Source organism: Abrus precatorius, unplaced genomic scaffold (assembly GCF_003935025.1).
Source record: "Abrus precatorius isolate BTA unplaced genomic scaffold, Abrus_2018 Scaffold2, whole genome shotgun sequence".
NCBI classification, from domain to species: Eukaryota; Viridiplantae; Streptophyta; class Magnoliopsida; order Fabales; family Fabaceae; genus Abrus; species Abrus precatorius.
This window is the reverse complement of record NW_020874362.1, coordinates 32,267,773-32,411,951: the sequence shown is the minus strand read 5'-3', so window position 1 is coordinate 32,411,951 and position 144,179 is coordinate 32,267,773. Positions and strand designations below refer to the sequence as shown.

At 30.3% G+C, this 144,179-nt stretch overlaps 14 protein-coding genes across 15 annotated transcripts; 9 read left to right on the top strand and 5 right to left on the bottom strand.

Moving 5' to 3' along the window:
* The first annotated feature begins 1,133 nt into the window (after nt 1-1,133).
* Nucleotides 1,134-5,629, top strand: LOC113860131 (peptidyl-prolyl cis-trans isomerase CYP40). Its single transcript, XM_027492793.1, has 10 exons — nt 1,134-1,262; nt 1,370-1,704; nt 3,062-3,562; nt 3,751-3,838; nt 3,956-4,008; nt 4,137-4,241; nt 4,378-4,453; nt 4,828-4,865; nt 4,946-5,006; nt 5,244-5,629. Exons 2-9 carry the CDS (start codon nt 1,534-1,536, stop codon nt 4,997-4,999), a joined length of 1,086 nt encoding a protein of 361 aa, XP_027348594.1. The 5' UTR covers nt 1,134-1,262; nt 1,370-1,533; the 3' UTR covers nt 5,000-5,006; nt 5,244-5,629.
* A 4,514-nt stretch (nt 5,630-10,143) lies between these two features.
* Nucleotides 10,144-10,879, top strand: LOC113860081. Its single transcript, XM_027492706.1, has 2 exons — nt 10,144-10,402; nt 10,611-10,879. The coding sequence occupies exons 1-2, from the start codon at nt 10,144-10,146 to the stop codon at nt 10,877-10,879; spliced, it is 528 nt and encodes a 175-aa protein (XP_027348507.1).
* Nucleotides 10,880-16,049: 5,170 nt separating this feature from the next.
* On the top strand, nt 16,050-16,923 carry LOC113859849. Its single transcript, XM_027492521.1, has 2 exons — nt 16,050-16,308; nt 16,655-16,923. Exons 1-2 carry the CDS (start codon nt 16,050-16,052, stop codon nt 16,921-16,923), a joined length of 528 nt encoding a protein of 175 aa, XP_027348322.1.
* Nucleotides 16,924-28,231: 11,308 nt separating this feature from the next.
* On the top strand, nt 28,232-33,852 carry LOC113857701 (CDPK-related kinase 5). 2 transcript variants are annotated; one of them, XM_027489839.1, is made up of 12 exons: nt 28,253-28,741; nt 28,772-29,190; nt 29,741-29,871; nt 30,137-30,178; nt 30,271-30,379; nt 30,794-30,872; nt 30,970-31,266; nt 31,358-31,470; nt 31,857-31,964; nt 32,046-32,108; nt 32,199-32,366; nt 33,144-33,852. In XM_027489839.1, exons 1-12 carry the CDS (start codon nt 28,648-28,650, stop codon nt 33,282-33,284), a joined length of 1,764 nt encoding a protein of 587 aa, XP_027345640.1. In that variant the 5' UTR covers nt 28,253-28,647; the 3' UTR covers nt 33,285-33,852. The 2 variants fall into 2 exon arrangements, with proteins under 2 accessions (XP_027345639.1, XP_027345640.1); XM_027489838.1 differs by having other exon boundaries at nt 28,232-29,190.
* Nucleotides 33,853-34,443: 591 nt separating this feature from the next.
* Nucleotides 34,444-36,624, bottom strand: LOC113858337 (protein ALP1-like). The gene has a single exon (XM_027490934.1). The coding sequence runs from the start codon at nt 36,400-36,402 to the stop codon at nt 35,062-35,064; it is 1,341 nt and encodes a 446-aa protein (XP_027346735.1). The 5' UTR covers nt 36,403-36,624; the 3' UTR covers nt 34,444-35,061.
* A 9,222-nt stretch (nt 36,625-45,846) lies between these two features.
* Nucleotides 45,847-46,997, bottom strand: LOC113859266. Its single transcript, XM_027492077.1, has one exon. It carries the CDS (start codon nt 46,864-46,866, stop codon nt 45,847-45,849), a length of 1,020 nt encoding a protein of 339 aa, XP_027347878.1. The 5' UTR covers nt 46,867-46,997.
* A 20,180-nt stretch (nt 46,998-67,177) lies between these two features.
* On the bottom strand, nt 67,178-71,591 carry LOC113857859 (polyadenylate-binding protein RBP47). The gene is made up of 6 exons (XM_027490103.1): nt 71,072-71,591; nt 69,918-70,398; nt 68,523-68,605; nt 68,314-68,444; nt 67,910-68,006; nt 67,178-67,619 (listed from the first exon to the last, which is right to left on the bottom strand). The coding sequence occupies exons 1-6, from the start codon at nt 71,408-71,410 to the stop codon at nt 67,497-67,499; spliced, it is 1,254 nt and encodes a 417-aa protein (XP_027345904.1). The 5' UTR covers nt 71,411-71,591; the 3' UTR covers nt 67,178-67,496.
* A 1,999-nt stretch (nt 71,592-73,590) lies between these two features.
* On the bottom strand, nt 73,591-80,294 carry LOC113858656 (nodulation protein H-like). The gene is made up of 7 exons (XM_027491380.1): nt 79,959-80,294; nt 79,383-79,618; nt 79,031-79,289; nt 76,545-76,724; nt 76,222-76,377; nt 75,953-76,119; nt 73,591-74,521 (listed from the first exon to the last, which is right to left on the bottom strand). Exons 1-7 carry the CDS (start codon nt 79,986-79,988, stop codon nt 74,467-74,469), a joined length of 1,083 nt encoding a protein of 360 aa, XP_027347181.1. The 5' UTR covers nt 79,989-80,294; the 3' UTR covers nt 73,591-74,466.
* Nucleotides 80,295-94,222: 13,928 nt separating this feature from the next.
* LOC113858913 (2-hydroxyisoflavanone dehydratase-like) lies at nt 94,223-95,574 on the top strand. The gene has a single exon (XM_027491708.1). The coding sequence runs from the start codon at nt 94,356-94,358 to the stop codon at nt 95,283-95,285; it is 930 nt and encodes a 309-aa protein (XP_027347509.1). The 5' UTR covers nt 94,223-94,355; the 3' UTR covers nt 95,286-95,574.
* A 9,892-nt stretch (nt 95,575-105,466) lies between these two features.
* LOC113859848 (protein MAIN-LIKE 2-like) lies at nt 105,467-106,067 on the bottom strand. The gene is made up of 2 exons (XM_027492520.1): nt 105,650-106,067; nt 105,467-105,528 (listed from the first exon to the last, which is right to left on the bottom strand). The coding sequence occupies exons 1-2, from the start codon at nt 106,065-106,067 to the stop codon at nt 105,467-105,469; spliced, it is 480 nt and encodes a 159-aa protein (XP_027348321.1).
* A 5,118-nt stretch (nt 106,068-111,185) lies between these two features.
* Nucleotides 111,186-112,474, top strand: LOC113859213 (probable carboxylesterase 1). Its single transcript, XM_027492027.1, has one exon. It carries the CDS (start codon nt 111,235-111,237, stop codon nt 112,228-112,230), a length of 996 nt encoding a protein of 331 aa, XP_027347828.1. The 5' UTR covers nt 111,186-111,234; the 3' UTR covers nt 112,231-112,474.
* A 3,694-nt stretch (nt 112,475-116,168) lies between these two features.
* LOC113859015 (probable carboxylesterase 12) lies at nt 116,169-117,291 on the top strand. The gene has a single exon (XM_027491831.1). It carries the CDS (start codon nt 116,191-116,193, stop codon nt 117,145-117,147), a length of 957 nt encoding a protein of 318 aa, XP_027347632.1. The 5' UTR covers nt 116,169-116,190; the 3' UTR covers nt 117,148-117,291.
* A 6,359-nt stretch (nt 117,292-123,650) lies between these two features.
* Nucleotides 123,651-125,694, top strand: LOC113858202 (probable carboxylesterase 2). The gene has a single exon (XM_027490720.1). The coding sequence runs from the start codon at nt 123,678-123,680 to the stop codon at nt 124,833-124,835; it is 1,158 nt and encodes a 385-aa protein (XP_027346521.1). The 5' UTR covers nt 123,651-123,677; the 3' UTR covers nt 124,836-125,694.
* Nucleotides 125,695-141,036: 15,342 nt separating this feature from the next.
* On the top strand, nt 141,037-142,659 carry LOC113859207 (cyclin-dependent kinase inhibitor 7-like). Its single transcript, XM_027492022.1, has 4 exons — nt 141,037-141,397; nt 141,608-141,660; nt 141,789-141,953; nt 142,119-142,659. The coding sequence occupies exons 1-4, from the start codon at nt 141,089-141,091 to the stop codon at nt 142,183-142,185; spliced, it is 594 nt and encodes a 197-aa protein (XP_027347823.1). The 5' UTR covers nt 141,037-141,088; the 3' UTR covers nt 142,186-142,659.
* Nucleotides 142,660-144,179: the final 1,520 nt, after the last annotated feature.

Here is a 144,179-nt window from a genome sequence, read left to right as displayed (position 1 = left end):
ATCACTTATCATTAAATGTGTGTATCACATCTATGTAACACTTCCAAATCAGCCAATTCATTATGGTAAATAACATTTAAGTTTTGTTTGGATGAACGGTTAAATAGAGTGGGAAAAAATAGAAGAGTAAAAAATAAAGTTAAAATAATGAAAAAAAATTATATTTTGGATAAATTGAAATAAGAAAGAGACATCCAAATCCTTCCATGTAACTTTGTTGAACAACCTACTATATCAGCGCTAGCATTAGTCTCTTGGGAGAAAATGTATATATTTATTATTCTAAAACGTATGCATTTATTACTCGAAGTAATTATTAAATAAAATTTGTGTATTTATTATTTTAAAAACATAAAAAATATTTAATAATAATTATTTAATAAACATTATTTATTACTCGAAGTAATTATTAAATAAAATTTGTGTATTTATTATTTTAAAAACATAAAAAATAATATTTAATAATTAAGAGAATTTATAAAAAATTAAAAATTTTATAATTATTATTTATTTAATGAGTAAATTCCAAATTTAGCTGCGTGAACGTTAATTTTAGAAGAAAAAAAATTCAAATACTCCTTCTCTTCTTTTTTATCTGCCACATTTTTAGAGTTTTTTTAATCTATTTGTTACTTTTAAAACATTTAAGACAACATTAATTAACAAAAAAATTCAATATAATTAACAAATTTTTTTAATATATACTTACAAACATACAATAAAAATTTATTAATTTAATATATTATTAATAATAAATAATATTTTCAATAGAATTTTATTATTTAATAATGCTTTATTATCAACTTATATATATATATTGTAAATACTATTATAATAGATTTTTAATTAAATAATTATTTTTAATTGACTTTAATAATATCTATACTGTATACTGAAGAAATACTAGTATATCTTTGAACACCAATTGAAAAAAAATTGTAAAAAAAAAAACGCGTTAAAAAAAATAAATTTGAAAAAGTTACAGCAAAACTTTTGTATTCTGAAAAAGAAAAAAGAGGTAAGGATTCTTCTTGAAATTTACTCTTTACCGACCCAACTCATATCCAAATTTGGTAACCGAGATTGTAAATAGATACCTGTTGTCACCCACAGCTCAATTCAGTGAATTTACCATAACTATACAGACAGAGAAGAGGCGTAAAGTTAGTAAATTTGAAGGCGTTTCAACGTTGAAACTGCCAAACTGGCACTGACGTGAAGGTTTTCAAAGAGAGAGAAACAAACGCCATAGCAGGGAACGGGTGAGTCCTCCTAACAGCTAAGGATGTTTTATTTTTATTAATTATTCTTGTTTCTATTCATTTAATTTTAACCAGTAATTAATATTTTCTCATTTTTTCACACTCAGTGTGGCTGTTACCAATCGAGCTCTGAAGAGAGTCCTCAGGGAAGAGTCTAGAAGGTCTTGTATTCTACTTGTACAAGGCCAGACAACGTAGCTACACACCGAGTCACATCGCAAAAGGATTGAGAGAGAGAGAGAGAGAGAGAGAGAGAGAGAGAGAGAGAGAGATGGGTAGACCAAGGTGCTTCTTGGACATTTGCATAGGTGAAGAGCTTGAAGGAAGGATTGTGGTGGAGCTTTACGATGATGTTGCTCCCAAAACCGCTGAGAATTTCAGAGCTCTTTGCACTGGTGAGAAAGGCATTGGTCCAAATACTGGGGTGCCCCTCCATTTCAAGGTTTTCTCTTTCTACCTTTAACCTCTCACTTTATGCCCATACCCACCTTATATTTCTATTCAATTCTAGCTTTTTAGCTCTGAAAGATTGTTTTTTTTGGGCTTTTGATTGTGGAATGATTGTTGCCCATATTCGTCAATTCTGAGTCACATGGGATTTGAATGAGAGGATTGTTATTTTTATGCATTCAAAATGGTGTTTGGATTCGGAGCTTTGATTATCGTTCTCTTTCATTATCGCTTTTGGCTGCTCTAAGATCTGGACTTTGTTGTAGTAATCCAATGGTTGAACTTGAATTTGAAAACTCGGTGCTTTAATGCTTTTCATTTTCTCTCTTTTGAACGATCAGTTCTGAAAGGACGGGTATGCCCTTTATTCTTTTAGATTGGAGATACCTTTTAGCAGTCATTCAAATTTATACTCTTATTCTGGGGAAAGGATTCTTTAACATGTATTGTGTTAAGGGTGGGCGACACAGTTTATTCAATCTAAAGCTTTTTCCTTTTTCCTTTTTCCTTTTCCCTTTTTTTTTTCTTTTGCGGGAGTGAGAGGGGTTTGTGAAATTGCGTATATTGTGTCCATTTGATAATATCCTCAACTGAAATAATAAACGAAATTGCTAGTAAAATATCCCAGAGATATGCCAACCTTCTGGTTTTTTAGATTTTGGTTTATAAAATAATATAATATAATAACTATCTTTTAATTTAATCCCAGCAATACGGAAGGGAAAGGAAAAAAAATGATAACAAATATGATATAATAGTTTATATTCTAGTAATTCGTGCCATACCATAAGGTGCCATTGGCCTTGAAGTATAACATTTGTTCTTTGATTTCTTGATTAAAACTTCAATATAGAGTTCATTATCCTTCTGGTGTCTATTCTTAGTGCATTTTACAAGAATTTCCTTTAAAACATGCTTAAATTGGAGAGAATTGTACTCAAGCATCTATTGCCTAGTTGGCTTTGTTGTGCTAGGCAGGTCTGAATCTGTTGACTTTGGTACTGAAAATGGTTCAGCGTAACATTAAATGATTGAAAATTCTCATAGGGGCAGTGTGCTTCCTGAATTATGCTTCATAATAATAAATATTAGGAATTTATGATATGGTGATAAATAGTAGTCGTCTCTTTACATATATGTGAGGAAAATTGGTTGAGGCAGTATAAGATGTAAATCTTGCGTATTAGCAGTACAAAACAATTCCTCTTGTTATTACTTCAATGATTTCTTGCAATAGAGGGATTAGACAGACAAACTTTTCATGGTATAAATACCAACTTAACTGTCTCCTAAAACATGTCTGCAATATTAGTTCAAAGGTCAACTGTGGAATTCACTTGTATTTTCAGGGTTCTTGCTTTCATCGTGTTATTAAAGGCTTTATGATTCAAGGAGGTGACATATCTGCTGGAGATGGTACTGGAGGAGAATCTATATACGGACTTAAGTTTGCAGATGAAAATTTTGAGTTGAAGCATGAAAGGAAAGGGATGTTATCAATGGCAAACTCTGGTCCTAATACTAACAGGTCTCAGTTTTTTATCACGACTACCCGAACTTCTCATTTAGATGGTAAGCATGTTGTATTTGGGAAAGTAGTCAAAGGAATGGGAGTGGTTCGTTCAATTGAGCATGTTGTGACTGGAGATGATGATCGTCCCAGCCTGGATGTTAAAATTGTGGACTGTGGAGATATTCCTGAAGGAAAAGATGATGGGATATCTAACTTTTTCAAAGATGGTGATACTTATCCTGATTGGCCAGCTGACCTTGATGCAAGCCCAAACGAACTTGAGTGGTGGATGAAATCTGTTGACTCAATTAAAGCTTTTGGCAATGAGTATTACAAGGTATTGATGCTTTCCCTTGGTCCATCTCAGATTATATTTTGATGTATTATTTTGAGAAATGAATGGAATATTTTTGTTATTTTTGTTCTGCTTGTTAATAGTTGTTCAATTTTTATTATTGCAGTAGTCACCCCCCCCTTCCTCTGTGATTCTTTGTAGCAAGAAACTAATTTAATGTTTTCTGACAGAAACAAGACTACAAAATGGCTCTAAGAAAGTATCGGAAGGCCTTACGCTACCTGGATATTTGTTGGGAGAAAGAAGGCATTGATGAAGGTGTGCTGCCTTTTGTTACCATTTATTTCACTTAATTGTGCAATGTGCAGTGATTATACTACAAATGCACTTCACCTCCCTTGCTCATGATGTATTGTTATATTTATGCCTTTGCAGAGAAAAGTTCTGGTTTGAGAAAAACAAAATCTCAGATTTTTACAAACAGCTCTGTAAGTTGGAATGAAGTTATGACCTTTATAATATAGTATAATATTTTTTTGAGTCCTGTTGCCAATCTCATTATTTACTGATTTTTTTATTTACTACCTAATTGTTTATGTTATGTCATTATTTCTAGGCTTGTAAATTGAAATTAGGGGATCTTAAAGGAGCATTATTAGATACAGAATTTGCAATGCGTGATGGAGACAACAATGCTAAAGCTTTGTTTCGCCAAGGACAGGTTGGTATTGAATTGAAGAGCTTTCTGTCACAAATTACGAGTTTTTGTTACCCTTTATTGTGTCAGGATTTTTATTGTGGGTATTTAATGCATCCTGCTTTTTACTCCGGTAATTATGTTCCTTCCCGTTTACCAGGCATATATGGCACTCCACGACATTGATGCAGCAGTTGAAAGCTTTAAGAAGGCACTGAACTTGGAGCCAAATGATGGTTAGTTATGAACGTACAATTTTGGATCAGGGCTTTGTCATGTTCTTTTCTGTGCTCTAATTCCTGGGATATACATTTGAATATCTGATTTATTTTATTCAGGTTTTTGATGTATTTGATAGTTCATTTTCATATATATTATGTAAAAGATGGGTTAACCTTTTTAACGATACAAGCTCTAAATTAATATCGGGATGATGTAATCCAAGAGGAGAGAGGGAATATAGAGGGAAAAAATTTGAAGATAAAATGAACTCAAGGGTTATTTTGCCAAAAACTGATAACAACACATTGGTATATGGCCATGTTCACTAAACCTTGTAATATAATCGTGCAACTTCACGAAAGCTTACTTGTCATATTGCTATTTCCAGCTGGAATTAAAAAGGAACTTGCTGTTGCCAGGAAGAAGGTGAGTATATCCATCTAAATTGAGCAAGGATTGAAGCATTATATACTTGTGCGAATCTAACTTTATTATGTCTGTTGCAGATAGCTGATAGGCGTGATAGAGAGAAAAAAGCATATAGCAAGATGTTCCAATAACACCCTGGTATGTCACAATCTCTCAGCTACTGGTACATAGATAAGACAGTGAAGATATATATGTCTAGGCACATGAATTACCATGAAAACAACCACATTTGCGTGCCCACCATCTTTCTATTTTTCAGTTATGTTGATGCATCATGGTAGATATATTGATTTGCATTATTGAATCATTTAGTTCAAATGGGCTATTAAACTCAACTCCTTTCTTGACATGTATGCAACTAATCTTGTTTTTCAGGCTTCTGTAACAACCAGATCGTCACAGCATATACACAAGATTGAAGTTTCAGGCTTGAGCCCATTGTTACTAAAAGTATTAGGAATGAGGCTCAGATGAAATAAGTGGATAATGAATGGTATTGTTACATGATTAAATTTTTAGCCAACAATTTTGTCAACCTTTTTTTGACCATGAACTTTGATCATTTTATTGGGTGGTGATGGACCACAGACATACTCTTATGTGATTTTGATATTTACTATTGGGAACTTGTGTTCAAGGTGTAATGTAGAGCATTTATTGGTCAGGCCATTTACTGTGGTCTTCAGTTTTAGACTGAATAACCACTTAGTGTGTGTTATATAGTCTTGAGTTGTGGTTAATGTGCTAGGTTTGGTTATTTTTAATTTCTTTGTTCTTCGTTTTGTTTCGCCGTCTATGCAAGTAATGGAGTTACGGTCATGGATATGGAAACAACGTCTAAACCCTAAATCCACATCCATTGGCACCTCTACCACAACTTCACTCAATTTAACTTGCCTTTTCAAAATGCTTAAGCTTTGTTTTATCTTAATTATGAGCCTGTTGGTTTGAGATTAATTCATGAGAAACTATTTTCATTTTTCTGAAAAGTTTTATATCTCAGCTTTTTTCTATAAACTTTAAATAATCAGAATATGAAAAAAAATAAATTAGATTTTGAACTATTTTTAGAATTTATTTTAAATATTACCTTTGGTTTTAATAAAAATATCTATGTTATTTTGGAAATATTTTTAGTATTAAATAATTGAACGGATTGTTTATATATTATATAAATAAATAAGAGTATATAAAAAAATAACAGTTAATTTATCTAAAAATAAATCTATATTTCTTATAATTAGGACTAAAAGAATACTCTACATTTTTTTTTATAATTAGGACTGGATAGAATAATTTTTTCAAAAAAGCTAAATATAACTCTTTTTTAAAATAAAAAATATTTATTTTATGATTATAAATAAATAAATATAATATCTGTTATACATAAAACTTTAAAGCATAAATTATTTTTTTATATTTTTAAAATCAATTTCTTTTAACAATTTAAAGAAATGAGTCTTTTATATATATATCATTTTTAGTATAAAGATGCTTTGCAGTTATCACTCTTATTATTCCTTTTTTTTTTTTTTTTATCACGGCCACCAGTAAGTGTCAAATATTTTATTTGCTGTTGATAATGGGATTTTAAACATTGAAGAAAGATTGGTTTACATTAGTCAAATTCACTTTTAGAATATTAAATAGTTTTTTACTGAGTGATTTTGTCACAGTTTATTGACATTAAAAGTTTTTATCATATAGATTACATTTATTAAATTTTACTTTATTTCAAAATTATTTAGTTGTATGTTGATATATATTGAGATTAAATTAATATTTATTTTAAAAATATATGAAACTAGTAATTATTTTATTATATTTTTATTATTGCTTAATTTTTATAAGACTTAATATAAATAATCAAAATAATGAATAATTATAATCCAACCAACAATTGGAGTAATAATCATTATTTATATAAAGTTATTGGAGCAACGTTAAAGAATGAAAAATAATTTCTAAAATATGCAAATATTAAATATTTTTAAAAACAAAACTTTTGATACCATTTAGTACTTTAAGTATTAAGATGAATAATGAATTTTTTTATTTTTATTTTTTTGCTGTTGAATGATTGTTGTTTTTAATCCTTAGTATGAGTTTAAGTACATAGATTTACAAATCCCATTAATATTTCACAATTTACCTAAAACACTATTAAAAGATGACATAGCAACACCTTTGTTCTTATTTTTCTAATTTGTAAACTATAAATGGTACAAAATTTGATGCTGCTGCTTCAACGGTTGTTGTTAAGTGTCCTTATTCCTAAAGCTCTGGCTTTCCAAACACGAACGTTGTTGTTGTTATTGTAGTTTTACATACTTATAATTATATATTTCCTGTACATGATTAGGTATTATTCTAAGATAATATTATATTATATATTTTAAGAAAATTAATACTAACATCATTTTGGAATGCTGATTAAGAAATTAAAATTATTAAAAAAAGTTATTGAGATTCATGGCGATCCATGATTAAAAGAGGTTGTTTGGAGAGTCACCGCATTGTCACAAAATCTGAGTTGGGACTGCAGGGTCATTCATACTCTTCGGGAGGGTAACATGGTTGCAGATTCGATTGTAAATTTTTCTCATTCTCTGCTTCTACATGTTCATGTTTTAGACCGTCCTCGTACTTAGTCTAGTCATTTTCCTCTCGTCAAGTTGCTGTGCAGTGGGGTCTCTGCATGCCCTTCCATTTACCCAAAAACCAGTGAAATATGCTGTTACTATTCCTTTTCTCTTCAACAACTTTTACAAACAACGAGTGAGAATCAGGCCAAAAAATAAAGGAAATGGAAGATGTTATGAATGATGTGATAAACAGAGATAAAAGAAATATGTTTTGTATGACTTAATTAGTTGTATGAATAATACATCGATCAAAAGAAAAAGTCAACAATGAGGAAAACACCAGTGTGTAAAATTTCTCTCTTTTAAAATAACATTAACGTTAACCGGTTAATTTTGGGTATTGGTTTAAAAAATAAAACAAATATTTATATTAAAAATATTATTAATATAATCTTATGACTGTGTTTAATATACTTCAATGTTAGTTTTTATATAAATTTCTTTTTATTGTTTCTTTAATACCATTAAACATTGATTAACTTCTCATAATGCAACTTCATGTTTCCAAACGTACTCATATAACATTTTTTCAAACCAATTAGCATTGTCCGTGGAAATAAATCTTTTTCGGGTTCATTCTCAATCTTTTACAGAGAATTTGGATACCAAATAAGCCAATGTTAAACAGAGAGTTGCGATATCTCCACATAAAGGGGATGTGAAATGAAGTGAGAAAGACAAAAATAGAAAAATAGAAATAAAATAAAAAAATAGTAGAAAGAGACGATAAGAAATATAATAAGCAATGTGATGAAAAGAAGAAAAAAAATAGAAGAGAATAAGAGAAAATGAGACGTAAAAGAATTAGACTATGAAAACATTATTAGTGTTAAGAAAAGATGATGAATCTGCATGGTCAACGTTGGATGTTGTTTGTGTCTGTGTTAAATTAAAAACAATACTAACGTCAAAAACTATCAGAAGCATTAGTCGTTGTATTGTTTGACAATGCACTGTATCACACATAAACATATACATAAAATTTGCGATTTCTTTGGATTGCACATTACAAGGTTTCTTGATCTTAACGGATAGTAAGTTTTTTATTTTTGCTGCATTGCTATTCGCTGTGCTGCTGGAAATCTCTGCGGGGATATATTGAATAACAATATCACTAACAAAATCAAAGGCAGACATTGCTACATGGTATAGCAAACCTTGGAGTCCGAAAAGGAATAAATGATATATTAGTCCTGATAACTTATTTTCATTTGACTTTTTTTTAATTTTAATTACTGAACTTATAAAACGTTCAACAAGATTATTGTAGTTAACTTATCATAATATTAACTTTTAACAAGAAAAAAAAATGTTATTAAGATAGAGTTATCTAACAGCACCGCACGCCACCAAGGCGTCATCATCACATCACTCCAAAGGCCATTCGTATCTCATTTACACAAAGTATATGAATTCGTAGGCCAAATTTCCGTCCCACTAGACTCGGTTAAATCTGCAATAATAATAAGAAACACTGTCTTTGACCTCATCAAACCTCATAACAACACGATCATATTTGACCTTTTCCCTGCATAAGCTTTGGAAGAATTTGTGCTTTTGTGTTACATACGTCTACCCCAGCACCAACCCATTCTCTCTCTATTTCACCAAATCAAAGCCAATAAATAAACAGCGAGTCGTAATAAATTTGTTTAAACAAAGAAATATAACACAAGGAAACTTCGTTGAGTGCTTTGACTTAATTTCAACTGCTGATCAATTTCAAACAATTTTTTTCCCTTCTGCTTAAATTAATCTCTGTTATTCATGTTATGATCTATAATGATATTACTACAATTTATTTTATTAAACCATGGCTCTTTAATATATACCTCCATGAAATTTCCTTTTGTGTAAAAACACAAATGAAATGCCGTTTTTCTTTAGTTAACTCCTGATCATGATCATTCTGGATCCATCTACCCTATTGCAAGAAAATGAATTCATGTTTTAAATAAAAAAGTAAAAGCTGGGCTCCTACATTTTGGGGGTAAATGCTAAAATAAAAAGGCTCAACCTCTAATTAAATTCCAAATAAAACTGAGTTGACGGGACTTATATCTAAATAAATATTCTTGCCTTTTTCTTCTTTTGTATGGCAATAGACTCCAATTATATATCGAAGAGCTAAACTCACGATTAGTTTTAGAAAATTTCTTCTGTAAATGCAGGAATCGAAACAAATCATATGAAAATTAAAAATCAAACTCATCACGATGAATTCTGGGATATACAATTATGATTCCCATCCCAAATTTGACAAAATAGATAATTTCTTAACATAATGCAGTTTATTAATTTCAGAAGCTCAAAAAAACACGTTCACAAATTCCAATTAATGAATCGAGGCAAGGCACGTGAGATGTGAACGAGATCAAATATCGTGGAAGAAATTGATGGCAGGAAAAGTGGAAAAAAATGCTACACTAGAGATTCCACCACACGCATATCCAACGAATCAAAAGTTAATTTGGTCATTCTGCACCACTACATATATTTCATGCTTAACGCTTACCCTTCACTCACCTCATAATCCTATATATATAATGCCCTTAAACTCCAACCAACAACACCAACCAAATCACACTCAACACACACCTTTGCTAAAGCTTAGAGAGCAGGACTATACCATGGCCACCAAGTTTGCTCAGAGCCTCACCTTACTAGTTATAATCGCTTCAATGTTTGCAGAGAGCATGGCCAACAAGGATTCGTCCTTTGGTTTTAACTACACTGATTGGTGGTCCAGATTCGGGAACCATAACCACAACAAGACACAGCTAGAACCAAGGAAGATCATAGTGGGTGGGTCTGAACATTGGCATTTTGGCTATAACTACACCGATTGGGCTTTCAAAAATGGCCCCTTTTACCTCAACGACACTCTAGGTAAGATAAGATTGACGTTTAATTATTGTTCAAGTAAGTTTAATTGATTTTTACACAACAAGGAATTAATAAAAAATATTTTTGATTAAAAACTATAACATTTAATATTAGCAATATATTAAATTTTATGATTTTCAATTATTGAAATTTAATTAATTGAAGAATATTCATATATACAATTTGACGTTAATATATATTTGTGGTTTAGTGTTCAAGTATGATGCTCCAAATGCCACTAGTTTTCCACACAGCGTGTACTTGTTTCCAAACTTTTGGAGCTTCATGAATTGTGATGTTAAGAGGGCAAAGATGCTTGCGAATCCCACACAAGGTGGAGGAGAGGGCTTCCATTTCGAGTTAAACAAGTGGCAGCCTTACTACTTTGCATGCGGTGAGAGAAATGGCTTTCATTGCAACAATGGACAGATGAAATTTACTGTTATGCCGATGCTTCGTACCTTCTGGCCATGGCCATGACTAAATTGATCATAATGCATACAAGAACAATGGTTTCCCTTTTTTATTCAATATATAATGTGATGCATCTGAAAAATACTGCATTTTGAAGGGTGATAAATAGATGTTTAGTTGTTTCACTGTTTCTGCATTGTTAATGAATGTCACTTTTTGACATTATATATGTTGAAAAGCTTGTAAGAAGTTTGCGTTTCAGAATTGGTGATTGCTTACCTTATTAGTTTTTTCAGCATTGTTATTTCTTATGAAAATTTATCTAAGTTTATTTTCGGAAAGCAACCTATGAAGGAAAATATCTACCTTTGAAATCTTAAAATTCGATAAAAATTCAAAGTGCTCGGATGAAATAAAGCAAGTAAAACAAGTATGAACTTTGAAAGATTGAAAGCCATGAAACGATCAAAGCAATAAAATAAAAGTAAATATGAAATAAAACATGTAAATGGATGAACGTTAAAAGAAGGTTAAACTTCAATTGAGAGTAAAAGAAATTGGATTGAAAGGCAAAACTAGAATTAAAAGTGCAAAAATAAGAGTATGCACTTGGATTTCAATAAATGTGGTCTTTTGCAGTATTAAAGTATGTTTGTCTACACTTTTAAAAAATATTTTTTTTAATTAAAAAATAACAAACATGCTCTTAGACTTTAATTGCCTTAAATACAAGTTATTTTTCGGTAATTCTTGCTACCTAAATATGAAATAAAATCTATTTAGACAAAGTTTACAACGTTCACTTGTTGTTAGTACGACACATTTAATGATTACTCAACAACTCAAACACTTGACACTTGTATATTGACAATATATTTAATAAATAATTGTTAATATAATCCCATAGCAATTTGATGAAAATTATAAATCTTCTTTTATTATGTTTTAGCAATTCATTTTTCTCTTCTAACTTTTTTTTTATTCATTTTTATTTTTGAAGTATTATTTTTTTTCTTGCGTTAGTCCTTTTTGTTAGTTTTGTTACATAGCCTAACAGAGACATTATACGTGGCGCTGAGTGATTTAACATTATTTATTTAATCATACGTGAAAATTTTTTATTTAAAAAATAATTAAAAAAAATGCTACTCTCCCACTTCTCTTTTGTTAGGGATAAAAATAGGTTAGGCTAAATTAGGCTTTGCATAAATAAGTCTAACATGTTTAATAATTTTAAAGTCTAACTTATTACATGTCATAGACTTTTTATTAAGCCCAGCCTAACCTTTTTAAAAGCATGATTTGACGTTTAAAGGCCTATTTCATATTAAGATATTTAATAAATCATTAAGTTTCCTTGTAAACAGACTATTAAATTATCTAAATAAGTATGTCTTTTTAAAAGTGATAAGGCTTATATCTAAATAAACTATTAAAAAAATAATTTAACACCTTGAACACATATAATAAAATTACATATTTTTATTTATCACTTTTAAAACACGTATTTAATTTAAATGACTAAATCACTACACATACAAAAAATAAAATAAAATAAAATAAATATTAATTTATAAATCATTAAGCAAATCTAGTATCATAAAGTTTTACGTATTAAATCAACAAACACAATATAAATAAATAAGTTTTAGACCTAAAATTAGCAAATGCAACAAATTAAAATATAACGAAAATGATTAAGATTTTTATTTTAATATTTTATTATTTTAAAATTTAATTGATTTAATTATTATTATATAAAATTATTTAATATATTATTATAAATTTTAAATAGGCCATCTTGATGGGCCTAATAGACTTTTTCTTAAGCTTAAGCCTGATGTATTTAATTAATTAGGCTTTTTAAAAAGCCTAAATTAAGCCTATTAATTAAATAGGTTAGGCCGAGTTAGGCTTTAAATAGGTTAGGCCGTAGGCCCTTGTTAGACAGTCTGACCTATTTTCATCCCTATCATTCATCTTCTCGTAGCTCCTCTACCTTTTTTTCCCCCAAATCTCCAACGCACCAGTCTTACCTCTTCCTCTTGCAGTACTCCTTTCCTTTTCTCACAGCTTTTCTTCTCCTTTTTCACAGCTCTGCTACCTTTTCTTCCCAACCTACCAACCTTTTTTCCCCTCTTGCAACTTCTATTTTCCCTTGCAGCTTTTTCTCTCCTTTCTCGCAACTCTGCTATCTCTTCCCTCAAACCCACTAGCCTTGTTTCTCCCTCCCACAGCCTCTATTTTTCCTTCTCGCAAGTGAAGCGTTATTAGCAACACAAATAAACACCAAAATATGGGAGATTCATATTTCACAAAAAATTAAAGAATTATACATAAAAAGTAATGAAATTTAGAGTTTCATGCAAATATGAAATAGTCTAATAAACAATAAAGTGAAAAGTTGCAAGCTTTAAATGCAAAGAGAGAAGGAGCATATTAGATGTATTTTGTAAATCAAATTTATAATTGATAATTAGGCATGGATTGGTACTTTGTTAATTTATTCTGTAAATCAAATGATTAAATAGATGTTTGGAATAAAATTTTGGAGATGATTTTTCGTTGAGTTGGGGAAAGGAGGGAGATAGAGCTGCAAGTGTAAGATAAGCATGTTTCCCAGTATGATGGGTAAACCTTTTTCTATATCTAAAAATGACAATTAGGAGGCTGAACTTGAGAAAATTTTCCAAGTGAAATGACAACTAAGAAACCCAATAAAATTTTATATTATGATATCGAAATTCCTCTATTTAAGACAGTTTTCATCAATGCCAATAAAAAAACTAGAACACAAGCGAGCTTGTTTATGATGTTGGGATTCCTCCATTGAACATTCTCGTCATGAATAGTGTTGACGGTAAAGAAGAGGAGGGAAAGGAGCTGTGAGAAGGAAGAGACAAGGTTGATGAGTTAAGAAAAAGAGATGGAACTGCGGGAAGAGGAAGGAAGGAGGGCTACAGGGAGGGAGAGGAAAGAGAGGCTGTGGAAGGGGAGGAGGACTGCTAGAAAGGAAGAGGGAGCTGTTGGAAGAAGGAGGAGGAGAAGTTACACTTAACGCTACTTCACTATTTTTTAATTATTTTTTAAATTAAAAAATTCAAGTTAGATTAAATAAAAGGCGTTAATGCCATTTCAGCACTACCTAGAATATTTCTATTAGGCCATGTAACAGAGTTAACGAAAAGGACCAACGTGTAAAAAAAATAAAGTTTAAGGATGAAAATGAACAAAAACAAGTTATATGACAAAAATGAATTTTACTCTAAAGTTAAGAGACAAAAAGATAAATTTTACATTAAGTTTTCTTTCAAGAGAATGTCGAGTTTTTGTTAACAAATCAACATAATCTTCTTGAACTGTCCTCAACTAGAATCATTTCTTAATTATTCTTCAAATAAAATTTTCAAGCAAATTCCCTAAATCTTCAATAAACTTTAAGAATTTCTTCAATATGTTTGCTTTCGACCGCTTCACGATTCTTGTTCCTTCAAATAATACATCTTGACTGCATTTAAAATGATTAATGAGATATTGTTACCTTAAAAATATACTTGAGCAAAGCCTTTCATTTATTTTTTATGTATGCAAAGAGATTTCTCAAATATTATTATAATGTATGTTTTCAATTATTATAATGTATGTTTTCAATTAGCCTTCAACTTGAGTGTTTTACTATTTCTTAACTTAAAATTTTCCTTCGCCAACAATATTTTTTAGCAGGAGAATCTAAGTTAGCTTCATCTCGTAAATTTTTTTATGTTTATTTTAAAGTTATAAATTAATTTTCATATTTTCTGATAAAAGTACACATTTAGATATATACCAATCACATTTAACATTTTAAAATTAATTCTATTAATCTTAATTAAATGAACATTAATTAAGAGCAACTCAAGGGTAAGTTGTTCAAAAGTAAGCTACATTACACTTGTATTTTACAACTACATGAAAGAGAGAGAGGGTTGCTTATATGAGAAAGAAGTTACCTTTCTCGTTGTGAAAGACCTACACTTTAACATATAAATGTTATCTGAGAGGTATATAACGTTTTTTTTTTTTTTTTCAATTTCACTAATAAAATTGGCTTAAGATGTTGAGTTAAAAATGCACCACTACATACATACCATTTCTAGTTTTCAAATTAGAAGTATGCGTAGCATACGTATTGTAAGACTTTGATAATAATCACCTTTCCTTGAGTTGATTTTGAAATTGTGTTAAGCTTGAGTTAATTTAATCGGCTATCGTAGCCTATCCATTATCCAAAGTTAGATGTTGGGATCGAGTTACGCTCAAAAATCAAATACCAAACAAATGGAAAGACATATATACCATGTGGCGGGTGCTGGTAGAAATATTGTTGACTTTGCTCGGGGTCAACTTTTTGAGCTTATGAATTTTGATAATTTGAAGACTTAGCCAACCAACTTTTCATTTCAATTTTCGCCTCAACTTCAATGAATCTGGATACTGAGCTTTCCTGGAACATGCTCGTGAAACAGCGTTCGTTGTTGATGATGTATTTAATCGTTACGTTAGAATAGAGAATTATAATTAACACTTTTAATAAATGGATGAGTACTATCTTGCTTTCTCAATTTGGAAATGTCTTACAATTGGAATTGATATTTTATTTTGTGTGACTGAAGAATCTCTATACCAAAGTGATGAATAATATGAAATAAAAGAAGAGATAATAAAATATAAATAATTTGTAATTAAATATATATGTGATAAGAGGGAGATCTAGGGAAGGGAAGTAATTAGTTTCCAAAAAAGTGATAGATCACAGTTTAAATCACTGCTGAGAGAGATGGTGTGACAAAAAATGAAAAAACATTTGGAGAGAAGGAAGAAGCATTTTTTTTTCTGAATTATAGTGTGCTGCACAAGTTCAAGTTGAAAGAGGATGTGAACATAAGTGGAGGAGAACTGACATTGGCGCCTGGGAAAGCATTTTACATACAAGTTTTAATTTTTCAATCCATATTGTGCATGCATCGCTATTTCCTACCAACCCATATTCATTTGGACCAATTAAGAGGTTAATTTGGCCGATTCGCACCACCACACATTTCATGCCTCACCCTCCTAAGTCCTTTTTTACTCTACCCTATATAAACCACCCCTTCTGCTGACACTAAATTAAATACACCACATCTAATTTGTAATTTTCCCTTGTTTGTTAAATCCTTGTTTGGTCGCATTCGTTGCTAAAACAAGAACATTGATCATGGGTGCCATGTTTGCCCAGAGACTCACTATCTTTGTTACATGGGCCTCAATGTTTGCAGTTTGCATGGCCAACATGGACTGGTTCTTTGGTTTCAACTACACTGATTGGAGGTTCAGATTTGGAAATCATCACGTAAACAAGACACAACAAGAACCCAAAAAGATCATCGTGGGTGGGTCTGAACATTGGCACTTCGGATATAACTACACCGATTGGGCTTTCAAGAATGGCCCATTTTACCTTAACGACACCCTAGGTGAGTTTGTCTTGACAAATGATATGTAATAATATATTAGTATAATATTATAATTAAATAAGAAAAGAATAATTAAGTTTTGTACCTATATTTAATCTATTTAGAAGTGTAAGGTTAAAAAGGAAATAAAATTATTGAAAATTATATAAGTCCCTTCTATTTATTGTTACCAAATAACTTTATTGGTTTGTTTATTAAAAATAAATAAATTATAAACTTTTAAATAAGGTATAAACTCATGTTGATAAACACAACCTTAGTTATTTAATTTGTCAAGGTTATGATTAAATTAAGGTGTAGATATACTGATTAAGGGTATCCATATGCATATAACTTTGTGGTTTAGTGTTCAAGTTTGATGCTCCAAATGCCACCAGTTTCCCACATAGCGTGTACATCTTTCCAAACTTGTGGAGCTTTTTGAATTGTGATGTAAAGAGGGCTAAGATGCTTGCGAATCCCACACAAGGTGGAGGAGAAGGCTTCCAATTCGAGTTAAACAGGTGGCAGCCTCACTACTTTGCATGCGGTGAGAGAAATGGCTTCCATTGCAACAATGGACAGATGAAATTTTCTGTTATGCCAATGCTTCGTCCCTTCTCACCATGGCCATGACAAAATTAATAATGCATGCAAGAACATGGAATAAATATGGTGCATTTGATACAATAATGTTATAGGAATATGGAGTGAATAAACATAGGAGCTTCCTGTTTATGTTTATGCGTTGTTAGCAAATGTAACTTCCGATACATTGAGAGGCTTGTCGAAATGTGCCCTTTTAAATTGATGGCATATTAATTACTTTATACGAAATAAGGTAATTTAATAAGGTCTGTTAAACTTCTTCTACTAAAGGCAAATATATCATAAAATAGGAGGAAACTAGTATCGATATATGAAACGAGAAATTATTACAAGTTCATAAATTAGCAATTACTGCAAACTTTAAAAGCACTTCTACCATTAATTTTAATTACGTCTAAATAAATTCCAGGCTGCCAAACTAGAATCAATACCAAAGATCATCCTATACAATATGCATTAATTGTAATTAAAAAAAATTTGTCGTGTACAAATATTGTAAACAAAATCTTGATTCTATACATTGATGTAAGCTCTCTCTTAATGGCATGCTAGAATTTCCGCTGACGTATAAACCAATTTTAGCAGCATTTGTTAATTGGTACACTGGAATTCAACTTCCTATTATATAGCAGTTGTTGCAGCATGAACTAGCTCGCTCCACATGTGCAGCAAATTTGGTTCAAACCACTCTCCATTCTCCAATGTGTATAAAATTAATGTGGACGCGTTACCATCTTTACTGAGGAAAATATAGGCCATAGGCACTTAGAGACGTTTTTGTCACAACTCGGATTGATAGTTTTAATTGTGGTTATGTTCCTTCCACGTTTAAGTAAATATCCTCAGGTTATTTTCAATCGAGATTCATGACCAACAATTTTCTTTCTGGAAAAATCTTAGAGATCAGTTTCTAAATAGGAACGGTACATTTGTAGCTTCTAAGCCGAATTTGGCCTTCTTTTTATGAAAATGGAGGAATTTATACCACAAGGGATCCCACTAGTACTACCTTGCTAGTAACAGAATTCTGGCTAAAAGAAAGAGAATTGATTAAACATGGAAGTATTTAAGAATAAAATTACAGAATTATTAAACTTTTCCACTGTTATTGCAAAAAATATAGTAGCTACAACCAAAAGTTTAGGTTAGCTACTTGGTCATTAATTGAACAGAAACTAAAAGTTTGCTGTTAAAATACTACTTTATTAAAAACTCTGATAAATTGGAATCTGCATTGGGTACTATTGCTAGTGGAAAGTGGAAACTGACAAGTTGGCCTTACACTCACTGCATTGTATAGATTTTCGGGAAAGTAGATCAGAGAGGACTCAAGTTTATTGCTGCAGGTTGGGAGCATGATTATGGGGGGTAAATGATATCAGGATGAAATTGTGAGAGTTTCTTTTACAACCTCACATGATTAAACAACAGCAATTTATGTCCACTGAAATGCTTAAGACCATTTGCTTAATTGGCTTTTATTTCAGTGACTTTTAAGACCTCGTTTGATGTTCTCTTCTTATTTGACATTAACGATGCCTTCTTATTTCGAAAATTTTCTCTTGTCATGTTAAAAATACTGGTCACCAATATCTGTTGTTTTCTTATAGGTGGTGTTTGAGTCTAATGAAGAAGACTATTGACTGAATTTTGGCAGCAGTCAAAAAGTATTGGAACACTATTGCACTTACACGTACACAAGAGTGATGCTGTTTTATGACCCGTCATTGAAAAAGCTGTAGCATAGGTTTTAATGTAAAATATACTTGCCTTTCTCAATGCAGATGTGGGGATTGGCATAATACTCATGCACTTGTATAATAATAGTTTTCATAAAGGATATGCTTTATTTTTGCAAAGTTGATTGATACGTTAAAAAGTGAGATTATGAGTTTATTCGTTGTTATTAGTCAATAATAGCTGTGTAATTTTTCATCTCTAAGATCCGAAATTAGCATTAGCAGGACTTAGATCATCATATTTAAGCATTAGATTAAAATTAGGTTTTTTTGTCCTTCTGGGATTAATTTAAAAAAAAATTATTAAATAGAGTTTCATGGAAACAAATTTTCGGTCTGGGGTTAGGGATCTACGTGGCAAGAGAATCATTCCGAACAGGGACAACACAGGTACTGACGTGTCGAAATGTGACAGTATCGTCCCATTAAGAGACGACACTCACGAAATGGCAACACATGTCATCTCAGGAACTAGTATCATCTTATTTGAGACGATTTTAGTAGCGTCCACAGCAGAGACTATTTTAATGCGACCAGTGGATAAAAATTTTGATACATTCTTTTATTATTCAAAATAAAAATTCTTAATAGCCATTAAAAATAAATTATATATTTGTAATACTTAAAATCTATGATTGTGATTTCTTGTCCAGTTCCACACTTGCTATCTCTTGCCGAGCCACTGTTATTCCTTCCCGAGCTCCATGGTCGTATTTATACACATTCTAATTTGGACAAAAGAATGTATCGAAATTTTTATTCACTGGTCGCATTAAAATCGTTTCTGATGTGGACGCTACTAAAATCATCCTAACTAAGATGACACTAGTTCCTGGGATGACATGTGTCACTATTTCGTGAGTGTCGTCTCCTAGTGGGACGACACTGTCACAGTTCGACACGTCAGCACCTGTGTCGTCCCTGTTCGGAATGATTCTCTTGTCAAATAATTTTTTTTAAAAATTAACCCCAAAAGGGTAAAAAAGCCTTAAAATTAAGCGTGTATTAATGATTTTTATGGTAATTATTTAGTAAAGCTCTGGTTAGTCAGAGTTCACTGTTGAATATACAATAGAGTAATAGAGAAACATAAGTATTGGTTGAGACCTTTTTCAGTTGCTCAACAGTGCTAGCTGCAGTTGCGCTCACATTATTGAATTGAGTCCACATTTTCATTTTCATTTTCGTTGAAATTGGACATGCTCTCTGCCAGTTTTTCTATATTGAAGCTCTTGTTGTAACACCTAAGCCACTAATGTACCTTAGCTGTCATCTATACTGGCCAAATTATCATATCTCTCAGGTTGTGCTCGATGCAAGTGATAATTGGAGATATGGAAATTGACACTGTACAGACACCAATGCCAGATATTCACTCACTTTGATGTATACTTTTCCACTACATTTTCAGTTTTTTACACATCAAACAGACATATAAGAAGACGCAATAGTCTGGACAAGCATCCAATGGTAATGGGTGTAGTCTGGCAATGAAATGAAGTCATAGCCTGTTTTCAAGCCATTAAAAGTGAGAACAATGGTTAAATGAAACAGAAATGTTTTTTTGTACTACTCGATATCCCCTTTATATGTCATAGTATTTTTTTTATATGTGTATACAGAAATGATTAAAAATAAGTGAAGAATAAAAACAACCATATAATGTATCACTTTTAGTATTAATTTTAAGTAATTCAGGAAACGAAACTAATAAAAAAAATAGTGAAGATGGAAGAATGGACATTTTTAATATTCCTCTCCTAAGAGGGCGGGGGATTTGACAAACTCATTCTCTCTGAATCCCTTTTATAGTTCCAAAATTTCTGCCATTAGACAAACTTCCATGTTTGTCCCACTAGATGATCCGAAAAGGCCAGTCCAAAAATTGTATTGTAGAGGAATAAAAACAATTTAAATAAATAAATTATTGTGGACCTCTAATTTTGAGATTTCTTGAGAGAACAGAAACAAACTTGAACAGCATGTATATTTTGAACAAGACTGCATAGTATCTTCTTTTTTTCCCTCACTAATTTATTATTAAAGTAATAAAACTATGCATCTTGAAAATGAAAGATATGGAATCTTTCGCCATTCTTCTACCCCTTTGGATTTTCCCTTTGGGATGATACTCCGAACACATCAGAGATTCGTATAAAATAAGAACATGCGTATAATCTGATCAACCTTCCTATCAACACAATCGTGCTTTCAAAGTATCAAATCCATGTAAACCTTTCGGTTGGTCAGCTATCAAATAGTATATATAAGATGGACCATTTGCGATTATTGAGCAAGTACACGTAAGAAGCATTTGGTGGTTATCTAATAGGCTTACTTCTGATGCATTTGAGCCTTCAAGTTCAATATACATTGACAAGAAGGGACCATATACCATTAGCATATTAGCTGCCAAAATATCCTCTGCCTCAAAAAGATTTCCTCCTCACATTTTAGCTTCAGATAAAGGTGTCGTTGACCGTTCGTGGTTGGGGAAATTTGGAATTTAAGATAACAACGAATTGGATTTGTTTTTTCCTTTTGGCCTGCCTAAATTCCTATTAAAAGCTAAAACTAAATTTTAGACACTCAAAATATGGTTGCTTAGCTCTTAGCTCATTATATCCCATTAATTAGAAGACTTAACTACCCACCAACATGAGTATCGGTTATGGAATCAACAAATAAAAATTATTATTAGAAATCATGTTAAGATGCATTTAAAATTATAACAAAAGTGTATTGATAACACTTTAATAAAAAAAATTATTTAACCTTAGTTAGCATTTTTCTTAAAATAAGGATATGATTGATTAAGTTTTGGAATTGATTAGAGCTATTGAAAAGAAAAAAATAACTACAACTCATTGTGCCTCAAAAATTGTACATCTTTTATTTGAAGTTTTAGAGTGTTTTTGTATCTGTTTGTTAAAACAAGTATAGACTTTTTGTAATATTTTCATGTATGATATTGTCTACTTTGAGTCTAAGCTATCATAATTTTATTTTTGGACATCATCTAAAAGACTTCATACTAACAAAAATCTACAAACTTATGCTCTTATCCTCCTAATTCTAGTCAACTTGGAACTTTGTTCATATATCTCTACTCTATTCTCAATCGAGGTTAAGGGAAAAGAGAAAATTGTGCTTGGAAAAGCTTGGTTGAAGTGTCTTGAAAATCCCATCATCTAAATATTAGCTTACATACAAACAGGCCCTTAACCGTTGTTATACATTTTAGAAAATCAAGTTCAGAGTATCAAACTAAAAAATAAACAAGCACTAAATATCCAAACCAACCAATTTGTCACGGGTTTCAAAAACTTAGAATAACCACGATGAAGCAAACAAAATGAGTGATGAGTTGAAGTGATCTCTTGAAAAGGTCATATTTATAAGAAGACCTAGCACTGGAGCCAGCCCTTTGCAGTAAATAAAAATAAATGAATGTGGCATCATGCTTGTAAGGTCAGGTTGAAAAGAGTGTGTAAAATAATGTAGCAACTTGCTTGGTAGCAATTCCCATACCCACGTTGTTTAGGTGAAATTAACATTATTTGTTGGGGGAGGTTGGGTGGGAGAGACATTTACGGTGGATGAATTTCACCGTCGTTGTCACTATTACTATTAATTTGCAGTAAGTTGTACAACAATCCCAACAACCGGTGCCACCGATTTTGTACAGAAAAACAATAATAGTGAATGTAGGGTAATGCTTAATGGAATGAATTAATATCTACAGGGACTATGCACTGTGCACAATTAATATGGCTAGCAGAGGCAAGAAAAAGACCGAGAGAACAAAGTGGTGGTGAAATTCAACACATTAGAGAACATGATATCCAGCACTCATGTTTATATTACCATGACATGTGCATCACACGTATGCCCATCAATGTGGGGAGTAATCTTACTCCTGCATAATTTGAAACAGTAATCATCACCGCCTTTAGCTGTTTAAATAATGATGGCGCTCAATGTTTTTTCATGGGAAAAAAAAAGTGATGGGGGAAGGGGTTTCAAGTACCCCAGGTCACCATCCACTTCGATAAGTAGTAGTATCTTTTTCATTTGCGTGGACAAGGTTGATTAATTGCAAGAAGTTGATAAAGTTCCTGTTGCAAAACCTTTGACAAATCTAAATCCTTTATAACTATTTTTCTGTGTTTGTAAAAAATGTTGGGTTTCTCTCAAGTCGTTTAAAACTAGATTCATCACTGCCTTTCTTATGCTTCCACCTAGATTGAGTAGTTTTCACCATAAGGGGTTACTCTTTTGTATGTAGGCTCGTCAATCCTAGCATATTAAACATGGTACGTTAGTTTCAGTTAATGAAAGTCTTAAATTCTATGGGTAGGGGGAAATAGTTTGGGTGGCATTGCAGAGGAGGGTTCCACAATTACTTTCACCTTGAAGCAGGTGAGCAACTTTTAAAAAAATGCATTGATTAAACCCACCACAAAGAATGGTTAATTATGGTCGAAATTGTGTCAATTTCGAAGCAATGTTGAGGGAAAATAAAGATTTTTATTCCTTCCAATGGGATGGGATTTAGTGGGCAACCCACTTTCATTGGCACATGATGATGAGGCGGGAAAAAGATATTTCCAAATTGTCAAATTTTTCACGAGAAATTAAGTATAAATGTTGCCTTAAAGTATTGTATGTGTTTAAATTATAACTAATTTAAAATGAATTTGTTGAAGTTATTTCATGAAATAATAATATTTTATGTATAACAAGATAAATATAAAATTAATATAATATCATAACTTTATTAATTTCTTTGAGATGAATATATTGATTTAAATCATGTTAAAGATATATCTACTTTCAAAAGATATCGTTACACATTAATTATTGATTTGAAATAGTACCTAAACGTACCAAAGAATTTATGAATATTTTTTTTTCTCGCTTGTTGGGAGGAATAATTTTGGTGACTCTTTAAGAAGCAGAAAAGTGTGTTAGATAGAATTAGAGAGGAAAAAGGGGAAATGGGGTAAAATGATCTCTGCTCATTGCTCAACCTACCAGAAGATCAAAGAGAAACTGCATCTCTGATTGTCTCAACTCGTGTGTGAGATGTCATGAAGCTTTCATGAAAGAGCAACAACTTAGCTATTATAAGGGTCTCTATTACTAAATATCATTATTCTATGGCAGTGGAATAATTATGAACTCCTTGTGGTCTCTGGCAAAAGTCATTTTCTTTCTAGAATAAATCTTAGCCAGGTTTCAGTGGATTTTATTCTTTAAGGTCATACACGAGTACTATGGTTGATGGCTGCACTTGTGACTTTTTAATAGTGGATAAGGGTTCAATCCACCACACTTGCCAGAACAGACAAGTGTTGATGATGACATGAATATTTGCAATTTCCCTTATTACCTACCATACCCGTAGTCATTTTTCCTAGTAATTGAGGTGTACCCTGTTTCCGAATCAGATCATCAGATGGGAGTGGAACCTTAAATCTAACGTTTAAATTATTCCGACAACCTAAGCTCGAGAGAGTTTTGCACTAACACCAACTATCATGAACCGTAGAGTTCTAGAAAGGATTACATGGAATGCAATTAATCATCTAATGGTCGATAGTGTTAATAAACTATTATTTCCATTTCCTTTTTCTTTTATTACTTCTAAAGAAAAGTTTCTTTGTATTTATCAATTATCTGAAAATTTTAAAATAAAATTAATTATTATTTCCTCAATTATATATTCATATAAAAGAGAGAAATAATGATATATTATACGTCAAAATAATAAATAAAATAGGTAAAAGATACAAATTATACATGTAAAAGACACTTGAATATAATTAAGGGTTGGTAAAGTGGAATAAGACTTAATTTATTTTACAGGTATGGGATCGCTATTTAATATTTTGTGTTTGAACATTTTGAAAACACCTCATAGTATTTGAACTTAAACAAATAAAAAAAAAACTTGAATTTTCAAAATATTTTGTTAATTAAAATTTTAACCCTTTCATGTATAGAAAAATAATGTTTCACTTTGTGAATCCTAAATGTATCATGAAATATTAATCTCCAATATATTTAGAGATATAAAAAATTAAAAATTCTAAAAAAGGTAAAATATTTTAAATAATTCAATTTTGAAAACACAAAGATAGGGTCACTTCGATAAGTTTTTCATATTTTATGGAGATATTAAAAATTAAAAAACTTTAATATTTTTTTGCTAATAAAAAAGCTTTAATATTTTAAATTCTTCAAATGAAAAAGATACATTTTTTTTATAAATGTGACTCAAAATTTAAACTGAAAGAATTAGTTTGTTAATTCTTTAACATATCTCCCTTTTTCCTTTCCAAATGTATTTTTCAAATTTTGAATAATTTAAACAGATTATGACAATCTTATTGATATAAGACAACTTACAAAATTTTAGAAATAACTAATATTTTTCATATTTATCCTTCTTCAGCGTTAATAATAATTTTAAAGTGACTCAATTGACATGAAAGTAAAGTTCAATATAAATTAAAAGTATAATATACTATTTTTTAAAAGGGCATGTTTTAAAGAGACTAATATCGGTCCAACACAAGATTAATAGTGTACAGACTTTGATGGTAACTAATTATACCCAATTTCAGCTAATGCATCCACAGTTTTTTAATATAATAAAAATGGCATTTTTGCTATCCTAAGAACATGGGGATTTGCTCTAAGCTTACATATGGTAATCCAGCCATTGAGGTTCCAATCATCCAATGTACCATTTTCGATAAGAAAAGGAAACGTATCTCATGCCACTGAACAAATCCCCGTATCCTTGTTCCCCATGTCTCTTTGTAGTGCCACCTCTTATTAAATAATCCTCTTTACAAAACGTAAGTAAGAACTATCCTATTCATAATGATGTTATAACATTGTAAAAACGTTATTCAATATCAGTACGGATACATTCATGTTCATGTATTTCCCTGCTTCAAGAGGGGCTTTATCTGTTGGTCGGTTTTAAGTACATATTGTGTAATTCGACCCTTTCATCAAAATAATGGGTTTCGGATTGTGATTGTTTTTTCTTCTAATACATTCCATCAGACTTGTTCATGATGAATTTGACTCAGTTAAATAATATGTGGTTCATATACATTATATTTATTTTTTCAATAATTAAAGTAGTGTTTAGCACAAGAAATAATTCTCAAGTTTATAAATAAGTGGGAAAAAAAACTTCCAATCTTAATAGGTGAGAATTAATAAACTTTTTATGTGATAATTAACTATAAAGTTATTAATCATCATAACGTGAATTCAACATAAATTTATTATTTTTAGGATAAATTAAATAGATAAATTTTACATATCTTAAAAAGTAGGACATATTTTCTGTTTTTGTACATGTAAAACAATCGTAGCCATTAATTTTAGTAATAAAATTAGTGATATATTTAAAAATGATATAAATATTCTTTAATATTTTAATATAATCTAAAGAGAATATTCCTCAAATTTAAAGTATCATAGCAAAGCACTAAATAAATAATGATCAAACTAAATTTATAAAACTTTCTATGAATCGTATTCTTAAAAATCTCATTATTAGAAAAGTGATTCGATTAGGAGTCAAAATTTTCTGATATTAAACACTACTTTAATGTCAAAATGTTAAAATAAAAAGACGCATTACGTATGTCATGTTTGAATTAAATTTAATTACGGTATATTTCACATAAACTAAAACGTAACAGAACCACAAATACCAGCCATATAAAGAAAACGAAGTCTTATTAAATTAACATTAGTTTGTAAGTAGTCAATTGAAATCAGTGTCATGACATAATTGATATAAGTATTGACTTTATTTAAAATTTTGCAAAACATTTGTTGTGATCCAAGTTATTCGTTGAATTCATATTAAAATATTTTCCGTTTTATGTTTTTAGAGCATATTATGAGTATATTCTCTAACATATTTTTTTAATCATATTTCAAATTAGTGCTTAAAATTTATTAAAAATTAAAAAAATATAATTGAACTGTATTAACTTAAGAGTGAAAAAAAATTATTTGATGTCTAACGAACAAATGACTTGTTTAATGAATATCTTTCTTAAATATCTATAAAAAGAAGACATGTCCATGGAGAAAAAAATATATAAAAGAAATTCAAAAACTACATCACGTAATCATTTTTTTTTTAATTCTTTTTATGTATATTTTTCTTTAAAAAATTAATTCTTACGAGTTACTCTGTAAAGGTATTAAAACAAAAAATTAAAATATTTCATATTTATTTAAAAGAATACTTAATGAAATTCTTAATTGTGAATCAAAGTGTGGATGTATTTCTTGGATTTGATGATGAATCCGTATAAACTATTGTGTACTATTTTTGCAGACCTATTTATCGTATATGTGAATTTTTTTCAATAAGGAAAAGGAATATTTTAAAGTAATTTAATCATATCCTTCCCTCTTTTGTTTTCAAAGCTATTTGGTTACCCTTTACATTACCGAATGGGATACAAAAGATTGCTTGTTAATTACTCCCTGTGGCTGCTGAGAACTAAGTTGGCCATGCATGGGTGAGAACCTCCAGGTTTATAAAATTGTCTTACGTGCATTGTTAACTCGATAGCTTAAATTGGTTGCATGTGAAAGACAAATCATATGGCACTCGCAAATCAAGTTATTTCCATGTACCGGATCCGTATCTGAGTCCCAAGACAAGAACAGATCTTAGACTCTATTGATGATATGAAATTTTAATTAAAACTCCCAAGGTAAAGAAGCCAAATCAAATATTATTATATATTTCAAACTACATTCAATTTGCGTATTAGCCAAATGTATATATGAGCTGTGTTCCTCTTACAGAAACAACCGAAACAGATACCACATAGGTGACCTTTTTTTAATATATTTTGACAGCATATCTTCTTTCTCTGTCTTTATTGGTTTAATAATAAGTAAAAATGCTTTACAAAAAGTGATACGTGTCATTTCTGTGTCTCTAATTTATGCTTAAACCAATCATCATATAAAATGATATTTAAAATCTGTCCCTATTGTTCACTTGACAGTTGGGAAGAAGGACATAGAATTTGGCCCGATTTTCTAATTTAAGCCAAACAAGCAGGGATGAAGTATGCCCAACCTATTTATAATAAGTGGTTAATAAAGTCAAGAATATATCAAAACTCTTTTAAATAGGACTTTAGTTACTTCAAGCTAACAATGATAAGTGGTGTTAACGAAGGAAAGAATAAATAAGGTATTTTTGCTTAAGTCAAGTATATATCCATAAAAAGCAAATATAAAAGAAAATAAAAGTTCTTTCTCTTAATTAATTGTTGAAAATATCAATTGATTAAAAATTAAATATAATTTTTAATAAAAAGTATTATTTAATGATTAACTTAATCTTTAATTATTTATATTTCGCTCTCATATTCATTAATTCTTAACCATTCAATTCAATATACACATATTAATAATGATAAATGGTCCTTTTTAGTTTGTTTTTCAGTTTTTGTTGTCTTTGCCTCATGCATTAATTATGACAATAACAACTTATCTTATTAATATATTTTAATTTCTATACCAGTGGTATATTTCTCTTGGTACGGCAGTGTTGGTGATCAGTCAAAAAGGGGGAACAACATGTAGCCAATTCCAAACCTGTGGCAACAAACAATACAATCCCCCTTTGCCATCTTCCCACCTAAGCTTCACTCTTCTCATTATCATCCTCCTCGTAATTCAATTTCAGACCTTCACTTCCCAATTCAATGAACACCCAAAAACCAATGCTCACGTGCATGCCACGTGTCCCTTGAGATTACCCTTCTTCTGCTTCTTCTCCCACCTTCTACCCCAACAAATCCACCTCTCCCATAGCTTCCACCCCTTTTAAAACTCGCTTTAAAGTTCGAATCTTTTGCAGAAAAGAACAACACCCACAAAAAATTCCCACACAATGGCATCACCAATGATTCAGTAACGCAGCTTCTGTGATCGTTCAACAATGGGGGTTTGCACTTCGAAGCCGCAGAAGCCGAACCCTTACGCGCTTCGAGAAACCGAAGCCGACCCAACACAGGTCCCGAAAACCCCACTAAGTCCCCACGCCAACAACACTCGCCGGAAAGATGACGTCATCGCCGGGAAACAGTCGCCTTTCTTCCCGTTCTATAGCCCCAGCCCCGCTCACTTCCTGAAGAAGTCTCCGGCGCCGGCGGGAGGGAGCAGGAGCGCTAGCTCGACGCCAAGAAGGTTTTTCCGGCGACCCTTTCCGCCGCCGTCGCCGGCGAAGCACATAAGGGCGGTGCTGGCGAGGAGGCAGGGAAAGAAGGCTGCGGCAGCGATACCGGAGGAGGCGGAGGAGGAGGGTGGTGGTGATGCGGCGGATTTGGATAAGAGGTTTGGGTTCTCGAAAGAGTTCAGTAGTAGGTTAGAGGTTGGGGAAGAAGTGGGTCGAGGACATTTTGGGTATACTTGTTCTGCTAGGTTCAAGAAGGGTGAACTTAAGGGTCAACAAGTGGCTGTTAAGGTTATCCCAAAAGCAAAGGTTAGTTAATCTTAAACTTAATTAGTTCCTCTTGTACCTTGTACTTGTATCTTAACACATTTGCTCACACTGCATCACTTGTTAGTTGTTACCCACGGCAATGTTGCATTTGGCTTGGAGTTCCAACTCATTTGGGTCGTTTTCTAGACAAAGCTTGAGCTTTTATGTTGTTTTGGTGCTTCATATGTAAGGATTGGCTGTTTAGGGTTATTTGAGTGGGTAGTTTGGGTATAGTTCAAGGAGTGTCAGTGTAGGAGCATTTGTTTATCAGTCTTTTGGTGGTGAAAATGGAGTAACCATTCTATTGGTTTGCTAAATGTTGATTAAACTTTTGGAATGTTATTGAGAAAAATTGCCATGGATGATGTTGTTCTTTATGTCTAAAAGTTGGACTTTTCCTTTGCCCATACGACTTTTATCACACATGGTGTTATTTTATTTTAGTTTCTTTGCACCAAATTTTAAATTTTACATCAGGGATTATATATATATGACACATTGAATGATGAAGATTAGAATTATGTTTCCATCTTCTCCCCTTTGTTTCCAGATGACAACAGCAATTGCGATTGAAGATGTGAGAAGGGAGGTAAAAATTTTGCGGGCTTTGAATGGACACAGCAATCTGGTACAGTTCTATGAAGCATTTGAAGATCAAGATAATGTCTACATTGTGATGGAGTAAGTTTGGGATATTTGTTTCCTCAAATTATATGGTAGCAGTGCTCTGGTCATCCAAGTGAAACTTTAATAATAAGTAAACTTTTTATTTTTCTAATAAAATATTTATTGTAACCTTAGATACTATTTTTTTATTGACACTGGTATGATGTATTAGGTTATAATTTATTTATTTTTGGCTGTTAGAATGCCCATTGCTTATGAGATTTTTTTTTCTTGCTTTTTTAACATTTTTGTAATTAGCTCGATCATATTGAAATTTCAGGTTATGTGAAGGTGGGGAGCTCTTAGATATGATACTATCAAGGTAATTCATAAGACATCAGCAGTACCACTTTTTCATATAATAAATTGACCTATTGAACCACTAACTAACGATATGGTTTATTTCTTCTTCAGAGGAGGGAAATACTCTGAAGATGATGCAAAGGCTGTCATGGTACAGATACTAAATGTCGTTGCATTTTGTCATCTTCAGGGTGTGGTGCACCGAGATCTTAAGCCAGAGGTGAGTATATTTCTTTACATTTGTTTCATATTGTTAAACCCTTTGAATCTGCTATATTTTCAGGTAGACTAGGTTGTCTTAGCTGACTGGATTTTGGAATTTCTGGATAGTGTTTAATTTTGTCTTTCTGTTTCCTTTTAACGGTTTTGTTTGATTTTTTATTTTATTTTTTCAAACATCATTCAGTTGCAGTATGTAGATCAATATAATCCATGAGTATGTGAGCTAGCTTATTCAATTTAGGTTTTAGGATTTAAAAAATAAGTAAATAATAGAAGAGAAAGTTCCATGAAAAAAATGTTTTGCCAGATTATAAATGATGCATAACTAGTACATTCAATGTTAAATTGAATCATTGGATATGGATTTGATATCATTGCATATTGTCTAATCCCCTTGCTTTTTTCCTTTCAGAACTTTTTGTATACTACAAAGGATGAAAGTTCTGAGTTGAAAGCTATTGATTTTGGATTATCAGATTTTGTCAGACCAGGTTTTCCTTTGCAAGTCCTTACTTGGTAGTTGGTAGTAGTATATTTTGCCTCATGAGAGTTTAGCAGTATCCTTATTTCTTATATCATGTCTTACAGATGAAAGGCTTAATGACATTGTTGGAAGTGCATACTATGTGGCCCCTGAAGTACTCCATAGATCTTACAGCACAGAGGCTGACGTATGGAGTATAGGAGTGATAGCATATATTCTATTATGTGGTAGTCGCCCATTTTGGGCGCGAACAGAGTCTGGTATTTTTAGGGCAGTTTTGAAAGCTGATCCCAGCTTTGATGAAGCTCCATGGCCATCTTTATCTTCAGAAGCGAGAGATTTTGTCAAACGCTTGTTGAACAAGGACCCACGGAAGCGAATATCTGCTGCTCAGGCTCTAAGTGAGTTCTTTTTTTTTTTTTTTATCTATTGCATCAACTATTTACCTGTAAGACATTTTTTAAAATGCCTGCAATAATCTTCTGCATGCAGGTCATCCATGGATACGGAATTACAATAATGTAAAAGTTCCACTTGATATTTTAATATTTAAGCTCATGAAGGTTTATATGAGATCATCATCCTTGCGCAAGGCTGCCTTAAGGGTGCGTATATTATTGTTGAAAGAAAAATTGGATCAGTTTCCTGTGGTTGCTTTGCTTCCTGTGGGAATGTAGTATTTCAACTTCAGTTGGGGTTTCTTTTGCAAGGATATATAATCTTCAGACCACAAGTATTTTCTATTCATTTTCCTCCAGTAAACTTGTGGGATTGATATTCCTTAAAAATATTGGCATCCAAACAAAAAGTTGTATATTCTTGTAGCTGCATTGTATATTTCAAGCTAACTTATAAGAATGCATGCTGCTAGTGAATTGAAAGTTCTGACACCAGTCTATTACTTCCTAGATACCCTAGAATGTAATTCATACTTAAAATTACCTTTTTAGTTTTCATCGTATTGGTTAATTTATATTTGTCTCTTTGGCAGGCCTTGTCAAAGACATTGACAGCTGATGAACTGTTTTATCTGAGGGAGCAATTTGCACTGCTAGAACCAAGCAAAAATGGCAGCATATCTCTAGAGAATGTTACCAAGGTTGGTTGCTACATCAACATGTATGAGATTTGTCATTTTGTTGGATGCTACAAGTTTTTCTAATTTGTATTTTCTTGGCAGGCCTTGATGAAACATGCAACAGATGCCATGAAAGAGTCTCGCATCCCTGACTTTCTTTCCTCGGTAATAATACCTTGTTCCGTGTATGTAGATATTTGTTAATATGACTTGTTACTGTCTCATACGATCCGTCCATTTCCCTTTTTGCAACAGCTTAATTCATTACAATATAGAAGGATGGATTTTGAAGAATTTTGTGCAGCTGCATTAAGTGTACATCAGCTTGAAGCCCTTGATCGATGGGAGCAACATGCCCGATGTGCATATGAACTTTTTGAGAAAGATGGAAACAGGGCTATTGTCATTGAAGAACTTGCTTCGGTAAGTTGAAAAGACTTCATCCATAGTAATTTTTTCTTATTTAATGTCACATTCAGAACTGAGAGTTTTGCATGAGCATGTGTATAACAGCACATTTGGATGAGCTAATTTCAAGGGAAATAATGAAACAGTTTTCAAGAACAATTCAATGCTAGTAAAATTAATAATTTCTTCAAAATAACTGAACCAAATGCACTAAATGATCATAAGTTTTAATCTAGCTTTTTTATTTCTGTGTTGGGGGGGGGGGGGGGGGGGCGCATGGAGGGAGGAGGGAGGGGTCAGTGAAGCAAATTTATCAGAAAGTAGAGGAAGTACCAGGAAAATAGGATAAGAAATCGTCCTTAGCAGGAAAAGTAATGAAACAAAGAAACAAAAATGTTTAGCAAAGCTGCCCAATCTCTATAAGAACCATTGTCGAAGTGCCACAAAGAGACCAGACAACAAACATAATCTTTTCCCATACTAGGCCTCTTACGACCAAATGCCCCAAAGGACTTCCAAACACAATAGAGTAACCGCACCATATAACATCTCTTGCTTAATCTAATGCACATATACTTTAGTGATTTCTGTCACTTCATGTGGATAAGATCTAAACTCCGAAAGAATGTGCACTTACCTGCTACTCAGCAGTAATACTGGATCTTCAAGAATATACTGCATGCGATGTGATTTGTTAATCTTAGGAATTCATAGGCATTTGTAATTATTAGTTCATTTGATTCATGAGTATATGGCTAATCAAAATCATATTTCTTCAAAACGTTATTTTAGGAACTTGGACTTGGACCTTCAATCCCTGTTCACGTTGTTCTTCATGATTGGATACGCCACACTGATGGGAAGTTAAGCTTTCTTGGATTTGTCAAATTATTACATGGTGTATCTAGCCGAAGCCTCGCAAAGGTTCAATAAAAATGTAAAGCAAAGCCGCCGTGGATATGCTGAATTTTCTCAACCATATTTGAATTTCTATCTTGTGTGCAGCAACTGTTGATTGTCTCCTTAATATCTGAAGCTCTTGCAAGCACAACCCATTACAGTACAGTTTCATAATGAAATGTAACTCTGATTCTTTTGAAGGCGCACAAATTGTAAAATAGTCTACAGATCTTTGGGTTAAGAATTAAGATATGAATTGTAGATTTAGAATTAGCTTTGCCTCGATGGGTGGTAATAATTTCCTGTCACTGTATTAACGAATGCTTTTGTATACACGTTACATTTGCGATTGCGAGTCTTATAATTTTTACTCGTGTGTGGGTGCGTGTGAAATTTACACTTTGCAATCAATTTCTTTTCCTCAATGACAACGATTTGGTGGAGATTGATTGCGGATTTGGCTGCTAGAAAGTAGAGACCAAAGAAGTCCATATTTGTTTTTTAATTTATTTTATGTTACAAGGTTCTTTGATGTTAGCTAGCATCTATATGCATTTCTGTAATTAGTCACACTTATAGTAAAGCAAGATTAATCGTTGGTATAACGTCTTTATTCGGTCACGATTCTCAAAGATGCAGATGGTGCATGCTCTGCATGCTTGTGATTCGGATCCCGTCTTTGTTATAGTTTTTAAATTCCAAGAAGATTTCGCTCGGATCTCACCAGCTTGAGCATTACCACTACCTAGGTAGAATCGGGTTTTCAAAAACACAGTTCTGGTTACCCTGACCGAATCTGAGTTGCGGTTCCGTGATTGTAATTGTACTAGAAATGTGTATAGAATTTGAATTTTTTCGTGTTACTTATTAGAATATAATGTTAAGATATAAAAAATACGAGAAATAAAAACGTTAATACCTTCTTCCAAATAATAAATAATTTTATGAGTTTATATATATATTTTTTAAGTATAGTATTGCGCTGTTAATTAATAGCTCGAGAAGATTTAAATGTTAGACTATATAATCAGAAACTCTCATTGATTCTAACCACTTCCATTTTTCCTTTACTTATATGCTCAAAACAGTGTTTGTTTTATTTTTATTATTAGAACTATCTTTTCCCTTTAGTTTTCCTTTCGCTTCCGTACCAGTTTGTAGAACTTACTGCGTCTGAACTGAAAGAGTATGAAGAATGGTATCTTATTGATGAAAAAAATACATATGAAAACCAAAACACCTCAAAACTTATATAGTTTGCACAGCCAACAAATGCCGCTAATATTCCTAACCAATGGCTATATGGAGCCAGACTGAAGCGAGCATCAGATGAATATTACATTGGAACGTGTAAACATTGAGGCAGCAGTCCATAATTTTGTTAAGCTGCTAATAGATTTCATCTCAGATGCTGCATATCAAAAAGCAAACTACACAACTCCTAAGTTTAGATTAAAAAATTGTCTAATCCTTTTCAAATGTTGTGAAATATGCAGCGATGCTTTTAACAGAACATTGAAGCAGTAGTCAATTGAATTGTAATGCTGCTACTAAAGGGGCTGCAGATTTTCCATTCACAATAACACGAGAACAGTAAGTACTTGTTAACTCATAACCTACCTTCGAGAACATTAAAGAACAGGCATCAGAAAGAGTAAAACTAGTCCGAAACATTTCATGTAAATACAATGTTAGAAGCTAAGAAATTATTGAAAACTAATATTATCCTGATAAAACAGAGTCTACAATACGAGGTGGTTGTGTCAGTTTCACCAACCCTTTCCAGTATAGCAAAGGAATTAAGAAAGTACTATCTGGAAGAAAGCTTTTGGTGTAAATCATCAGCGAGGGCTTGCCTCAAGCTTTCTCCAAAGTAATAAAAAGATTTCTCGGTGTCCAGCACTCTGGGTTGAGGTCCACTCTCATCAGGCTCCTTCCAAAGCTCGGGTTCGGGTTCCCTCGCAATCTGACACAGATTATGCAAAACACAACAAGCCACGATGGTTTGGGGGGCGTGATGGATCCCCACGTTCAGATTCTGAAGGATTTTCCACCTTCCTTTCAGCAACGAAATGGCTTCCACCACCACCGACCTTCCCTTCATAAGCATTCCATCGAACAGGTTCTGCGCGGGCGTGCCCATCCCACTGGGAGAAAACGGCGTCAGCAAAAACGGCAACAGAGGGAAACACCAGTCCCCAACCACGTAAGGCCGAACAGGGTGGCTCCGAACGTTGATAACCTTATCCCAAACCACGTCGCCGGAAGTGAGGCGGTGGTAGAGGAGACTGTCCCTGAAATGAGTAGCGTCGTCGGTGCCGCCGGGAGCCTTCACGCAGACGTCCCAGAAGATCTTCTTGTGGTCGGAAACGACCTGGAGGAGGACGGAGGGGTAGCCGTAGCGGCAACGGTAGGTGTTAGGGTTAGGGTTAGGAGTGGAACGGAGCTTGACGGGGGTGGCGTCGATGGCGCCGCACATGTTGGGGAGAGAGGTGAGTTCTTCGAAGGCTTGGGTGGTTTCGACGAGGCGGCGGCGACCCACGGGGATTTTGATGAATTCGGGGTAGAGTTTGGTGGCGAGTAGGCGCGTGACCATGTTAGTGATTTTGGAGACGAGGTAAGGGTCGAGGGAGTAGCGAGAGGCGATGGTTTTGGCGGAGAGGCCGTGGGCGAGGCGAGAGAGGACCATGGCGACGGCGTAGTCGGAGGGGAGGGAGAGGTTGGACAGGGCGATGTGGGGTTTGAGTTTGTCGACGACGGTTGTGAAGACTGGGTAGGAGAGGCCGTAGAGGGATCGCCAGTGGGCGTCCCGTAGGGGTGCTTCGAGGGACCATATGTGTTCCGTGGAGAGGGCGCGGAAGGCCGAGACGGAGTAGTCGGAGGCGTTGGGGTGAGGCGGAGGGGTGGTGGTGTTGGTTGATGATGAGGAAGAGGGGCGGGTGGATGCTACGTAGGAGAGGACGGAGGCGATTGTGAAGAAGAGGAGTGGGGCGACGGAGGAGGAGTAGAGGAGGGAGGTTGGGGAGGTGGCGGAGGAGGGGGATGCGGTGGCTGTTGTTGAGAATGCGTCGGAGAGGAGGGAGGTTGTGGGGTCGAGGGAGTTGTGTAGGTGTAGGAAATTCAATAGCATTACAAGGAACGATTCATCCATTCCTTCCTCTCTCTCTCTCTCTCTGTAAACCCTAATCTAATCACAACTCCAACTTCTTCCACATTCAAATCAAGATCCCCTTTCAATAATCCACACTTATGTGCCGCTGCTCCTCCTCAGTGGTAACCGATCACTTCTCACTTCACTTCAGTCCCCACTTCCTTCCATCATATTTACGTTTATCTTTAAAACACCCTCAAAAGCTATGGACCCAAACTCAACCCAGGTAAATATTTCATATTTACGTTTATCTTTAAACATCTTGTTAATTTACCTTAAAATTAAATTGGGTAATACTACTCCATACTCATAAGTTTTTTTATCATTTTTTTTAGTAAAATTCACTTTATTCTTTAAAATATGTAAAGATTGGTTAAATAAGTTTTTTAAATTTAAATTTTAAAATTTTAGTCTCTAAAACTGATAATTAATAATTTTACATTACCCACCCAAATGACAATCTTTTTTAAATTTTCTTTTACTTATTTGGGGTCAAATACTACTCTCTTAAATGCATCTTCTTCTTCTTTTATTTATAATTTTCTTCTTTCATAAAGTTATTTCAAATCTCAAAATATTACTCTTTCATATCTTCTAATGCTTTTTCTTTTTTGCTGACAACATAGTTTGGCTCCATAATTTCAAAAATCTCATTATTAAATATACTAATGGTGATATTGTTTCTCTTATAGTTGTAGAATATAATGTTAAAATTGCATAATCTCATGATTTTATACTCTATTTATGAACACAATTCAAGTTATATTTATGCTCATATAAATAGATTTAGAGAAGATAAAGAAAGAGTATTGTCCAAATGAGATGTTTTGGATAGAGCAAAATCATTACAAACAAAAACACAACGTGGTGTTGAACCCTACCATTACAAAAGATGTTTTAAAGCTAGAGAAGCAAAATGATCAAAATAAGGGGAAAAAATATAAATAAAAAAAAAAAGTCTCTACTTTAAAAAATCCATTTGTAGAAATTGAGAATATAAATATGCATGCAAATCAAAGTGAAGAAAGATCTTCTTCTTTGATGTTAAAGTATTATCAACCATCACCTTCTATTAAAAAACGATATTGTTTTGACTTTTTTCTCCTCTTTTCAAAGTTTAATTTAGAGTTTTAAAAAGAAGAAAAAATATCATTTGAAGTTTACATTTACATACTACTTAATATAACAAATCAATAATTAATTACTTATTTTTAATATCTCTACATCACAGACTAAAGTGATTGACGTTTATTATTTTTAAGAATTAAATTTTTAACTTCAGTCTAAAATGAGGGTTTATCTTTTTTTTTATTTCTAAAATTATAGACACATAAATATTGCATCGATTTCTTTACTTTTTTTTAAGCAGAAATACAATTTTTTGTGTTTGTGATTTTTTTTTTCTGTTGTTGATTTTTGTTTTAAGCAAAGGTCTTGTTTTGAGAAGAAAATCCAACAAGCCCAAGTACGATGAGTTTAACTCCAACGACAACTTAGACTGGGCCAGGGCCAGCAATCCAACTGTAAAGCCCAAGGTTTCATTAAAATAGGCCCTTTTAACGCATCCTGTGGAACAAAAAAGCACATAACCGTCCGTTCTTGACGAGAAAAAAAGAAAGCAAGCTAGTTCTATGTCTCTCTCTCATCTGAGAATTATCTCTGCTCTGCTTCCAAAAGGGTTTTGAATTTCAATTATCTTATTTAATATTTAAAAGATAATTTTTATATATAACTATTTCTATTTTTAAATACTTTTTTATTTTGTCATACGTATTTTAAAAGAATTCTCTCAAAATTAAACAAAAAGAATTTAAAGTTGCCCTAATTTAATTGTAAAAATAAAAAAATTCCTTTGATTTTTGAAGAGATTTAAGTGCACTTACTTGACATCAAATCAAACACATGAAATGTATACCTCTCACTCTCAGGTCGAACTTGGTCGCTTCTTCTCTCAACTGCACCCCACTTTAAATTCTTATGGATCTTCATAGCCTCCCAAACTTAATTGACCCAAATTTATTTTATATAATTTTCACAATTAATCTAATGCATTATTTTCTTACTTTTTGCATTCCCATACACAAATTATGACGACTTCCTTCATAATAAAAAATCCTATTGAAGGTTGGTCTATTATGATACTACATAATAAGTCCTGACTAGTAAAATCCATGTAAATATAATAATATTTTGGAGGTAACAATGTGAAATAAAATAAAATTGACTGGGAATGTATTTGTTAGAGAATTTGATTACCTGTATTTACTTTAAAACAAAATAAAATGAAACTATTTCCTAATACCTTAATGTTTCCAAAACAACAATAACCCCTATGATTTCCAATGCTATATTGACTATTATGATAATTTCCCATTAAATGAATGGCATCATTTTCAACTTTCTCCCGTAAGTTGTAGTTAGAGTATAAAATCATTTGTACTAAAATTTTTGCAACTATTGTGCTTGGGTTATTACAAAGTAGGTTATCTGCGGTTAATTCTCTATTCAGTTTGGATTTCTTATGTAGAATGCCAAGTACATATTAACTCGGTTTTGTAGGTCAGGGAATTGGATATTTGGTTTGTGATTCACTTGAGTTGGTTAGGAACAGGGGTGTACAGCAGAACTCTATTTGACTACCCTTTGTACTCAATAAATATATAATTCTAATTGAATTTTGCAAACTGAAATATATATAAAAAAAATAACTTTTATATTCGATTGCCTTAAATATTCCATCGATTACTGTTGCATCACATATAATAATATTATTTATAGAGAAACAAATATACTATTTTAAAATAAGTTTCTTTAATGATTTTTTTAATTTACTAAAAATTATTTATGCCAATCAAAAATTGTCATTAACAACTATAGAAAAAATATTTTCTAACAATTAAAAGTACTTGTTAGCTACCTTTTACCCTATTAAATAATTAAAAAAAATGTCATAGGTAATATAAAATCGTCATCGGTGTTTTAAAAAAAATTATCTTTTTTGACAATTTTTTATTGTTAAAGCTATAAAAATTGTATTTCTTGTTGATAGTAAATTGTAAGTAAAATTTTTAGAATCATTTTTTAGTTCTATTCATTTGTGTTTTAAGAAAAAAAAAATGAGTGTAATAATAGTAATATATTTTAATAATAAAATTTTTACAAACATGTGTGAAGGTGTAACATTTACATGTAATATATATATATATATATATATATATATATATATATATTTCATGCAATATCGTTTGAAGAATTAAATACTTAATTAATATTTTATAGTTTAATTTCTAAAAATAATAGAAAATATTACGTATTGTTGTCTAATTTTGATATTTGAAAGTTTCATATAATATCATACAATTTTAATAACTAATAATAATGATATTTAATATATATTATAAATATATTAGCACGGTCATCCTTTTAACTTCTCTCATTAAAACTTATGTTGTTTTCAAAAGAAATTTCAATTAACGTTTATCAAGAAAATAATAAGGTACAAGAAGCAAATCTAAAAATAGTGTTAGACAGAAAGGTACAAAAATTGATGTAACAAGAAACAATTCTATGATTTACATTGCATGTCTATCATTATCAAAGGTTGCCATTGTTATTAGTAATTTCACTTAGCTTTAGAGTGACAAGATTTGACCTTCAGAGATCAGTAACAACAAGACTAGTGCATGCAAAAATTTCCTAAACAAAAAATCACCATTTAACATCTTTTGCAAAGATAAAAAAAAATGTGTGAAAGTCTAACATGAGCATTTTACAACAACAATTGTTCATGAAAATATCGCCTTTGACAATTTTTAAAACATTATGTGTAGGTAATTTTTTTAAAAAAAAAAAACACCATGTTTCTGAACAATTACATATCATATACCATATTTAAATTATTCTCTCCTAAAAATAAGTCTTCATTACTTTCTTTATTTAATAATGTTTTATAAATTAAATATCATTAATTTAATTATTAAATTATGTAATATTAGTTTGATTATCATATTTATTAAATTTTAAATAAATTGAACATTCATGGACATATAATTTTATTATTGATATTTTCTTATATTCTATAAAGCATTTTGTATGTTAATATAAAATTGTTTGATAAAATATTAAATAATTTTTAAGTGATATAAAATTTTATAAACTATTAATTCAACTGTTATATTGAAAATTTTAATGTCTAAAAATATTATTAAGTGAAATAAGTCATTCAAGACTTATTTTTGGAGTAAGTGCATATTTTCCTTTTTACATATTAGGAAATTAAAAATAACTGACAAAACAATAAAACGTTTGCTTATAAAAAAAAAAATAATAGTAATCACCAGACGTTTAATTAACTTGAAATTTGTTCAACAATGGCTTACATTAGTTTTAAAAGGAACTTATTGATGCTTTTCAATTCACGTTTGTTTTACATTTATTGTTTTAAAACAGCAAAACAAATAAAAATGTGCATGTGCCACGACTTGTCATCTACATTAATTTCTAAATTTAAAATGATGATGAGTCAATAATTTCGGCTGATAGTGACGCTTGTCTCCGTAGGACCACGTTTCTCAAGTGACCCTTTATTATGTAAACTACTTGTAGTTAGTAGCACAGGCCATACGTGTAAAACTATGATATAATATTATACATATTTTATAAATTTAAATTCTTCAGTTTAATTTTTTAAAATAAAAACTGTATTTTCAATCATGAGTGTTTTAATTACAGAAATATTAATAATATATTATTTTAAACATAATAAATATAATAAAAGATGGTAAAAAAAATAAACACTTTGCTCACATTCATTCGAATTGTATACTATATTATAATTTTTTCACAGCAGTATAAAACTTTTGATTTTTTGCTTGTATTTATTTTATTTTATTTTAAGAAGGGAAGACTGTAAACCATTCCTATATCTTGTCTTATATATGCTTTGTTAAGTTACTTTCAAAATGTACAGAATAATTCACAAACTTCTAAAATTATGCACTTTACTACAATTTCATTGATTAAAATGAATAAATAAATACATGTCACCATAGTGGGTAAGAATCTAAGTTGCCCATGCAAATTCTTAATTTAACATATTTTAAAAACCAATAATTGTGACCACTGTTAATATCACTAACTAAAAATGAATAGGTTTGAAATGAATCAAATTATATAATATTTAGATGCTTTTGTTCTAAATCATTAATAATTTGATTTATAAAGAGAAATAAACATACATATGCAGAATGCACAGCTAGATTTGTTCAAAATTTAGCAATTTTGACTGGCAGTACTCTAAAAGGTAAAGTCAAAGATCCATTCAGTCAAACAAATAATAGACTAAAACCATTATTATTATATAAAACTATGATACTGGTATGCAATACAAATATATCTATTCTCTTCTTCTTCTTCTCCTCCTTCTTCTTTAGGGTCTATAGTCGGATAACATAAATTCAAACACCTGAAACATACAAATCGCTAACTGATTGCAAAATTAAACTATCAGTGAAGGGAGGATCATGCAAATAAGATTAACCTGCCAACTGCAGCTGCTGTCAACGTGGCCCTTTCAGTATATATTTACATCAAATGCATTTAGTAACACAAATTTGTAGTTTTTGTTTCTAAGGGCCTTGGCACATGTTTTCATAAACACAATAACACAGCAAAAATAAAATAAATCTACTCATTCCTACAATAATGTATGGAAAAGATAAATATTACCACGAAATAGAAATATAACATAAGAGAATGGTTGATTTTAGAAAATAATTAACATATAATTATTTTTTCTCAAATAATTATCTTTTCCAATTTGTGTTAATATTTCATTTAAACATTGAATTTTCCTTTATTATCAAATTTTAATTTTGAATTACTTTTAAACTTTTTGATATTATAATTTCTTGTTTCATATCAAATCTTAATTATATACACTCTAAATTCCTTTATATTTTCAAAGTATTTATTTTGATTTTTAAAATAAAAAAATAACGATAAAATCCATAAAAATCACTTATTAATTACTCATTATTTTATTACATGTTTTAAAGAATGTAAAAGAAATATATAAAAAATAGAATATCATAACAATGGTTTTCCGATGACATTTTAAAATAAATAAATCACACATATATATATATATAAATATATATTTTTTAAATTAAATAAATTTGCGTCTACTTTTTTTTAATATGTAAGTGTTAGTGTAACTATTGGAAGCAAACAAACGAGTCATCTGAATTCATTATTTCTATAAACATTTACCTAAAAAAAACACACAACTTTAACTTAATTTAACACATCTAGCATACATTTACAAATGTTTACTATAAATTTATTATTTATAATATTTAACTGGATAAAATTACAAAAATAGACACTACAATTTTTAACGAACAAAATTATAAACCTTCGATTAAAAAAAATTGACCTTTTAATACTGTTTGTATTTTATGTAAACTCTGGATCACTAGTAAAAGAGGTTAAAATTGTTATATACTAATCATCCATAATTCTGTTACTTTGGCTAAGTCTGTTGCTACCCTCTCTTTTTTTTCCCCTTTATTTACTTATTTTTATAAAACATGGTCTTACTTATAATACGGTCGAATAGTATAAATGTCTCTCTTAACGGCTTTGCTATACCTTACCTCTTTATATATAGTTTTAATCTCCTAAACTTGTTCATCGCTTGAAATTTAGTTTAAAGCAAAAGTTATCAAAACTCTGTTAACTTTGCTTAATTACGATTTTAGATTTATTAGTCAAAAATTTAACTGTATAACATTTTTTATTTTAACCTAAACTTCACGTATATTTAGTGATAAAAAGAATCACGAAATAAATTGAAAAGTATAACATTATAAAAGAGAAAAGTGTAATTTACTGATATGTTAACTTCTCATTTTTTTTCTCACGCCAAGCTAGTGCCTTGAGTTATATAATAGTTCAAGCAAATTAACGAAACGATGAAAGAATTTCTTGTAAACGAGTATAGTGCGCGCTAGTCATAATCTTGCGACTGAATGAAAGTCAAATCGATTTTGATGATGAATTAGCTAACGAGTTCCTTTTACCCGCTCCGATAATATTTTTCAACTCTATAAATTAATTATAGGCGCAGTACAATTCACCGTAGTGTCAGTATTATTGTTGTACTATTGCCAACCAGCAAAGAAAATGAGCATAAATGTTCAGCAGTAACGTGTCATACGATGCGTTATGGTCACTTTTGCTCCGATATTATGTATCTTGTATATATTGTACACTTCAAAGTGGCAAATAATAAATTAGACGTGAAAAAGGGAAGTAGATAACATATTACGGAGCTTCATAATCATATGGGTTTCCCCTTCAATGGACAGAAGTTCCCTTTATATAAAGACCTTTGCATGCATGGCTTGGCTCAGTGGCTGGTCGTCTCTCACATTCTTTTTCCTAAAAACATTTGCTTTCTTTTCTTTTTCTTTTCTCTTAAAGCACTGCGTAACCACATGAACATGCATGCATGTATAGAAACCGACCTCTGTCCTTTTCTTTTCTCCCTTTTGATGGAAAATATCTTATGATCGAATCTACTCATTACAGCATGCTATATTGATTTTTCAACTCAACTGTGGTAATAACGTACTTCATCATTGAATTTTTAAAATGAACTCGGAATGAATTGTTAAGTACCATACATGAATAATCACATATTTCTAATATGTAAGCACATCCCCACCTCCACCCCCTCAAAAGTTTTAAAGCTTGGGCATGTAAGTACTTGGAATTTTACTTTAATTATGAGTTTGTTTAAGTTATTTACTTGAGTAGTTATTTTAAAACCTGGTAGATCATTTACAACGTTTTGCACGGTGTGCTCTGTTTTAGCTAATCATCCTCTATGTATATACAAAACAAAATGTGAATATTTATTTGTTATAAAAATATTCTTAAAAATTATCTTTTGTCATGTTAAATAGTTTTTGTATTTTATGTATTATTTATTTATTTTAACTTAATATTATATAAATGTGTTTTCACAATTCATTTTAATTTTATATAATATAATAACATATTTATTACAAACTATTATAATATTTATTGAATTTAAAAATAGTTATGTAACATATTTTAAATTATTGATTTTAAAAATTATTCAATTTAATAATATTCGTGCAATATAAAAAAATTATTAGTTTTATGCTCATGTAAAAATTACTAGTTTATTAGTATGCTAAGGCTAGGACTCAGCTGGGAGCAGCTCACGTGGGACATTGGTCATACGGTACACAGATCATGTTAATGTCACAAGTTTTAGAACTGCTTAATGGTCGGAAGAAATTTCTTGCATGTTTCTGACTTGCTTTCCTGGATTTTACATTTTATATGTTCAACCATGTTAATATTTTTTTTTATATACACATATCTTAAAAAAAAAAAATACTAAATATCCCCCGAAATTATATAAAATAATTTCCCTAAGATTAGCCTTAGCCTCCAGTAAAATCACTTAATATTATCGTTTCTGAACGGAAGTTAACTGCCAAAGTGACATCACCTTTTGTATTGCATGATTTTATCTATGCATAATATATCGAGTAGAATCGTGTGGGGGAGAAAGGAGTTGGAGGGTATATTCGAGACACGCCACAAAATCAGGCTTTCTAATTCTAATTACAGGAATGTTGTCAATCGGTCATCATTGCAGTTTGTGATGATCGACAAATAATCACAGGTTTGGTATCTTAAAATCCTTTTGTTTTGTTGTCCCTTTAATTTCATTGTGGGTGCCCATTTCAACAGCACACATTTTACACACTGGACAACACCGTCGCCATCATGTTTCCATAGCCTAATGATTATTAATGGACCAAAAGCCTCCTCCTTTTCTTATGTCATGCTCATACTTTTGATGATTTTTCTTGATTCTCTTAGCTAAGCATGTTCTGTTATCATTCTCCTACCTTTCACCCAACCAGCAATCCACCAACAGTACTGGAATTATTCAGGGTAATAGCTCAGCTTCATGAACTTGGAGACAAGGCTCCCTTATGATTCAGAACATAACCCACACGAAACTGCACTAACTCCCTGGTATCTAAACAGTACCTCTTCTCTCCTTCCGAAAACAAGCGTACTAACACACGCAAACATCTTAAAACACACTCAATCCTCACTAATCAAATAGCTAACATGGTATTCTTCAAAATATGAAATAGCAAAGCAAAATACGTGTAGCCATGTGTACGTAATGTATCATATATGTTCATGTAAATGGTACAATTATTTTCATATAAATTTCAGTCTCTTTTGTGTGTATATGGAGAGACAACAATATGAAAATGAGAAGAACATATGTGGCCGCAGTATCAAAGCTAATTAACCACAAACCCCAAAAGAAAAATAAAAGGTGGAGAAGAGAACAAGATCCAAATGAGATATCTGGATTACGGTTTATGAACGTGTCAAAGAGCCAATTCCCTTAGAAATGTGATGCATGCCAGGGTTAAAGCCCAAGCAGCCCAACAAACCCTGCTTATAAGGCAAGAAAGTTTTCTTCTTCATCTCCTCAGAAGCAGCCCGGTTCACCGTGTAATGCAGTTCATGGGCCGAGACAGGACCACGCCGTCTTGACGCAGAACCGGAACTCTCCGTGGACCGGAAGCTGGCGTTACGAACATCCTCGTCCACACCCTTTTTGGACAAAACAACGTATTTCCTAAGAGGGTCCTTGTCGGTGGCTCTTCCCTCGGAAGCACTACGGAAGAGAAGAAAATCCCTGAGCCTCCATTTACGGTACCCTTTGGTGAAAGGAATCGAAGACAAGAAGAAGGGTTTGGGGTTGCTTGAGGAGGAAGAAACACCTTTGTCCTCGGCGTCACACACTATGTCGGAGATCCTCAAAGGGGACAACGACCTACTTCCTTTACGACCAGAACCCGAAACCCTTTCTCTCCCTCTCTTTTCTTCTTTCGCTTCCTCTTCTTTCTCTTCTCTTCTCCGAGTTTCTTTCATTGCTGCTGTAAATGGGTCGAAGTCCAAGTCTCTCTGACCCGTTTTCTTCCCCTGCGATATTTTTGATCTAGGAGATGTCGCCGGGGAAAGAGATTCAGGGGATTGCAGCCGCGGCGGTGGTTTTAGGGGACGGATCTTTCCGCCATCGAAGAGTTCATCGGCGGAGAGAGAAGGTCTATCGAGGTGGCCACTGAAATTAAACTCGAAATCATCGTCATTTGCATTGGATTTGGGGACACCAGGTTTTTGTTCCCAGTGAAAAGGAACAGAGGAAACCGGGGAAGAGGGAAAGTCGTTGAAGAAGGAGGAAGCGCCACGTGTGGGGCTGGTGGGGGCACTGAAGAAGAAGTTGCCAAAGCGTTGAGGGCTTGAAGGAGCGGTGATGTATGGAGAGGAACAATTGCTGTCGAAGTTGAAGTCGACCGGAGCAGCCATTGGTAACACCACTTCCACCTCCATCTTAGTTTCTGTGTTCTGTTTCGCTTTCACTGAGAGTGTGAAACCGATTCGTGAGAGTGGAAAATGGGTGTCGGTTGGAATGTGGGGATGCAATATATAGGGGAAGAAAAATTTGTGACTTTGGGAAGAGTGAGAGAGAGAGGGGAAGGACAGAGGAAAGAGGATGACAGAGTGGGAAAGATTGACTTTGAGTGAAAACACTGTCTAGTCATTTGAAGAAGCCGCCTTTGCCCTCTGCAGGAGTACCTACCCTTTCTTTTACATTAATTTTTGTTTTCCTTCATTCTACATTCAATCAATGTTAAATTAAAAAGTTCAACATATAATATAAAAAAATTAATTTTTAAATTTTTTATTTCAAAAATATTTTTAAAAAATATTCAAATTTAAGAATAAGTACTCCTAATTTATATATATAAATCAATTATCCTTTCCTCTATTCTACATTGAATAAATATTCATTTTAATTAACTATTTTATTTTTTATTATTATTTTGTTTAAAAAATAAAAATAAAGTTTTTATAAAACTAAATAAAAAAATGAATTTACCCATTGACATTCTTCCATACTCTATATATAGTGAGTTTGAGAGTTGGTTAATTGTGTGATTTCATATGTCATAATCTCACATGCATTAATGTTTTCTCTTATTTATTTATTTATTTAACTGTTTTAAGGGATTGATTTTTGTTGAAGAGGATTCGTTTCCTTCTCTCACTCGGATTAAGGCCCCGTTTTAGTGAAGTCGTACACAATTCCTTGTGAAAAAAAAAATAAAAATTTTAATTTTTTTAAAAATAAAGAAATATAAATTAATTTTAATTTATAAAAATTATATTTATTTTTTTCTACTGCTTTTTTCAAATAAAAATTTCTCAAAAAATTTACCCAAACGTATCCTAAGCAGACTTTTGGTAAGCAATTGTTTTGGTAATGAGATGATAATAATGTTTCGTGGAAAGCAATTAAGTTATTGTTAGTAAATAATGCTTGTTTGGTTTAGAGGAGGAAAAAGATAGCGGAGGATGAACAAGGCTCCGGCGAAGAAAAAAGTTCTGAATTTTATTTAAGTAAAAACATTTTAATTATCAAGAAATGAATATAATCTATTTTTTATTATTTAAATCAAAAAATGATATACAATTAAAAAAATATTTTTTTCTCTCTTATTTGTTAGGTTTTTTTTTATTGAAGCGTTTTATTCTTTAGTAAAGCGACAGAAAATAAAATATATATAAAAAATAAGTAATTTGAGTCCTTCTCTTAATTAAATCAAATAAAGTTACTTCAAAAATAAGTTATTAATTTAATGCAACCAAATTACTTGTTTTTTAGGTGTAAGGGACAAAATGCAAAATATTATTTATCTTTTTATTAATAATGAATTTTTCAGTAAATAAATAAATTCAAAAAAAAAGAAATTACAAAATAATCTTAACATAAAGTGGTAAAAGATTATAAAAAAAATAATAAAATTGAAATTGAATTTCAATAAATAAACTATCAATGGTACAACTTTAACAATTAAAAACTGTTAGATCCCTTGATAGTCAAGTCTAACCAATATAGAACGTTGACAATACAGAAATTTTATTAACTATCAGTGTTTTTAGTATAGAAGTAAACTATGTTTTAAAATTCTATTTATATGTATCATAAATATAATTGCCTAAAAAATAATTTTTTATTAATACTATCATATACCATATATTGTTACTTTTCTTTATTTATAATTGCTTCTATTGCATTGCATTTTGACACAAATTTTTTATTTTTTTAAAATCTTTATATTTGAGATTTTTTATTTAGAAATAATTTGATCTAATTTTTACAAAATAGTACTTGATTATTTTTTTTACTAAAGTTTACAAAGATAATATTTTCTAAAAGGATCTTGAAATATTATTTTTTGACTAACTTTTGACAATTTGTATATTTATAATTTTATTTATAAATCATTCATAAATCTACCAAAATTTGTTGAAATATCATTTTTTTACTAACAAACAACATTTCTCTAGTCACAATTAGTAAAAAATATCTCATTTTAAATAAAACTTATGTCTATTCGCTTCGACTATAACTTACTCAAAAACTCATAAAAAAAGTCATTTCCTTCTCAATTAAAAATCAATGTCTCATAAAAATTTGTCAAAACAGTCACTTTCTTTTCAACTAAAAATTCATGTTTCTTAAACCACCAATTTCTTATGAAATTTGTTAAAATATTTTTAATTTAACTAAAAAAATATATTTTTTCTTTGTTATAATTTATCTAAAATTTTATTGAAAAAGTCACTTTTGATTAAAATTTTACTAAATTTATGTTATGCAAAATTTTATCAAAATATCTATTTTGACTAAAAATTAAGACCACAAAATCAATGAACTCAACGTATAATTTTTTGGGAAGAAATGTTAAATCGATTTATCTTTTGAGCAACATTTTTCGAATAAAAACCTATCATTCCCTTTTTTTTATCAATTCTTTTCAAGCAAATTAATAACTTGAGTTCATTTCTCCTGAACACCTTTATTTAACCATATATTGTTATGAAACTTCTTATTCACAAGGCCCTTAAGGACATGATAGGATTTTTCCTTATATTAACAGCAAAACTATAAGAATAAAGTCTCTGAAATTTTAAAAACTGAGGAACCTGATTAATATTCAATGAATTACATTCAAATTAGAAATTTTAAAGGATATTAATGCTCAAAATAGTGGGATACAACCAGGAGCTGATAACATTAGCTGACTGTTGAATTGGCAAAAACAATAGTAATATAAAAGTAAATTATCTATTCTACAATTTGTGTTTCAAAATTTATAGTTTATATCATATAAATTTATTAAAAAAGAGAAAATACTTTTTTGGTTGGTAGTGCCAAGCCGTATATTTGGTAACTTTTCTTTCTTTCAATTAAAGAAAAAGAAGGAAAATAAAATCCAAAATATATAATATCGCATATTAAAACGTGAAATATAAAAGTTTATGGAAAAGATGATAAAAAAGTTAATAATTAAAATGTTTTCATTTATAATTTATTTAAATATGTAATCGAATCAACATTTATAAAATGAAGTCTAAATGGTTTCATTTTAATAAAATAAATTTTGATTAAAAATAATATTAAAATGAAGTATATATATATATGTGTATATTATTTAAATGTGTGCCCATGGGATTGTTTCTCCATTCTTTTCACTTGGGCTATAAGAATTGTCCTTTGTCATCTCTTTCTTTTCACTCAAAACCCTCGTACCACAGAAAGCATAAGGTTTTAGACAATTTGGTCGTTCAAATTTAAGAAAACTACCGTTAGAATTAAAGAAGCGCATGCTGACAAAAGAAAAAAAAAAGATGCAAGAGAAAGACAAAGATAATGCTTTTGCTTCTCTATCTGAGTACTGATATGATAGCAGTTAGGTTACAGTTTTGTCAATGAGTCTTAAGGAATTCAAAGTCGGTTTCTCTTTTGTTACTGTATCCAATAAATTGGATAGGTTAATAAAATTAACATATATCAATTTTTTATAGATAAAATTTCATTAATTTATTCAAAATAGAATTAATTTTTTCATGATATAATTTAGATAAACTCATTAAAAATAAAACATTTTATTAAAAATTATATTAAGATACATTGGAAATTACCAAAAGAAATATATTAATAATATTTTTAATATTTTATATTTTTTTCCCTAATTAATATACCTAACACACTCCTTAACATATACCTTATTTATTTTAGTTTCTTTCTGCTTTTGTTGGTTAAATTTTAGTCATGTTTGCTAGATTTTTGAAGTGATAAGCCCCAGATTTTGGTCCTTTAGGAGAAAGTTTATTAACCCAGCTAATTAAAGCAGTGAGCATAAAGCTAACTATAAGACACAATGATTTTTACTTTATTCATTCAAACACGAGAGTTGTTCATACAAATCCATAATTCCAACAAGAAATAATAAACTTTCTTGAGAATCTCAATGAGCTACTAGGCATCATGACACTCGTTGGTTTAAACTTGAAATTCCTATTCTGCTAGTGCTGAAGTTAGATTCCACCAAAGCAATTGTATTTATCTTATAGCTTCCAATTTATGATATTGTCTGCATGTAACTACTTTTTTGTTGGGGGAGGGTGCTAAGCAAAGGCATGCATGGTGGACCAGATTAGCAATCAATTTTTGTTGGATAATAAGACAGAAAATTAGACTTTTTTCTCATTTTTGTTGCTCAACAATGTAATCATTTCATTTTCTATTTAATCACCCTCGTTGCCATCTTTGAGATACCTGACAAAACTAGACTTCTTATTCATCTTTAGACTTTGGAAGCGTTTCATCATTTTCTTTTTAATAAGCCCTCGTAGCTTGATGTAGTGCATGCGAATGCACATTGTCCCGTAATGAAAGGAATATAATATGCAGTGATACATTTGAACAATAGATAATTGAAATTAAACACGGTACTTGAATATCTAATAACATGTCCAATATCATATGTCTCTCCTCTGTTCTTTTTTGACTATTGCGTGTGCAGCATACGTAATTTATGTTCAATAATGTGGAAATGAAAGGAATAATGTGGCAATGCCCCTTTCATTTAAAAACTTCATTGAAACAGGACCTAATAAATATTTCCATGCTAATCATGGCCTCTTTTAAGGCCAATGATCTAGAAATAATTGATTAGTATTTGAGTTTGGAATTTTATAATCCTAGTCCGCTAGCAGAATTTAAAACAATTAAGTACATAACGGTTATGAATCACATTGCGCCTAGCTCAACACAAATTCTCTCAAAACGGGTTTGTATCAACTTGACCACTTGCACATCAATGACGATACCAATCCACAGGATTCTAGATTGTAGGCACGAATGCTTTTACATAGAAATTTCATGTATGCATATTTTGAATACTCTCATTATTTAGCCAATTTCACACATGATTACGCAGAATTTGATCAATTCATAGCTCACTTATTTGTATTAGTAATACATATCTCAAATTTGAAGTGTTTTTATCAATGAAAAATATAAGAAAAATCGCTGTCGAACACGCCTTCATTTTCAGCTGGCAAGGCAAGTTGCAACTACTGATTATGACATTTGGTCTGCTAATAAATTTTTATCTAGCTTATTTAGCGTTTGGTGAAACATTTTTTGTATACATACTGTGTAAATCAACAGGAACCGAATTCATAATTCTATATGAGATCAACTCTAGTTCTGGTTTCAGAAGAGTGCACAAAAAAGTAATAAAAGAAATAACTTAGGTGAACAAAAAACAAAACTGAAACAAACAAGTAGAGGACTAGTTCAAACGTCGATATCACAATACATACAAAGGATGAGTTTGGAAAAAACTTATCGTGTAACTTATAAATTCTTTTTAATTTATTTTAATAAATTTATGCTATAGACTCTTATATAATAAAATAAATAAGCACACAAATTTACTGAAGAAATATTTTATTAAGTTATATACCTAAATCTATCCGAAATATAATAATTATGGATATTGATGTTGCTTTGTTGTAACTTTTCATCGTAGTAGTTAGATGACTGTCAAAGGCACATGGAGAGAAAATTACGGATTGTGCTTTGTCATTATGTTCTTGGTCGACCTTGCAGGTTGCAGATTGGGTGTTAACCATGTTATTAATTAAATAACATGAAATTCATCCCCCATCGATGCTTATTGACCAGAAATAATATATGAAATGAAATCGTACTCGATCAGTTCATCGACATTGGTTCTGGCATGAAGGTATGATTAAACTAGATAGAATTCTTACTAAACTTGTGATTAGCAGAACATGTAGCCCGACAAAATTGTTGATGTCAAACATATATTTTATAATTTAATATCTACGTGTGCAACACATTAATTTTTAGTAAACAAATTGCACTCAAATCACATGACTAACATATGCATGCATTCATTCAAGACTAATTTATATATATATGGAACAACATTTTATCATAGAAAAAAAAAGTTGACCATTAATTTCCTTTGAACTTATTTTTGGCTCTTGCTTTTACAAGAATGTGTGTTTATAAATTTCGTAAATAAAAAAATTATAGAAAACATCTAAAATATTTTTCTTAAGCTACTAGCATTGGATTAGTGGCAAAGAGTTTAAATTAAATAGTTCGCATGAGCTCACAAATAAAATATTTTTTGTGAAAAAATCAAATATCAAAATTCTCAAACTATTTCAACAAAGGATAATTAATCATATTTTTCAATTGTGTATCATATAACAAACCTGTCGCATTATTCTGACTCGGACTTAATTTTGAATATTCTTTAAAAAAATACAATTAGACTATTGTGAAAAATTATTTTACTAACTTATTTCTTCTTTGATTTGTCGAATACTGATTGAATTATATTTACACGTACACAATCTATAGATTTTATTTTCAAATGAAAACAAGTTTCATCATGCAAAGTTCCCCATTATTGTAAAGAAATTAGTATTTTTCTTTGGAAAAAATGTATATTCATTCTCCTTAATTTTTTTATCATTTGCAAATAGATAGTATTAACTTTAAAATTATTTTCGTTAATTCTTACCCTGTAACTATTATTTGAATGGAACTATCAGACAATCTATGTTAAATAAGTATATTATATTTTTCAAAACTTTAAGCTTATATTTTTTTTATCTAATCTCAACTATTGATTAGTTTAAAATTTTAATTTTATCAAAATTTAAATTATTTTAAAATAATGAGGAATTAGAAAAATAAATAAAAGAATGTACACACACTTTATTTTTATTGCTACAGAAAGATATAAAAAGGAGAAGCCATCATTTTTCTATAATAATAAATTAATGATATTGACTTTATATTATATGAGTAAAAATAGGTAGATTAATGCAATTTAAAATCTGTTAAGATAATTTAGATAGTCACACTACTTAATAATTTTTTATAAAATAAAAGATTAAACAATTTAATCGTTAAATTATTTTATATTATTTTTTAATTATGTATATCAAATTTCATATATTTAAAAATTTAAAAATATTTATCCAAAATTTTAATATTTACATATAATTTAAAAATATATTATCTGTTAAAATAAAATAATACAATAAATTATTTAATAATTATTTTTTATAAAATTTAATAAAATTAATCTATTTAATAAAAAATTTCAAATTGATAATTAAATTTATAAAAAATTATTAGATGGTGTAAGTCCATAAATTTTATACATGATTTCAACCGATCCTATCACTTACATGATAATCAAAACTAAATTTGATAACTCTTGATGGTGGGATAAGAATAAAATAATTATGATAACAAATAGAAACAAAGTGCTAATCAAGTACAAATTAAACCCTAACAAATATTTTCTTAACTTAAATGCTATATGCACCAGTTTTTTAGAATAGACTATTAACGCATAGCAACTACTCTAAGCTTCAAGAAAGCAGTCACTTTCAGTGGATTAGTCATTAAATTAGTTAATTATTCTTGTGTTTCATAATGCAGTAACCCTCTGTTCTCACCTCTGTGAGATCTCTAAGAAAATGAAAGCGCACGTCCATGTAGTTACTTCAACCATATATTACTTGATGCTTTGAAAGCTTAATTGCATAACTAATGTCATAATGAATAATTAATGAATTGCATTGATTATGACTTAACATTTTCAATACTTTTCCCCATCATATTGTCTAATATACATGTGAAGTTAAACAAATTAAACCTTATATCAATATTTTTCTTTTTTGGAACTCCTCTTTTGAAACTTGTGTCATCTTAATAGTTAAAAAAGCACAAGCACAAAATAACACAAACAAGTAAAGTAAACTTCATTTATCAAATATTAAAAAAGATTTAAAAGAAATATTTAAAGAAGGAGTTTAGATTTCTTAAAGTGTTTAAGAGTTTAGGGAAGAAGGAAAAGAAAGAGTTTGAAGATTAAAGGAGGAGAAAAGAAAAAACGATAATTAGTACAAAATCTCTCGAATTAGAAAAACTTAAAAATATGGAATTAGTTTTTTCCTCTCATCTAAAAATTTCTAAACAAGGATAATCACTGAAGAACTCTTTTTCTTTCTTTCTTTTTCTCTTCAAATACAAAAAATGACATAAAAAAATTTTTTTAAGACCTATTAGCATCTATAAAATTGTTCCTATAAGGTTGAGACCTTATTTGTCAGATATTATTGAGCCTCTTTAAAACAATTTTGTGTTAGAAAAATATACATACGACAATGCCATCATCCTGCAAGTAATTGTCCAGTCTATTGGCCAAATTCAAAACCAAGGTAGGAAACATTTGTTTTAAGTTGGACAGAAAGTGTATGATTGGGGGAATTGGAGGTTTTTAAAATCTACAGTACAAAGGTTTGGCTTCCATAACATTATTATTAAGCTAGTAATGTTTGTTGTTCCATCTTCTTCTCTTAATATTATGTGGAATGGTAAAAACTTTCTCCTATCATGCTTAAGAAAGGGTTGAGACAAGAAAATCATTTTTTGCCTTATTTATTTGTACTATGTATGGAAAGATTGGTTTTGTTTACTAATGATAAAGTCATCAAAAGAAATTGACATCTTGTTGTAGCACTAAGAAATAAAGCAAAAATTTCTCATATTCTAATTACATATGATGTGCTTTTTTTTGCCAAAGCCAAAGCTTCTCAAGTTAGACTTACAAATGAGGTTATTACTAGATTTTGCAATACTTCCATCCTCAAAGTTAATTTGCACAAGTCTAAGGTTTTTATTCCAAAATATTACTAGTGATAAAAGGAGAAAAATTTTAAAATATCTGGGAAGGTGAAGTTCTTTGACTTATTTTTCATGAACCCCTTTCTACTAATATATATGTTGAGGTTTAAGCTGTATTTAACAACCAAAATGGAAGTATCAGGCTTTTTAACAAAACAGACTTCTTAGGAGAAGTGTTTACGGTGAAAACTTGCAGAATGTAAACAAATCAATTCAAGAGCAATATGGGATTGAATTTTAGGTCTTTTTGAATTCTTTTAAGTGTATTATTAACATGATAATGAATGAGATGTCGTAAAGCAAATAATTGAGCAGAAATAGTAGAATAATGATGGAACAATAACAATATTAAATTAAATATAAAAGAGTTATAGCAGCGTGTTGAACAAGGATACAAAATGAACTGAAAATAAATAAACTAAAATTAAACTGCAGAAATGTAAATTGCAAGAATGTAAATGTATGACTCTAAGCAAACAATAGCAAAGGCTGTGAATCATCTGGTAACTAGTGTCTAACTCAATGCAGAATTTCAGTGTACAGAGTATCTAGACGCAAGTGTGATACAAAAAGTCATCCTCGTTGATATAAAACTTTTTAGTATTTATAGGCAATGTATCTCAACCGCTCTCCTCTTTTCACGGGCACTTCTTGGTAACTGCTTCTTGTGTGTACTTCTTTTCAAGCACTGTCACCCATTATTCATAACCGCTCATGATTGTGCCTTCTCCATGACTGTTGTTGTTCACGATCGTTTCTTTGGCCCACGATCTTTGACCTTCACCTGGTGGTAACCGCTAGTAACTGCCGGTGACTGCTTCAAACCTTGTTCAAGCCTTATGATTTTTTCGACTTGTTTCTTCATCTTTTGGGTTTCATCTTATCTTTAGGACATAAAATAATTCTCTTATCACTTTCTATTTTGATAAGTTTTAAGAAAATCTTATCGAAACTCTCATGGATTTAGAATGATTTCCCTTGTTACTTTCTTTTTCAACCAGTTTAAGGGAAAATCAGTGAGTTTCACCTTGTCTCGTAGACTTAGAATAATTTTCCTAGTCGATTCATTTTTTGACAAGTTTTGAGGTTGGTTTCAATCTAGGACTCAAGACCTTCAAAACTCCTCAAAATTAAGCCTTCTTTTTGTCAAAAAATGAAACTCTTCTTTAATATTCCAAAACTTCTCAAAAAACTAGTTTTCCTTCCTACTAAGGATGAGGATTTTAGGATCTTCCAAGACTCCTCGAAATGTAACCTTTTTTCTAATAAGGAATAAGGCTTTTCTGCTAGTCTTCACTGAAACGTGTCAAAAAGTAGTTTTTCCCACAAGATTTTAGGACTTGGGTATTTTTATAAGTCTATAACTCATTAAAGTGTAGGAACCTAAGGTTTCCTGTGATTTTAGTCGAAAGACATAGTCTATCCCCTACCATGAAAATCTAGTGAGGGCCTCTGTAACTTAGAAATTTTACTTTCCCCAAACCAAAAGCTAATTCAATCTTTTGGATAAGACAAATAAAAAATGATGATAGACTCTTCCCGATTTCTCTATGGCATATATGGATTGATCAAAACAAGCATGTGATGGAAAGCTCGCTGTATTGAAGTTAGACATGTTCTCCCATGCACTCATCAATCAAGCTAAGATTTTCTGTTGTTAAATGATCAAACCCAAAACCAACACAATGTTGAGCGCTATGTTGGCTAGAAAGCTCTAGAAGAGGGTTGGATTTGTCTAAATGTGGATTGATGTTTCTGTTGAGATATCAAGTCTTATGTTAGTGGGCTAGTAACAAATCAAAGAGTATATAAGTAACAGAACTTCACTTTAAATCACTTATGCATTTTAAATGAGTGACTCAAGTTTGTAACACCCTTACTAATCTTTACCCTTGGATCTGGTCTACACAACATACTAAAATCCTAATAGTTTTCTTGGAAATCATAACCCATCTAAAAGTAGTGGTCATTTGGATTATATTCATGCTAAACTTATGAGTATTCGTCTTGGTCTCACAATGGCTTGGATTGATGGATATTAAAATGTCACATGTTATTTAGAATGCTTAGAAGTGATTGATCTCATCTCTAAACGAATTTTCTTTCATTGTAAACATGGTGCAATTATTGGAAGCACAAGGGACCTTTTGAAAAGCTGTTTTTGAAACACACGTTAAGAGAAGAAAATTTTGGTGCAAATACTCTAGCAAAGATGTGGTGCTTCTCAATTTGAGACTTTAGTTTACATGACTGAACCTCCTCATCAAGTCAAACTACGATTGTTTGCTGATTCCATTATTGTTTTATTTCTGAGGTCTTGACTATTTTTAAATTTTATTTTGAAAAATTTTATTATTTCCAATTTTATATATATACATATATTAGAATTTTATATATATACATATATTAGGATTTGATTTGATCATAGTTGAAACATGAACCATTTTTCTAAGCAACATAAATTAAGGGAAGGTAAAATAAAGTATAGAAAATATAAAAATAAATAATTAAAAAATCACAAATGTAACTATCAAAATGAATCATGATCCAACCTACCCGTGGTAAGTTTCAAGTGAGTCAAGCTAAAAAAAGAAATTTACTCACAAGCATCCTCCTATTTTTCTCCCTCGTTTACTCAACTCGGAAGTTAAGTTGAGTCAGCTTATAATGAGTCCTAATAACCCATAAGTTGGTGATGCAAGTTAAGGTGAATAGCCCCTTTCGAGCAAGGGCAAGAGTCCAACAAAAGTAAAAAATTGATCCAACTTTTTTCTCTACTATTCCATTAACAAGAATTGGTTACATATAGGAGAATGGATTTTCACATTTTGTAGATCAAATGCCACGTGGGCTTACACGAGGGAAAGAATTGAATCAGACTAAAAGAGAATTTCTATTACTAATTACCTCATACTCAGACATAAGTATCCAACCATTGCAGCTTCTTCGTCATTCTTTATGGTCTGTTTCTATTGGGCTCGCATGCATTCATCAGTCCATTACTCATGTGGCCTAAAACATCTTCTGCCTTTGTATCATTACTTCGTTCCTCTAGAATGACCTTGCCCACAAGGTCAAATTCAAGGTATGTTGCCCTAAAAGATTCTATTTCTTCCCATGTTGCATCAGCCGCATCAACACTAGCCCACTTCACAAGCAATTAGGTGCAAGGGTTTCCATTCACGAACACAACGCAGTTGCCCAAAATCTTTTCTAGCTGCAACATCAATCGTTGGGAAACGAGAGTGGAAGGTAAAGGAGTCACGGAAAGTGGAGAGGAGCCTTTACAAGGTTTGAGTTTGGACACATAGAAAATCTGTGGATCTTGGAGCCTTCGGGAAGGTCCAGCTTATAAGCTACTGGACCAATGGTGCTGGATCTGAAAAGGTCCAAAGTACCAACGAGTAAGCTTATAGAAGGATTGTTGTTACACCGAAGTTTGCTTGTATGACTACAAACGCACAAAGACCCACTCTCTCACTCGAAAGGTGCGATCTTGGCAGTGAAAGTTAGCTACAGACTCCATTCTAGCTCGGGCTCGAAGGAGATTCTCACGCACAAGTCGCAAAACAACATCTTTTTGACAAAGCAACTCTTCAACTGTTGCCACAATAGAAGTTCCATTTACATATGAACTAATGGACAGAGGTTGACGACCATACAAGGCCTCAAAGGGGGTTTTCAAGGAAGAGTAGTAGCTGGTATTATACCAATACTTAGCAAGATAGAGGACTTGAGGCCATCGTTTTGGTTTGTCACCAACCAAAATACACATATCTTCCAGAATGCGATTCATAACTTCAGTTATGCTATCACTTTGAGGGTGATAGGCACTGCTGTATGAAAGGGTAGTGCCATTTAAGCAAAAAATTTCCTTCCAAAACTGACTAACGAAAATTCTATCACTGACTATAGTTTTAAGCATTCCATGTAAGCGATGGATCTCTTGTAGGAATATTGGGGCTAAGGATATTGCCGAGAAACGAAGAGGCAAGCTGATGAAGTGGACAAATTTTGTGAGACGGTCTACTACAACCCAAATGACGGAACGACCATGGGCAAGAGAAAGATGGGTTATGAAATCTATAGAAATGTCTTCCCAAATATTTGTAGGTATCGATAAAGGTTGAAGTAATCCAAAAGGTTTCTGAGTTTAATATTTTGTTTGTTGACAAACAGAGTAATGCTGCACCAATTCACGCACATCATCTGCCAAATTGAGCCAAGCAAAGGAGGCAGCTATGTGAGCGAGAGTGATTTGAATCCCTGAGTGACCAGATGTGGGCGTTGTGTGAAACTCTGTAAGTAGGTCTTGTCTCATCTCAGTTTCTTTTGGAATAAAAATTTTATCCTTGAATTTTAAGATTCCTGCACGCCAACTAAAAACAGGATGAGTGCCTTGTGGTGGAAAATGAGTCATCCACTGCTATCCTGCTAGATGGGTGGAGTAAAAGGTCTTCAATTTGTACAATATGTCTGGAATGGCACTAGAGAAAGCCAGGAAAGAGAAGCATTCCACTAATTTCTTCTGGGAAAGGGCATTCGCCACCAAATTGCCTTAGCCAAGAGTATAGAAAATTTCGTAATCAAATCTCAAGAGTTTGGTAAGCCACTTTTGTTGTGCGGGTGTTTGAATTAATTGAGTCATTAATCCCTTCAAACTCTTTTGATCTGTATAAATGTGAAACTTGGGGCCTAACAAATACTGTCTCCATTTTCACACAGATTCTCTGATAGCATACATTTCACGCTCATAGGTAGACGTTGCTTGCATCTGCAGGCCCATCTTCTTACTGTAGAAGGCAAGGGGATGCCCTTGTTGTGACAACACTGCTTTGATAGCTACCGAGGAAGCATCAATGGTAATATCAAAAGAATAGTCAAAATTGGGTAGGCCTAACACTAGAAGAGTAGTCATCACTAATTTGAGTTAGTGAAAAGCTTGTTGGGTTGTATGATTCCAACTAAACTCTTTATGTCTTAATAAATTTGTCAATGGACCTGCAATTGTAGCATAATGACGTACAAAGCACCTGTAGTAGGCAGTGAGGCCCAAAAAACCTCGTAGTGAAGTCATATTGGTAGGTGGGAGCCACTCTGTAATAGCTTGTAATTTAAAAGGTTCAGCTAGAATTCCATGGCCCGAAATTACATGGCCCAAATATTCTGCCTGTTTAACTCCAAACTGACATTTAAAGTACTTAGACATGGTCCAACACCTGTCTTAGGTGAAGCATGTGAGAATTTCAATTTGCACAATATATTAAAATATCATCAAAGAAAACTTATACGAACTTATGAAGAAGAGCACAAAAGAGCTCATTCATGGTTGCCTAGAAGGTAAATAGTGCATTCGTAAGCCCAAATGGCATAAGCAAAAACTCAAAATGTCCATCAATTATGCGAAACACCATTTTAAATGTATCATCTGGTGCGACTCTGCTTTGGTGATAACCAGATTGTAGGTTTATCATTGAGAAAACAAAGGTCCCGTGGAGTTCGTCTAATAATTGATCTACAGTTGGTATAGGAAATCAATTTTTCACTGTTACTGCATTTAAGGCACAATAATCTATATAAAACCACTAGGTGTCATCTTTCTTGCGTACAAGAAGAATAGGGGACGAAAACAGGCTTGTACTGGGTGCAATAATTCATTCCTTTAACATATCTGATAAGTATGTAATTAGACCATATTTTACAGCTCATATATTCATATTTGACCTTTATTTTATTTGGTACTCACACTAATTTATATATTAATTATGCAGTTTGGTATAAAGATGTCGCAAATATACTTTGGGTGTGTTTTGGGCCCAAATTGATAGAAGATTAGAGTTTCGCAGCAATCAGCACGCTTAGACCCTTTCAACAAGCACAGGGTGCTTCGAGCCCATGCACGGTCGTGCTTAAGACCTTGCATGGCCGGGCTCATCTGTGGGAAGCCCAATTATGCTCTAGAATATATCTCATCTCGTCTCTCTTGCACGGGATCCTTGGCACATGCTTAGCAAGACTTAGAGTTTCAAGCGATCGTACTTGAAGACCAAGAACACATCTCATACTCTAGTTTGATATTTATTTTTATTATGGCTTTGTTTATGATTGTTTTAGTTTTTTTCTTTAGCATGAGTAACTAAGTTCATAGTTAGGGCTATGGGAACTATTGTTCATGAATTTATGAAATTTTGATATTTAAATCTAAATTTGATTTCTGTTTTGTGATTAGACTTTATCCTATTACGCTTCTTTCTTAATCCTAATTAATTATATCGTCAGGCGACCGTACCTCGGTTAATTAATAGATCTATAGGGTAAAACGAGACAAAGGATTAGGTGGACCAAACCAATCTTTCTCTTCTAATCGTTATTAAATTAACAAGTTCATAGGTTTCGTAAGCTTTCTTAATTTGATGTCTTATATGACCATTGGAGATGTTAACTTAGAGAAAAGAATATTAATGTTGCATGATCATTGTTGTACAGCTTCTAAACACTAGCAAGTGCACTAGGAATTGCAGCAAGTAATGAATAATTTTAATATCAAAGTATCGTCTCCACAGGAAATTAGGAATTCAATTATCACTTCACAGAACAATAACTAGTTGAGCCATACGAATTTAGAAGAGTTGTAACATATAGAAAGTAAGAAACAAGAACAATTAAAAGGTAAGAAACTTGCAGTAAAAACAGAGTACGAATTTGATGTTGAGATTAGAAATGAATGAATGATAGTTAGGAATTTATTCACCAGAATATCAATATCAATTCAACTATGCCTCTAAACATTCAAGTACTAGGTTAATTGACAATCAGTTTCACATATTAATAGTCAAAGGTTAATTCCTTAACTCATTGACCCTAACAATTAACTAAATCACCCTAATCCCTTAGGTGAAGTTCAATTTCAAGTTGCATTAAGAATCAGAACCATAGGACTGCAAAATTAAGTTTACTTATCCCAAAGAAATCTCCAATTCTGGTAGTTAATTCAAATATGAGAATCAATTCTAATTTCCATTAGTAAAAATTCCTCTATTATTAATCAATTGAATTTTCATTCAAAGATCACGTAGAAAGCAGAATTAACAACTCAATTAATCCAAGAACTCAAAGTTCAGAAGCAAAAATCGAATCAATAGATCAATTCAAGGTCCATAAACTCCTAACTACGAAGAATTAAGCAAACATTGCAACAAAGAAAGAGAAAGAAAGAGAAGAAGGAAAGAAACGCAAAAGAGTCATCTTCACGATCCCCAATCCAATCTTCTTGGAGCTCGTCATTCAACCCCAATCCTCTCTCTAACTCTCTCTCAACAAAGAAATGTAGTGAAAAACGGAAAATGAGCGAAAGACCCCAAGATCTGAGCTTGCTCTGGTATATATAAGAATTTTCGCCTCTGCACGTCGTCACTTTGCTCCACAAGAGTGGTCACGCAGAGGCTCATATAATTTCTGGAAGACTGAAATATTAACTTTCGCTGATAATAGTAGCAACGCAAGAGGTCGAAGAGTGCGCGTGTTCACTTTCATGAGTAAGAGTGGTCACGCGCAACTTGCCTTGATACACTTCTTTCTGGAACATCCACTTTCGTTAGCAAGAGTAACCACGCAGAACTTTGCTGATTTTGAAGTCTTCTGGAACGCTCACTTTCGCCAACAAGAGTGATAACGTCTAGTGTGTTCTTCTGAGAGACTCTGTAGAACACTCACTTTCACTGGTAAGAGTGACCACGCCCAGACTATATTCTTCATTTATGCTCTGGAACTATCACTTTCACTAACAATAGTGATCACGCCCAGCCTTCATTCCATTAATCTTGTTTTGAGTCCAGAATTGCCACTTTTCCTTTATCATTCCATTGATCTTCCATCTTCATGCACTTGGCTCAGATTTTCCTACAAAAAATGATAAAATTCTTAAATTTTACATAGAAAATTCACAAATTCTAAAACAACTATGTAATTAAAGAAAATCTTCAATCATTATCTTTTTATGAGTTTTTCTGCTTTTTCTAACATATGTTCCTTATCAAATGGGTAAAAACTACATTAAAATATTAGTCAAAATATGGATTCATCAATCATTGGGTATTAATAGTATTCGTATGAATGATTGGTAATCACAAGGAAATCGGATTTAGAATTAAACAGAAAAATAACATAAAGGATTGAATTAGAAAACACATATGCCTTAAGTTCCTCTCTGATAAGTTTAACCAAGATGTGCATTATATTCCTTACTCTTAGTTTATAATTAATTTTATAAATTCTTGTTTTAATTAATCCCATATCTTTGAAGCTTAAACAATTGAATTAGGAAATTATTAATAATTAAAAAATAATCCTTATAGGACGATATTTCTAGAACTTAATTTAAGAACCCTTTATTACTTCTCGATGGGTATACTTGCCTTCCAAACAATATCCAAAATTAACGAAGTTATAATTTCCTTATGGAATTGAGGGTAGCGATATGGTTTAACATTTACTGGAGAAGCATTAGGCAGTAAATGAATATGATGGACCTTATCATGTGGCGGGGGCAATCCGTGGGGTATTTCAAAAACTCGTGAAAAGGTTTGTAACAATTCTGCTAATTTTGGATTGTGGGAACTCAAATCAATGGTATCATTATACTTCTATGAATAAGCAATGGGCTGAACAGCCACGACCATACATGCAGACACTGATTTTGTAACCGAAAATTGTCAAAATTGTGAGTAAGATGCTAAGGTAGGATGGTTGGAAGAGCTACCTATAAGGGTGATAGTATGGCCTGCATGTTGGAACTAAATGAAAGGAATGGAGTAGTAAAAAACAAAAGGTCCGAGTCTGGAGCCATTGGACTCCTAAGACTAAGTCTATACCGTGTATGGGGAGAACGTAAAAAGGAATCTCGAATTGATGGGCACCCATCTGCAAAAGGGCCATTGAGCAATAATCAGAGCATGGAATAGCTTCACCATTTCCCACAAAAAATAGAGAACAGTGGTAAGGATTCCACTACCAAACCCAAAAACTATGCCACCCTGGGCTGCATTATATTATGAGAACTACTGAAGTCTATTAAAACTAGGAGGGAATGTTCAAAGATGTGACCCTCCACACGCAACGTCTTAGGGGATAGAAGTCCCGCAATGGCAGTCTATGACAACTGAAAATACGCATGCTCCTTTCCTGATTCTAGCCGAGATTCCACGTCATTGGTCTCTGCGTCCATTTTGACAATTGGGCCAAGCTCCTCTAGAAGAATTGATCCAACTTTCAAGCAAGGGCAAGGCTCCAACAAAAGCAGAAAATTGATCCAACTATTTTCTCTACTATTCCATTAATAAGAATGGGTTACATATAAGGGAAGGGAATGGGCTACGCATTTTGTGGATCAAATGCCATGTAGGCTTACACGAGGAAAAGCATGGAATTGAAATAAAAGAAAAAATTCTATTACTAACTGCCTCATACTCAGACATAAACATCCAACTATTGCGGCTTCTTCGTCATTCTTTGTGGTCTGTTCCTATTGGACTTGCTTGCATTCATAAGTCCATTACTCATGTGACTCAAAACATCTTATGCCTTTGTATCAGTTGGTTAATTTTATTTTTTATATAATTTTAAAAATTTAATGCCATTTTTTAAAGTGATAATATTAAATTTTTATGACTTTATTTTTTATATCTTCGTGAGTCAAGTTGTAGGCCAACTTCAGATTATACCGGCTTTAGCCAAGTTGAATAGTTGTTCTTTTTGTTTTTTTTTTTTTTTGTTTTTTTTGGGTCAACACAAGAATAGTTGTTCTAAATTTGTCTATTCTTGTGGCATTTCACATTGAGCGTCATCCTTATTTCTTTTGCATAAAAATATTTAAAGCTTTTTAAAAGTGCTGTGAATTCCAAAATACTATCTGACAGAAGAATCGATAATAAAGATTATAACTCTATAAAGTTAAAATGTTAACCACTGACTTTTTAATTAATAGTTATAACTTTGTATTTTATGTTATACTCATTTAGCTCTTACTATATAAAGAAGAAAAATAACGAGACACAATATGAACATATTACAATTAACATGGAATTCAACTCGCTTGGGAGACAGGAGCTTGCAAGGTGGTTAGTCAATCAGATTCAGTATGGAAGCATATCATCTTTTAGAGAAACCTCCTTCAATGTTCCATAAAGATGAGGTTTTTATTTGGAGCATTAGAGATTATCTCTTCATAAATGGAACTAATGTGCATAACTTTTAGAAATGATATCATTATTACTGATCCGATCCACCAGATGGCTTGTCTCCTTTGCACAGGTGGACTCTACGATCATTGTTTCTTTCAACATTTTTTTTTTCTTTCCTTTTTCTCTTTTACATGTACCAAAAAAGAACCTCCCGTGCGCATCGAGGCTTTGGATGCATGATATGCTTAATGGGATATAACATATATAGAACCAGATGGACATTCACCATATGTAACGCAATGTACTAGAAAATTACTTGTATGTCTCGTAACCTGCTCCCCTAAACTACAGGCCATATTTTTCTTTTTCATCTACACACGACAAAGTTTGATTTTACCTTTTTGACGAAACCGGTCATATGAAACTGGCCTCGGCTTGAACCGGTAATATCCTTTTGACTGTGTTAAAAAAAATTAAACTTAGTGATGATTTAAGCAAGACCAAACAAAAATAGCTCAGGTTGCTTGAATTACAAGTCTTAAAATGAACAGCGATAATTGAATTTATTGGAAGAAATTATTCCTCACAGAATGACAAATCTATTTTCAAATTTTTACCAAGAGACATAATACAAGATCGTACCTCGTACGTGCAAAATTGCCCAAATACGTAGATAGTTACGCCAGGTACGCCAAATTTTATTTAGACTTAACTGTAATTTTGATTCTTGTATTTTAACATTAATTTATATATAATTTTAGTTCTCCAAATTTTAATTATTAATATTTAATTTTCTTATTTTTTTTAACTGTACAATTACAACAAAATCTCACCCAATAAATGAAAAAATATATTAAATATTTAAATAACTTTTATTTAAATATTTCATATATTTTGTGTAAATCTATGCAAATTAATAATATACCACATTTTGATATATTTGTATTACTGAATAAAATTTTAGAGAAACTTAATTTAAACAATTAACAATAAATCCAAAATTGCACATAAATCAAAATGAGGCCTAAAAGTGTAATTAAACTTTTTATTAATCATATTACGTTACTCCAGGCATAGAAGAAATTGAAGGAGATAGGAATATATTTCCTTTATTTACCTTGTCATTCCCCCACTATTATAAATTTTAGGACTTCTGTTGAAACATGGAACCTATATCCAATTGGTATATAGATAGCATGAGAATACAAGCATTTTTTTCTACCGCACAAGGACAGCATATACTAAGAATCGACATCAACGCAACAAACCTGTTATATTTATCACACAATAGTTTTAAAATTTATTGTAATTTATTTTAGAATCAGATATATATCTTCTTTGTATTATTAGAAGTCAGTGAGGAACTCGGAATCAACATAAGTTTAAGATTTAGCCTCCACATGGACCTTTTGCAAGCGGTTACATTGTATTGTAGAGATAAGTATTTAAAATAATCATGGCTGTCCGCTACCAATACGTTTGAAGGTTAATAAAACAAAAACAAAAATACCCGAGTCATATTATATGGTCGGGTTCAATCCAAAATTTCAGACATTTCAATACAATCTTAAGAACCTGACATACTGTATAACCCAACTACAAACATTAAAATAATACTACAGTTTACTCGAAAGAGCAATAAAATCCATCCTACTCACTTCAATACCGAGCTCTGCTAAGCGCCGTCAGGAAGCCCCTTGAATTGCAGCAGCTGGTTGCATGGCTATATCCTGATTCTGTCTCGCAGCAAATCCATGGCCTCCATAACCCTGACCACCATAGTGGCTTCCATTGGAATCAGTCCTCCACTGTATGATGATCCCAAGGAATTGTGTTAGCAATGAATTTCAATCATTAAAACTGAATTGATTTTGTGAAAATAGAAGTGAAATAGTATTTCTTCTGCCTTGAAAAAGTACAAGAGTTCAGTTTGGGGCCTTCAAAATCTAAATGCAAGTACAAAGGAATTAAAAAGTATAACGCTAAAAAGAGAATAACACTCGTAAGTCACAACCAACTTTCTAGTATATAGAAAAAGGTAAAATATATTATAAACAATTAAGTGAATTGAGTCCACAAAGAAGTAAAACAAACTCACATGCTTATTTCCTGGACTGCGGCCCCAAGAAAGACGCACTGTCTGCTTCCCAATTATTGTTCCATTCAGTGCCTGAATTGCTTCCTCAGCATTCTTTCTGTTAGAGAGACAGCAAAAATATATTGGCTCAGGCAAAAATATGACAGTACTAGTTATATTGGCAATAGCAATCAGAATCATAAACATTATATGCATTTGTCCTCAAACTTGCTTTGATATTCTTATCCTTTTCTGATCTCGAAAGCATTGGAAGTTGGCATATTTGAGGATTCCTTATCCATATCAGGAATACATAAACCCCTTCCCTTTCCAAAAGAAACCACCCACTGCACAGTGGAGCGGCAGGAGTTTCACTATCATGCAAGTTATAATCTATCACATGTTAAGGGATACCACAAGAGTACCTGTCAGCAAATTGAACAAAACCACAACCTTTACCAACTGGAATTTTCACAGAGACAACATCACCAAATTGCAAAAATGGTTGTCTGAGATCCTCATCACTAATATCAGAATCAAGCCCTCCAACAAATATCTGTAACAAAGATCAGTTACAAAGACTTCAATAAAGCAAGGGATTAACAGGTATAATAAACAACAAAAGCAGACTCACAGTTGTGTTGTTTAAATCTCCTTCAGACTGGGAACCTTGGACCACAGCACCATTAGATGAGTGTCCACCAGCCAACACTACAGCTATTTAAAAAAAATAAAATCAGATTTTGAATTTTCTAATAGAAGAATGATATATGATCATACACCACATTCCAGTGGGAAACATAAAAAGTAAGCCTCGCAATAATATATATATATATATATACACAAATTTAAAACAATGAATAGCACATATTACTGCCTGATTATGTATTCAAGTTTCTATATAGTGAAAAGATATCTGCATATATGTATTACTGAAATTCAATAATAAATTGAAGTGTGTGAGAAACAACAGACTTATCATTAGAATTGGCAAATAATATATGACATGAGATAGGAAAGGGAATAGAACGAAGAACTGCAAAAGCATAGAAAAATCCGCACTATGCAACTGTGAACCCAAAAGAAGGCCCATTCAAACTGAAACAATATATGCACCATGCTTATTGAAGTAGCAGCTGTTTACGGGTGTAAATGAGTCGAGTCAAACCAAGTATTTAAAGCTTATTGAACAGCACATAATAATTTTGAAGCTTGGTCTTGACTCATTAGTTTGTTTATAATTTTTTAATTAATTTAGTATTTAATAAATATTTTTATACTAAATAATAAAGTAAAATAATAATAAAATATAATTTTATCTACATGAAAAAATGGCTTAAGGTTAAAAATAAAATTTTTGTTATGAAAATAGTATATGACTTTAAAATAATTACGGTCCCTTATTTATTTAAAATATAACTCTTGACAATTAAAATTAAATAAATAATACACACACAATGATAATAATAAAAAAATATAAAATTTAAGTAAATATAATAAATAAAATTATAATAATCTAAACATACATATATATGTGAACTGCTCACGATCTATTACTATCAAAGCTTATAAAACTTGATGTTGACTCATTTAAATAATTGAGTCTAACTTTAAGCTTAAATAATCGAGTCTAACAGAACATTTAGCAAGCCAAGCTCAAATAATTCACGCATAGCTCAGCTCATTTGCATACCTAGAGCTGTTGGAGCAGAACCCCAAAATATTTGTAGAAAAACTGTTTCGAGTTATCTATCATTACTGATAGCACGATGCATACTTAAAACGTATTGTTCCTCGTAGAATAAAGCACGTTACTTATAATTTGTTCATCCTACCTGGAAGCACATATTGGACAAAGAAAAATATTCATCTTCTAAAAGCCAACAAGGAAACGAAATTTTGGGATTTCCTTTCAGTTAATACAAAAATTTAGTGGCACAGTATAAATTGCAAACAGAACATAAACATATTATAATGAAAATAAAACTACTTCACAAGCACACACAATAAGAATTATAAAATAACAAACCTTGTGAAGAATATTGTTGTTGATAGCCATAAGTTTTCTTGGGCGTCGCAACACCTATTCTCATGGGTCTACTAGAACAATAAACACCATTCATTTCAGTCATTGCTCTTGTTCTCTCATTTTCATCACCAAACCTAACAAAACCATAGCCTTTTGAACGGCCAGTATTCGAATCAATGACAACTTTAGCTCCTTTGATAGATGAATATCTGCTAGCAAAAGTCTCTTGCAGCATAGCATCAGTAACATCTATGGCCAAGTCCCCCACAAATATAGAGAGATCAGAAGTAGCATCAGGACGCCTTTCACCCGCACTGAATGTAGCCCAATTCAGACGAAATGCCTGGTCCGTATTTGGCATCATCGTACCGTTATAGTTTTGCAAAATTTTCTCAGCCGTTGGTCGCGAATAGAATTCCACAAATCCATATCCCTCCGACTGACCCGTTTGCTTATTTCGTATGACCTTGGCTGACACAACCTGCATAAAAGGCAACGCACAACATCAAAAGGCTTTGTCAGGCAATGTACCAACTCAGAGCCAAGTTGTAATTAATGGGAAATTCACAGGCACAAGGTTCAGGAAATCACAATGGCTACTTGTCAACTATAATTTTTTTTAAGATGTGGACATTTTACGAGAGTTGGCTTTTATTAGACACTCTTTTCATACGCAATTAAGAGATCTAGGATGTATTAATTTGATGAAAACTTTGGTCAACAGGGCTAAATACTCTGCCTTCAGACTAGGGGGACCACTTAGGCCGCCAAAAGCATAGTCCACTTGTAGTCGCAATCCAAAGGATTGAAATGGGAAAATCATCTTATATCAACGCTTATCACAAACCCAAGTCCAACAATCTCACACACACACACAAAATAAAAGATCAAAGAACCTAAAGTAAAATTTAGATGCAAATTTAAGTAACCGGTTCACCAAAACACTCACGAATGAATCAATTTCAAGCAACGAAACTACCAAAACGTCAGAATTAAACGCAGAAATAGGCGCCGTAGTAACTTGCAGTTACAATTTACAAATCAAGCTTATTTACACACAACAGAAACTCAGAAACAAACAAATCCTCAGCATCTAATTAAAACCAGAAAAAAAGAACAAATCTAACATATTAAATTTGAACGCTTAATTCTACCTCGCCTGTGTGAGCAAAGCAGTTATGGAGGTAGTTCTCGTCCATCCAATGGTGAAGGTCGCCGAGCCAGATGGTCCTGATCTCATCGGAGGAGGCTTGTTTATGGTGGTGGTGGTGGTGGTGCGGCGGAGGCGGCGGCTGTTGCGGCTGGTAATGGTGGTGAACATAAGGCATGTAATGCTGCGGGTACATCATCATCTGCTGCTGCATCATGGCCATGGCGGTGGCAGGGTACTGCATGGCCATCCATTGTTGCTGATACTGATGCGGCTGCGCCCACTGCTGCTGCGGCTGCTGAGCCTGCTGATTCAGATCGCCGTTGGTGGTTGGTTGAGCCATGGTTAGTTACTCTCTCTCTTTCTTTTCCCTCTTTTGTCACCTCTTCCTTCGGCTATTGTAAGAGCGATGACAGAGAAGGGAGAGGACCTGGTCCAAGCAGGTGCGAGAAACGCCAAGACCAGGCAAAACAGAGAGAAAGAGAAAGAGAGAAAAAGAGAAGGACGCTAATGGTAGGGTTGGTCTTTTATAAAGAAACGCGACACACTCTTAAACTCTACTCTGCCTACGCATTCCAATTTGCAAACTCTATTGGGTTTGGGTTTGGGTTGGGTTGGGTTGGGATTGGATCTGGGGTTAAAAACGTAAAACCTCGGTTTCAACGTCGTCTAAGCTTGGCCGTCCCTTATTATCTCTTCTGCTGTGGGACCCATCACCTTCCATCAACGGTTCTCGTTAACGCTCTTCTCCCCACTTGCTTCAACCCTTCCACTACCCTACTACCATACCATACACACGCTTCTCTGTTTTACTATTTTTTTATTTTTATGCTTCTTCTGCCTTTTTAATATTCTTGCGCCAATTTTATTTCTTTCAAGATCACAATTATTGTTATATTATTAGTTAATCTTATCAAGATAAAATCGCTTATTATTTTATTGCTTTTTTTCATAGAGTTGTCATTCCGAGACGCGTAAATAGTTTCTGTATTGTCATATCTAATTCCGCGGTTTAATTAAAATCTTTAAGTAAGCTTTTAATGAATTATTTAATATTCTAAAACCTGTTTATATAAGTAATTGTTATCATTATTAATTAACAACTCCTTATCTGATTAATAATAATTAGATAAGTATGTAATATCCTAATTTAAACTAGCTTTTTAATAAATTATCTATGATTTCACCCGTGTGTATATCTTTTTTTTTTCTTTAAAAAAAATAAACGGGGAGTAATTTTTGCAATATTTTTCAGAATAAAAAATGTCGGTACTTGGATATTTTATTTGGATGGTAGTTATCTCAACACGGTCAACCATGGAGAAAATGGATTTGGTTGACTGTAATACCAAATAAATTTTACATTGGGTCAAAAATTTTTAATCTTAAAATTATCAATATGAGAAATGCTTATCCAATCATTACTTTTAATTTAAAGGTTATCTTTATAGTTTGTTTGAATAAATAGAAATAAAGACAAAAAGTAATAAATTTATTTGAGTTGTATAACACGTTTAATGTACAAGCAATATAAATTTGAGAATACAGTATATATACTTAGACTTCTATTTTGTAATGTTATTTTTGTTTTCTTTTGTTTTATTAAGATATTTAAAGTTAAAACATGAAAAAAGTATTTTTGTTGCTGCAGAATTTTTTATAAATTTATTTAGTTTCATAGACCAAACGCTCCGCGGTAAAATACTAATCTTTTTTTTTTATTTTTTTGAAAAAATCCTAAACCTTTCAAATTAGCAAGTATTTTTATCAACAGTAAAAACACGTGTCTATCTCATACAAGATGCAGCATGTAGGTTGCTAAGATCGTTATCCCCCAATAGAATATAATAATTAGTAAATTATGTATCAGTTTCAAATATTAACAGCTCATAATTAAAATGAATACAGAGTTTGTTTGAAAAATAAGTTGGAATTGATTTTGTAAGAATCGAAAAAAGAAATTACGATCATCTTATATTTCTCGTTAGTCATGAAGATTCATTTATAGCCATTAATTTATCTTACAAAATTTTATTATATTGGTTCACTGCAGAATATATAAGCTGATAAACGTTATGAACGAATCCAATTACTAGTTCACAAATTTTAATCTACTCGAATATTATAAAAAATTTGAGACATCTTTCTATGATCAAAATATGTATTAAGAATTGTTTTCATCTATCTTAAATTATGTAATTTCTTTTATATCATGTATTTAATTTAGTATTGTTTCTTTCAAATATTATTTCTTAAATTTAGTTTTAATTATAAATATTTTGAATTTTTATACGTTGTGCCAAAATAGAAAGATATCTTTCTATTTTAAATAAATTAAATTTTAAAATTTAAATTTTTGACACATTATTATATGAATAAGATCGTATGACTTGATTTTAATAATTTATTTAAATATTTTTATCATAATTATAAAATTTTTATGTCATACTTAATATAATATTATTTATAAATGTCATTAATAATAAAAGTATTTATTATTATCTTTAATTTTTTTTATTTATGATTTTTATTTAAAATATTTGTACAGTGCACGTATAATACACTGAATTTTTTTAAAATAATTAAATAAATTTAATTATCCTGAGTCTTTATTACTCTTCAGCCTACTCCACACAATTCATTGGCTACATTCCAAACATAAAAGCTCGGTATAATAAAACTTTTGGACCAGTTGAAAATATTATCTTGTTATCATAACATTGGTCTTGCTAACCAATTTTCTTAGAAAATTAGTTAATGAATTAATAAATAATAAATTTTTATAAAAAATTGTATTGAAATTCATTAAAAAGAACACGAGTATAAATGTAATTTTACATGTTTGAGTAAAAATTATTTTATTTTAATTCCTAACCTAGTGTGAGCACTGGTTAGAATCTTCCTAATAGCATTTTTCCACAAAGAATTTATTAAGTGTGTTAATCCTTATTGATGATGGATAAAAACCACATGTTTTTATTGAAAGATAAAGCTAAAGTGCAGTAAAATAACTATTATTAGTACGAATTTTAATTAGAATTGAAGTTTGATTATGATAATCTGTATTATAAATATTGACATTAAAGTTTAACACATTATCAAATTAAAATTACAATTCCAATTAAAAAAGAGTGCCATAATATCTAAGTTTATGCATTTAAGTTATGGAAAACTTTTAAAAGTGGCTTTAATTTAAGGGTTCAATTTGCATCTTTTAATTCAGGGTTTCTTGGTTCCAAATTTCCATTAAACGTCAATAAATATAATACATGTTTTTTTAAAAGTAGTTGTGTTTGGTGGTGGCTTGGCTTGGAACGTTGTATTTACATACATGCATGTTGTTTAGGAACAGGACCGGGTCAAGAATGGCTTTACCTGTGACATAATGAAGCCACCGTGTCAACTTCGTACTTCTGCAATGAATGTTTTGACTTTTAGGTTAGGTGCCTCCTCCCTGACGCGGAAATTTGACTAGCTTAGGAATGACACAGAAATTAGGCACGACAACGGGATTCCTTTTTACATTCACAAATAGATTATGATATCAACACTGAAGCAATGTTATGAAAAAAAATATGTTTCATCTCTTAAAAGCATGTCTGTTGTAAAATTAAATAAAATTATAACGATTGTATTATCTTTTACTAAATACTTAATTTTGATTAAAAATGACAAGTCATTTTCTACCAAATAGATACTTGCAAATCTGAATCTAGATCAAGGTAATCCCTCAAACAGTAAAGGTATGTCTATGAATCGTGACACTATAGTAACCGTCTCACCCTCATCATACCCAAGTGTGTGTGTATATATATATATATATATATAAGCAGAATTTAAAAGATTTTAAGATATCTTTTTAGTTAGATAATAAACTTTTTGTGCAATTTATAATTAACTTTAATATTAAATAATAGTCTTATTTTACTAGTTTGACAAAAAGGTAACACTTCAAGAGAATAATATTTAACTAAAATTCAAATGATAAATTAACATAAAATGAATATTAAAGTCATAATACTTTAATATCCAACTAAAATCTCAAACCATTGCCGTTGCTAATTTTGAGTTAAAGATATATTAATACAAAATAGTTTAATTCAAATTCACTTGTAACAAAAGCCATGTTTATAAAATTAAAATCATCTAAAAGTGCTCATTCATTCATGAAAATTTCTATTTGGAGATTGCCAGATTGAAATTGATGGAGAAATATTTGTCTCTATTTGGTCTCCATCATGCTAAAAATCCCATTACGAAATAGCAAGACAGAGTATACCGTTATTTCTGAGAGATACAGCTCACACCCATGTTTGCCTTCGGCTAAGCGGGTCCATGACCAAAATGTTAGAATACATAATAATATGAAATAAACACGTGATGGCGTGTGCCCACCTAAAATTTCCAGGTCCAGCTGTTTGCAGCTAAACAAGAAACTCCTATTAACCTAGGAACAGTGATAAACATTTGTCCTATTCTTTCACATTTTTTACAAGATTTCAGGGACTCAAACTTTTTTCGACTCAATTTAGATACCTCTCCATGGACCATAGGGAAAACTTAATGCGAAAAATATTTTTGCAAATTGAAATTGCTAGTTCTCTTGAAGGCTCCAAAGCCAATACAAGTATTCAACACAACAACAACAACGAAAAAGTGGCAAAAGTACAAAGAATGAATTAAATATTAATTGAATAAGCAGAAAAAAAAAAAAAACTGAGTACAAAAATGAGAGGGGGCCGTGGCCAAAATTTCAACAGGGTGGTTATCCTGTTGGCTCATGCAGCAACATATGAGCAAAGAGATTAGAGGAATATGCTAACAGCATAGGAAGGGTTAAAAAAAAAAAAGGCAAAACGAGGTATGTACATACCCAACAGTTTACCTACGATAATCTTGGAGGAAACTCTCATATGGTGTCCCTGTGAGTGCTTTGCTCACGTCATTCCAATTTTCTACTTGGCTTGATAAGGACCCTTTATGTATCTTCACTTGACGACTCTTCAAACCCATTCTAGGAACCTTCAGAAAATCCTGAACGTCTGCCAATTTCTGAAAGCAAGAGACAATAGAAATGTCAAGACTCAAAAATCCTTCATAGGCATAAGATAAGGAAGATAAAGGAGATATCATATAGCATGTATTGTGACTTACAGTGCGGTTTTTGACAACATCTTCATAGTACAGGATAATGTGCCTAGTGCTCTTGAAATATTCCAAAGCTTTGGTGGTGGTTTCATTCACTTGCCTCAAGTTTGCAATCAATAATGTTGAATTGATTGTGGGCTTGTATTTTGCAAGTATTTCTGCCTGAAAGCATAGTCAGAATCCATTAACATCAAATATCGACTATCTTTAGTACGATAGTACATCAACAAACTTGAGCATATTGCATCACAATGAAGCACTCATGCAAATGTACAAGCATGAATGTTCAAACTAAAACAGGTACAAGGGCACAGAGAATAGACAGAGACCTCCGTGGGTGAATGAACATGAGATTTGTGAGTCCCATTTAATATCTTAGCATTCCTGTCATATTCGTTGGCAAGTACAGAAATCATCCGACGCAAAAGATTCCTTCTGAAAAGAAATATGACTGAAACACCGTGTATTCTGAAGTATTCAGCAATTTGTTCATGATGCTGCATCAATCCCTGTATTAAATTACAAACATTATGAATTTATGATATCCTCAGATCCTTATAAGCTTAGAACAACAATGTATAGAACAGAAATCAAACCCAACACGTTAGATACTAAGTACAAAATAAAAAAATGCAAAATGAATTCTACTGCTGGTGTTGCTTTGATGGGCTCATTTTTGGGGGTTTTGTTTTTCCTGGGCATTTAGTCCTGTTCATCTATCCAAATCGAAGTTCTGATTAACAATTGCAAGAAAGGAAAGACAAACATAGGGAACCACATGTGTTAGCTTTGCACATTAAAATTCAATTTAGTACTAAGTGTCCTTTTTAAAGAATGGGAATATTATATATCATAGTTAATAAAAAAGACAAAAATAATATCAACAGAGATTTTGATATAACATAAGAAAATTGAGTTCACTGAACTGTATTGGAGAAATGGGTAGTTACCTAACTTCATCTGCTCAAATATATGAAATTTGAAAGTAAAGTTGCAGTAAGGAACTTTAACATTCTAAGGCACTTAAGTATTGAAGGAAAACTTCTACATTAGAGATGTGTTTGAACTTCATTCTTAACCAAGTTCTATTATTATAATTCTAATGCTGCTGTGGAATGGTTTAATACTCTTGTGCTTTCTACAAACTTTCAAAGAAGCTCCAAGAGCCACCTATCTTATGCAAAAGTATTCCACTACAGAAAAGAACAATATCAATCTTCACTGAACATTCAACAACATATGTTGCATTCACATCCACATATATAAACACACACATGTCATCTGGCAAGTGTAATAAAACAGGGCAAATATAAAAATAATAACAGTACGGAAAAACTCAGCCAGATAACCTGTGTCAATCCCTTATTGCAACAGCTTAACAAAAACAATTGGAAAAATGATAAGTTGATAATAAATGAATGTGCATGCATGCATCTTGCACAGCATAAGTCATGTTGTCAGTGTTGTGTGTGACAGTGAGAATTGATCCCTCTTCACCCTTCATCTCTCATAAGCAACAGTTTAGACCTCATGAAAATGTACTTCCTATTTCCTAACCTCTAAATCCCATATAAGTCAACAGATACATGGGTAAAAAAATTAGTTTGGAGGACATTGTTGGTTTCAAGCAGAAACAGGTTCTAAAGCATCATATTATTCTTCATAAATTCCCTTACAAATTTGGTATTTCAGAATAAATATTGTCCTAAAGTTATCATCAGCATACCTAAAAGAATTTAATTTCCTTTTTGAAAGTTGCACCAAAAACATGGAAAAATCAAACATAAATTATCCATCCTATGTCTTGAATTTCATGCCTGGATCTGGATGTAACGAACAAAATCTTGATCACATCTGATAGTTAGACTTCACCAGGAAAAATCCTCTACACCTGGTACTCAACAAAAGAGTAGCTTTCCTGTATCCCCCAAGCTCTTTTTACCACCATTTAGAGATAGCATTATTCTAAATTAAAATTTCCAATTCCGTATTCCATTAACCAATCCAAGTAAATTATTTAAATAAGATTGAGTTCCACTCAATCCAGGCATGAATATTACTTTCACACAATACACCTGCTTAAAGAACAATAGTTTAGCTAGATCACCCTCATCAAATCAGCAGTCAGTCAAAGCTGAAGAAGGGGATGTCATCAACCTAGGTAGGCAACCATAATCTTAACAGAAATCTGCAAATGCATCTTAAGAACTAATAATTTAATCTATTTAGGGTATGTTTGGATAAACATCTTAATTATGTACTTATTTAATAAAGTCTTATCACACAAGGGTTTATGACATAAATTTTATTACAAAACTTACCGGAATAAGCTGAAAAGAGCTTATTTTGATAAGCTATTCCAAGAAATTTACTGAAACAAAACTAAAAAGAACTTATGAGAATTATAAACTATTTTCATAAGCTCTTCCAAACACCTTCTATGTACAATTTGATCCATGAAAATGACAACTTGTGTAACTGGTGTCCTTGAAAGTTATCATATTTGTATATACAAATTAGTCTGTTGGGAATTGAAAATAGTTCGTAAGTTGATAACTTGGTTGGGTAAAATTGTAAGGAAATTAACACTTTTGGAGATCAATTTGTATAGAAGTGCACGTTTAGAGACCAAAGCAACACAAGATGTCACTTCAAGGACCAAATTATACCTTAACTCTAACTTAATGTGGTGTATATCAGCCCTGCTGATTTAAAAAAGGCTGCTGCCAAAAGGAGAAAACGATATAAAATGACTGTCAGGCGAGGCAAATATTTATTAAAATAGAAGGGCATTGATAAATAAAACAACCTTTACCTGATTAAGCATCCACTTCAAGCCGACAGCAGATGTGCACTCATTTTTTGAAGCACTGCTAAACCAGTCTAGATTATAAATTGTATCCAGAGTCTCTGTTATTGTTGACATATTACTCCTTCTAACCTTAACCGAAAAGACTTCCCCATTTGAGCTTATGTTATCATGACTGTTTAAAAACGTCTCAAACCATCCACTCCCAGATCTCTGCATTGACAGAATAGTAAAATAACGCACAGGGTTGCAAGCGCATTCCGCCCTAACAAGGACACACCACGGAAGCAATATCAGCAAAATTCAGACAGATTCTGCAATAAAATCTCAGATTTCAGTAATATGTTAGTAATTTCACCTGCTGTAAGTTTTTGGATTTGGATAGTGCACATAAGGAATCTCCCAAGGTTCAATGTTAGGTTCTGGGCATGGCTTTTGGATGACCTTAATGTCTAGAAAACCAATCTTGCTGCTGGTGCCTATCTGCTTCAGACAAATAGAACATATATACACGCCACAGACCATAGCTAAGGTCAACACGACCAGCCTCCACACCAACGTAGAACTCTTCAAACCCTTTACAAGCAAAACATCCTGAAACCATGGACTCAAAGATATTAAATCGATTTATTTGTATCAAAACACACACGACAAAGGCCTCCACTAGATTGATCCAACACATGAATAGATAAAAAAACCCCACAGAATCTACATCTCGAGGAACCTACCTGATCAAAGGCCTAATACCCATTGACCATCAAAACACACATATGCGTTTAGGTTATTTTAAGAACCAGATCGGACAATTTCACGTGCCACCCCATGAAAAAACAAAATCAAAAAAGGAATCTTTTACCCCAAGTCTTGGGAGATTTGAAGGCAATAGGACAACATGGGCACATTAGGAAAGTTGAGAAAACAAAATAACACAGACCTTGGCGAAGGAAGAGAGATCATCGGCCATTGTTGACGAGCTCAAAAGGAATGCGGATGAAAAGGCATTTTTCGGGTACCCTTTTGAATTTCTTTTTTGTTTCTTCTTTTCCTAAAGCTTATTTGCAGCTCTCATTGCTGCAACCAGCAACAACCCAGGAAAAATTTGAAGGAAAAGCAAAAGGAGGTCGATGATGAGGGGCGTGCCACTGTGCTTTTTCTTTACTTTTTTTCTTATTCTCTATTATTTTTTCCCCTTTATTTTTTTGGGCTCGTGAAGAACGAAATGATTAGAGGCTTCTAATATTGGACCATTGCTTTAAGATAAACACACTCACACATATGTATTTCTCGTAACACGCTGCACCTGGCTAATGGCTATGGCATACTCTTTCCTCGTTACTTTCGGAGTTTAGAGTGTCCGTCCGAGTAAGGAGGGTTGAGTAGGACCAAAGAAAAACGACATCATGACTGCGTGGCCTCGCTTCTTAAAACGACATGATCGTGACTTGCAATGCATAAATCCACCACCTTTCTGTACTAAATGAAAATTATGGAGGAATTAATTTAAAAAACACAGATTTGCCAAAATTATAGATTTCCCACCCACGTGTCAGGTAACCCTTTAATTACATAATTCAATTACATGGGAACGGGTAATTAACAATTAACAAACCCTGTTTAAACTTTAAAAGCATTGACCTTTGTTTCTCCACTTTGGGAAAATAAATCCATTTTTTAATTCAGTTAACCTGACGTGATTAGTTGTTGTTTAAATTAGATTGGATAATTTGGTTTTACATTTTTATTTTTATTTAAATAAAATACATTAAATAAATATTTTTTTATTTTTTTATTAAACTTCTAACAGTATCTTTTATTAAAACATTTTTATACGAAGTATTGAATTTATATGATAAAAAAATAAAACAGAAGAATAACTTAAAATTATTTTTAAAATTCATCAACACATTAAACTAATAAAATTATGAAAAAAAATGTTTTAATTATGATAATAAAATCGTAAAGGGTTAGTTAAATATTGTAATTTCATAACAGGATATATTAACTTATATCACTGTTTATTATATTTACTTTCTTACTATTTAACATTTTTTTTATCAAATTTATCTTAACATTCACGATGAAAACACTAAATTATATTTATAAAATTGATATTAATGTAAGATTATTTAATACATCATTTATGTAATAAAATTAACATAATATATACTTTAAAATAGATAGTGATAAGAATAGTTAATTATCTTATTATTGTTGTTTAAATTTTATAAGATTTGGCACGAATAATTTAGGCAATGTAATAATACATGTAATTTACATTAATGTATATTGATTCTTCCTCTTTTTATAAATATATAATTGTATAAATATAATTAAATAACTAATTTTATGAATAAAATTATATGCTTATTCATAAGTTTTGGTTAGAATTGAATTACATACATTACTTTTTAAACTGAACCCAAAATCTAATTAATTCCTCTCTTTTTTTTTTCATTTTTGGTGCTTTCACTTAATTTAAGTTTTTATTTTTTTTAACTTGATTTTTATAATTTACATTGAATTGAATTAATTTATAAACATAGTGCTACTCTGTAAGATATTGTTCTTCTGGGTGAGTAAAAGTTAAAGATAAAAGGAATTTTATTAATCTAAAATTATCTATAATTGTGAATCTAAATATAAAATAAAATTTACAGTGAAAATATAAATAAATTATTGATAATAAAAAAATGAAATTGAAACTTAACTTGTTCAATTGTCGAAAACAATGGGGTAGGCATCCCATAACTCGATCATTGATGAGTCTAACAAAGATAGCTGATGGATAAATTATTGTCCTCTTTGATTTATTGACTGGTCGGCCTTTTCATTACAGAGATTAAAGTCAAGTTTCTTTGTATTCCATCAAACCAACCATATGCTTTAGCTACTTTTTTTATGGCCACTAATTACTTTATCAGATTTTAATCATCGCATTGATCCGTTTTTTCTATTTATATTATATTTTCGCCAGATTAATCACCGCATGCTTCTTACTCCTAAAATTTTTAATAATATATATATATATGTCAGAGCATGAGTGACTGAAATTATATAATTTTGAACAACAAAAAGAAACTTTAAATAGAAAAAACAAGTATTTAATTTAAATATACTCGTAAAATGAAATCAAGTAAATTTATTTTTTCATTTTTTATGTTTCATTGTTTTAATTTTTGTAATGAATAAGACATTACTTGGTTTTTTTTTTTGTAAAAAAAAGAATCCAAGTACCTAGTTTAAGTGAGATAAGTACCTTTCAGTCAGGTTAATAACAAATTAAAGAATAATTAAGTTTATGTGGATAAATAATTAAAAATATTATCAGCTTAATTAGAAGGTTAAAAATAGGACTAACACACAAAGCTCATATAATAATATCTATAAAAAGAAAATAGAAAGCACAGTTAAATGGTTAACTTTTAAAAATTAAATAATATTTATTATCTAAACTGATACCTAACTTTATCATCGGAGTTCTTTTTGCAGATACATGACTCTATGTCAAACGATGTCAACTGTCAAGAAGACTAGTGTTTCTTCTAGCAAGAACAATTTTGTTTAAAATAATTTATTGTTTTAAAATTTATTTTAAATTTTTAAAACGTATTTAGCTTTTCACTTTTATTATTATTTAATTATAAGATGTGACAAAATATTCTACCAATTGGAAAAATAGAAACAATAATAGGAGTATAGGAGAAAGTGATGCGCACGAGAGTTTATTCCAGAAGTTGCTGCCGGTGGCATTCTGAAAAACTTACAACTGGTTGTGCAAATGATTATCCTTGGTAGTAGTGAAACCATGATGCCACGTCCTAATTATCATAATTATATTAAATAATGTAGCAGAATTTGAAAGAACAACAAATAAATAAAGGTTAATGAAACGTTAAAATTTGAAGTCAGACAAGGCATTGCAGAAAGCAAATAAAAGGGATTAGCATCATACACAAAGAATAATAGTGACAAAATCAGTTCATAGAGTATATGTTACACCTTTTTCTTTTAATTGGAAGAAGAAGCAACTTAAACAGTATTAGTTTAAAACTGTTATTTTTAAAGTGTACTAGAGTGTTTGAAAAATTAACTTGTTTTATTTATTTATAACCTATTTTTCAAACACTAATTGAAAGAGCATTTAAGGGTATAATTTATATGTTATTATTATTTTCATTATGTTGCCAAAAATCTTTATTTATTGTCCCTTTTAATGTAGTACTATATACTATAACACAATCTTCTTTTAATATTATAATATTTACTATTTTCAATAAAATATCTTATATTTAAATGAAAAATATCAAAATTAATTAAAAAATATATAATTACATTTACTTTGAAATATTTTATATATGTTTATAAAATAAAAATATATATATTAAGATTTATATAAACACATTTTTATGCTATTTATATTTATTAAATACTTTTAATAAGTACTTTTAGCTCATTTAAAAAAAAAAAAAAAAACCTAGTACCTTATCAAGTTCTTATTTGTGCATGATAGCCTCACTTTCAACCGTCATGCTGTTTTAAAGATCACTCAGTGTGTTTAGATGAGGTTCATTTTGTTATTTACGCGAAAAATTTATAAAATTTACTATTTCATTTTGTTTGGTATTTCTAAAAAAGAGTTTATAATGTTCGATTATATTTCTACGAAGAAAATAATTTATTTATAGAATAAGAAAAAATTTAAATTTTATAATATAAATTTATCAATTTATATTTAGTTAACTTATTTTTAATAATTAAATATTTTAAATACAAAACTAGCTATTACACAATTTTTTTAATTTCATCCTAAAAAATTGATTCTTTTACGTAATCCTAATATTATATATTATTTTAAAAGATAATTATTAAGATAGAAATAGGTTAAGTTATACTACAAGTTTATGATTTAATTTTTTCAAAGTTTAACATAATTTAGTTTAGTTAAGTATTAAGTTTAATTTAAAATTTTAAAAAATTTAATTAATTAAGTAAGTCAAATTTAAATTTAAGAAAAAATATTAAATTTTATAAAATGATACATAAAATTTAAAATAATATATTAAATAATTTTATATAAAATTTATAATATAATATAATATTAAATAAATTAAATTTTAAATTAAATAAAAATATTAAAAAATTTAATTTAATATTTTTATTAAAATTAAAGAATATCCCTTTTACATACATTCTAAATAACACAGCGTTGTTTGAGTCTGTTGTATTATTTGTCTTATATATAATATGAATTTGTATTCGTTTTTATTACATATTTAGTAATTTATTTATTTAAATAAAATATATATTTAAAAAATTATAATATATAATTTTATTATAAATATTTAAAGTATTAAACTATTTTCTAATGCATTATTTAAATATAAATTTTATTATTTTTTTAAAACCATACTTATTTAAATGATTTGATAACTTATTTAAAAAAATTAAATGACATATTAAAAATCTTAATATAAAATAGATTATTAAAAATGCTACCAGAAAAATCAAACTTTAAAAAAATAAAATAAAAAATTTATAATAAATAATATGATATGTTTAGGCTTTAAAATTATTAAATAGATCAAACTTACTTATTCAAAATTTAACACAAATTATTTCTATTTTAATGACTATTTTGTTGCTATAAAATTTGAGAAATTTAAATATATTTATTACATGCCTTAATAGAAATTAAACAAGTGTTTTAAATTATTTTTACGTCCTAAGTGATGTATTTAAAATGTTTTTTAAAATAATATTTTAAATATTTATAATTAAAAAAATTATAGGAATTAATTTTATATTTTTAAATTTATGTTAAGTTTTGTAATTATATTTTAATTCGCTTTTTTGTTTTTACTTTGAGTTGTTTTCTATCTTCTTGCAACTTCATTTGCTAAAAGAGATTAAAGGTGTTAAACTTAATGAAAATCTTTATTATTTTGTTGCTGAATCAATATTTGTAACTCTTAAATTCGTGATTGAGAATTATGAATAAAAATTAGTCATTTGTTCATTTTAGTATCTAATTAGAAAAATTATACATGAAAATTAATTATTCTTTTGTTAAAAAAAGTTACCAAGGAAGGCCCCAAAAAAAATTATCTTTACCGTTATCAATTTAAAAACACATGTAATTTGCATTAGTTTTCTTTTCAATATTGAATAAAATTTCTACTCATTTACCAAAAGTTACATCTCATCTAACATGACCAATCCAATAAGTCTTTATTAGATTTTACTAAAATTGATTGTTTTGCTGTGTATACATGTTCCTATCATATTAAATGATATTAAATTGATTTGCTTCGTATAAGATGAATAAATAATTTCTCTGAAAGAAAGCGAAAATAAATAATTAAGAGTTTAATAGAAAAAATAATTAAGAGTTCTGATATATAACTCACCTTATGATCCAATGAAAATTATTCTATAGGTAAAATAGTTTTTAAAACTTGTTGCTTTAATTAATTCTAGAATAAAACACCATCAACTATTGTTATTCCAACTTTCTTTATTTTTAAGCTTTCAAAATGAAATTACATAAAAAGATTTAGGTTTCAATTTATTTTTTACAAAATTGGTCTTTGTACTTATTATCTAATTTTAAACTACTAAAAATAACATTTTAGAAACAAAAGAAAAAATGTCATATTAAAATATAAAATATAAATTTAAACATGTAAAATTTTCAACAATTCACTGTTTAAATGTATCTAGATTCATCAATTTTTAAAGGTGCTGTAACTTTTTTCATTTTAAATCACTTCTCACTTAGCATACATAACTATAAAATTTATTTTGTATAATTCATTATCACAAAAATTGATCATAAGTATCAATTGTTAAATCACTTTTTTTTTTTTTTTACTAATACCTTAAGCTATTATTAGGAGAATCTAGGCATATGGTGCATTGGCCAAGTCGTTGGTTAAATCGACTAAGTAAAGTGTGGATCGACCACAAAATTATCTCCATTATCTCATGACATTTCTCCGATATCTCCTCAAAGCTGGCTGCAAAACCCCCTAATTTAACTCAAGTAAACCAACGACATGGCAAAGGTAAAGTTTTAAGTTTTTTATATCCAATCATGAAATTAAATTGTTAAAAAGCAAAGTTTTTGTATCTATGAAGAAAAGGACAAAACAAAGTGATTGCAAAGAAACATTGAAACGTGATATAAACGATAGGATGGAAAAGAATTAAACCATTTAAAGTTCTTTTTGAAATCTATCCAAATAATGCATTATAATATATGATAGCTTACATTTAAAGTTCTTTTTGAAATTCCATCCCATCATATAAATGGTGTATAACCTAAATACCTTATGCCAAGTTTAAGTTGTTTTAGTTTTGTATAACTTATCTAATTTTTGCACGCAAAAGATGTCAGTATAAAATTGTTTGGGGTAAAGAAAATTTTCTAAGTGATAAAATCATATTGAAGAATTTACTTTTAAAAAGTTTTGAGAGTCTAGAGAAAAGCTTTTGCATGCTAAAAATTGTGAGAAATCATGAAGAGCCTCATTCTTTATTAAAGTGAGAAATCATATTTCGAGTAGTTTTGAAAGAACATAGAGCAGCTGATTGTTGCTCGAAAAATAGGAGTGATAGAAAAATATTCTAAGTCTACAAAACTGGAGTTTTTTTTAGAAGTTTTCAAGTTTCTTACACTCAAAACTGCTCAAAAAATAGGATTGACAAGAAATTATTCTAAGTCCACAAGACTAAAGGTCTTTTGAGGAGTTTTTACATGGTTTTCAAGTTCTTGACACCCAGAATTTGTAAAAAAAAAAATAAGAAGTGATCAAAAAATATTCTAAATCCACAAACCTGATTGAGCTTAGGGATAACAATGGGTAGAGTACTATAATACCCATTCTCATACCCGTGTTTTAAAAAAATACCCGTACCCAGCCTCATACCCACGTGGGTATGAACATTAATCCCCGTACTTATACCTTCTGGGTACCCACATACCCATCTTGTACTCATTACCCGCGTTTGTTTAAGAAAAAATATTTATAAAGAAAATTATGTTTATATAACTTCACATACGTAGCATAATAATACAAAAATTCAATATATAGTTGTCGAATAAGGTACAATCATAGATAAAAAAGCAAATATTCAAAAATTACAAGTGCTAAATGTATCTTAATATAATAATTTTCTAAACTAAAATTTTTAGAAATAATAAGTGAAACTAAACACACAAGTTATTTTTCGGTGATAACCCTATCTTATGTGAGATTCGACCGATCGGCAAGTCAGAGCGACAACAAAATAGATCTGCACAATGGGTGGCCCTTCACGTGTGATCACTTGGTGACATCGTGTGGCGACATTGACAACTAACTCTAATGAATAACGTTTCATAGTTGTTAGATTTTAATGAGACAGACATTGAGAATGAAAATCGAGTTAGGATAGAGAAGTTCAAGTACTAACAAGAAAAAGTGAATAAATAATTTATTTTTTTTAACTTTTGAATTTGAAATTGTAAGAAAAATAATAAATTTAATTAAAATAATATAATATAATCAATATATATACATATATATATATATATACATATATATATATATATATATTAATACTAGTATTTTTAAATCATATACTACACGAAAGTATTTTGTCAAAAATATAAATTTTAAAAAAAATATTTTAATGAATTAAATATTTATAATGTATATAAATTTAAAAAAAGAATTTGAATAAAAGATAAATGGTCACAATAAAATTTTATAATAAAGAAATATATATGTGTATAAAAAACTATACATTTTTATCTAAAGAAGAAATTAACTATTTATTTATGTTCAAAGAAATTAACAATAAATTTTTATATTTTATATCTTTTCAAAAATTTCTTTGAACGTAAATAAATATTAAGAATAATATTATTTAGATTCAATATATTATAGTTGTACTTATAATACATAGTTGCATAGAAAAATATTATTTTATATTAAGATATAAAAAATAAAATTTAAATATTATCAATAAATAATAAGTTTACGATAATAGTAAGTGATTATAAAGTTTATAAAATATTTATAATATATTTATTATTTGTCATTTACTTTATTATTTAAATATGAATATGATTTTATTAACAAAAATATTTGTGTGAAAAATATTTTATGTGTGTCATATATAAATAATATTTAAAAAAAAATTAATCTCATATCAACTATATAATAATTAAATTGTATTAGCCTAATTAAATGATATAAAATAGTAAATAATTTTTTTATTAAAAATATAAACCAAAATAATTTTTTTGGTTTACTTTATTATTAAATATATTTTTATATTAATCTTATATAACTTCACATGTAATAGAATAATATAAAAATTTAATACATAATTGTAGAACAAAGTTCAAGTATATATATATATATATATATGGGCGGGGTGGATATTTAGATACTCATACTCACTCATCTCCATTAAAATTTGTGAGTTTTTACCCACACCCATACCTATACTCATATAGCAAGTAAATACGCTACTCGTTGTTGGTAAATTTTGTGGGTGCCCATCGAGTACTTTACCCGTTGCCATCCCTAATTGAGCTCCAGATTCTCTTCAGAATTAATCGAAAAATAGGAAGAAATTATTCTAAGTTCATAATGCTAAATGAGCATCTTAGATTTCTCTTAAAATGGCTCAAAAAATAGAAAATAAAAAGAAAAGATTATAAATCCATAAGAATTATGATAGGACTCAAAAAGTTATTACAAGGATAAAAAACGATTACCAGTAGTTACCACCGGACAAAGGACTAACAACATGAAGAAGGATCGTGGGCAATAGCAGTTATGAAAGAAACCACAACCGGTAACATGATCAGAGCAAGTCGTGGATAATGGGCAGTAGTTGAAGGCAGTTACTCAGAAGTGTCCACGAAAAAAGGAGAGCGATGGTGGTTTTCCTTACCTATAAATATGTCAAAACTTTACTTTCTTGAAGATGACTTTTTGCACCTAGACACCGTACCTAAAATTCTCTGCATACTGAAATTCTGCATCGCGCCAGACACCAGCTATTAGGAGGTTCACGGTGATTGTTCGTTATTGCTAGAAATCGTATGGTACATTTCTGCACATTTATATTTATGCATTTTAGTATCAGTTTATTTTGCTTATTTTTGTTCCTGCAATTTGGTTCTTGTTTAGCACATTTCTGTAAAAATGTCTACATTTAATTAAGCTTTGTGTAATTATCCGTTGTTATTTCTATTTAATCCTCTACTTTACAACGCCAATTTGAGCATCATGTTAACAACACACTTAAAAGAATTTAAAATGACCTAAATTCAGTCACCAAATTGTTCTTGAATTATTTGTTTACAAACTGTCATTTTTCACCGTAAACAAAAATATAATTTTCTTAAGAGTTTATAGTAGATTGTAGTGGTTGATTTTCATAATAAAACTTGATGCTGATTACACTTGCTGGACTAAGCAAAATTTCGCATGTAATTTTATTTATGCAATTAATAAAATGAATATGAAGAATTTATACAAAACAATGCTGGTGCTGGTTAACAAAAGGTGTATTTAGCAACATAATTTAATTAACTGTTTATTTAATAAGTTTTTATTATATGAAGTTCATGCTATAAATTTGATTAAAAAATTTGAAATTAAAAAAAGTTTATTCTAATAAATTATATTAAAGACTACCTAAAAAGATTATAAATTATTTATAAAAATAATTTATCACTTTCATAAAAAATTTTAAGTAATTTATTTCAATAAATTTGATAGTTAAAAATTTACAGTATAAGTTATCATATAAAAACTTATTAAATAAATATTTAATTAAGTTAAGTATCTAAACATATTCAAATTTTTATTAAAATAAGCTGAACAAAATTATAAGTTATTTTTCTAAAATTTGTACAAGCTTTTTCGAATACCTCCAAAATCTCATTGATTGAATTTCGAGAGCAGCATGCTACTTTCCAAACATGGTTGAAGGATTGAAGTATAAAACATGGTTTACATAATAAAGGCCTCTCTTTTTTATGCTGAAGCTACCACCATTGTACATAAGGAAATGTTATTTTTACATGTAAACATACTTAAAGATATCTCTTTGTATTTCGGAATGTATATTTGGGATGCATAAATATAAATAGAATAAAATAAGTGAAAGATAAAAATATTGCATACAATATCACATATAAAAACAATTTTAAAACATAAGATAATAAAACCCTTGTATAAAATGGTTTTTAAGATTAGGGTAATCAATTGTTCAATTAAATAATGTAATTATTAAAAAAATTTCAAGGACATAATCAAATGTGTAAATGTTATAATAGTGTCACAGTGTGATAATGTAGTTACTAATGTAACTTAAGTTGCGCGTTCTGACACATGTATAATGTTGTGACTTAAATAAAGTCTCAAAATGCTGAAAATGGTTGAGGAAGTTCATGCAAGCATCATGTAAGTTTCAAAAAGACTAAATAGGGAAAAAATTGTGATTGAACTTTAAATATATTTTCAAAAGATACTCTGATTCTTAAGTGTATTGAGTAAGACAACACTCAACTTTGATGATAGAAGAAGAAATCTATGGTACAATAAGATGAGTACCCCAAAACAAGATTAAGAATATAATAGAAGACATTTTTAACAGATTAGAATTAAAAATTATTAATTAGTTACTTAAATGGAATGTTAAATATAGGGCTCATACACAAAGCTCATTAGTCCATAGAATTGTCTATAAACGAAAAATAAAAAATACAAGTAAATAGTTAACTTTCGAATATTCAATAGCATTTATTGTTCAAACCGACTCCTAATTTTATCATATGACTGCTTTTTGCATGTACACCCTCCCATATCATACAGAGAGAAGTTGGAGATACTTGTAAAAACATCATCTAACATAACAGAAGAGGAGCTTTTAAAAGACCAGTTATACCTCAGAAAAATGACGTTCTTATATAACAAAAATTTCTTTATCTCATGAGGAGGTTATAAATTTATAATTTTGTAGATTATCTCCTATTAATGATAAGATAATAATAAGTGTTTCTATTGAATAAAGGAAAAGAAAATTAGTAATTAAGAAATAAAATAACAATACTATCTTTTATAATGATGAAATCTCATGCTTTCGAATTATTATGATCAAATTATAATGTTATTTAGTGATTAGGAATAACATTTTTTTGAACTATATTTTCCACAAATTTTATTACCATCAATCACTATGACTAATTTTTAATATATAAAAGTAGTAAATTTTATTTAAAGTATATTTAATATACTTTTTTTTTATAAATATATGTTTTTAAAATAAAGTTTTAACACTTTTATATGCTTAAAATTAATATTAAAACTTTTCTTGTTTCTATTAATTTTTCTCTATCTATTACGAAAATAAAATAATTAAACTATAGTTAATAAAGTTAGTACAAAATAATGAATAAAATTCTTCAATGTTTATATGAATCAAATTTTATTCTAACACAAGACTTACTATTAAGTTATTAAATTGTATGTATACAAAATTTTCTTACATAAATATAAAAATTCTTACATTTCGATTTGAGTCTTAAAAATTTTATTTAGAGTTTTAGTCAAATCAAACCATAATATATAATCCTCATATTTTTTTTGCAAAAAAATTAATAAGATTGACAATTTTTATTTAACAGGTTTTCAAAAATGAAGAACAAAGATTCTTCAAGCTTTTGAAGAGATCGTTGATTTCACCGCAACTTCAAAGTCCCATCTGTGAAAGATTGGCAAAAAAAAGGGGCAAATTTTCTTTCTTGGATGGACACTATTACTTAATAATGACTTAAAATGCTGTCTCGGCAGTCTTAATAAAAATAAAATAACAAAAAAATGAAAAATCACCAATAAGGAATAATTAATTCCAGTGATTATGAATCCTGTCTTAAACAAATTTTCCCGACAATATTGATAGGGGTATCTTGATTTATAAAAAAGATAATATCAATCCAATCTCTTTGGGCAGATTGATGAACTGGGCCTCTTTTATTTGGTTTTGTCAAACTAATACTAAAGGCCCAACAAAGGAAGGCCGTCCTTTGTGGGGTTGGTTTCGACTTGATACCCGGAGAGATAAAGTGAGACAAAAAAGGGTATCAGGCATGAATGAGGCTCGCCAATTTCTTTGATCCAGGCCCAGTTGCTTTCAGGGTTTTTATTTTGTTTTTGCCAAAATGGGCTTCCGATTTAAAAGTGAGCCCTATTGACAGTCCCTTTTTATGTTTAGCTATCTCATTCACTAATTTATTTATTTTTTATAATTATTTTTTCATATCTTTTTCAATTAATAATTATATTAATTTAATATTTTAAAATTTAAAATATATTTGTATTTTAAAAATGAAACACTAACCCACTCTCTATAGAAATAAAATATCCTTTTTAATCGTAATTACTATAAAAATTACTTTTCTTTAATATGCACAAAATTCAATGATCCTGTATAGAATGTATATTAAAAAAAGGAATAATATTTAAAGAGAAGTTTTATTTCATGATAATTGACATTAGAGAAAAGATTTTGATAAGAATGAAAAGAAATAAAAAAAAATTGACGGTGAAATGATTTTTCTTTTTTAAGTTAAAGGAATGTCCTACTAATCTTATAAGAGAGGATTACAACCGAATTAAAAGATTTAAGAGAAGAATTATTAATAAAGTTAAAAGAAGTGAGACTTTGAGTAAATGAAAATAGTTATCCAAAATCATTGTCAAAATAACTTGAAGAGAGAATAACTAAAAATCTTTTATAAATATAAGATTTTATTACAAATTTTTCTTCAAAATAATATGTACTTCTTTTACTGTATTTAAAATGTGCATAGTTATATGTTAAATGATAGTATATAATTTTGTTCTTATCAAAATTATAAAATAATTTGTAATTTTATTTAATTAAAAATTAAAAATAATAGAATTATATTTGAGATTTTAGACGTATGCAGGTAATGTCAAACTATGTTAAAATTATTGTACTTAAATAAAAGAATTAGTCAAAAATGTGTTTTTGTTTTTTTTGCTAATATTAAAAATGTGTTTTTAAAGATGCTGAAGTAAACACCGTGTATTAAGCAATATTTCAACGCATTTATAAGATATAAATCGTTTAAATGGCTCATTACCCGTAGCATGTTTAAAACAATTCATTTCAAATAAAATAATTGCTCATTTTTAAATACCATATTTCAATATATATAATTTCTAAATACTATATATAAAAAATAATTATTTTTTCATAACTAAACATAATGAGTATAATTATAAACATTGTTTTTCTTAAAGTTGGAGACCAATTTTTAAATCTAAATCATCTAAAACTAATTTTTGCTTGCACTTCTCGTTGCCTTGATTTTTTTTTTATTACAAATACTTAAAATAATAATAATAACAATAATACATTATTAAAATTAATTAATTAATATTTTATGGTTTAGCTTAATTTGAATAAAGTTACACAAACATATAAGGGTGAAATAAGTAAGTACATTTTCTGTTTTTTGATTTTTTTCAAAAGTTATTTATTAAAATATTATTATTTCAAAATATTTTATCTGTTTGAAGTATTTTTTTTATCACATCATAAGTTCCGCTACTTGCAAAGGTAGAACATAAAAAGAACAATTTATATTACGTGATATATGTAAAAAAAATTAAATTTCATTATGGTTGATAATAAGACTTTTTTTTTAAATTAAAATTTGAACTTTAATATTTAAAGTTTGAATTCTCAAAATTTTGATATATTAATAATTTTAATTTTAAATAATCTTAACTATATTTCATTACCTGGACCAGTGAAAATCTTAACAAAGTACTTGACACATGTCAAGATCTTATCTTTGAACAATTAAATAAAATTATTTTTTTGTAAATTTGTATAAAAATTTAAATATTGTTGATATATGTTCAAAATTTATAATAAATACTATTTTTTTATTTCTTTAAAAATAACTTAATATTAAATAAACTAATAATTTCGAAGTAGTTCCGATTCTCGCATTTAAAAAAATTAGTCATAAAATTATAAAATTATTAATATTCTTAAAATTTGTAAATGACAGTTTTGTCCAAAGGAGTCTCTATCAAACATTTTTCATAATGGAGCAAGGGATTAAACCGTTCTTTTATGGTCTCTGTCTTTGTTCAACAACCGTTTCCTTCCCTTAGGCCTTTTCCTTCTCTTTTATTCAAACCCAAACCAAGAACACTCTCACCCACTGACCCCATTTTCTTCTTCTTCTTCTTCTCTACTTTCGTTATCATCACAAACCATCACCACCATGGATCCAACCTCCGACGAGATTGTCCGAGAATTCCCTCGCCTTTTCCGCGTCTACAAAGACGGTCGCATCGAGCGCTTCCTCGGGTTAGAAACAACCCCACCAGGCACCGACCCACAAACCGCCGTTATATCCAAAGACGTCACTGTCAACTCCCAAACCGGCGTTTCCCTCCGTCTTTACCTCCCTCCAAACGCCGCTTCCTCCTCCCACAAACTCCCTCTCCTCATCTACATACACGGCGGCGCCTTCTGCGTCTGCGCCCCCTTCAACCCCGCCTACCACCGCCACCTCAACGCCGTCGCCGCCCAAGCCAACGTTGTCATCGCCTCCGTCCACTACCGCCTGGCCCCCGAACACCCTCTTCCCATCTGTTACGACGACACCTGGGAAGCCATCCAATGGACCTCCTCCCACGCCACCGGCAACGGCCCCGAGCCATGGCTCAACGATCACGCCGATCTCGGAGTGGTGTTCCTGGCCGGAGACAGCGCCGGCGCCAACATCGCCCACAACATGGCTATGCGAGGCACTGCTGAAGGTTTCGGAGATTTGAAGCTTGAAGGAATGGTGTTGATTCACCCTTACTTCGGGAACGAGAAGAAGGACGAGCTGGTGGAGTATTTGTACCCGACATACGGAGGACCCGATGACCCGAAGATCCACGTTACAAAGGATCCGAATTTTTCGGGTCTTAAATGCCCGAGGGTGTTGGTGTTTCTTTCGGAGAAGGATTTTCTGAGGGATAGAGGAGCGAGCTATTATGAGGCGCTGAAGAATAGTGGGTGGAAGGGTGTGGTTGAGATGGTGGATTTCGAAGGAGAGGAGCACGTGTTTCATTTATTCGACCCCACTAAGGAAAAATCCGTGGCTCTTGTCACGCGCTTTATCTCTTTTATGAAACAAATCGAGGTAGATGTACGTGGTTAATCAAATCTGTTCTAACTAATTATCATTTTCATTGTTACTGTTATTGATTTACTTTTATGCTGTAACTTTGAGCCTTTGAGATAAGAAGAAGTTCACGTGGAACTGTGTAGGGAACATGAATAGTTTGTCTCTGTTCTTCTCGCATTAGCCGGGAACAGTAATCGATTTTTGTTTTGAATCCTCTTCTTCTGTGTTTTCGTCAGAATTCGAGTGGAAGCTAAATTTGCTGGAATCCAGGGTTGTATTTGTCGTTTCATATTGCCTAGTAATAGTAATAGCTAATTACTTCTGCGTTGCAAATTCCTTTACTGTAAACGTCAAACGTATGCCTGAACCTGATTGCAACTTCCTCACTCTAGGAGTAACGGGTGAGTTCTATTTTCGCGAATCTTTCAAAAATAACTTCGAAAATGTATAAAATTTGCTGGATTGTATTCGCTTAAGCGAATATCTTTTCCTTAAACACTGTTTACAAAGAATGCAGACATGTAAGCAAAAACACCCATCAATAATAATGATTAAATAAATCCATAATTTACAACAGAATCCACTCAAAGGTTCAAACTTCTCCAAATTCCCCACACTTCATTGCCAAAACAAGCTTGGATTCATGAACACCAACGAAAAAGAATCCTAAATTCGTGAACAATCGAAGACCACACAGCACAGGACTCACTCCAAACCATTTCGAATTGACAATCAGTGACAGTGGCAACACCAAGAACCCTAACTGCAGCTGTGAGGAGCTCCAATTGAGGAAGCACACCAATTGGCAAACTAAGAAAACATCAAGAAATGCAAAAGAAGAATGGAAAGAGAACTAAGAGAGTACCAATTAGTCCGAAACCTTAAGTGCTACCAAAGGCAACAATGATCTAAGCATGAAGAAGAAGAAGCTGATAAAAAAGCTTTATTATCGAAACAGTGTTTAAGGAAAAAATATTTGCTTAAACCCAATATAATTAAGCAAATTTTATTAAAGTTATTTTTGAAAGATTTGTTTGAGCTAATAATAGAATTAGACATTCAGTTTCCCTCCATCGCAACTGTAGACAATGCGGATCCCGAATAATATGTTTTCGGCCAATGTTTGACAATTGCTGGCCAACATTGGTAGGATTAAATAGCTAAGCATTTGTATACCAGAGTTTATATTATAAATTTATTTATTAAAAAATTAAAATTATATTTTATAAATTGAAATAATTTCTTAAAAAATATTTTTCAAACACCTTTTAGTTGCTTTCAATTCTCATGGACGATGTTTTTAAACCAAACAGATAATTACATTCATGAATGTCATATCTGTATATTACTGGCCTAATCGCTTTTATAAAAGCATATATAAAATATTTGAAATTAAATATTTGACATATTCCATAAATATTTTTATTTTACATATCTTTTATCTTTTTTAATGTATGTGCATATTAAAAATATATCTTTTTCTCAATTTTATATTAAAAAATTTTCTTATACACGTATGTTGTAAGATAAACAAGTTGATTATAAGAGATGAAACAATAATTATCTATCAAAACATTATTACATGAGTAAAGGGAACAAGATATAATAATTATGAAGTAAAACGTAGCCTGACATCCAAGGTACGTTGACTTATTTTCGGTATTAGACCTTTACTTCACTTAAGACTTTTAATTGAGTTAAATAATAATTATTGATTTTCAATGTTTTAAAACTAATTTGACAATTTTTTTATTAATTTTTTTCTCAGCCAAATTTACGAGCTGAATGGACTACTTGCCAAACTAGCTCATCTATTTCTTAATAAAACAAACTAGTCTGATAATAATCCTTTGTAATTACATCAAAATCAAACGATTCAACCTTCCTAAAAGTCTAATAACAACTCTTTCAAGTTAATATATCGATATATAGACAAATCAAATCCTACAAAACAATATTCTAAAATTTGTGCAAAGATTAAAAAAAAAAAACCTTCAAAATGAGACCCTTTTTTTTTTCTACAAAATGAGACTTTTTTTTTTATTTAAAATTACATTTAAATAATTATAAATTTATATTTATCTTAATATTATTAATTATAGTTCCTCGATATGTTACAAACTTGCTAAAAATTTTAAAGTCTAACACCATAATGGTATGTGTTTAAAATCAAAAGATTCAAACTTCTTAAAAGTCTAACACTAACTCCTCCAAGATAATATATGAATAGATAGGTAATCAAATCCTACACAATAATAATATAAAATATTATGTATAGACAAAAAAAATTGAGAATAAGACGTTTTTAATGTAGATTTATATTCACATTTAAATTGACATAAATTTATGATTTTTACCTTGATTTTATATTTAGAAACTTTTAACGTATTATTACACTTCCAACAAATATTAACTCATTAAAAAAAAAAATCCAACACCATTTAAAATTATTGTATTATTATTTGCAAAAAAATTTAGTAATGAAAACATATTTTCAACCGTAAACCTAAGCAATAAATGTCAACAACGTACATATAGCGGCAATTGAAGTCAACTTCCCCCCACCACCTCCCCTTTTCTTCTCAATGCAACTACAAAATTAATTTCTCTAATTATGATGTGCATTTATTTCAATATAAATTTATAATTAAAATCAAATTTATTAAATTAAATTCTAAAAAAAAGGACACTCAATAAATAACGTATCATGTGCTCCAATATGGCACCACAAGGTACTTAAAGCAGTGGTATGCATTTACAAAGTGATTAAAAAGCTCTTTTTTAAACTCTTCAATACGTAAATAAAGATAGGTTTATTTTATTTAAGATATACTAATTAGTAGGCCATACAATAAACTAGTGTTTCATTTTAAAATTTATTATGAATAGTAATAGAATAATTTTCTTTTATGAAAAATGACACATAAAAAATTAATATGAAATGCTTTTTCTTATAATATATATACATAACCATATTGGTTGAATTTTAAAAAAATTAATAAATTTTAAACATTTTATAATCTATAATAAATATTTTGTGGCATTAAAACAAAACTTAATCAAGAAAATTAGATTCAAGAAAGAAATTATTAAAAAAAATTAAAATTAAAGATCAGATCAAAATAAGTCGGAAGGAAGGCAACATGCTTTTTTTCCCCCCTATATTCTAAAATTAGCAAGACTGCTATATATACAGATATGTAAACCTAATAGTTATTTTTTTATTTTTTATTAAAAAACTATCATACATAATTATTACAATATTTTACATGTACAACAATATTTTTATTTTTAGGTAAATAAAATTTTATTTAAAAATATAATGGACAACATGTTTTAATTTCATTCCTTTAATGATATATAATTTATATTTTTTACAAATAACAGATCAAAATTAATCTTAAAGCATATATAATAAATTATAATTATTAAGTGGTGCCTCAAATTTAGAATAAACAATTATTACAAAGTGTTTTAATAAGTTAAAAGAATAATTTTATAACAAATGCTTTATACAAAATCGTTCTAAAAAATTATATGACAACATTTAATTTGCATTGGCTACTATTTAAAGAATAAAACAATTACTTATTATTGCATGAAATTATTAAAATTATTCTATTATCATTCGTTTATGTTGGTTTAGAAGCATAAAATTTATAATTTTTATAGAAAAAATTGTTCCTAAAAATAAACAATGATTATAAACCATTTAAATAAGTTTAAAGAACAATTTTATGATTATTTGGAGATAATAACAATTTATTTTTACCTAAACTGAAGGCAATGCCTTAAATTACAATAGTAAAAAATTGTTATGAAACCGTTGCCAAAAGTAAAGATTGCAATTTTGTTATTAGAAAATACAATTTTTCATTGTTATATTAAAACCAAAATGTCGTATTTCCAAAATTTTATATTATTAATTTTTATGATATATTAAAAAATAGATTATCGAATACAGCGTAATAGAAAAAAAGGTTAATAAGTTCGCATATTCTTACTTTAAAAATAGTTAAATTCTTAATATAGATAAGAAAGAACATATTTTACTTTAACCATAATAACAAATACTAAAAAAGGTTAAATTCAATAGTCACCTCATTATATATATATATATATATATATATATATATATATATATATATATATATGAGCTATCAATTAATACAATATTATGAATGACGTTTCCTCATTTGGCTTTAATTTTATTTTGTCAAAATCCTAATATCATTTGATTAAATGGTAAGTATAAAATTATTGAAAAACAAAAACTATAAATACTTGTAATTTTGACGTTGCAAATATGTTTTAATATTCTTTAGCTTAATTCCTACATTATAATATATTTTTTGAAAAAAAAAACTTTAAAGTTGTATTGAACACTATTTTATCATTTATATAATTTAATATTAAAATAAAATTATAAATTGAAGAGCATGAAATTCACACCAAAACGATAGGAATTTGTTTATATTTAGTTGGTCAAATTTAGATATAGTTTTATCAGTATTTGTAAATGTGCCAAGGGAATGGTGGGGGCTGCTATATCAGTAACATTATTTTGATAGATTACGAAACTACCGCACAAAACATGATAGATTAATCAAAACGAGATAGATTTCGAACGTTAGACCTTCTTCTTTTTTCTAGTAATATGCATTCTTATGGTACAAAAGGTAGATTCACCAGGCAAATGAGGAGATTACCATACCATAGTAACCTCGTTTATTTGCCTCCCAAACATGTAAATGATGTCATGTAATACGGCACGTATGTCGGTAAACTTGCTCTGTGTTAAATTTGTTATCAAACAGGATTATATATCGCAAAAAATAGTTGTGGTCTCAAACAAGATAAACTTTTTCTTTTCAGAAAATTTGAAATATTCAGACCCTACTTTCAAGTAAAGACTGAATTGTATGCTTAAAACCTGTGTAAAGAGAAGTTAATAGAAAAGTGTTGACTTCACTTGTCTTGTTCTTCGAGAAGAAACGTATGAGATTAGTTTTTTTCTAGATTCACTTTGTAATAATTTTCTTTGGACCACGTGCCCCCGTCTCTTATCTAAAACAAATAAATAGTATTTAATCTTTTACTTCGTCTAACAATTATATTTTTACTATATATGTGTATTAGTTCTTAAAATTAAACTATATTTTGCAGAGTTACAACATATTTTGACGTATAAAAAACCGTTTGCAGATGTACTTATCAATCGCCTACTCACGAAGTCGATATTTTTGGATTATAATAATAGTAAATGACAAAGCAAAAATTGTAATAATAATAACAACAATCACAATAATAATTTGATAGCTTTATATGAAAAAAGTATTTATTGCCTAAAATTTTTGAAAGGTATAATTAATACTTTTTTTTAATAAAAATATATCATTTTTAGATACTTTAAAATTAATCCTAATATTTTTATTTTGATGAGAGGTAAAATAGAAAGATAAAAAATAAAATATAAATGAATATATATATATATATATATATATATAATTTGGATAAATAAAAATATAAGAAAAAGAGAGATTATTTTGTATTATTTAAAATATTAATTTTTTATAATTTCCATACTGTAGTAAATATAAAATCATTAAAATGAGATCAATTGAAATAATGAAAAAAAAAAGATAGATATTTATAAGCTACACTTAATATACTTTAAAAATTTATAATTAATTAACTATCCACCTTTATACTATAAAGGGACTTCTTATTTTTTAATTAAAGTAATTGTAGGAATTTATTTCGTATTTTTTAAGTTATATGACCTCTTTTATATTGAATATTATTTTTTAAAATTTTTATTTTAAAAATATTTTAATTTAATTTAAATTATTTTTAAATATTAATACTCTTTATTAAATTAAAATTGTATATACTTTTAATAAAATAAAATAAAAGATTATTATAGTATTAGTCAATTTTAATTTGACTTGATTTTAAACTTTAAAATTTGATACATCATAGGTGTTGTGTCTTAATTTTAATATTATTTTTAATCTTTTTATTTGATTTTAATACTCCTAATTTTTAATGTAGTGTTATTTAATATAATAAACTCTTAATAATGAAAATTTTAAATATTCTTTTTAATATTTTTACTCTTATATTGTAAGTCGATATCCTTATTATTGTATTGCACGAAAATGTTTTAATTTTTTTTTTATATTTATTAAGTCACCTAACTTCTTTTATATCAAATATTTAATTTAATTTAATAAATACTATTTCTTGAATTTAGTTATGTAAAGTTGATGATATTTTTAAACTAATGCTTTTTTAATAGTATTAAAATTAATGTTACTTTAAGACTTATCATATCTGTAATGACGTCTTTTAAAATAATTTATTTTAGAATTTTTATCTCAGTTTAAAAAGGTTATCTCTTTTACTTTTTATTGTTTGATACCTTTTTTATAATTTTAAAATATTATTATTTAATACAATGATTTTTTATAAATGATAAAATATTACTGTTCTAAATTCTTTATTTTTAAAATTTATTTAAATTGTAGAAAAACGTGTATGTATTATGCATGAGAATTTTTAACCAAAATAATATATATAAAAAATAAAAATACTGAAATAGACCTGTTCCAAAAATATTTACCAAAGTAGACCGAATTACTGTTTACGTACAGAATTCGACTCTTCGAAAGCCGAATTCTGGTCTTCAAATAAGTGGCGAAAAAGGCGACTTCTGAGAGCGGTTCTGATTTAACCGCTCTCATAAGTGGACTTTGGCGCCACATTTTTGAAGACCAGAACTCGGCTTTCGGGTAGTCGAATTCTGTACGTAAATTGGTCATGATAATATTATTTTGAATAATTTTTTTTTATTTATCTCAATCACCCATTTTAATATTTATTTACCTAACTAATAATATTTATCTCAACATGTTTTTATTTATTTTAATAATATTTATTTATTTAATATATATTAATATAAAAGTTATTAATAAATTAAATAATAAAATTATATTTAATGAAAATAAAATATTAAATTTTTTAAAAATTAATAAATTAGTTTGTAAAATGATATTAATAAAAATAAAAAAATTTGAGTTATGATAATATCTTTGTTTTTTAATTTATTGTATGCAAAATTAATTAAATGAAATCATTAAGATTATTTTTGTTAGATAATATGAAATGAATTTATAGATAAAAAATTAAATAAAAGAAGATAAACAACAACTAAATGAAACTTTCATAATTAAAATAAAATGAAACAGACATGGAAATAGAAAAGAAAATACAAAATACACATTTAATTGGTTAAAAATTAAAAAAGATCTTCTATTGCATTTTTTTTCTCTCCATGATGGTCAATATACTTACTGTCATGCCAATCACGAAGTCTTTCTTCAAGTGTTGGGGGTCGTAGGTCTTTTGTTTCTACAAACAATTCAATCTTTGACCAGTTATGTGTACGTTGAATGCTTGAATGAAGTTCAAATGTTTTTTTCCATCGTGCGATCATCTGTTGCACATCAGAATCATTTTTTATTTCTATGCAATCATAGACGAGTTTTTGGTTGATGACCCGGATCGGTCGTCTATAATTGATTATTGTAATTTGTTTCCTGTCTCCATAATCCAATACCTCACTTACCTCTTGAAACAATTGATTGAAAGTCCAGCTGTGTTGGATGATCATTCTTATTGGGTGAAGACATTTAAACATAAGGCCATAACCATGTGGACAGTTCATGATGGTGGCATGCTGGATAGGTCCCCCAAAATATATTATAGCTTTGCTAGAAGTGATGAATTGAGGGTTTGATGAAGAGCTTGGGGCTGGAGGGTTTAGAAGCGTCATAATTTGTTCTGTTGATCTTTGATAGATGACATAAATTTCAATGATCAAAGAGACTGGAAAATTGGATTTCCAGGAAAGCATCTGCGCCACATGAATATCAGTTAAAATAGAAAAAGCTTCAAATATAACTAAACCCTCACCACTGTGATTTGGTTTCCGATAGTACAAGTTAGTGAACTGGGTGTTATGATCAATGCCTAAAGCATTACAAATTCTTTGTTTCAGCTCCACAAATGTGCACTCATGTGGAATCGTAAATAATTTTGGAGATGAACATTGAAAGCTCACACCTTCGTGATTATGGGTAATCTGGCCATTTGCAAACGTAACAGCTAGATGAGAATTTGTGAAATTGTCGATGTTTGTTATACCGAAGTCCTCCATCTAAAGTTTTGGATGTTAATGTTATATTTTGTAATGAATGTGTGGTGTTTGTTAACTACATGATATGTCTTTTATAGACAATTTGTAAAGTAGGTGCTTGAAAAAAAAAGGATGGTCAGGATCGTTTATAATGTGTTCAATGGTTGAGATTAACTTTGGTAACGTAAAGTCAATGACAATTTGACACACTGACGCGGTGTCATTGATTCCTGACATAAAGTTAATGACACTCTAAAGCACTGACATAAAGCAATTGATTCCTAACACCCTGACGTAAAGTTAATGACAATTTGACGCACTGACGCAGTGTCATAGATTCCTGATGTAAAGTTAATGACACTTTAACGCATGGTCCATCATAATAAACAGTATCCCGAATGAAGAACATGAACACGAATATGACTATTTATAATGGCACATTGAATTCCTCGTCATTCAATGCCATATCACATCTTACGAGTGATTTTGACCTCTCCATGACACAATTCTCTCCTCCCAACCAATAGATAGTGACTAGTCAGTCACGCTCAACATTAGATTCTCTTCTCATTCAAGCCATCTCACATACTTCCAAACGAGTTTTGTCTCATCCCAACCAATAAAGATGCCTTCTGACATTCACGTAAATTAAATTAGTTTTTTTTAAAAGTGACATTATTTAATATTATAATTTTTAATACTTTAATTTTGTTTTAAAATGACATTATTTAATATTATAATTTTTAATATCCTAAACTCTAAAACTTTATGATTATAATTTTAAATAAATTTTATTTGAGAAAAAAATTTATTTTTAAAAAGTAAATAAAATATTAAATTATAAGTTAATTATTTATACTTGAAACAAATATTTTAATATTAACGGTTTCATATTATTAAGGTAACATTGATGAAGACAAAGTGCATTAACAAAGATGATAACAAATTCATAACAACATTAATAATTAACTATCTCCGTAATGGTGGCCAGTTCCACAACGAGGGCGACGTCTGTGACGTGGTGGGTTTCGTCGTTGTGGTTGTTGCTCTGGAATTTCAGGATGAACTTGTGGAGGATTTGGATCATCATGAAGGTGTACTTGTTGGAATGCATTTGATGAATTACCAAGTTCATTAGCAAAATCCGGTTGGTAAAGAGACTGCATGTAAGTTTGTGCTGAAGATGGAGTTGTAAAATCAACTCCAAATAAGTTTGTAAAAAAATCCTCCGATGTTGTTGCAGACGAATGTCTTGTATTAATAATGTTTGCTTCTGGCGTAATGTTCGGAGAAATTGATGCAGTCTCGTGGTACGACGGTGTGGAAGTCGTACCGATTTTAAATGTGTTGGTAGTCCTTAATTGTTGGTCACTCCTCCTTGGATCTTATAGTAGTGGTGGCACAGATAGAAAATAGATGGAATTGGCAATGTACCATTCCATGTATTTTGTGTGTGACACAATGGGCCTTGCATTGGATGACCCGTTATTATCAGCTCACGTCTGTTGTTCCATATCTCGATCCATTGAGCATGTCTTGTAACCCAATTTTCATCCTGTCTTCCTCTCATGTCAATTTTGTGGAGGTCATTCAAATTATTCGGTGGAGAAGGGACTTCTTGGCAGAGACGAAACTGTAATTTGACTCTATCTGTTTGGTGCCATTCAACAATTGCAAAACAAAGGATGGCAGTACATGAAGTCCACAATTGGACATCTCTATATGCTTTCATGGGTATTGATGTTTGCAAGTCTTGATATGGCGCCCATAAAAACTACAAATAAAATTAACTTTGTTACTTAAGATGATGTATAAAAGTTAAGAAAATAAATATGAAGAGTTACCTGATTAGCTTGAATGTGATCAAACATTGATCTGTACCCCACAACATCATTGTGAGGTTTATTTCAAAAGTTGAGTACTCTACCCCCACTCCATCTGCACACGAGAGGGTATGTTGGTAAATTACTAGAAATTGGCGCAATATATGGTATGCGATACCATGCCCAGGACATTAAGAGTGATTAGCAACCACCCATTGTTTTGCTACCAACTTCCGTGGCTCTACACATTTCCCTGTACAACATAGCTAAGCAAGCAGAACCCCAACTATATCGTCTTGTTCTTCTAAGATTAGTTAATAAAGCTAAATACATAAGATGTACTTTGTTGCTTGTTTTGTCAGGCATCAAAACACCTCCAATTAAACCTAGTATGTAAGCCCTACAATGAGTGTGAACTTCTTCTTCAGATGATTCTTCTTGTAATGGCAACATGTTGTCTCTCAGCCACTTCAGTTTTACCATAGAGCCAATTAGTGACTCTCCCTTGACTGGTACGATACCGAGATATTTGTCACACATTTCCTCCCAGTCAAACATTGTTGGAGCAATGACTGGTAAACCATCAACTCTTAGCCCGAGTTGTAGTGCAACATCTTCCAGGGTTATGGTGCACTCCCCTGTTGGAAAATGAAATGTGTGAGTTTCAGGTCTCCACCTCTCGACCAAAGCTGTTATCAATGCGTGATCCACCTTAAGATGCCTTAAGTTTGCAACCCCAGCAAAACCAAATTGTTCAAGTATGGGTACAATTAGAGGACTGGGTTCTGTCATTGAATGACAGAAAGATGAAATCATGTTTTCAGTTTCCTGCAGTTATTCATAAAATAGTAACATTATATGTAGAATATTGATTTACATAATGGTAATGTATAACACTTACCGTTCTTCCAATAAAGGCGGACCTGTGTTCATTTTGCTTCCAAAGCAACATTTTTAGTAATGAGATCAAAGATAAAGAGAAACGAAGAAGCGATGGACGCAAGTTTGAATGAAAACATGTGCCCTTGGATAAACATATTTATAGACAAACTTTGGTATGAGAGAGTAGCCTTAGAATCTTGAGAAGTCACTATCTCTTGGTCTGCGTGACCTGAGAAGTAACTATCTCTTGGTCTGCGTGACTCAGAAGTCACTATTTATTGGTCTGCGTGACTCAGAAGTCACTATTTATTGGTCTGCGTGACCTGAGAAGTCACTATCTCTTGGTCTGCGTGACATGAGAAGTCACTATCTCTTGGTCTGCGTGAGTCAGAAGTCACTATTTATTGGTCTGCGTGACCTGAGAAGTCACTATCTCTTGGTCTGCGTAACTCAGAAGTCACTATCTCTTAGTCTGCGTGACTCAGAAGTCACTATTTATTGGTCTGCGTGACTCAGAAGTCACTATCTCTTGGTCTGCGTGACTCAGAAGTCACTATTTATTGGTCTGCGTGACTCAGAAGTCACTATTTATTGGTCTGCGTGACCTGAGAAGTCACTATCTCTTGGTCTGCGTGACTCAGAAGTCACTATCTCTTGGTCCGCGTGACTTGATAAGTCACTCTCACTCGTAAAACGTGGTGAAGCATTGAATGACTGAGAATCCAATGTTACCATTATAAATAGACATATTCATGTTCATTTTATTCATTCAACCTTCTCAGCTTGTTCCTTGTTCTTGTGAACCTTCTCCTACTAAAAATGTCTTCAATCTATGTCATTGTTTACTCTGATGGTGCCATTAACCAATGTCCTTATGAAGGAGTCACGTTGACCTCATCATCAGCTAAATTGGTACATCTAAAGAGAGGAGTGACTCTACAAAGGCTCAAGAAAATTATCCACACAAAACTCAACCGAGACGAAAATGAAAGGGTGACAACCATACATTTTCGCTACCCAATTAGACTTGGCCCAGGAGTTAGTAACTACACATGTGTTGAGTTAAATGATGATGAAGACGTTGAGGCACTGTTCAACATCCACGATTCAAATCAACTTCAATCAGGTATAGAATTATATGTTACATTTGCTACAAACGAAACACAGCCACCACAACTTTTGCCTTCATCTTCACCTTACCAAACTTACGAAACCATAAATCCACCTTTTCCAACATATGATATGAATTCCGACCTTCAGTCCTACACACAACTTTTAACTGGTCAATTCATGGACCTTAATGAAATACCCTTACAACCATTTGAGCAAACCCAACCCTCTCAGCCTCTTGAAGAAACTCCCATTGAAGAACATGCTGTTGTGGGTCTCCCAAACGAAGTATTTGATCCTTTTAGCGAGGACGAAGATGAAATCTTATCTCAACAGCAGGATGATGAAGAAGACTCCCTCCCACTTCCAAATATTTCACCATCACAACCATTACCATTATACAACCTACCTTCACATTTTTTAGACTTTTCCAGTCAAATACAAGAACATGACTCTGAGTTTGGCCATGTACTTGAATGTGAAATGGTAGTGTATCCACCTGAAACACTATTTGTTGGCCAGCGCTTCCTAACAAAAGAACAAGTGCAAGATGCCATAAATAGATTTCACATTGTCAATCATTGGACTTACAAGGTGAAGATGTCAAGCACAACTAGGCTTGTCGTGGAATCCGTTCACAACGACTGTTCTTGGAGATGTCGCGCAATATTGCGCACCAAAGAGCAACACTGGGAAATAATGAAGCTTGACGGGTGCCATACATGTACTTCCCCACTCATTTCACAGGATCATAACAACTTGGGATCACGAATGATTTCTCATGGGATTCGTGAAATATACAGAGTGATCCATCCACACCCAGCACAACAATCTTAGCCCACATAAAGTCCACAATGGGTTACACAATCAGCTATAGGAAGGGATGGTTAGCGAAACAACATGCCATTGAAAATATCTTCAGAAATTGGGAGGAGTCATACCATAAGTTACCTAGACAGTTGCTTGCAATGCAACTGTATATTCTAGGCTTCATCTGGAAATTGAGTACACAACCAACATACAAGGGTGGCTTGCTTGACGAGGGGAATGTGTTCTTCAAGAGGTTATTTTGGACCTTCAAGCCATGCATTGATGGTTTTTCCTTCTGCAAACCAATTGTTCAAGTGGATGGAACATTTTTGTATGGCAAATACAAAGGAACTTTATTAGTGGCAGTTGCGCAAGACGGCCGCAACAACATAATCCTCATTACCTTTACTGTGGTAGAAGGTGAAACTAGCGATGCATGGTTCTTTTTTTTGAAAAACTTAAGGAGGTATGTAAGTCCGCAAGAGGGGTTGTGCCTCATTTCGGATCGTCACGAGGCCATAAGAAGTGCATACTCCAAAAATAGAAGTGGTTGGACGGAAAACAATTCTGTCCATGTCTATTGCATTAGACATATTGCACAAAACTTCATGCGACGATTCAAAAACGCTGCACTGAAGAAAGATGTCATCAATATGGGTAATTTTAATTTTTTACGTACTTTATATTCTTATTAATATTTTATACAATTGCTTAGCTAGTTATATTAATTTTTTTTGTAATCTTGTTTCCAGCATATGGGATGACTGAACCGAGATTCTTTTACTATTACAACATAGTAAAAGATAATAATCCTGAAGCTGCACAATGGTTGGACAACATCCCAAGGGAAAAATGGACACTGGCATGGGACAATGGACGACGTTGGGGACACATGACAACAAACCTAGCAGAGTCAATCAATTCGGTCTTGAAGAAAACCAGAAACTTGCCAATTTGCTCCATGGTCCTGGCAACATACACCCGTTGCAATAAGTTCTTCATTGACAGAGGCAGAGAAGTAAATGCAATGATTAATGCTGGACATATGTACTCGGAGGTTGCAACTAAAGCAATTCAAGATGCACAGTCAAACGCAAACACTCATAGAGTCATCACCTTTGACAGAACAAGCACTAGATTTTTAGTCGAAGAAATGCAACATCCGACAGAAATTCGACCCGTAGGAAGATTTACAGTACGGTTTAGATGAAATGTGGTGTGATTGTGGCAAGTTTCAAAAAGTTCACATCCCATGCTCGCATGTACTTGCTTCATGCTTATACGCACACCACAACTTTGACATATACATATCTCCCGTGTATACCTTACAACAAGTTTCTAAGGTATACGAAGGTCAGTTTGGAGAACTCAGACATGAAGACTATTGGCCAACTTACACGGGCCCAACTTTGTGTCCAAATCCAGAACTGAAAAGAACTTCAAAAGGTCGACCCAAGTCTAGTAGGATAAGGACAGAGATGGACATTAGAGAACAACAAAGTCGGCAAAAAAATTGTTCTTATTGTCACACGCCTGATCACACAAGGAAGACATGTCCAAACATTACTCAAGTTTCTACTTCCCGTCATTGATTTATGTTGTTGTTATTACTTTAAAATTTTCTTCATGTAATTTTTAATTTTATGAATGTCATTGCAACTTCTAAATTTTAGTATTAGTAATTTAGATTAAATATATTATTATATATATATATATATATATATATATCTAGATAATATTATTTAATAATGTTTATTAATATTAATAAAATATTTTTTAAATAAATAATTATGTATAAATTTTAATAAAGATTAATATCTCAAATTAAATAAATAATCTTATTATTATTTAATACTTTTATTTATTTTATAAAAATATAAAATTAAATAAATTATTATTGTAATTTTTATCAAATACAAATTTAAAATTATTCAATTATTATTATAATTTTTATTTTTTTACTATTATTTATGTAAAAATCTCACCAAATTCCATACATAATTTACATTTTTGTTTTTATATATAATAAAAAAATATTATCTAATATTTATGTTTATATAATAATTATATATTGTCAAATTTAATAATAAAAATAGTTTTAAATAATAAAATAAAATTTATTATTTGAATTATATTTTTATTTTTATATTGTGTGAAAATAAATATTTATATTATGTTAATTAATACTTGAGGAATCTTGCTACATTATATTGAGAGATGGAACTCACTTCCTAACAGGGAACTCCTATTGAGAATGAAGATAGAAGATAGGGTGTTAACGGATAAGTGAATAAGTGGATGAAGGGAGCGAAGTTACGAAGCTTCTGAAAGCGGTTCAAAACGAACCGCTCTCGAAATTTGAATACTGAGAGCGGTTGGTTTTGAACCGCTCTCCAAATCCTCCACATTAGCCCAACGTGTACGACTTTGGAGAGCGGTTCAATTTGAAGCGCTCTTAAAATTAGACTTAAGAGAGCGGTTCAAAATGGACCGCTCTTAGATTTCGACTTTGGAGAGCAGTTCGTTACTAACCGCTCTCAGAAGTCGATTTTTTCAATCAAAATCTGTCACACAGATTAACATAATATAAATATATAAACATAAATATTATATTATTGTAATTTTTTTAAATAATATTAAATAAACAAAAATATAATTTCAAAATATAATATTAATACCGTTTTACAAAAATTAAAATTATATTAAATAATATGATAACAAAAATAAAAATATTATTTATTATCATAATTATGTAAAAAAAATTAATAAACATGTAAAATAAATATTATTTTTATTTTTATTTATTTTCACATAATAGAATATAAATATATAAATATAATTTAAATAATTAAATTTATTTATTTATATACAAATATTTAAAAAATTGAAAAACAATCAAAATTCAACTTTCAGAATTCGGTGGCCCAGGGACCGAATTCTGGCTACCCAATTACTGCTACAGTAATTGAGTCTAATTCTGTAAATTTTGTGAGCACCGGTCCATTCAGGTTATTTTATTTTATTTTTATATTATATTAGTAAAAACTTCTTATGCATGACATGTCGCTATTATTTGAAAAAGAAAAAGGTTAAGATTTATTTATAATATTTTGTCCCGAAAGTTAAGATTGAAACTCGGTTGGCACATGGAAGAAGAATGGTAGAAAATTGGCACCCGTCATCCTCTTCATACACAACACACCCTCACTTCCACACTTCACTTCCTACCGCAACAAAAATGGCCGCAAAAGAAAATGAGATAGCCCACCAGTTTCGTTTTTTCCGTGTTTACAATGACGGCAAACTGGAGATGTTCGGACCCATCATCCCCTCCGAAAAGGTTTCTCCTTCCGACGATTCCACCACCGGTGTCCGCTCCAAAGACACCATCATCTCCACCGACCCACCCGTTTCAGTTCGGATATTTTTGCCCCGAATAACCGACCCAATCCGAAAAATCCCCCTCCTCCTTTACATCCACGGTGGTGGGTTCTGCATGCAATCTGCCTTCTCCTCCACGTACCATAACCTTGTCGCCACCATCGTTTCCGAAGCCAACGTCATCGCCGTCTCCGTGGAATACGGGTTGTTTCCGACCCGACCCATTCCGGCTTGCTACGAGGACTCATGGGCTGCACTCCAGTGGGTCGCGTCGCACGCTGGAGGAAGTGGACCCGAGCCTTGGCTGAACAAATACGCCGATCTGCAGCGGGTTTTTATCTCCGGCGACAGCGCCGGTGGCAACATTACCCACACTTTGGTAAGTCGAGTAGGGAAGCTTGGGTTACCGGGTGTTAAGGTTGTCGGGGCTATTTTGGTCCATCCATACTTCGCGGGTGTGAAGGAGGATGATGAGACGTGGATGTACATGTGTCCAGAAAACGAGGGGTTGCATGATCCTAGGATGAAACCGGCCGCAGAGGATCTGGCTAGGCTTGGGTGCGAGAGGGTGTTGGTGTTCGCTGCTGAGAAGGACCATTTGTTTGATTCTGGAAAGAAGTACTTTGAGGAGCTTAAGAAGAGTGGATGGGGTGGGAGTGTTGAGCTTGTTGTGAATTGGGGTTTGGAGCATTGCTTTCATGTTAGAAACCTTGAACATGATAAGGCTCAGGAATTGTTGCATAAGGTCGCTTCTTTCATCCAACAAGACTAGATTTGCCAATGGACCCAAGGATCTAGCTTCTATGATTTTGCTATGCTTTGTAATTTTTTTTACCAAGTTATATTTTGTAATTTTAATTTGGCATGCTTGTATGATGTGTGATTCTCTGTTCCTTGGGCCTCTGCGTGAGATGAAACTCAGTAAAGGATATAAATGGTGAAAATAAATTTGGAAACTGAAGTTTTTGGCAATGTAATTGAATTTTAATCACTTGCTTGTTAATATATAACTTGTATGACTTATTGTCCACTCTTATCATGAATTTTAAATCTTAAATAAAAGACTATTTTCAGATTCTCATACAACCTTGTATTTAAATAGTGACGTTTTAGATTTTTTAAGTAATTTCCTGAAATTTAAATTTCATTTTTTGAAAACCTAACTGTGATGTTAATTACCTTTAAATCCTCATACCATTGTTACTTTTAATATTAGCTACTCATTAATTTAATTTTTATTCAATTGTTAATTATTGTCAAAATAATTCTCTTAATTTAAATTATTGCCAAACTATAAATTATTGATTACTAAAAATCAAACTTAATTGGATTTTGTTTTAATATAATTGATTATGATAGATTAATACACAAATTGTATATAATTAGTAAGTAATGAAACTATTTTAACTTATTAGTAACTCTCAGTTTTGTTTCTAAACATGCAACCACGTTAAATATTCAAAAAAGTAAATTTTTATGCTTATAGTGATCATATCTCTATCTAGCATAATTGCTTCCTATAAAAAAAAGGTTTCTTTCAACTAATTTCATCATTGTTTATTTTTAACATTATGTTGGTTTTATATAATTCATTTATGTTCTATAAATATTGTTTCTAATCATTCTTTTTAATTTATCCTCACTTTGAACTAAATTGAAATTGTTAATTTTCTCTTCTAGTTAACATCAATTGTGTTTATGAAATTTCAAAAATAAATGGGAATAAGCTTTAATTTATCCAATGAAATTTATCTTTAATAATAAATAGTTTAAATATATATATATATATATATTTATTTATTTATAGGATAGAATTTTCTTGTAAGTCTAAAAATTTTTACACTGAACTTTTTATTTAACTTACATATAATGAGTTATTAATTTATTACTTCACTTAGATATAAGTTAAATATCATTTCTAAAAGCAAATTCTTATATGCACCAAAAGTGATTTTTTGTTATTTATTCTTGCTATTTTAGCATAAGATGTGAGAACTTAATAGAAATATGCTTTTATTTTTTCTAGATAAGTACAACTTTAATTTTCTGAGGACAATGACTATGCTTCCTCAATAAACTGCTTATTGTTGCACTTTATCTTATTTAGTTTATTAGTATTTAAATAAAATTTCTTTGAATCATTAACTATTTCTTCAATTTTTTGTCAACTCGTTAGTTTATTTGAATTGTATGTTCTTTTAAATCATCTTACACACAATATTTATATTGAAATTATTAAAATAAATTTCTTCAAAATAATGTTCATTTATTTAATATTAAAATAATTTTAATTATCAAAGTTTTTGAGCAATTTTTTTAATTATTTAAGAATATTAAATTAAGATTTTAAAGTAAATAAATAAGAATATATTATGTAAATATTTTTAATTTAATAAATTTTATAAATTTAAAAAATAAATAATATAATTATTAATGATAAAAATTTTATTTAATAAATTGAGATTTAAAATAATATTGAAATGAAAAATAAATACATAATATAGACAGATTATTTCTTATAATAAAAAATTAAAAATATTTTCTTTTAAGAATACTCTTAAAAATATTTTTATTTAAAATTCTTCTAAAATACTTTTGTTCAGGAATTGATGCTGACAAGTTATATACAGAGGTTGATGTTTTTAAAGAAAAATAAGTGAAAATATATCAGAATAATATCAAAGGTATATTTATTTGGGATTAATTTTGAAAAAATTATTTACTTATATATAAAATATCTATCATGTAACTGATAAAATCATAATTATTCTTTTAGAATAAAATCAACTAAACATGTACTGGGTGTTCAATTAATAATCTCTCTCAATGTTATCTCTTTTCAAAATAATTTCTTAATGATTAAGACCATTTTATGATTGTTATAATTTTTTATAAATTTACCTTAAAATAAATACTTTAAAATACATCTAAACTCTTATCAGTGTATTTAAATTATTTATTATATAAAATTATTTGAAATAATTCAGTTAAGGAAGGACGAATTTAACGAGACAAATACGCATTTTATATAACTAGTAATCGAAAGGAGTATATTCCCTCAAGTCAAATTGATCCCATTCCATATTATTTTACCTACACAATTATTATTAAAAAATCATATATTAATGGCTTAATATTAAATTTACTTTCATTAGTATTTTTTATTTATTAATAAATAAATCATTAATATAATTTTATAAATTTATATTAATAATGTAACACATTATTAACAAATAATTTTATAAATATTAAAAATTAGAATATATTATCAACACATAATTTTATTGATACAATATACAACATTGTGGATGTGCAATATGTATTTATTTATTAAATCAAAGTTATATAGATGAAAAAATTATAATATTAACATGTATATTTTTTTCTAAAGTATGTGATACGTTTTTTAAGTAAAATTTGTCAAATAATGCGAAAACAAAAAATAACATTACCATAATCCTTTTCAAATAATTGATTGAAGGCATGCTACTGATAAAAGGTATTATACTCAAAATGAGATATAGAATATAAGCCAATTAGAAATTTTATGTATTAAAAACTTAATGAATGTAAGTAGCTTATTAAATATTTATAATTTTTTCACATTCTTAAAAAAAAAACAATGAATACGTATAGTCCTATTTTTGAAACAATACATTAATTCTAGCAAAAATGTGGTAGTATCCTATAATATAAAAAGCGGTTAATACTAAACTATTCGTAGTTTGGGACATTCAAATTTATGGAATGCAATTTTAAAAGAGTATTTGCTACAGTAATAAAAGGTATTTTATATTTTTTTAGTTTAAAGTTATAATTCCTCTAATATTTTAAAAATTATAAAGTATTATCAATTTTTTAAATTAAATTATTAATTCTACTATTTATTAATATAAGATTAACAGTAACCATTGTTATATATGTAATAGAGGATATCAAATTCTCTTAACTACAAGAGATATAGTAGATTTTATTTTCTACTGAAATGAGAAAAAAAGTTAAAGAATCAAATTAATATAAAATTATGAATTAAAAGATTAATTTATTCATTTAATCTAAAAAATATTATCAAATGTTTTCTGTAGTATATTACTTCAAAAATATTTATTATTATTATTATTATTAAATTTAGAAATATAAGTTCAATTTTTAATTTAATAATTTTATCCTTATTTATTTTATCAGTAAATTCTAACCTTAATTAAATGTATATCTTACAAAATATATTTCGAACATTCTTCTAGAAAAACAACAATAAATTTCTTACCCACTCTGTATATAGACGGTAGAAGTAAGTAGTCTGCGCACCAACCAAAGCTTGCCACGATTATTTTTCTATATTTTATTTTATTCATTTCATTTTAGAAAATAGTAACAACATTTTATGATAATTTATAAATTTATTCCTTAATTAAATTCTTAAAACACCAATTAATAGCTTTTTTCATTATATCGTCTATTTTATTTCAATTTCCCTGTCCATGTGTCATTATCATTGCTTTTTTTTTTCTTTTCTTTGAAAGCTACACTCATCTAACTATACATTTAAATATACCTTTTTATATTAATTTATTTAAAAAAATCTAATGAACTCGTGATCATAAATTGTTTTTCAAAATTAATTATTTTTTAGTGAATTCCTATTATTGGTCTGTATCATAATTTGTTTGGATATATAAATGAGTATTCTTCATCGCTAAGGAGGAGAAATCCATCTCATTTCTTCAGCATAATGGATTCAAGCTCTGGCGAGGTAGCCTTAGATTTCTCACCCCTTCTCAAAATCTACAAAGATGGTCACGTGGAGAGGCTTATGGGAAGCGACGTCGTTCCTGCATCTTACGATCCCACAACCAACGTGGATTCCAAAGACGTCGTGATCTCAGAAGAGCAAGACATATCCGCCAGAATCTTCATTCCCAAACTCAACGACAACCCAAACCAAAAGCTCCCTCTCCTCGTTTACTTCCACGGTGGCGGCTTCTGCATTGAAACCCCTTCCTCACCCCCTTACCACAATTTCCTCAACTCCCTCGTTTACAAGGCCCAAATCATTGCTGTCTCTGTTCATTACCGAAGAGCCCCAGAGCACCCTGTTCCGGTCGCTTACGATGATTCATGGGCCGCGATCCAATGGGCCGCTTCCCATGTTAACGGAAACGGGCCTGAAGAGTGGCTCAATCGCCACGCTGATTTTGGGAAAACGTTCTTCGCTGGAGACAGTGCTGGTGCAAACATCAGTCACCACATGGGTATTCGGGTCGGGACCCATGGGCTTCCGGGCGTCCACCTCGAAGGGATTGCTCTGGTGCATACTTACTTCTGGGGCGTGGAACGGATTGGATCTGAGGCCCAAAAGCCGGAACATCTGGGCATGGTGGATAAGTTATGGCTCTTTTCATGCCCTAATTCGAGTGGATCCGACGACCCGTTGATCAACCCGGCTAAGGATCCGAATCTGGGGAAGCTGGCTTGCAAGAGAGTGCTGCTTTGTGTGGCTGAGAATGATTTGTTGAAGGATAGAGGTTGGTATTACAAGGAGTTGGTTGAGAAGAGTGGGTGGCAGGGTGTTGTGGAGGAAGTCATGGAGGCAAAAGGAGAAGGCCACGTGTTTCATTTGTTCAACCCAACTTGTGAAAACGCCGTCGCTTTGCTCAATCGGATCGCTTCCTTCATCAATCAACCATAGTTAAGTACGCAAAACTTAGAATGAATAATCCAAGTTTAACCTTGGAATTTCCAGTCAAACTTCTAAACATCATTGGTTTACTTGCAGCTATGAGAATCTGGACTTTCTGTTTGTTTTATATGGTGGGTATTATATTGTTGATTATTTCTTGCATCCATCCTTGTGAATATTTTGGTCGAAAACTTCAAAGTAGGAATTATATTTTTACACTTATTTTCTCTTATTATATTATTTATTTACTCTTCTACTTAAATCATACTCTAAAGTGAGGTGTGAGTGAATAAATAATTTTTTAAAACTTAATATACATAAAAATAATAATTTCTTTGTTAAAATCATTATACCTTTATTGTAATTTTTTATTTATTACTTAATGAGTATGCGCTTCTGTGAAATTTGCTTTGGATTTCCAGCCTAATTTACGATAGCAGAAATCAACCAAAGGAGGGTCAATAATATCACTTTTTCTTAAAAGAAAATACAAAGCATCAGTAACATTTTCGTAATCACTGCAATAGTCCGGATAATTTTGCATTCTAAGTTCACTTAGGATAAATTATCATTATTACTCTGTCGTAAATTAATAAAATAAAATAAAAATTTATATTTTATTTGTTTAACTAATTTATAATAATAAAGCTAAATTATTTAATTGTTTTTACTCAATTTCTTTATTTTCATCGCCTTGTAAATATCTTTTGAGAGTAGCGAATTCTCTCAAAAGTCAAATTATCCGTTGGTCGTTTGTATTTAGTTTTGTTTTTAACGTTAGATACGAGTTTGATTATTGCGGGGTGTCTTCCCTTGCGTTGGGACTTGGGATAAGTATTTTCGTCAAGTGCTTACTGGTTTACCTCAACTTTTAATGTTAAGTTTAAGCATTTACATATAATTTTTTTTATGTATTGTATTAAAATTATAAAAATATAATAAATATTTTTTTAATAAAATTTTATTATTATTAGCTGTTTATTTTTAGTTCTTAAAAGTTGATATTAACAAAACACATAAATTATTTTTTTTAATTTTTTAAAGGAAATAATTATTAATATATTTTTATTTTAACTTTTTAAAATAAAAAAATTATTATAAAATTTGTACTATCAAAGTATTAATTCCTTACTTATATAATTTCTCTAATTATTTTTATAAAAACATTTAATTAATTATTTTTCATCCATTATTTAAGTTTTCACTAACTATATTTATTGAAGGTAAATGAGAACAAAAACACTTCAAAAAATCTATACGAAGTTTTATAAAAAAGACTACTAATTTATTTTAGAAAGTGTCTTATAAAAATAAATAAATAAATAAATACATTCATTCTTTTATAAAATATTAACTTAACTATTTAATATTATGAATATTTTTTTAAATATAATATTAATTTATAGTATATAATTATTTATTATTATTTTAATTAATTTTTATAACAAATTCAATGCAATAATTCTTTTTATATGAAGATTTGTACTATTAATTTCACTATAAAATTTATTGAAACATGTTAAAATATTTTAACAAAATGTATAAAGAATGTAAAATAAATTAAAAAGTTATGAAAGATATAAAATTTTTAAAACGCTTCTTGTATATAAGTTAAATTCAAATCTTATCCATGTTAAATTTAAGAGAAGTAAGCTAAAAAAATCTTATAAGAAAAAGTTGAAATCCAGCCATTAAATTTAACTTATAACAAAATACAGTTAATTATACATTCTTACTTTCTTTTCTATAAATATTTATTAAAAAAATTTAAACTTAAGCTAAATAAAATTAGCTCATAAGAAATTACTTCCTCTCCTTTAAAACATACAAATTAACAAGCAAAATTTGTATACAAAACTAATTTATTATTTCTTTTTTTTATTAGTTTTACTTTCAAATTTATTAACTCACTTGCTTTCTTGAATTGATGTTGGTTGTAGTAAAAGAGAAATGATATGTTTATTAATTATTTGGGTGAGTATAATATAATTTTTGTGTTTTAGATGAGAGAAAAGTCATAGATTCTATTATTCTGAAGTCTTGAAAATGATTATCACTTGTTAGTTGATTGATATTTAAATCCATGAAATTGTATCTGTATTAATTATGTATAAGTATATTTTTGCTTTTTATTTTTTTAAGTAAATATTAAATTTTTTCTCTATGTATATAGATTTTGAGTTGCCCTTAAACTCTCTAATAATATATGTTTTGTCTATAAAAAAAAATAATCCAAACAATTCAAGCACTCTATTTAAAGTTTTTTTTCCATTTGATTGAATAAAAATGTTAGTAATATTTTTTCTAACACATATTTATTATTAACGAAAATTTATTAAAAAATTATAAATATAAACAATATTAATTTAGGAGAAAAAAATTTCACATAATTTTATTGTTTTTAACAAATATTAATCAATAATAACGTGTTTGTTGGCTTTTTCTCTTCCATCCAATACAAGGTAGTAATTCTATTAAACAAATAATGCATTTGCATTTAAGGCTTTTTTTGGGGGGGGTGAAAAATGGTGTACTAAAAACATCGACCATTGTGGACCTAAGAGAAAAAGAAAAAGAAAAAGCATTAATTGATAATATTAGTAGCTATGTCAACGGAAACTAGCACATCCGAGTTCTATTAGTTAGCAATTGGACTTTTCTTGAAGATGGTGGAATCAAACTTTACATTATAATTTAATTTTATTAACTAATTTAGAACTCTGCGTTCCTCTTTTAAGATCTTCCCAAACTCTTCCCGCATCCGCATGTAAGGTAGGCTATCAAACTAGTGATCTGATAAAAAGAAAAGAAGAAGGTTGATTTATGCTTTTCACAACCAAAACACAAAGCTTAACTTCCTCAATTCAAAGAAGTTAGAAAACCATTAAGATTAAAAATTGAAGTTATGCCAAACCAATGTGCTATATAATCATACTTAAAATTTGTCTCTCTTCAAATTGTATAGAGCTACATGAAAGCCCAAAAAAGAAAAAGAAAAACAAAGGAAGCGTGTAATGACCGACTATTATTCCCATAGGAACAAACATAACTTAAATATAATGGCAAATAGTATAACAAACCAAATATTGCTGGAAAACAACATTAAGTTCAATCCAATTGTATGATTAAAAGGTATCGCTGTTCCAAAAATAGAAAATAAAAAAGATGGATCTAATACTACTCATACATTAGTATGATAGTGAACAAATTTTTTTTTTCATTGGGTATCCTTTGTTCCAGAAGGATTAGCTTTGGACTAAGGGCTTCTATATGGTACGAGATGAGAATACAGTAAACTCAACCTGATTTTTGTCATTGCCCATCTTTATATTTACTTTTAAATTATTTGTAGCCAAAAACATAAAATTAGTTGATTCGTCAGCGTAGCTCTTGATATTTTGAAGATCATCGTGGATTATATACATGCGTCCTTATTTCCAATAATGATCTCACATTGTTTAAAATTTGCCTTAGGATTATTAATTCCAAGTATTGATAATGCTAAGTAAAATTAATATAACTTTTTTTTTCAAACTTAATTTGATTAAACAAGTTGGATCTGCCTTAAATTAGAATTTAAATTCTCTCTATTTTACGTGAGAATTAAACATCTAATTTTATTTAAGCTAATTTACATAAAAACAAAAATTAGCTCCTTTCAGGAAAAATGGTGACATGCCCCTTCTCTCAAACGAATAAATTATCAAAACAAATGAATAATTTTGACACATACCCATTGATCACCCAGACCATAAAAACACGTTTAAGTGATGGCCATGTGAGTATACTCCAGGTACCATTTATATATATGCATAATTATTCGTTTAAGTTAACGGGTATGTCTCAAAATTGTGTTTTTTGTGATGAATTTTTGTTGCAGCTTAAGCTTGCCTTTGGACTAGACAAGGAAATAGTTCAGGTCTCACTCTAAATATATCAAACTTATAGTATAATTATTATAATTATTAGATCTAAATCTGACCTGTTATTTATTAAAAAATTTATTTTTGTCTTATTCTGATTTGTTTGAGTGGCCTAAACTGACATAAAGTCTGTTGATAAAGCTTGATGAAAAAAAAAATCTCTTAATAGACTATTATGTTTAGGCCAGCAAACATTTAATAAATAGGTCTTTAAATATTAATTTTAAAAAAATAATATTATATATATATATATATATATATATATATATATATATATCAGCCTATGAAGCTTAATAAATTTTTTAAGCATTTTAGATTTGGTCTATTTACTTAAACAGGCCTTATAAAAAGCTTTATTGTTATTTATTTATTTAAGTAAACATCACCTAAACACTAAACATAAAAATATGATATTTTCAAGATGTTTTAGTTACAATATGTAATTTTCTTTTTCTTTTTTCACTTTGATAGACATATTTACATTTATAAATAGGCTGATGATGCTTGGATGTGGTTTTTGGATTTTCTAAGTGCCAGTGGCTTGTCAAAAATGACAATAACCGTCCATATTCATTCTCATTGATTTTCATTCCATTATGAAAGCGAGAGAAAAGGAAACAATTTTTTTATTTTAAATAAATATATTTAATATTAATATTTTTTAAAAATAAATTATGTATTATTATAATAAAATAATATAAATTTGTTTAAATTTAATTTTTTTCCTTTCAAAATATCATTTTACAAACACACCCTTAGACGCTTTTAGAGTAACTTTAAAAATTCCGAATATTTTAAATAAACATAAATTCAGATATGTGTAGCATAAAATTGGTAAGTTTGTTTAATGGCAAAGCAAGAGAGTCTTGTAATTTCAAAACTTTAATTTAGCAACCAATGTTATTTGTTCTACGACCACTATTTTTGAAAAATTATTAATTATATAATATATTTGTACAATCCCTTTTACGAATTCGAAAAATATAAAAAAAAAGAGAAAAAACAATAAAATAAATAATATAATAGAAAAAAAATTTATCTTTAGTTCGTATGACCCTAAAAGTACCGTTCTCACATTTTTTTTTCTTTTTAAAATTTGATAATTAGACCTGTTGATCTTTCTTGTGAGCTGTTCAGTCTTGACCCATATGTCCTAGTGTTAAGACTAAATTATAAGTGAGTTGTATTTTAACTTACTTGTTTAAACAATAGTTCTGGTCAAATATCACACGATCCGGTCAAATTAACCTCACTTCAACCTAAATTTGGAATGACAAAATGATGTTATTTCACACAAGTTTTAAGAATTAATTTACTTATTTTCATCCTCTACCCACGATGATCCTAGCCACACCTCCGGTTTCTCTTCTTCCACTATTCTATCCCCTACATCACCACTTGCCCCAAAGCCTCTACGATGTCCTAAACCTCCACTTATTCCTCCACTATTACCACCTCCTCCTCCACTGCCAACACCACCACCACCATCTACCCTAAAGTCTTTATTATGTCTTGAATCTCCGATGTTCCCTTCTCTACCCCAACACCAAAACATCACTCTTCGTTACACATCACTTTAGTGCGTCTCCTCAGCTTTTTCGCATAGGGGTTACCAGTGTTAGCTAAGGCTGAGAAATTGACGGAGACACGGTTCTTGTTAACGATTTTCATTCCTCTGTAACACTCCTCCTCCAAATGAACCTTTACTTTAGGCTTGTTTTATCTCCTTTAATTCCTCTCCGTACCACCAAATCTCTCAGTGTTGGGTCCAGTCTCTACTGAGGAATGCAAAACTCCACTTGGTCGAACTTGGGATCCTCTCCTCCCTGATGAGTTGCTTCAAGTAATTGATGATGACGTAATTTTTGGCATTTTCAAGGTTATGAGCAGGGATGAGAAAGGACTTGGGGACAAGAAGTCTGACGAGGCGATAACGACGAAGGGTAGAGGAGGAGACTTGAGAGTCCTCTGAAGGAAGAGTGTGAAGAACAAAGAGCAAAGAAATGTTGGTAGAGAGGGGAGGAGAGGGAACACACTAGCGGAGACGATGGGTTTATGATGAAGGCGACTAAGAATGTTGTAGTAGAAAGAGGAAGAAACAACATCATTTTAGGATAAAAGGGAGATAAAATGATATTGTTTTGACAGCTCTATTACAAAAATTGTAAGTTAAACTAAAATATTTTACTTTCTGACAAAATTAAAGATTAATAAGTCCATTTTAAAATCTTAAAAATTAATTTACTCAATACTATCGAAAATTAATCTAGGAGTTTCCTCGTACATTATTAGTATAAATTCATAATATCTATACTAAAATTGTATCTTTTTGTTAGAAAATAATAATAATAAAAATTAACATAACAATTAAAAAAAAACGTGAAGTAATGAACTTAGTGCATGAATGAGAGATGAATGACAATCCCTGTTGCCCAACAAAAATCAGTTGAGTTTATACTAGAATATAGTCAAAGTATAAATGATAAATAATAGAAAAATCCAAACCCAAAAGCCTCTTGAAAGTTGGAAAAGTTACCGTGCACGTAGGGGGGTCTGGTCGTTTATATAAACGTGTTAGGGAAGAAAAAGAAACGAGTGGAAGTGTGGAACGAGGAGATGATAAGGGGCTCAAGCTTGAGTGGACGCCAACCACTGAAATATCTTAATGTGCCAACAAAAGCAAACTTCCCATTCATGAATCTGATTTCCCATTCCTTCCCTCTCTCCCTTCCCATAAAACCATATAACGCTCTTTTCCCAATTCCCTCTCTCAAACTTGCAAAACCTTTACAATCCACACCACCGTTATCTACCATGGACTCAAACTCTACAGACACTGAAGTAGCCTACGACCTCTCCCCTGTCCTTAAAGTCTACAAAAACGGTAGCATAGAAAGGCTAGCTGGCGTCGAGGTTGTTCCTCCGTGTCTTGATCCAACAACCAATGTTGAGTCTAAAGACGTTGTAATCTCCGAAAAAGATGGCATATCTGCGAGGCTTTTCATTCCCAAAACCACTTATCCCCCTACCCGAAAGCTCCCTATTCTTTTTTATATACACGGTGGTGCCTTCTGCATCGAAACCCCGTTTTCTCCGAACTATCACAACCTCCTTAACAAGGTTGTTTCACAAGCTAATGTAATTGGTGTCTCTGTTCACTACAGGAGGGCACCGGAACACCCGGTTCCCATTGCCCATGAAGATTCATGGGTTGCACTGAAATGGGTCGCTTCGCACGTGGGTGGAAATGGCCCTGATGAATGGCTCAACAACTATGCTGATCTCGAAAAAGTGTTCTTTGCCGGTGACAGTGCTGGTGCCAACATTGCACACTATTTGGGTATTCGGGTTGGGACTGAAGGATTGCCTGGTGTGAAGATTGAAGGGATTGCCTTGGTGCATCCCTATTTTTGGGGTGCGGAACCAATTGGGTGTGAGTTGAATAGGGCTGAACTAGGGGCGAAGATACATGAATTGTGGCGTTTTGCGTGCCCATCCACGACTGGATCCGACGACCCGATAATCAACCCGGGAAAGGATCCGAAACTGGGGAGCCTCGCTTGTGGGAAAGTGCTTGTTTGTGTTGCTGAGAAGGATTTGGTGAAGGACAGGGGTTGGTACTACAAGGAGTTACTTGAGAAGAGTGGGTGGTGTGGAGTTGTGGAGGTGGAGGAGATGAAGGATGAGGACCACGTGTTTCATATGTTCAAACCAGACTGTGACAATGCTCGGGTTTTGCTCAGCCAAGTTATTTCCTTTATCAAACAGGATTGAACATTATTATGTTTCCTTCTCAAATAAAAGCTATTTTTTACAAGCTTTCTTGTCTATAGCGTTTACTGTTTACCCATCCAGATGTTGGGTGTGTGTGTGTCTGTGTCAGAAGTATTGATTCTTATTCGGTGTTACTTTATATTTGGTTACAAATTAGAAAGTAAGTAAACTGATCGCAGAAGTTACAATTAGTGATGCGTAAAAGAACCTGAATTTATGTGCATTCTAATGAAGAAAAATATGTTATTGCTTGGCAAGATTTTATTTTATTTTCAATCAGGACAGTTGATTCATTCGGGTATGGTGACAAAGATTAATGAAGTCATGGAACATGAAAGCAAAGATAGAAATAAGCACAAAGAAAAGCTGAATGCTTTTGGAGTGGGCACGTGTGGTGTGGCACGTTTCAGTCTGAACTTGTGGGCATTTTGCTAGAACAGGGGAATGCAACAAATGAGATTCTAGTGCTTTTTAGTTTTGGTCCACATGATTTTAGATACTTTTTGTGGTCCAACAGGATTGTAGATACTTGTATAATCATATGGCTCACCTCACTGGAAAATTAGGGCCGCTTCCACTGTTCCAAAAATAAAGGGCCCATATCAGTGTCCTCTTGTATACGCGGGTCTTCCATTATTGTTCTCATTTGAATTCAATGTCATGATTAGTCTTTTCATCGAACAAAGGGAACAGTAGTCTCTATTTGAGAATGCTTCAACGTTAATTTTCACGGATTTGTCCTTATTTTTCTCCCCAGTTGAAAATCTTCTCACTAACCTTGCGTGTTGTGTTTGTTCAAGGAAGAGGAAAAAAGATTCCAAAATTTTTAATTCTTTTAATTTGGTTTATTTATGACTTTAGTTTCTTTCTTTTTTTGGGTGAATTAATTTTTTTTATTTTTTAAATTGTATAAATTTAGTTCTTTTATTGAGTTTATTCTACATGAAACTCTTAAATTATTATTTTGTCTGGAAATATTTCAGTTTATGATATGAAATGATTTTAAACATATATAAATAAAAAATAGTAAAATTTTGACAATTTTTGAATAACTTTTGAAAGCACGAGATTAAATTTTGAAGAGTTTTCTTTTATACGTTGACTGAAATTTAATATTTTTATTAGTATGTTTTGAGAAAAAGAAGAGATTTAAAACAATTTAATTAAAATAATTTATTAACATTTTGAGTAAAGTAATATAACTTGAGTATTTCACGTAAAAAATTGATAAAAGATGTAATTTAAAAAGTAAAACAAACTAATCACACATATGTTAAATAATTAAAGAGATAAAAAAATGTAGAAACTTGGTGCATTCACCATTTTTCTTGAGATAAAAAATATCATACTTATACTAAATCACTTTTCACTGTGTTAACGATTATCCGACAGTTAAAAAAATTTGGGTTCAAGCATGTTTATGAATTGAAAGATTTGTAACTTTTTTTGAATGTTAATAACTGAATTATTACTTAAACATAAAAATAACTGAATTATTACTTAAACATAAAAATAACTTTCTTATTTTTAGTTACAATATAATGGATATGAAAGGTAAAGAAAGAATATTTATTATATCGTTAGAAAAAAATTTCTAAATGAAAAAATTATGTTTAATGTTATTAAACTTTAACAAGTAACTTTATTTATGTGAACAAGTGCAATAATTTTAGTCTCACTTAGAATACTGAGTTTATTAAGAGATTGATTAGAATCTTAAATTTATTCTTAATGTTGATGAAAGAGCATAAATGAGTCCAAAAACAACTAATTTCCGATGCTCTCGTTAGAAATAGAAATAAATATTGATTTAGAGGAGTTTCTAGATTCACTTATGTTTCTGAAAATTTTTGAAAATACAATTCATAGCCATGCACCAAAGTTAAAAATGGCTTGAAATATGAATATTTAATTTTTTTAATTATTTTTTTTAGTTTGAATTTTTTTAGTAAGTTGAATTTAAAGATTTAAAAGAGATAAAATTTTATTGGAAAGAAATACATTTATTATATTAAAGATAAAAATATTATTATAAAATAAGATAAATTTCATAGGCTAAAATCTCTAAACACATTTGCACTATATTTGATAAGCAAGTCCATTAAGTATTTCAGCATAAGTAATTATTTGTAAAAATAATTCATAAGAATAGATATTATAAAGCTAGTAATAAAAAAAATTATAGAAAAACTATGATAGTTATTTATTTTAAATTAGATAAAATATAAGAGTAAAAAAATTAAAAAAGGAAGCAATTTTATCATTTAGAAGAGAAGGAGATACTATGCACAAAAATGATAAAAGAAGAAACAAAAAGAAAAAAAAAATTAAGCGCAATAAATAACGTGTGCTCATAAACATTATTTTCAAGAAACAAAAACTTGAGTGCATACAAAATATAAGAAATGATAATCCGTGAACTTCATATCATTACAAAAAAAAAATTGTCTTTGTATATAAATTCTTAGTTCTTTTTTAAGTATGTAAACGTCTAAAAAGAAGTAAGTAAAATATTTAGGAGCATGATTTGCTTGAAGAGACATTTGCAAACATATTTGAACAAATAGAATGTAGAGAGTAATAATACTTAGGGTATAAAATATACATTTTGTATATTCAAGTTGAAATTGAAAACTTGACTAAGATCGAAGATTCAATGCAACTCTATCATTCTTAGTTAAACCATTATAAATTGTTATTTTATCTGGCTTCTTTCAACTCTCAATTGTTTTATAAATAATCTATTTTTTAATTGAAAAATATTTTAAATTGTTTTAAAAGTTAACCAAGGTATATATTTTGTTTAAATTAACACCTTAAAAAGTTCAAATTAACACTTTTCTTTTATAATTCATATCAGTATAAGAATTAGTTAATATTCTTAAATTAATATTTTTGACAAACCTAAAAAATTTCCTCTATCAAACAACTTAAAAAAATATATTTTTCTCTAGCTTTATTTTATCTTTCATAATATATACACTCTATGTTGACTGAAGTATAGTACACTGTAGACAACTTTGACGATGCAGATTCAACCATAATTGGATACTTCTAGGGATGGAAACAGGTCAGGCCGTTTGACAGGGGCCTGTGGCCTGGCTTGGCTTTTTTTAAGGCCTGTTTAAGTAAACAAGTCAGGTCTGAGCTGTTTATAAAGCCTATTAAGCCCGACAGGTAGGCCTGTATAAATATATATATATATATATATATATATATATATTATAATTTAAAAATAAAGCTATCAAAATATATTTAAATAATAAAGTTATTTTATAATATATTTTTATATTCTTAATTCTGTTATTATTAAATTAATATATTATGTTATAATTTTATTTATTTATAATTATAATAAACAGAAATTATATTATATTAAAAATTAAAAATATTTATACATGATTACACTTTTTAAATAATAAATTTATTTAATAGTAAATTATTATATTTAAATAATTTAAAAAATAGTTAAGTCTTTAAACAGGAATAAGACGTAATCAAAACTAAACGAAATAAAATTGAAAAATAAAATAATAAAATTATATTAATATATTTTTTATACTCTTAATTTTATTTTTTAATTAAGTTTTATCACATATTTTTTAATTAAGATAAAAATTTAGAAATATAAGTTATTTTAATTTAAATATAAATTTTAATAATTCTTCTTATGCTCATATGTTATTTTTCTTCATCTATGAATTTTATAATATAAGTATTTATCATCTATAATTTTTATAATGACGATATTTATTTACTTTTTAAAATATAATAATTTTTTTAGCTGATTCAATAAATTTTATAAGTGTTATTTTTTGTAATTATTTTTTTAATTTAATAGTTATTATTATTGTCATTATATATATATATATATATATATATATATATTGCAGTAAGTTTAAATTTATTTTTTTAAAAACATATAATTTTCCTTTAATTGATTCAATAAACTGTGTGAATGTTATTTTTTTTTATCAATTTTATGTATTTACTATAACTTTATTTGTTGAATATAAGATGTCTTTAAATAAACAAAATATGTTTCTAAAATAAAACTAAAATATTTACTATTTATATAATTTAAAAAAAAATAAAAAAAATAAATATAAATTTTATTAATATAAAATATTTATAATTAATACTTAAATAATATTTTAAAAATTATTTATAAAATTATATAAATATTATTATAATTATTTTATAATTATTAAGAACATAGATATAAATTAGAAAAATGTATAAACTAATTTAATAATAAAATATTTATATTTTTATTAATATTAATTTTTTTTAACAGGCTTTGTTAACAGGCTTCAAGACAGGACAGACCACTTAAACAGGTCAGGCTCAGGCTTAATAATTATGTTATAGGCCAGGCCTGTTTAGAGTAAAGCCTGGCTTGGCCTGGCTTATTTCCATCCCTAGATACTTCGTATAAGATTTATCCCTTTCTTTAGATCCAATTAATTGAGAGTTTTAATCATTTTTGTAGTTATATATGCAACAACAATTAATCAACAAAAAATTATTTAATTTTTTTTAAATTACAAAGATTGTATAGTAATTTTATTCAAATCTAAAATAACATCGTAAAAATGTCAAAAGTTTAAGTTTAGATATTTAATACTGTTAAATATCTAAAATTTTAACTCAAAGTAGTCATTATTTAGTTCAGAACATATTCATGTAACTTGCTTGTTAATAAAAAAAATATATTGCTTTCGAAATGACAATTCTTTTTTTTTTTTTCTGTATTACTTTTACTTTGTATAAAAGAATGATGCTATTTATTACAAAGAAAACTAGCACAAAAACTAATAAAGTAGAGGTTTGATCAATTAAAATATTCATAATAATATATGATTGAAAATTGAGGTTTTAAAAAAAATTTAAAATCATTTATTAAAATTATAATTTTTTGCCACATATAATTTTTGTCACATAATCATTGAATATTTTACATATTAAGGTGATAATGTTACAAAATTTACATATTGAATCTTATATGAGCTATACATTAAAAAATATTATCTACTAATCTCAATTTAATTTGTTGAAATCTTAAGTATGAAATGTTTTAATTTTAAAAATTTTATATTAATTTCTGACTTTTATTTTTATTTATTATTATATTTCTTCGAGTCACGACTTTTGTTTTTATTTATCATTATATTTCTTTGAGTCACCGGACATAAACAATAAATTACTAAAAGTGACGTATATAATTTATTATGTCATGTGTGGTAATATATATATATAAAACAGGTATTTTAATATTGATTCTGAAAACTTGTTATCTATACATCTTTATTATTCTACATTCTTCTTTACAACACAATTGCTGAAAACCACTATTCTCATCCACTGCTTGGTATGCTAATATTGGATTCATCTACCATTGGATTGCGTGGAATGGAGAATTTGCAGAGAAATATCGTGCTGTGTGGGTAGATAGATATGGCGAGCAATAAACTGGGTATCAACTGTTTCCTACTCGATGTCCCAGATGGTGCAGGTGGTGTCGATGTTGGAGCTTCCAATGTGTTTGGGTTCAACCACGTTCCAGTCAAAGGAGGTGAAGGGTCCACATTTCTGGCTTTTTTTTTTTTTTTGGCCGTTGTGGAGGGATTTGAGCTCCATGCATTGATGTTTAGAGTTATTGGGGTCAGAGATGCACTAGACATGGAGGAAGTCAGAGGAGGTCGAGGCAAAATGAGTCTTTATTGGGGATGAAGATGACTTTGGTGGGAGAGGTTTGGGTCAGAGCGAATCTTGCTGTTCAAATTGCCGAGTTGAACAATTTTGAGTTGGTTTGGATACTTATCAAGGAAAGAGGCGATGGACGCTCCAGTTCATGGCATAGATGTGCCATGGTGCCTCGTATGTGTAGATCTCTGAATGCTTCTGTTGCTCGTCTAAACTGTCTTGGGTGAGGTTGCTGTTTGTGCCCATCCTTGTCCTTGTGAAAGGGAAGAGGTGGAACCATCAAGTTCTTACAACCATAGAGCATTTAACTGGTAATAAATTGTTTCTTTCTCTCTGTCCTATATGGGTAAGTGATGTCGATGCAAGAGTCGCCTTTAGCAATGGTGTACATGCACACAATGTTTTGTAACTACAGTGTCACGGAATAATGAGAAAAAAAATAGGTAAATAATTTTTTTAAAAATTAATAACTAAAATATTTGAAATTGACAATCTTAAAAATTAAAATAAAATAAAATATATATTACATTAGCGTCATTTTTTCAATCATATATGTCATTTATCATAATATATATGTTAATGATATATTGTTCGAAAGATTCAAGAGATGTGCGAAAGACTCAAGAAATAGACGAAGAAAAAAGACAAAAATAAGGAGTTAGCGTGATTGTTTTAAAATTTTACTTACAATTTCATAATATAAATTGAGTGTCTAGTTAAATATTATCATAATTTATTTGTGTGTAAAATTGGCACCAAATTATATTATTTTCTCATGGGTCGATAAAACCATGAAAGAGAAAAAGAGTAAGATACACTGTTCAAATAAAAAACAAAGTGAAATACAAAAGAATTCTGGGAACGTGAAGATTATATGTTCTCTTTTATCACTGCAATGTGCTCATTAATATCCTTTTCATATTTCTTTCTTCAGGGTGCTCGGCCAAATTTAGTATTTTATTATTATCTATTAACAATGTCTAAATTTAAAAATTAAAATATTCAATAAAAATAAAAAAATTAATATAATATTTTTAATACTTTTATCTCAAAAATCAAAATGAAAGTTTGATCAAACTAAAATTAGTGAACTATTCAAGTAATAAATAAATTAATAAATTACTAATAAAATATTTATCTTTAATAATTATAAAAATTATTAATAACTTATTACACTTAAATTGTCATTTTAGTAGCAACTGAGAAAAGGTGAAATTTTTTATCAACTTTTTTTTTTTTGATAGGCAAAACAAATCTTTTTAAAAAGAGTTCAAGGGGAACTCAAAACCTATATACATAAAAAATTACTTGAGAAATAAAAAGCAAAAATATACTTATGCAAAATTAAGATAGATGCAATTTCGTGGGTTCAAATACCAATCAGCTAACATATAGCTTCTCCTTTACTAACAAGTGATAACCATTTCCAAGATCTCAGAATAATAGAATCTAGGACTTCCCTCTCATCCAAGACACCATTGGAAAATATAATTCTATTTCTATGCAACCACAAAGACCACACTGTACTTACCCAAATAATTAATAAGCATATTCCTTCTCTTTTACTACAGCCAACATCAACCCAAGAAAGCAAGTGAGTCGATAAATCTGAAGGCAAAACCAGTGAGAATCCAAGCCAATGTGCAGTAAAGTACCAGATTTGAGATGAAACTGAGCACGTTAAAAATAAATGAGTTGGAAGTTCCTCAAAACCATGACAGAAACAACAAGTTATATCATCAATTTGAACACCACGATCAATCAGTAAACCTTTACAAAGAAGTGCATTCAACAACAATTGTCAAGAAAAAATCAAACACTTAAGAGGGACCTTCCCTCTCCATAGCCTTTGCAAGGCATCTGCCGTACATTGATCTACACTATTAGGATCACCAAAAAGTTCAAATAGTCATGAATACGCAGATTGTACTGAATAACAACCTGAAGAATCTGCCCTCCATACCCATTTATCTTCTTGTAGTAACTTAATAGAAACTTCATCCACAAGCTCCAACAAAAGATTAAAGCTCGAGATCTCATGTTGAAAGAGTCATCTTCGCCAACTAACATTCCAAACCCATCTAGTGCCATCATGAAAACCATTCTCCAATACACGTGATTTAGCATTTCTCGCCACTGCAAATAATCGCAGAAATGCTTCACACAATCGCACCCCTCCTACCCACTTATCTCTCCAAAAAAGAGTGTGTAAACCTGCACCCACACTTCTATCAAACTTCTCATCCAGCCATGAATTCCCTTGATGAATAACCTCTAGCAAATCACGCCACCACAAAGAACATCTGTTGTGAACTGATGAACGCTGAAGAGAAGAAGCTAATCTTCCATATCTAGATTCCAACACCCGCACCCACAACGAACTAGAACAGTTAACACCTCGCCACAACCATTTACCAAAAAGCGCCCAATTAAACCATTGCACATTCCTAATGCCCAAGCCACCATTCTTCCGCGGTCTATATACAGTTTTCCATTTCACCTAGGGGATTTTAGATCCATCCTTAACACCCTTCCATAAAAAATTTCGTTGGATAGTGACAATTTCCTTTATTACCGACTTCGGCACCTTAAGAATATACTATATATATATATATATATATATATATATATATATATATATATACAGAGAATATACCCAGAACATACATGTATTCTTGAATCATCTAGAAAAGAGTATATCTCCAGACACCTAGATAGATAAAAATAAATAGATATATGATGATCTAGAGCATATATTTGTATGAGTATGTGCCAGGAACCAGATTTGAACTGGTGACACGAGGATTTTCAGTCCTTTGCTCTATCAGCTGAGCTATCCCGACCATTCTTGACGCATCAGCTTCATTTTTATTTTATGAGATTACTGGAGTCTCTGTCAACTAAATAAAAAAAAAAGACTTTGTAAATAAATTTCAATAATAGTAATGATTTTGTATTATTAATCATTCATATGAGGATTCCTTGTCAAAAAATAAGATATTCATTTGTACGTTTATCATAAAAAAAATTCTACGTGTATCATATATATATATATAAAAAATAAGAAATTTTTTATCAACTTTATTTGAGTTGTTTCCAACATTTACAACGTTAAACTCTGATATTCACTTCACATAAAGAAAAAACTGAAAAAGATAAATAGTGACTAACTGACTGAGTGTTTATATTATGCACATGTTTTTTACATTACAGTATTTATTTAAATAAATCAAGACATTTTATAATTATTTATTATTTTTTAAATATAATAATGTCATTAAAATAATAGACACAACTTTGTATAATATTAAATATATAACTTAATTGTGAAATTTTATTTAGTGTTATTTTAAAATATTTTTAGTTAAGTATTAATATTAGAATAATATAATATATTTATATTAATATGTGAATAGACTGATATAAGTTTCACGTATAATGAACACGAGATATTAAATTATTACATAAATATACAATAAAAATAACGATGTATTAAATTGACTTACTATGAGAATGTTATATAAATTATTATATAAAAATTATAAACAATTCTTAATGTGATAGTAATGAATATGATTATTTAATATGAAATTACTATAATTGCTGCATACATAATTTTACGTTTTAATTTCGTCAAATATCATTTAAGTGATCTTAACATTAAATGTTAAATATATAATAAATTACGTGAAATACTTAAGAAGATTTAGATAGAATTTTTTCTTTATGTGATGAGTCAAACTATAAAATGTATATTTAAAATATTAATAAAATAAGCATGTGATATTTATTTTGGAAAATTTTGTTCGCGTACCAATGAAAGAAAATTACACTTCGTAAGGTTACATGTTTTATGTCTTATTTCTAATTAGATGTATAGATAAATGACTTATCATATAATAAATATGATCACACAGTATATAATATATTGATTTAATAACATTCTTGACATTTGGATAAAAAATAATGTATTGTTAGATGTTATTCACCACTAATAGGATTAAATATAAATAGTCTGTATTAAATATTAAAAGAACTTATAATTAAGATTGCACAAAAAGAACATGTCTAATAAAAAAATGAGATTTTAATTGGATTATAATTATTACCTAATTAAGTTAAACTCATAAAAAATAAACTTAAAAACTTAATCATGTTTATTAGTTTTTTTTAAGAGGAATAATACATGTGGTGGTCCCATAATTGTTATCAGTATTACAAGTACAATGATAAAAGATTATTTTTAGTGACAGTGTTTGTGAGAATTCATCAACTAACCCGATTATTATTATATTTTTCATAATAAAAAATAGTATGTATATATATGTTTTAAAACAAAAATTTTATAATAAAAAATTCTCAAGTATGAGTATGTCTAAAATTGTACAGTAAATAAGAGAAAAATATTGTTTTAGAGCATTTGTGAAAAATATTTTGAGGCAGAGAATTTGGTAGTTTAAATTTTTATCAGCTTAAAAATTTGGTAATTTTAAATTTTTTTATTTTTTAAAAATTAGTACCTGTATCATTGGTAATTTTTTAATATCATATTTTTATAATTTTATAAATACTATATATTATTTTTAAATACCATATAAAAATAAAAAACCTCTTTTATAAGCATGTATTTTAATTATTTTCATTATGACCCTTTTTATGTGACATACAACCATTTCTTACAGAAAGCAATGACATCTTACAGTTAAAAAGCAATTGGTGTATGTATTTTTTTTAATCTGTGCAATAGTATATATAATAAAAAAATTATTCATGATAAATTTTTATTAAAATTTATAGTATTCAATACAATTTCATACATTAATAATATTAAATACAATAATTTTTTAGTAAAAGTATACTATATAAATTTTTATTATATATAATATTGCATTTAAAGAAACCTTTAGTGTATTAATTTTAGAATTATTGCTTAATGAAAAAGCTAATTAACAAAGCTACGTTAGCGTTACTCTTAACACCCTCGAGAGTGTGTAGACAACGGTTTAATTTAAGTAAATCTTCGTAGAAGTATTTGCAGGAAAAGAATATAAAGATAAATAAATAAATTTGTATAATTTAAAATTAATTTTATATAGAAGTATTTACACTTACGATAATTTACTATGATTTAAGAATTTAGCTTCCTCTGCAATTTTAGAGTGAAATTTACTATGATTTAATGTAACTAGGGACAGGGCACGGCCTGTCCAACGTGTCAGATTTTGGTGTCCCGAAGGATAATATTGTCTTTCCAAACGATGTGGGGCTTTCTAACGATTGAAGGGGTTTTGGTTTAGACAGTTAAAATGGAAAGAATGCAGAATCCAGTGGGTTGCAATGAGACAGTTTCAAATTAAAGTATAAATGTCGTTACCATATGTGAAGCCATAGTACTACTGGAACCATATGCACTGAATAGAGAGAAAATTTATCTACAGTACCGGTGAGTAGTTGTGCATCAGTAACTGTAAACAAATGCTGCGTCACCGTCAGTAAGTGCCGCTCGGATCAGTCGCTGAGTCTCAGTAATACTGGTAGCAATTTTAGGTGTGTACATGCACCTCTGTGACGTGAACTATTTATACGAATCAGGTGATGCTATTAATATACGGAATAAAACATTGCATACGTATTAACTGTTATTTATATATGGGTAGATCAAATTTAAATATTGAGTTTGATATCGTTTCATTATTATTAATTTAAATTTCTTTTTCACTCCAGCCTATTAAATTAGCTTCTCTTGATGATGTCAGCAGTTTTCACTCATTGAACTCCCCCATCTTCCTTGTGTTAAAAAAATCACAAGAAGATTTTGTACATACTCTTACGATAACGATGGTGATAAATATGTGTAAGAGTCTTTTTCATCGGTACCTTTAAAGAATTAATACATAAGAAGTTTTATTGAAAAGGATATTAAAAATTATAAAAGAATTATATTAATAATATTTTTTATCCCTTTCATTGCTTACAGCAAAAGACAACCCCCCCCCCCCCACCTGCAAAAGGCTGTAACAGTCATCAAGTTGGAGAATGATAAATGTTCACTAACTTAAAAAAAGATGGGGAAAAAAGAGACTATGAAATACTGGATCGAAGTAGAAATGTTTAATAATGATAATGAAAAGTGAATCAAAAGCTTGCTTTGTTGTCCTCCTTTTGAATATTTTGATACTTGTAAAATGAGAACCTACAATATAGAACTTGTTACCGTGAGAACCTGAGTGGGATTGTGGAATCATCCTATGTCTGTTTCTTTTTGACACTTTTTTTTTTGTTCACAATATATGAAATAGTTTTGCCCGCAAGCCACAAGCGTGGTTTGCGGGTTTGCCCAATTTTTGTTCATTGGCCCCCCTTTTTTTAATAGCTTTAACCATCAACTACTTTACGATCAATTCATACAAAGCAAGTACAAAAGCATAAAGTCCCAACTCTCTCATTAGTCTTCAAATCCTTTATCATACCACCTCAGTTCTGAAACATCATTGCCTTTGATATTTGCATTGTTCTAATCTGCCTTGGGTTGTCCATGGACATAATGATAGATAACTAAACAAATTGGACCCAAATTGATGCTCTCTCCTGACCAACTATACTAGTCTCCTTGCACAAAAATAAACCAAACGATAGCACGGTTTAGCATGCATTTACATTGAATGTCAAATTCACCCAAAAACAAAATCATTTCAACATTATAAATTATAATTCAATTTAAATTAATTCTAAACACTCGCTTGATAAATAGAAGTTAACATCTTCAATGGTGTTAGATCGAAGTCCATACTACAAAATATAAGCCATTAAGGAATGGGATATCTATTTTGCATCACTTTAATATCCCACCCATTTACCCATCTCTTTCATTGGAAGGAGAGCCCATCTATTGTCCCCACTATCTCTAACAAACTGCATCTACTATCTGTAAACAATAAGCTTACAATTTAATCATTAGCAAAGTACTTTCTCTTCTTTCCTTTTCTTTTTGCTCTGTGTCTCTGCTGCTTGTTTGGTTCTAAACAGTCTGATTAATGCTTTTTTGGCACAATTTTTAGTTCTCTGTCACTTCATCCTTAGCGACAGAAGTAAATTTTTTATACTTAATATAATGTAAAGGCCATCAGTAATTAAATACTAAAATCAGGACAAATATAAAGAGAATTGTGTGAGTACTATATTTTTAAATATTTACTATCAAACGTAATTTCCTGAATGGTCACAATTTTTGCTTTGATACATTTTCTCTTAAATATATACTTAAGGCATGTGTTTATGACTTGCATGCAAAAGCTTACTAATTTAAATATATATAAAAGTGATATAATAAGTTTCGATTTACAGACAACGTTATCCTTGCTAATTTATAGACTTTATTGCATGCATATTATCATGCACACAATCTATACCTTTCACCAAAAAAGTAACGAAAGGAAAGGAACTTTACCTACCCTTATTTACCACCGTGAGTTTTCTTAGCTTGAGTCCATCTACTTTCTGCCAGTAATAAAGCTGTAGCAAAATATAAACTGCCCCTTCATGAGTTTAAAGCTGTTTCAATGCTTTTTTTTTCAGGGGAACCTGAAACTTGACCAAAGTTTCATGTGCTTTAAACTCGCAATAAGGAAGCGTGACTAAGTTACCTTAACGTACAAGTTGGGATGAGGGATATTGAACATATTCACCAACGGTCTTTTCTATTTTCTAATAATGGAGTCACAGCTAATGGTCCATTCCATGTAAATATACATCATACATGGCCATAGCAATTGTCAATTGAATCTGCAAGATTTGAAATTTGAACATAGAACCCCAACTGTTGCTGTAGCCCCCATTTACAACTTAATATTAAGATAAAAGCTAATAGTTGAAGCCATGCATGGGACTAATTTAGTGTGTGCAAAAATGGCAGTCGAAATGGGAATAAAGAAAATACAAAAGTGGCATAGGAGCCTATGGTGCGATAGCTAGCCACAAAGATACAAGGTCAAAATAAATTTAATTAAATCTCAGCGAGGTTTCAAATGAGTTGTATTATTTATATAATAATTTTTATTGTATTTTTATAATATTATTTTTTATCTCTTTATTACATTACTTATGTCATTTTTCTTTTCTTTTTATTTCTCTTTTAATTGTATTTTTATTAAGAAAATGTAGAAATATAATTTTCACTTCGATGTATTTATTTTATAAGTTATTTGTTTGAATATAAACGAAAAGAAGAAGAAAAAAAAGGAAGAAAATTGGGGTTTAGTTTCAAGAAAAAATTATCTCCCAAAACAGGGGAAATTAGTGGGAGTGTTGATTTTCTTAATGATTTTTATGTTAAAGAATATTTTAATGATATATATATAATATTAGAAATATTTTTTTTTATTAAAATGATATTATAATAAAAAAAATTTAAAAATTTGTATGCAAATATTTATTTTTTCTCACTCTCAATTCTACTTTTCTAAAATATTTTCACTTTTTCCTCTCTTATTTTTATTCATCTAAATAATATATATTTTTATCTTATTTTTCATCTCTTATTTCTTTTTTCCTTATTCCTTCCTTCTATTTAATCTCTTTTTCATATATTGAGCGTAAAAGAGCAGTTTATCGGCCCCTTCAGCTTGGTTTATTTGTGTGGACGAGTATATCATTATGTGATTCATCCCTGTCATTAAAAATCAAAGTATGCTTCTCTGACTGAAATAAATTTCAATTTTCAGTTTTAATAATAAAGACATAATATTTGGTGATTTGGTCTTTGAATGATTGTCAATTGTCAGACGCTAAAAATACTTACCCAAAACAAAATAAATCAACCAAAATCCAATAAGTTTCTGCATTTTAATTCTTCGGCAATCATTTTACATGTGCATTGCAAGACCCCAAAATGATTGATCACATATATTGTCGATGGATCCTGCAATACCTAATGCAACTGACACGCGTGAGCGTACACTAATCAGAATTGAATTAGAAAACACCTTTTAGTTACTTTTCTTAAATTGATTCTAAAAGTTAATCACTGTCAGTTTGAATCGATGAAGAATTGAGACTATATTTTATTTCGAATTTACTATATATATAAGAATTCACGTATTGTGAATAAGTAACTTCACTTTAAAGGTTAAAGATTCTAAACATTACTGGCTAAATTAAGTTTCCATAAAACCTATTTTGAAACGGAAGAATAAGGTTACTTTAATAGCACATGACAGTTAAAATTCAATAAAGTTTAACCCTATAATCAATTACAACTTGTAAGTTTGTGTATTGCTTTTTACGATGCTTTAACTTTTTTATGATTTGATATAAACATCATCAGTTGTTAAAATTTTTATTATATTATACAATTTTTAGTATTTATTATAAAATCTTCATTTTTTAAACCTTCGAAAATCACCTTAATTACCAATTTCATAAAAGTACCGTAACAATCAATCACTTGTTATATGTTAAAATATCTAACAGTTGTTAGAAGGGTATAAGTTCAGTTATTATAGAGGAAAATTTTATTCTTTTGGAATAAATGGAGGATTTCTTATTTTATTTTATCCTTTTTCTCCAAAATGGTTTAAAAGTACAAATTTTCGCTTTGGACTTGTAAAAGGGACAACATTTCTAAATATAAAAATAAATAACACCTAGATCACAAGTGATTATATGTATATTTTACGTTTCCATACCCTGCTTATCCTTTTAAACCAAGCGAGTAAGCGTTGTTGGATCTTATTTTGCCCTTCAAGTTAAAAATCTTCGAATTTATTGCATTTTATTAACGCAGGGTGAATAAATAATTTCTCTAAAAAAAGGGAAAGAGCTTTATTTGTTTTAAGGAAAACAAAAGAAAGAAAAACACAAAAATTTCGATGTAAAGGTGTAATGTATTCCATTAAAGGAAGCATTTCACATGGGCTGTTGCAAATCGGAGTGGGAACAGGTTCGCATTTTTATCGTGTCGATATTTGGCGAAGTTGGCCCCACCAGCAGGAAGAGAAAACCTAAAAGACAATTTTTTATTTCTATAATTTTAATATTATATTTTAAAAACCATTTTTTTAAAATAATTGAACTTGTATATTTATTATAAAACAATTAAATAAGTATGTTTCTTCACTCAATTTAAAATATATTGTAATTTAATCCATCCATCAAGATCTAGAAAAGAATATACGTTTATTTGTAATTTAAAAATAAAAACTGAATCTAGAAGAATTTTTTATAGAATATAATTATATACTTGAAGCCGTAACAGAAACAACCCAACAGAGTAACAGTGTAGCAGTCATCTTAGCTATGACGTTTTAATTGCACCTATCTGTATACTGCAGAGGGAGAAGAAGGACGGAAGGAGGGAGACAAAAGGGCCCCGCCGTTGATAAATAAATTAAATCAGGACCGTCCATCGAATCACCACGCTCATCAATATTCCTCTGCGATCACCCTCTTTTTAAGTTCCTTCTCTCTCACTCTCTCTCTAAGCCTAGCCCATCTGAAAATAGAAAAAATAGTGTGTGAGGGGGTGTGAAGAAAAGGAAGAAGAAGAAGAAATGGGTGATTGTAAACGCTGTGCTCTAACAATTGCGGCCATGGAGGATGCATCTTCAAGTGGCCCTACCATTTCCAAGAAAAGGAAAACTACTGCAGTTTCTGCTTCTTCTTCTTCGTTTGAGTTGCAGTTACACTCCAACTCACGTTATTCGATCGGGGGCTTTCCCGACATAACCGTCTCGCCGGAAGCTTCTGTCAATTCCGCCGGCACGGTGGTTTCCGGTGAATTCTGCTCGGACCGCTCTCTGATGTCTTGCTGCAGCTCCAGCTACGTTAAGGAGCTCGACGCCACGCCGTTGGATCTGGAGGTTCAGTTCTAGAAACTGAATTTATGAATTGATTACTTTCGTTTTCGTATTTTCATGCGGTTGGAGTTTTAGTTTTTTCCATGTTGATTGTCCAAATTTTCTTGAATGCCAAACAATATCCTTTCAGTTTCTTTTTCTGCTACAATTTACTGTTTTTAATTAAACTATTTAATTTATGTATTTACTGTTAATATTCGCGAATTAATGCAGATCAAGGGTTTGGAAACGGTCGACTCAACCAACCGCAGTTTCAAATCGTTCAGGTTTTAATTCCAGTTTTATTTTTTTTTCTCCGTCCATATGTATATCTATATGCACGTTGAATTTTCTCACAAGGAGTCACCACTTGCCAGCCTAACCTGGTACCAACATGCTTTCTTTTCTATTTCAGATTGTTGAATGAATTTTGTGGAGACTCGGAAGAATCGACGATGTTTCCGGCGAAGCCTTCGGTGGCAGTGAGCGAGCATCGAAAAGTGAAGATGCCGCCAAAGGCGGAGATTGAAGAGTTCTTTGAAATGGCTGAGAAGTACGATCAAAAGCGGTTCGCAGAGAAGTGAGTAGTACATAGCTAATATTAGCTAGTAGCGTTTTCATGAATTTATTTTTCATTTTAATTTCATTTATTTGCGCGACACATGATATCTTATGTGACCCTCCTCGCAGACTAGCGCTGCCAGAATCGAACCCTAACTAACTAACAACTTTCCCTTGTGTGCAGGTACAACTTTGATATTGTTAGAGATATGCCGTTGGAGGGTCGCTACCAGTGGGTTCGTTTACATTGAATGCCTTGAATGAGAGAGTGAGAGAGAGAGCGTGCGTTTTAGTTTTAGTTTTAGAGAGAGAAAGAGTCATGGAGGTTGATGGGTAAGGAGAGAGGAGAAGGAGAGGGTTTGTAGCGCGTAGTGAATAGTCCTGGCTATTGTACACTGGTGAGGAAGCTAACCTGACACGAGGTAAAACGAAAACGAGCGTGCGACTATTGGTTGCCCTGGAGAGACGGTGCTGGTGCTGGTGAGGTTTGTTTTTGTACAGCTAACTGCTTTCTCTTTATCTGGTCTCTGCAACAGCGCAATATCGGCATTCAGATAGAAGTAGAAGTGTAGAAGCTTCTTTATGTGCAGGTGATGAAGGAAAAAAAATTAAATTGGTTTTGTGGGAAGTATACAGAGAACACAAAAATTCCCACATTGAATTAGTGTTCTAATGTTTGGCAGCCATTGTAATTGAGACCGTCTCTTTCAGTGTTCCCAGTACAATAAGGGGTTTCAGCTAATTCTTGGGGCTGTTTTTATTATTCATTATTAGAAGAATTCATGGATAGGACATTAATTGTTATTTGGTAATTTTCTATGAAAAGTGTATTTTGTTCCTCCTTCCTTTTGGCTGCATGTTTCCTTTTCAGCTTTCCGTAGCTTCACTTACTTTTTTATGTTTGGCATTCATTTTCTCTGAGAAATGATGCTTATATATTTTATTCCTACAATAAAAAGAGAGGAAGGGAAAAAGAGAAAAAGTATAACAAGACATTTAATATAATGAAAAAGGTATTATATTAAGCATTATAACTCTTTTAGGTCATTTGGAATATCCTCTCCATCCCGAGCTATGATTCCCCTATTTGGTGTGGGGACCATGTGTGCCTGGCAAATAAAGAAATGACTGCTTTAACTAATTAAAGTCTTTCTCATCTCATACTCGAGTCGATGATTGAAGGTATCTGCTTACAATTACCATATACTCAAAATCAGCAAACACTTACAACGACAACCGAACCTACAGCCTACACCATATAATATAGAAAAAAGGTAATTAAGGACTCTACGAATCCACGGACCAACCCTACAAGTCTAAACTTATGGATTTGTTCGGTTAATAATGGAAACCATGTTCTCCTTCGCCTTGTTTTGGTCGAATCATTTAAAAAAAATGAATATATGTTATGATAGAATCTGGACCATTTTGTAAGTGTTATTGTCCTTTAGGGGTTGATCTTCAATTATTAAAAGCTACTAAATATGTATGTATATCATTTAAAGAGATGAGAAGTGCTGAGGAGCCATTGCATGGCCTTAATTGAAAGTGAACGCTCAACGGTTCACATGACAATCGTCATCATAATGTACCCACGAAGCAAATTGGTAAGTGCTGCCATATATTATACATATATCCTAGCTAGCTATCTGTTTGAACAAATAGGCAAAAAGGAAAGTAGCTTTTAATCTTAATTTTGTATTGTTTCCTTTTCTCTTTTGCTTCTTGTTTAACGGTTGTTCAGTAAAGGATATATAGACGTGACACAATATTCGTCGTGAAACAGAGAGAGGGAAGAATGAGAAAGCTTTTCATGAGTCATGACAGAGGGAATTGTCGAAACCATAGAAAACAGGGTCCATAGCTCCCATGTACAATGTCATCATTACACACGTGTCCAAAATGGGAGCACCACCACCAATATCCATGTCATCATGGATCCAAATGTGTAGTTTCCAGCCTTCCAGTGTTCATCTTTCTTTTTCTATGTAATGAATCAAAAAACGATATATGATAAATGATGAAAGTAGAAGACTTGCACGTGGTGTGGTGCATTAATTTCGCGAGGTTTAATTTGCTTCGGATCTGGTGCCATTATAAAATAGAGCGCACAGCAAACAAGAGAGATATGCAGGATTTTTAACGTGCAATGTTATATTTCCAGAGAAAATAGAGAAAACAAATTTGTTAAAAAAATTATCATGTTTAGATTTAATTTTGATAGACTGTAATATTAAAATATTAT

Bases quoted from the DNA above. Each gene is read 5' to 3' on its own strand.
- LOC113860131 (XM_027492793.1), top strand. From the start codon at position 1,534: ATGGGTAGACCAAGGTGCTTCTTGGACATTTGCATAGGTGAAGAGCTT. The intron at 3,563-3,750 runs GTATTGATGCTT...GTTTTCTGACAG, and splicing joins TTGGCAATGAGTATTACAAG to AAACAAGACTACAAAATGGC. The intron at 4,866-4,945 runs GTGAGTATATCC...TGTCTGTTGCAG, and splicing joins TTGCTGTTGCCAGGAAGAAG to ATAGCTGATAGGCGTGATAG.
- LOC113860081 (XM_027492706.1), top strand. From the start codon at position 10,144: ATGGCCACCAAGTTTGCTCAGAGCCTCACCTTACTAGTTATAATCGCT. The intron at 10,403-10,610 runs GTAAGATAAGAT...TTTGTGGTTTAG, and splicing joins TTACCTCAACGACACTCTAG to TGTTCAAGTATGATGCTCCA.
- LOC113859849 (XM_027492521.1), top strand. From the start codon at position 16,050: ATGGGTGCCATGTTTGCCCAGAGACTCACTATCTTTGTTACATGGGCC. The intron at 16,309-16,654 runs GTGAGTTTGTCT...TTTGTGGTTTAG, and splicing joins TTACCTTAACGACACCCTAG to TGTTCAAGTTTGATGCTCCA.
- LOC113857701 (XM_027489838.1), top strand. From the start codon at position 28,648: ATGGGGGTTTGCACTTCGAAGCCGCAGAAGCCGAACCCTTACGCGCTT. The intron at 30,179-30,270 runs GTAATTCATAAG...TTTCTTCTTCAG, and splicing joins TTAGATATGATACTATCAAG to AGGAGGGAAATACTCTGAAG. The intron at 32,109-32,198 runs GTAATAATACCT...TTTTTGCAACAG, and splicing joins TCCCTGACTTTCTTTCCTCG to CTTAATTCATTACAATATAG.
- LOC113858337 (XM_027490934.1), bottom strand. From the start codon at position 36,402: ATGGATGAATCGTTCCTTGTAATGCTATTGAATTTCCTACACCTACAC.
- LOC113859266 (XM_027492077.1), bottom strand. From the start codon at position 46,866: ATGGAGGTGGAAGTGGTGTTACCAATGGCTGCTCCGGTCGACTTCAAC.
- LOC113857859 (XM_027490103.1), bottom strand. From the start codon at position 71,410: ATGGCTCAACCAACCACCAACGGCGATCTGAATCAGCAGGCTCAGCAG. The intron at 70,399-71,071 runs GTAGAATTAAGC...CCTTTTATGCAG, and splicing joins GCTTTGCTCACACAGGCGAG to GTTGTGTCAGCCAAGGTCAT. The intron at 68,606-69,917 runs GTTTGTTATTTT...TTTTTTAAATAG, and splicing joins ACAACAATATTCTTCACAAG to CTGTAGTGTTGGCTGGTGGA.
- LOC113858656 (XM_027491380.1), bottom strand. From the start codon at position 79,988: ATGGCCGATGATCTCTCTTCCTTCGCCAAG. The intron at 79,619-79,958 runs GTCTGTGTTATT...CCATGGTTTCAG, and splicing joins ATCTCTCTTCCTTCGCCAAG to GATGTTTTGCTTGTAAAGGG. The intron at 76,378-76,544 runs GTCTCTGTCTAT...CTATGCTTTCAG, and splicing joins ATGTTCATTCACCCACGGAG to GCAGAAATACTTGCAAAATA.
- LOC113858913 (XM_027491708.1), top strand. From the start codon at position 94,356: ATGGATCCAACCTCCGACGAGATTGTCCGAGAATTCCCTCGCCTTTTC.
- LOC113859848 (XM_027492520.1), bottom strand. From the start codon at position 106,067: ATGACAGAACCCAGTCCTCTAATTGTACCCATACTTGAACAATTTGGT. The intron at 105,529-105,649 runs GTGTTTTGATGC...TATGTTGTACAG, and splicing joins CATACTAGGTTTAATTGGAG to GGAAATGTGTAGAGCCACGG.
- LOC113859213 (XM_027492027.1), top strand. From the start codon at position 111,235: ATGGTAGAAAATTGGCACCCGTCATCCTCTTCATACACAACACACCCT.
- LOC113859015 (XM_027491831.1), top strand. From the start codon at position 116,191: ATGGATTCAAGCTCTGGCGAGGTAGCCTTAGATTTCTCACCCCTTCTC.
- LOC113858202 (XM_027490720.1), top strand. From the start codon at position 123,678: ATGATAAGGGGCTCAAGCTTGAGTGGACGCCAACCACTGAAATATCTT.
- LOC113859207 (XM_027492022.1), top strand. From the start codon at position 141,089: ATGGGTGATTGTAAACGCTGTGCTCTAACAATTGCGGCCATGGAGGAT. The intron at 141,398-141,607 runs GTTCAGTTCTAG...GAATTAATGCAG, and splicing joins CCACGCCGTTGGATCTGGAG to ATCAAGGGTTTGGAAACGGT. The intron at 141,954-142,118 runs GTGAGTAGTACA...CCTTGTGTGCAG, and splicing joins CAAAAGCGGTTCGCAGAGAA to GTACAACTTTGATATTGTTA.